The sequence below is a fragment of the Eulemur rufifrons genome, chromosome 14, assembly GCF_041146395.1.
Source record: "Eulemur rufifrons isolate Redbay chromosome 14, OSU_ERuf_1, whole genome shotgun sequence".
Classification (NCBI taxonomy): domain Eukaryota; kingdom Metazoa; phylum Chordata; class Mammalia; order Primates; family Lemuridae; genus Eulemur; species Eulemur rufifrons.
The window spans coordinates 33,584,908-33,729,086 of record NC_090996.1 but is presented as its reverse complement, the minus strand read 5'-3'; the positions used below and the strand labels follow the sequence as shown (position 1 = coordinate 33,729,086).

Genomic DNA, 144,179 nt, shown 5'->3' with positions numbered 1-144,179 from the left:
TTAACTCACCTCTTTAAACGCCTTATCTCCAAATGCAGCCACATTCTGAGGAACCGGGGACTGGGGCTTCAACAGGAATTTTGGAGTGTGAAAGCTTGTTTGGAGACTGCAGCAGGGGAGCACAGCTACTCGACCGAAGAACCTCCTCCTTTTTCAGGGAAGGTCGTCCCCTTCAACTGAGCGCGCAGCTTCTGGGGGGACATGACGCACAAGGAGCAGTGAGGGAGGACGGGGACACCTGCCCAGCCAGCCAGATCAGTGGAATCAATGCTGGCGATCAATGGGTGACAGATGTCACAGCCAGATCACCCTCACATCCAACATATGAATTTGGGGCAGGACACAATTCATCCCATAATAAGGGATGAATCCAGATTTGACCCATCTTAGTCAGGAATGTCTGAGAACAGGGTTTTTATCCCTTGACTAGTTGAGAGGCAACTTTGCACGATCGTTATAAAAATCAGATCAGGCATCAATCAGTTTTGCTATTTTCTAGCTGCATGATCTTGGATAAGAAACTTAATGTCTATGAACTTGACTGGCACCAGACCTTGCATGAAAGGGGACACAGTCTCAGCTCACAGAGCTGTTGGGAAGAGCACAGTGGAATAATATCATTCATATGGGATTAACCAGGTTGTGCTATGTCTGTACCATGGAATTACATACAGCTGTCAAAGTGATAGGGCAATTATCTCAAAAATAAAAAGCTGTAAAAAATGCAGAGTAGAACGTATATCTGCATATAAGGAAGAAACTCCATGACAGAGAACTTGAAAGCACAAAGCACATTCCCATGCAGTACCAGTGGGCCTCCACTCTCATACTCAGAACACTTAAATGTTCTACTCGATCACTGTCTGATTCTCATTTAATTGTTCGGGAGTGAGGCTCAGGCACTGGTATTTAAAAATGAACTGAAAACAAACAAGGCAAGCAAACAATTGTCACATGCAGCCCATGCTGAGAATCCCTGGTAATAACAACCAACTATTATTTTGCACTTACAATGTAGCTGACACTGTTCCAAGCGCTTTGTCTTCAGCAACTCACCGAATCCTCACAACAACCCCAAGAGGAAAGATCTATACTCTCCCATTTTACAGGTAAGAAAAGTGAGGCACAGAGAGGTTCTGCAGCTTGTTTGTGGTCATACAGCTAGTGGATGATGGGGTCAGTATTTACTGAATCCAGGCAAAGAGGTTCTAAAACTCCAGTAGAATTCCCCGGGGTAGCAAGGACGGAAGAAGAGAGCAGAATTTAGGAATTTTAAATTTGAGTCTGAGGGGGAGGACCTAGGACTGTTACCAGCAGCCGGGTTTGGAAACCTGGAGCAGTGGTTCCCAACTCCCCTGGGATGACTGCCTGGGGCATCCTTTAACTACAGAGATTCCTGGACACCTTCTCTGGAGATTCTGATTCCTGGGTCTGGGGCAGGACCAAGGAAAATCCACGTGTTTAGCAAGAGTCCAGGCAGGACCAGCTTCATGGGCCCATGCAGCCACACAGCACTGCATGTTCAGAGGGGCCCCAGGCTTGGTTCAAACCTCTGCTGTCGACAGCTTGAAATTCTCAATAATTTTATCTTCAAACGGGTGTTTTGTAACTGATGGGACAATATGGCTTGATATACTGGGGGCTTGGGGCCTCAGCCCCCCTGCCATCTCCCCCCACTCCCCTCTGCCTCCCAGGGACTCCACTGCAGTCCCTCCACGCCCTGATGCCCTAGGCTTGGCCAGGTTCCCACCCCTGCCCCTGCCCCATGACCACTGCCATTCTCTGTCCTTTACCTTTTGTCCCTGGAGGGGCCTGGGTATAAGTGTGTGTGGGGGGGGTTGGAGTTGGGCATGCCGCCATCTTGGGGTGGTGGCCGACCCTGCTCTGGGCTGGCAGCACCCCAGCACATCTGGTGGGTAGTGATGTCTTGGCAGGGTTGGTGAGCCTCATGCATCTTGGCACACATGTTTAAAAATCCCTGGGGGTCGTCTGTCTGCAATGAGTTGGGGCAGTGAGCTTTTGGGAAGAAAAAATGCCTGGCTCAACCTCCACAGAGCCTGCCCTGGCCAGGTGTGGCGCGTGGGTCCAGCGGCTGGCGGGATGGGAACTCACAGTCCTCGGGCCTCAGCACGTATGACCCAGTCACCCTGCCTGAGCTCCCTGCCTGGGGGGACCTGCTCTTCCTCCTCCCAACCTCTCTGAGTCTCTTCTGGCCTGGCCCAAGGACAAACGAAAAATTAAATTGTATAATTTCAGTGATTCTGCGGCCGAGTTAAATGCTCTTACCTTTGCATTTTAAACTGGCATTGTACAATGTAACGATGGACAGTAATAGTCATGCTGATAATTTACAATTTAATGTTTCTTTACTTAGAACAATAGACATTAAATAGCAGATAAAAATACACCATGACGAGTCAAGAGAGAGAGACCACAGAAGGAAGGAAAAAAGTTTACACGTTAATACCTTTCATGGCACTTTGTTCTGGCCTTTTGAACAAGGGGCCTTTCATTTTCATTTTGCACCAGCCCTGAAAGTTATGCAGCTGGCCCTGGAGGCAGGGACTCTGACCATCAGGGAAGTTCAGGAAACGGGAGAGGAATATGGGCTGAGGAAAACGCTAAACGTGGGTCTTTGTGGTGCCAGCAGCCGTCCCATTTTCCTGGGCATTTTAACAAAAGTCACTGCCGCGGACGGCTCAGCCTTCCCCAGCTCCCTGGCTACCTGGGAGTTTGCAGGAAGACACCAGATTCCCAGCGACAGAGCTGGGCTAGGAGTCTCGGGCCAGTGGGCAAGTCCTCCCCCAGGGCCAGGTGGGCACGCAGTCTTTGGCGAGGGCTGACATTAGCCCAGGTAGCTGGAGTTCCTGGGAAAAAGGCCAGGGTGATTTTTAACCAGCTATATATTTATACATGTATATACATACATGTAATTTTGTCTGATAAAATACAGGATGCCCTATTAAATTTAAATTTCAGATCAACAACAAATCATTTTTGAGTATGTCTCATCCTATGCCATATTTGGGACATACTTATACTAAAAAATGATTCGTTGTTGATCTGAATACTTACTTAGGTGCCCTATATTTTTATTTGCTAGATCTGGCAACACTGACTGGACAGGTAGTCCAAAGATCTGGATTCCAGTCCTGGTTCTGCTCTAAGCAGGAATCCAAGGGAAGGGGTCCCTGCTTCCCAGGCCTCTGGTTAAAAGGAGGCCCTCACCCCGCCCCTGCCCCCCAAGCCCCACTGTCCAGGTGACAGGGGGAACCATCAGACACTCCAGAGCTAGACCCCAAGCGGACGCTGTCTAGGGCAAGTTAGCTCACAGAGGCGAGATTTTGGAGGAAGGCAGTCAACACTGGGCGCAAGCAGCAGTTACGGGGACTGGAGCGCAAAGGGGAGAGGGGAATCCCGCTAGTGTAAGGCGTGCTCTTAACGCTCAGCGGTGCATTGGAGCCATCGGTGACGTGAAAACACTGGTGCCCGCGCCTACCCCCGATTGAGCTGGTCTGGGGTCCGGGTCTAGACATTTGTATTTTTTTAAAGTTCCCGGGTGATTCTAATGGCTTGCCAAGGGTGAGAAACTGCAGGAGAGCTTGGACAGCTCCCAAGGATGGATTAGGGGCTGGAGGTGGTCTGTGCACTTGAACCGGGACGGGCAGCGCTAGGAGAGCGCGTGGATGGCACAAGGACCACTCCCCCCTGTGAAGAATCAGACGTGGAAGGACTGAGGCAGGTCCAGGACCGCACCCTGCCCAGAGCAGCGCTCCAGCACTGACTGCGGCCACAGGCTGCTCCCGAAGTCTGCCGGGGTCGCCCCGCCCCGCCCCGCGCCGCCTTGGGTGCGGGGTGCTCCGGGTCTGGCCGGCGCTAGGTGGCGCCCGAGAGCGCCCTGCCCTCCCCGGGGCGTCCCCGCGGTCCCTGGCTCGATGCTCCCAGGCGGTCACCGCCTCCCCGCGCGGCCCCCTGGGCCTCGGCCCCGGCACAGGCCTGTTGGGCGACTCCGTGCAATACCTCCTCCAGACCCAGCACTTTGCCCGGCCCCTGGGAAGGGAGTACAGTCATGCGCCCCACAGAGGTTTGGGTTAACAGCAGCCCGCACGGGATGGTGGTCCCATAAGGTTATCACGGAGCCGGAATAGTCCTGTGGCCTGGTGACGTTGTAGCACGAGTCAGGAGTTTGCGGCAACGCTGCTGCTGCTGCAAACAAACCTACTGCGCTGCCGATCATAAAAAAGTAGAGCACGCACAGTTACGCACAGTGTGTGACACTTGGTAATAAACGGTTATGTTACTGGCTTGTGCATTTACTAGACTATTAGATATCGTTATTTGGAGTGTACTCCTTCTACTTATATTTTTAAAAAGTTGACAGCCTCAGGCAGGTCCTTCAGGAGGTATTCCAGAAGAAGGCACTGTTGTCACAGGAGCTGACAGCCCCACGCAAGTTATTGCCCCAAAGACCTTCTAGTGGGACAAGATGTGGAGGTGGAAGATGGTGATATTGATGATCTTGACCCTGTGTGGGCCTAGGCTAATGTGTGTGTTTGTGTCTTAGTTTTTAACCAAAAATTTAAAAAGTAGAAAAAAATTTTTTTTTAGAAAAAAGCTTACAGAGTAAGGATATATGAAGAAAATATTTTTGTACAGCTGCACAGTGTGTTTGTGTTTTAAGCTAAGTGTTATTACAGAAAAGTCAAAAAGTTTAAAAAGATTAGAAGGTTTATCAAGTAAAAAAAGTTATAGTAAGCTAAGGTTAATTTGTTATTGGAGAAAGAAAATAATCTTAAATAAATGTAGTGTAGTGTAAGTTGAGTGCACAGTGTTTATAAAGTCTGCAACAGTGTACAGTAGCGGCCTAGGCCTTCACATTCACACGCCACTCGCTCACTGACTCACCCAGAGCAACTTCCAGTCCTGCAAGCTCCATTCATAGTAAGTGTCCTATGCAGGTGCACCATTTTTAATCTTTTATACTGTATTTTTACTGTTCATTTTCTATGTTTAGCTACACAATTACCGCTGTGTTACAGGTGCCTACAGGATTCAGCACACAAACATGCTGTACAGCTTTGTAGCCTAGGAGCCATCGGCTAGACCACGCAGCCTAGGTGTGCAGAGGCTATGCCATCTAGCTTTGTGTAAGCAAACTCTGTGGTGTTTGCACAGTGATGAAATCACCTGATGACAAGTTTCTCAGAAGGTGTCCCTGTCATTAAGTGACACACATCTGTAATTTGATCCATGTTCCCTCCCTCCTGTCTGTCTTGAAAGGGTGTCCAAGTGGTAGGTCTATTTTGTTAGGTCAGATGCACACCTCCGTCAGGCAAATCTGGAAGATTGTTTCCAAGGTTTCCCTCTCCATTCGTGCCTCGGAGGACTGTCAATTGGCAAGAAAATCACATTTTTTAAAAACAGGAAATCTATCAGAACAGATTCAAATGAATGTATTTTCTACATTAATGTGATGGGAGAGGAAATTCGCAATGAGGACATTCAGACATTGTAAAATTCGAATCAAGAAGGATCCAATTTTGTTCAGCATTATTTTCATACAGAATGCTTTAAGAATTTTTTACCTTTTATGTATTTTGTAGAGATGAGGTTTCAGTCTGTCACCCAGGCTGGAGTACAGTGGTGTAATCATAGCTCACTGTAACTTCAAATTCCTGAGCTCAAGAGATCCTTCCACCTCAGCTTCCTGAGTACCTGGAGCTACAGGTGTGCACCACCATGCTGGGCTAATTTTTAAAATTTTTTCATGGAGACAGTGTCTTGCTATGTTGCCCAGGGTGGTCTTGAACTCCTGGCCTCAAGCAATCCTCCGCCTCGGCCTCTCAAACTACTAGGATTACAGGCATGAGCCACCATGCCATTAAGAATTAAAAAAAAAAAAAAAAAATTTAGAACAAGGGACCCATCACCGATGGTTTTACTAATGGGAGCTCTCCCTAAAGTAGAATGTTACAAAAACGAAAAACAAACAAAAAACAACAGCCAAACATACTTTAAAACAAGATGTTCTCTTGGAATTCTGAGTACTTGAAAGATTTCCTTTTGAGAAATTTGTGTTAGCTTTTGGAAAATGGTCTTTCCCATGTTACTAGATATTTCTTTTTATCTCTCCCTATTGTTTGTTAAAAAATTGTTCAACTAACATGTATTTGCCAGCCTTTGAGTCAGACCCTGGAAATACAAAACCCAGCAAATAACCGGAAACCATTTCTGTTCCTAGGAAACCCATAATCCAACTTAGAGAGAAAGGAAGCCTTGTAAATAACGCCTAGATGGTGTAGAAACATGTATTTTAGGGTTTGGAAACAGAGGAGCAAGTATTAACTTTTTAAAATTTGTATTATGAAAATTTTCAAACATAAAAATAAAAGAAATAATATGATGAATCCTCCTTACCCATAACCCAACTTACAAAAATTATTATCATATTGCCAATCTTGTGTCATCTAGGCCTTCCTACCTTGCTGGTTACTTTTCTTTCTTTTTTTTTTTTTCACAATGTTATTAAGGTATAATTACATACCATAACATTCACCCACTCTAAATGTATAACTCAAAAATTTTTAGTCAATTTAGAGTCATACAACCATCACCACAATCTACTTTTTAGAACATCTCTACCATCCTAAATATTTCACTACTTTAGTGAACTTCACCATTTTAGTTCTCATCCCTAGTACTAGGCAACCCTGGATCTTTTCTGTATTTATAGATTTGCCTTTTCCGGGCATTTCATGTGAGTGGAAATACATAGTATGAGGCCTTCTGCATCTGACTTTTTTCACTCAGCATAATGTTTTCAAGGCTCACCCATGTTGTCACATAGATCAGTACGTCATTCCTTTTATGGTTGAATAAGATTCCATTGTGTGGCTACACCGTATTTTATTTACCCATTATTAGCTGATGACACAGGTGGTTACTTCCCGTCTTTGGCTGTTATGCACATGTCTGGGAGCGTTCACACTCACGTTTTTGTGTGGACACAGATTTTTACTTCTCTTTGGTAGATCCCTAAGAGTGGAATTGCTGGGTCTTATGGTAAGTTTATGTTTAACATTTTAAGAAACCATCAGCATTGTAAAAGGATTCCAGGTTTCCCAATATCCCCACCAACACTTATTATTCCCTTTTGATTATAGCCATTCTAGTGGATGTGAGGTGGTCTCTAATTGTAGGAGGTTTTTTTTCTTTTCTTAGAGACAGGGTCTCACTCTGTCACCCAGGCTAGAGTGTAGTGGCATGATCATAGCTCACTGTAACCTCAAACTTGTGGGCTCAAACGATCCTCCTGCCTCAGCCTCCAAAAATGCTAGGATTGCAGGTGTGAGCCAACACACCGGGCCCTTATTGTAGTTTTAATTCACATTTTCCCTAATGAATAATACTGTTGAATATTTTCATGTGTTTATTGGCCATTTGTACATCTTTTTTGGAATGTCCCTTCAAAACTTTTATCCATTTTTAAAAATAAACTTCTCATTTTAGAATAGTTTTAGATTTGCAGAAAAATTGTGAAGAGAGTATATAGAGTTCCCACATAGCTCACACGGTTTCCCCTGTTATCAACGTCTCACATTAGTGTTGCAATTACTCAACCAATATTGATATACCACTAACTAAAGTCCACACTTTATTCAGATTTCCTTAGTTTTTACCTAATGCCCTTTTTCTGTTCCAGGATCCACCTGGGATCCCACATTACGTTTAGTCGTGTCTCCTTAGGCTCCTCCTAGCGGTGAGTGTCTCAGACTTTTAAAAAAATTATTGATTTATTTAGAGACGGAGTCTTGCTATGCTGTCCAGGCTGGAGTGCAGCAACTATTCACAGGTGCAATCAGTGCACTGCAGCCCTGAACTCCTAGGCTCAAGTGATACTCTTGCCTCAGTCTCCTGAGCAGCTAGGACTACAGGCTTGGGTTATAGATTTTTTAGAAGAAGACCACAGAGGTAAAGTACTAGGCTTCCATAACAAACACAGTTGTTCCTTGGTATCCACGGGAGAGTGGTTCCAGAACCCCCACGTGTACCCAAATCCGAGCATGCTCAAGTCCCGCAGTCAGCTCTGCGGAACCTGTGTGTACAAAAAGTTGGTCCTCCTTATACCCAGTTTTTTTGTTTTTTTTTTTGAGACAGAGTCTCACTCTGTTGCCCGGGCTAGAGTGCCGTGGCATCAGCCTAGCTCACAGCAACCTCAAACTCCTGGGCTCAAGCGATCCTCCTGCCTCAGCCTTCTGAGTAACTGGGACTACAGGCATGCGCCACCGTGCCCGGCTACTTTTTTCTATATATTTTTAGTTGTCCAGCTAATTTCTTTCTATTTTTAATAGAGACGGAGGTCTCACTCTTGCTCAGGCTGGTCTCGAACTCTGGAGCTCAAACGATCCGCCCACCTCGGCCTCCCAGAGTGCTAGGATTACAGGCGTGAGCCACTGCGCCCGGCCCTTATACCTAGTTTTTGTATCCCTCAACTGCCATATTTTCCATCCCTGTTTGGTTGAAGTAAACCTGTGTAAAGCGGACTCGCACAGTTCAAACCCATGTTGTCCAAGGGTCAACTGTACTGCAGACTGGGTGGCTTAAATAACAGAAATTTATTTTCTCACAATTCTAGAGACTGGAAGTCCAAGATCAAGGTGTGGGCAGGGTTGGATTTTCTCTGAAGCGTCTCTCCTTGGCTTGTAGACTCTGTGTCTATGTCCTACTCCCCTCTTCTTATAGGGACACCAGTCATAGTGGATTAGTGCCCACCCATATGCTCTCATTTAATATTAACTACCTTGTTAAAGACCCTATCTCCAAATACAGTCACACTGACGTACTGGGAGTCATAACATCGACACATGGATTTGCGAGGAGAGACACAATTCAGCCCACAACAGTGTCATTCTCATCCTGCTGAGGGTACATGCTACCAACACAACTCATCACCTGGCTGTGGCGTGTCTGTCAGGGTTCCCCTCTGTGCAGCCACTCCCTGTCCTCCCTGCTTTCTCATACTGCACTCTTTGGAGAGAAGTCGCTGCGTGCGCTTAAGGAGTTAGGATTTATGTTCCATAAACCTGCTAGAAGCAATATGGGGGTAAATCGTCATGACTTTGGACTTGGCAATGGATTCTTAGCTATGACACTAAAAGCACAAGCCACAAAAGAAAAAATGGATAAACCGGACTTCATAAAATGACAAACTTCTGTGTGTCGAAGGACATTATCAAGAAAGTGAAAGACAACTGACAGAATGAGAGAAAATACTTTCAAATTCTGTATCTCATAAAGGTCCAGCATCCAGAATATAAAAACAACACTTTACCACTCAACAGCAAAAAGTCAGAAAATTCAATTAAAAAATTGACAAAGGATCTGAAGGGTTCTTTGGCATTTCTCCAAAGAACATATACAAACAACAGGCACGTGAAGAGACGGTCAACATCATTAGTTGTTTCAGAAATACAAATCAGGACCGTAACGAGGTAATACTTCATACCTCTTATGAAGACTATTATTAAAAAAAAAGAAAATAACAAGTATTGGTGAGGATGTGGAAAAACTGGAGCCCTCACATACTGCTGGTGGGAATAAGAAAACGGTGTGGCCACTGTGGAAAACAGTTTGGTGGCTTCTCAAAAAGTGAAATATGAGTTACCATGTGACTTAGCAATTCCACTCCCAGGTATATGCCCCCCAAAATTGAAAACATGTACTTAAATACACACACACACACACACACACACACACGCACACGCTCACACAAAGTTCACAGCAGCACTCCTCACAATAGCCGAAAGGTGGAAATAGTCCAAATGTCCATCAATGGGTGTGTGAACAAACAAACTGTGGTCTATACAAATGTTGGGATATTAGCCAGCCATGAAAAGGAACAAAGCAACAATTTATACTTTAATGTGGATGAACCTCAAAAACATACCAATATGAAGAAGCCAGACACAAAATGCCACATACTGTATGATTCCATGTAACATGAAACACCCAGAATAGGGAAACCCATAGAGACTGGAAGCAGACCGACGGTTGCTGGGGCTGGGAGAGGCAGGAACGCAGAGTGACTGCTTGGGGGGTGTGGGGTCTCCAGTGGGGAGGATGAAAATGGTTCAGAACTAGACAGAGGTGATGGTTGCACGACACTGTGAATGTACTAAATGCCACTGAATTGTTCACTTTAAAATGATTAATTTTATGTGACTTTCACCTTAATTTAAAAAAATGTTGAGGTTGGAGAAAGGGTCGCCATCCACCAGCCAGGTTTCCCTGAAAAGGCCCAGAATGTTTTGCGCAGCTCTGCGCTTTCGTACTTGAGCCAACCATGTACACTTGAACATAAGGAATGTGCTTGAACATTAAGGAATTTAAGCCACAGGCTTATTCCTGGCTTCCTTCCAAGGAACCGTAAAAGTCAGGAGTATCTGCTTCCAGAGGCAGACTGGGCTTGAGCCCTTCCCGGGAAGTGGATGTAGGATCCTTGCTGTGCCGAAAAAGCAGAGGACCCTGTTTCTGCACCCAGCTCTGGAACAGAGGTGAGTTCTCTCGTAACTAAGGCACAGAGATACAAGAAACCTTCGTTTAATTCCCAGGTTGGCCGTGGCTCCTTCTATGTGTCTTACATATGTCTGAGCCTTTATTTGCCTTTCTGTGAAATGGGATCTCTTGCATTTTATTCAATTTTAAAACATTTTATTAGACTAAATATATTGGTTGCTTGGGGGTTGTTGGAATCCCAGGAATCCATCATAATGAGAGATTTATTCCTTGCAGTTGTAGCACATTTCCATTTAATGAGTTTTGATTGCTGCTTGATACCAGAGTCGTGGGGGCCGTTTGTGGCTCTGGGTGGAGGAGGCACCAGGATGAGGTGCTGCCACATGAGACGCATGGCCAGGGCCCTTGAGAGACACAGAATGCAGACAGGGAAGCCAGGGCTTCCACCTGTCACTGTGACCATTGTCTTCCCAACGTCCCACAATCTGCTCACGTGGGAGAACGCCTGGCAATCGCAGGTCCTCTGCGACTATTTGAAGGCTGAGTTGATGAATGAATGAATGAGGACCACGGCAGACAGTTCCTGGAGGGCCATGGGCTGGTCTGGGTGGGGCTTCTCGAGAACACATGTATTCTTTTTTCTCCCTGAAGTCTGGCATGCTCATGTGACATCAAGAAGGTTGAATGTACCTGAGTGTGCTCTGCCTTCCCTCTTAGCCTAAGCTTTTTTGAATTCAAGTTTTTTTGTTGCGATTTAATTCATATACCAAAACATTTACCTTTTCTCTTTTTTTGTTTTTGAAACAGGGTCTCTCACGCCATTGACTGCGCTAGAGTGCAGTGGTGTCATCACGGCTCACTGCAACCTCGAACTCCTGGGCTCAAGGGATCCTTCTGCCTCAGCCTCACAAGTAACTGGGACTACAGGCACGTGCCCATGCCTGGCTAATTTTTCTGTGTGCGAGTGGTTTTTTTTTTTTTTGAGACAGGGGTCTTGTTCTTGCTCAGGTTGGTCTTGAACTCCTGGCCTCAAGTGATCCTCCCACCTTAGCTTCCCAAAGTGCTGGGATTACAGGCGTAAGCTATGGCCTAAAATTTACCCTTTTAATGTGTACAATTCAGTGGTTTTTAGTCTATTCAAAATGAATTGAACTTTTGAGTAGGTAATGCATGCATATGTCCTAAAATTCAATGATTACAAAGGAATATACACTTAAAAAAAAACTTCCTCCCACCCTGTCCCCCATAAATAATATTATCTATTTCTTGACTCTACTCCTATAGATATTTTATGAAAATACAAGCAAATATATTCTCCTCTTTTTAATATACATGTTAGAAAATTTTATGTACTGTTCAGCGTCTTGTTTTTTTACTTAACACACCTTGGCAGTCCTGCTGTGCCAGGACCTTTCTCACTCCTGCCTGTGGCTGCATAGTATTCTAGTCTACGGATGGATAAACACTTACTGATGGATATTTAGGTTGTCTCCCAACTTTCGCTTTTACAAATAAATGCTGTAACGAAGGACCTGGTGCATAAGACACTTTGCATGTTTGAGCAGATCAGTAGAGGAGATTCCCAGAAGAGAACGCGCTTTTCTAATTTTGACAGCTCTTCCTAAGTTGCCCTCCATAGAGGTCGCGCCAGTTTTGATTCCCATCAGAATTTATTTCCAAACCTACCTCGACATACAGCAACACTGACAAGAATGCTCGTTGCAGCGTTATTCATTACAGCTCCAAACTGGAAATGACCCACATGGGCCTCAACAGAGTGGATAAACACATCACCGTCTCGCCATATAGTGGAATACCACACTGCAACGAAAAGAAACAACGTTCTACTGCACATGACACGGAGGAATCGCACAGACATATGGACAAGGGAAGCAAGGCAGACACGCTACAGCACTTCCTGTGTGATGTCAGGGATATGCATCAGTTGTGCAGCCAAAAGGAAGCAATCTGTGATGACGGTGATCACCACAGCGGTTACCCTTGGATGGTGCAGGGAGTCTGCTGAGCTTCTAGAAGTGTCCTATATCGTGTTCGAAATGATAGTTATGTCGGTGTATCAATGTGTGAATCTCACTGAGCTACGTGCACTTCACTGATATAAGTTCTACCCCAACAAAAAGTAAAAAGGTTAAAAATAAACGCCAACATGGATGCGCAAACAACATGGCACCGCAGCGGGCAGACTCTTGAGCTACAAAAGGTGAGATGACAGACTCTCTCTTTTGTCCAGTCTTGATTAGGATGTGGGTTCTGGCTTAAAGCTGCCGCAAAGGTGCACAGTCACCCCTGCAAGTGGGGAAGGACCAGAGCCGTCTGTGCCCCCTCGGACTGCCTCCTCCTGTTTGCTCTGACCATGGCTCTCTGGCTGTGCCTTCCCCAGCCCGGACAATTCCCTGCGCCAGCTGCCGAGCAGCTGCCTAATTATTTATAGCCTCGTTCCTCAGCCCCTCCATCCACCTTCGGCTGCTGCTGGGACCTCTCTCTCCACCCACTTCCCGGCTGTGCCCAGCCTCCTGGAGGAGAGTGGGGATGGTAGAGGCTGAGGTCATTGACAAATATCTTACAACAATTTTAAAAAATGTTTCTGGACCATTCCAGGACCCATTGCTGTGGGCAGGGGCCTGCCCCTGCAGAGCTGATTCCTGGGGCTGACCTCTAGAGTTCTCCTGACGTGACCTCACCTTTCTCCATGGCTTTTGGACTAGGTGAGATGAACTTTCTCACCTGCTCTAAGCGCAGGCCCCAGGGTCCCTTGGGCACTTGCCCCTCCCTACCTTCTCTTGGGTAGAATGACACCCCCTGTGAGGTCCATGAGGAGGGTCCAGGCCCTTGCTGGGAACGTGATGGTGGTTCTAGTCTCTCCTCTTTAGGGTCTCCTGGATCTTCTGGCTAAAGCAGCCAGTCAGTCCTTGCCCGGGCAGAATGCTCCCCTGGTGCCTGACCCACCCCTCAGAGCCAGGCTCCCACCCCGCGGGAGTCCCTGGCTTTGAGGCCAACCCCTGCAGGATGGCTTAGGAAGGGGCTACGCTCCCATCCTCTCATCCGCCACATGCTTCTGGTGAGGCTGAAGGCAGCATCCTTCGAGAGCCTTGAACCTCTTCCCAAGCCCCATTTGGCCTAATCTCAGAAAACCAGGATGCTCCCCGGACGCCTGCACAGTTCCAGGTCGGCTGTAGCCATCCTCCTGGCTGTGGGGAAACACATCAAACCCCAGTACTTTTCATTGTTTAGCTTAAAACCTCATGGGGAAGCCTACTTACTCCTTGCAATGCAGCATAAGACTTCAGTTCTTCTATGTCGCCAGAGGGCAGGATCCTTAACGCAGAAGGTGTATTCTGAAAATGTGGTCTAGAAAATATATCTAAAAATTCAAACCCATTTTAAAAGCAGTAAAGACACTTGCCTCCTTCGTCTTCTTTTTCTCTCTCCCCCTCATTCCTTCCATCTCCCTCCTGCCCCTGCCCCCTCCCTGACTCCCTCCCTCCCTGGGTGAAGGGAAGGGCCACTTCTAATTGGGGAGGAAGGAAGGGAGCCTAGATGTAAATGACCGTCACTGGGTTGGAGTAAGGTGCAAGGTCTGTATTCTCGTGTGACAAACAAGCTGGGCGAGTTTACCAGCCAGGATGTCAATGTTGCCCTGTCTCCCGGCTGAGAGCGGGACCAGGAGCAGAGGAAGTTCACTTCGCTATGATTCATCACTCCTCCTCCGCCACCGCTGAGGGTTTTCGGTGGGTCTGTGAGAAACGGACACCACTGGGACCGTCCTCAGGCCCTGACTGTGCAGAGCGTGTGGAGGCCAAGGAGTTATTGGCAAAAAAACAAGAGCAAAATTAGCTTGCATACTTTAAGTCTGTGGCTCTCTGCCAACATTTCCTTCCAGTATGAACATTCTTATTTTCATTCTGGAAGTTTTTGTCAGGTTTGTTGGAAATGAAAGGGTGGTGAGCAGACAGAAATGAAATGGCCTTTGCTGAGCTGGAAGGACTGTTTTCTAAATCTGTTCTCAAAAGCAGAGAACGTATGTGCACTTTCTGGGGTGGCACCAGGCTCTCCTTCGTGGGGACTTTAATCCATGTCGGATATGGCCTTATTTTACAACCCATCTTGGGGCTCAAGGCGTGTGTTGCTATGTGTGTATGGCAACTACGAAGTACGCATCTGTCCAGTACGTGGTGAGGACCATTGTGAGCCACCACTGCAAACATATGCAAGACAGATGGCGCTTTATTCAGAAGATAATGGTGAACTCTAATGAATTTCATTGGCATCAAATTTTTATATTCCTGTAAACTTCTGCAGGCCATGAAATTAAAATGAGTGCCTCACAATAATACAAAAATGACTCATTTAAATGAAAAAAAAAAAAAAGCCTCCCAGAAAAATTAATTGGTAAATCAAAACTAATATCCTTTTTAAAAAATTGAAAATAATGTCCCTGAGTTTTCACGTTTGCTCGCAGATCCCTTTGGTTGTAAAAGTTTGTTATATAAGGTACTTTCTGGTTTTTCAAAAGAATGTTATAGCACTGGTATGTTGGCTGCCTCAGCTGAAGCGCCCTACAGATGACAGCGCACCACAAACGCTGCCGAGTCTGCAACCACATGCGGAAGTTCTGAGGGGGTCCTTGGGGTGACTTATTTTGATTTTTTTTTAAAGAGATGGGGTTTCACTATGTCGCCCAGGCTGGCCTCAAACTCCTGGGCTCAAGTGATCCTCTGAACTTGGCCTCCCTAGTAGTTGGGACTACAGGCTCATGCCACCACCCCTGGTTTGGGATGACTATTTTAATCTCAGAAGAGCCACCTGGCTGAAAAGTGATCCCTTCCAGGGCACGATTCTATTTAGGGAGACACTTTCTTATTTTCACACAAGCTTGATAACTGGATAAAAGAAAAGGTAAACGATTTTTTTGCGTGGACAAAAAAAAATGTAGCCATAAAGACATTAGTTAATATGCACATCTAAAGATCTTTCTTCCCACCTTCCCTGAACAATGCTAAGTGGAGAAGAGAGCAAGAAACTTTTCTTTCTAAATAGATGGGCTGAATTAAAAAAAAAAAAAAAAAACCCAAATAACAACAAAAAAGAGCCCATTCTCCTCCCCGGGAGAGCACAGTATCTTAGTATTGTGTTTGCTAATCAGCTCCGCACACCTGTTTACCCAACAATAGCTAAAACAGTCAAAGTGGGAGTTAAGAGATATACATGGAATAGTCGATGCTGGAAATCTGGTCCAACCACAAGTGCAAAGAACTTTCTATGATTCCTAGGCGCCTAAGGTTGGCGGCTCATTTTCGGCATATTCTTAAAACCTAAGAAATTGTCAGTCACACTTCTAAGTTAAAAGATTGGGAAACTGGGCCAGTGAATAAATACTTACTTTGGATCTGTACTATTGATGAAAAATAAAAAATCACTGGAAAAAATGAGCCCCTTTCTTCTATTTTTGCTCAAAGCAGTCCAAAGAAAATAAATTTGGTTCACTCCTGTCCGTGAGCTCAGCGTTGAACAAACTCCAGCAAAATCACAGAGACAGTTGGAGCCAGATACACAGGAGTGAACCTCATACACGTTTCTTAACATAGGGAGGCTTTTCCTTACTTTTTGGCGCTGGGGAGAGAGACCGCCAGGGAGAGGGGCATCTTCGGTCCCTTTCTGCACAGGTTCCTGCTCGAAGAACCTCTAATCCTGATTGGCATCCAAGACCACTAGTAGCCACACTGCGTGTTCTGGACAATCCTGTTTGAGCAAAGGGGCGCTGAGGGTGGTCAGGCGCAGGCGGGCTGGACAGAGAGCTGCAGCACTTTCTTCCTGGAAGGGCCTGCGTCAGGGCCAAGGCCGGACCACCGGGCAGCAGCGGCCCCTGGAGCCCTGGCGCTCTGGCTGGGGGATTAAAACACAATGACCAGTCTGCATCCCCTTCCAGATGCACAGAGCGCCACGGACGGGTAAGCTCTGGAGTTTTGTGGATAAATGAATTTTCTGGTGGATGACTTCTATTACACACATTTCCTATTTGAAGTTGCGCCAAACCCAGAATAAACAAACAACAAAACTTGAGTTAATTATACTGTATTTTGAATTACTTTCTCAGCTTTTCTTGATCTATAGTGTGAAATTTTCTCTGATACAGTAAAACATTTGAATATACAGTAGATTACAAGGCCTGTAGTGATGAATTAAAGATAATGTGCTTTTACCTATATACAGATATAGCTTAATATTTCACAGATACAGTTCTTCATTGTTTTAGTTGTCGACAGAGCATAAGCAGTTTCTTATTTTTTAAATTTACAGTTAGGCTCCTGACAGCAACTCTGTCCTTGAACTGAAAGGAAATTTAGTTTCCCCTTCTCAACAGTGTTTTTGTCTTCCTGAAAACACAATGGGAACGTGTAGATGTGAAGAAGGTTGGAGGGGAGAAAATAAAGAAAAATGAGCAATTTCTAGAATATATGATGATTTAAAAAGAAAACTACACTTTTGGAATGGAAAGATTATTTATAATCTTCTGTGATTTCTTTATTTCATGACAAGCAAAGTGCAATGCCCAGAGGTAGGAAGCCTCAGTCAGGGTGTGTGTAAAGAGTGCCAGTTTTAGGGTATCACATACAATCACCCACAAGTGACGGGCTGCTTGGACCACGGTCACCCCTTCCAGCCTCACAACACTACTAACAAGGAAAATGCCGTGCTATGGCCACCTATTGGCACAGAGTCCTGTGAGCCCATGTTGCTGCGTTGCACGTGACATCACAACCCACGTGCCTCACAGAATTGCTTTTGGTATGAGTATAGCTGCGTGGATGGAGAAAGTGGAATTTGATTTTAACAACTGGATCATCTCAGGAACAGCTAAGCCCTAAAATGTTTACGTATCATGAAATTGACACAGGAGTTCAAAGAGGATGTTAAGGCTTTGGTTTTCCCACTTGGTACTCATCCGTGCGTTGTTATTAGTGCTTTAGTGTAATGCTGCTGTGTGAAGAGGATGCACCCAGAGGTCCCGCTGGGCACGCCCCGTCTGATGGCTTCTGATTGGGGTGCCAAGGGGGCAAAGTGCAGGTTGGGGCTGAGCTGGCTGGGCAGGGCCACAGGACGCTGGTGAATGGCGCTTCATCCACACCCACATTTCCCCAGTCCTCTGCTCTGTTCCTGTTCTCCACCAATTCCAAGGGCCACTGGAGGGGTTGGGTGAGGATCTTTGTGGGCCCCACGCTGGCCTGAGAGCCTGGCTTGCTGCTGCCTGGGCCAGGCTGGGGGGTGAAGGGAAGACGTCCCTCTTTCTGAGCTGGGATCAGGCCCAGATATCCCGGCTTGCTGCATGGGCCACTTTCTGGGACTTGCAGATGATTTTTCTGAAAGGCTGTGTATGTCACGGGCTTGCCCAGGACCTGGTGGCAGCTTATGGGGAGGGGCTGGGAGTGTCTCCAGCTGGGCCAGGGCGTGAGGTACAGACCAGGAAAAGTGTTCCAAACAGAACGTGAAGTTCACCAAGAAGCCAAAGGGCAGGCAGAGGGTGGGCACCGAGTGCTGGTGCTGAGAGGTTGCTTTCTTGCACTTCAGAGGAACTGAGGGAAGGAAGAGACTGTCTCCGTGCACATGTGACGTGAGCACTGGCACAGGAGAGCTCTTGCTGGAAGTCATCCACAGAGACTATTGCTATGGACACGGATGGGCAGGCTCTGTGTTTGCTGCAGTGACAGAGCCACTGGTTGGGAACACAGGCAACTCTTCTGGAGTTCTGGCAACGATCCCAAAGTAGAGGCCAAATGTGACACGTATACTTGTCATATCATACGGCTAGTTCACTAGAACACACTAGATTTTCTCTCAAAGCACGTGGGTCTGAGCCTATTGTAATTCTGCCAACAAAATGGACAGCTCAATGAGGAGATGACGGAATTTGCAAATGAGGAGCTGAAAAGGATAGAAAGTGGCCCCTGGTATTGGCTACGAAAAGTGAACTGAAGAATTTGGGTCACTATCCATGTGATTCACACAGTAAATTCATTTTGTCTCATTTGAAATATTTTAAGAAAAAGGATGCTTTTATCCTAAATTATCTGGATAATTGCTTCAAAGCTCTTGCATTTAAAATAAGTATTTGCATCTTTTCTTCTTAGGTCTTAACTGAATTAGTGTCCTGAAAGTTCGCATAAACGACATTCTTCAATATTAAAACAAAACAAATGAAACAAAACCCAACACTTTCAGGTGCCTTGATAGATCAGGAGTTTTAGAAGTCTATGGAAGTCCTTGACTGAACTTTTTAAAAAGTATAATTCATCATGCAATTAATGATAAAAATAGGACTCCAAGGACAATATTTAGCTGTATTCTTTTGGGTTAAATAAACATTCTGAACGTATCTACGATGAGAAGACTTTACTCGGGGAAGAGTGTCATTTTGGTACATCAGAATTGCCTTGGAGTTCAACCAACTCAAGACTTGCTTCTAAAAAATAAACTATTGGCTCCTTAATCCTTTCTAAATAGTCAACAAAGTCAGATTTATTTTACCCAGATCTCCAAATTGTCATAAAAACTTCCAGTTCCATTCTAGGATAATTCAAGTGGCCAAGTAATATTTCTTTTCTTTCCCTCTTTCTAATAAGTCCCTGAAATACTGGAGATGCACAGATACATGATAAGGGCTTTTAAAAAACGACCTAACATTACACATAATAAAGAATTTATTGTGTAATCCAGTTTGGAAAACCCCTGGTTTTGTGTTAAAGGTGCACGTTCTATTTCTGTGAAGTTAGCAGGACACACAAGACACCGACATAAGCTGCACGTTAGACGGATCCTTCTGGAGGCACTGATGTGTGGCAAGCTTAGCTTCTCTTCTGGAAAGGTTTGGATGATTTGGTTGTCACATGGACACCAAGTTTAGAGTTTTCAGCAGAATCGCTTGAACAATTTAAAAACTCCATTCTAAGCATACACTAGATAATAACTTAAATATTCCACACATACAATTTAAGTAACGAGTCTTATGAAAAGAGGGAGGAGAGGGGGAAATGCACTTTTCCTTGTCGGTCACTTGCTGAATTACTGTCTAAACCTGCCATTAAATGCCCCCTGTCCTGCTCCACCATCTGGATTCTTTGTTCTTTCCTTGAAAAGAACAGGGGAGGAAAGAAATGGAAGCATTTGGATGTGGCATTGTGCTGTTTTCTGGTTGCACTGGCAGGGGAAGAACTACAGCCGATGACGGGCTGAGCTGGGCAAGCCACTCAGCTGCCCTGAACCTGGGCTTTCTAATTTGTTAAACAGGGAACAACATCTTGGCCCACCTACTTCAATGAGGTGTCATGAGGCCAGATGAAGCTCAAGGTGGTTTGAGTTCCTTGGCAGAAAAGCTCATGTGACAGGGGACTACCTTGCAGGCAGAGGCATATTTGCATATGTGAGAGCTGGTCAGTAGGTTTATCAATATTCCTAAAGTTAGGGCTAAGGATGACATGGGAGGTTGGGATGATAGCAGAATGGGGGGGGGGGCCACAGGCAGAGGGGAGAATAGGATGCACCCTGGGGCTTGATCGAAGGTCAATGTGTCCTTGAGACACAGAGAACCAGAACTGGAGCTGGGCCGGCCCAAGTTCTAAGGAGTCCCGCAGACCAGTTCTGAGGGGACAGAACAGGCTGGAAAGCCGTGGAGAACACAAGATGGGGGTCCCAAGCAGGAGAGGTGTGGGAGCTGTTCAGGTGTGTCTGGGGCACAGGGACAACTATGCCCAGGGGCGTCCCGGGCAGAGTGCAGGAGTCTATTTCACGCCCCTTTCCACGCCTCCACCCTTCTCGATACTGCTTTCTTCCTCACGAATCACGTGGACAAACCCAACAATCCCTCGTTTCTGATCCCATTCGTCTCCCTCCCTCCTGAGAGGGCAAGAATGTTGTTCGATGAGAAGATAAAGAAGGTCATATGGAGACCCAGAAAGGGAAACTTTCCAGAAGACTGCTGAAGGCCGGGCTACCCCGGGCTCCCAATTGTGCCCAAGCCGAGATGGGACTGGCCGAGACGTCTGGGTCTCCAACCACAGCTTTCCTCAGAGAGCAGAGGGGTCTCTGCTGGGCAGCACCCTCATGCTGGCACTCCAATCACTGTCGGGAGAGGACTGTTTTAAAAATAAAATGTACGGTCCTATGGGCAGCATGTGGAATGGACTGCTCCTTCTTGAGGGACCAACACAATATTGGTGTAGTTGTTTCCTCTGAATGCTTCCCCTCTGTTGCTCTTTCTTCAGAGATTGACTATTCCATAAAATCATGGGCAAGAAAATAATCTCCACTAAGAGCTCTGCTTACAAATGTCACGATGTGACCTCAGATGTCGTGAAAGTCCCTCCAGCTTGTGGAATTCATAGTGGTAAAGCCAACATGAAAAGCAGTTTCTCAGAAGGATGGGAAACAAACCCCACCCCCCCCCAAAAAAAGAAAATCAGTTTTTCTCAAGTATTCTCCAGTATCACAGCAAATTTAACAACCTAAATAAAGGGAGTTTTTGGGCATTATTTGGCACATAGTAGGCACTCAATAAATACTGGCTGAATATTACTTAACTGTTGGAAATAATTCAGTTAACTTTGTATTTATATATTGAAATGTTCTTTAGCTCTTCAAATATATTTAGATAGCTCAGACATAAACTTCTAAAACATAATTTTGATTAAAAATGCACATATAAATGGGTAGCATTAACATGTTGAATTGAGTTTCCAGTGGAGGGTTCAGAAACGCTTGGAAACTTCACCTACAGATAGTCGTAACTAAAAGTCATCATTCCTCTGGTTATTGCAGATCAGGGATACTTTATTTGGATCCACGGACTCCTGGAATTATATGCAACATCAAGAGAGTTGATTTTTATGTGCATTTTTCTGGAGAAAAGAAAAGAGCCACAGCTTTCATCAAATTATCAAAGGGCTTTGTGAGCTTAAAAGAAAAAAAAAAAAAAAAAAAAAAAGGTTAAGAATCACTCTGTTGATGAATGAGACTCCAACAGGCACTTAGATTGCTTAATTCATGTCTCCTTCAGACTCTCAGGAACACGAGAATTCCCCAAGCTTAAATTACTCTAATACTTGGTTACAACTCTTTGGAGTCATGTTATTAAAAAAGCCAATTTTTATGAAGGAACTGTATAAAAATACAGTTGGGAGATCTGCAATGTACACGTATATAGTGTGCAAGTGTGTACTTTTTCTTAATCACTTCCTCTCATGTAGCTCGTTCTCCAGTTAGCTTCACTTTTCCGGTACTTGGGATCTATTCCAGGTGGCCACAGCAATGGATTCTCACAGCAGGGAAAAGCAACCATGTGAAAGATTTCAGACGAAAGAGAAATCACAAATGATAAATTCTGGGGCTTACTGCAGAAAGTACAGGCTGCCTTTCCTAACTGAGAAATCCTCCAAGTCCCTGGGTGCCCCTTCTAGTAGAAAGACCCAAATCCTTACGAGACCTTCAGTGAAGCAAAGACCATTATTCACTAACCTGGAAAGGTTGCTAGGGACACCTGAAGCACCGTCTCGGGGAGGAAAGCGTGCCCTCGCCAACAGGTAGGGTCCTCTCAGGCACTGGACTCCAGCAGAGAATCACCTGGAAGATGAGCAATGACTGGAAGCCGTGTCTGCATCTCCCTTTGAGAGCCTGCAAGAAAACCTTTGTGCGCTGAAGTTGCTCATGAATACCTGACTCACCAGGGGAAGAGGCTCTAACCCTTAGCAGATCCATTATTTGGCCTCAGATCTGGAGGTGTTGTGAGCCCCTAAGATGTGTACAAAATGGCATGCGTGTTTTTCTGGGAAGAGGCTCTGTGACTTTAGACAGATTCTGGAGTGGCTTTGTGATGTCCTAAAACATCAGGGACCACTATGATACAGGTATCCGCAGTCACTCCATAAGGGAGACACTGCTTTTCAGAAAGCCTACTTTGTTTTCTCGGTCAATTCCTTCCCTTAAGATTTTGCAGAAAAATCTACTTAGAAGGCCTAATAAAATAGGGAAATTGTCACAAGCAAAACTTGTCCTGCAACTCAATTTTTTAAAAAAAAATTCCATGTAAAAATAAATACTTCTCAACCAAAGTTAGTTGTAGCAAATATATGCATTAAAAAAAAAACCCACATACACAAACAGGGTATTTTAGTTGCCCTGTTTTTGAAATAATTGTATGAAGGAAAAGCAAACCTTTCGATTTCAGCCACAAATTGCAGAAAACACAGAGTCCAAGGAGGACTGCCCTCATCTCTGAAGCAATGCTGATCTTTTCAATGAGGAAATACCAGGCATCAAATATTTAGATTTTAGAATATTTTAATGTCCATTTCTTCAGTGAATGCATTTTGAAATTATTAGAATTAACAATTTAAAAAGAGCAGATCAAAGGAAATATGGAAAATGCAAACAGTTGGTTAATTTCAGATTCTAGGCATAGTATGATTTTTGAAACAACCAATCAAAAAACTCTTAACCTTGAGAATCTAGAAATTCAAATGCAGATGTATCTTTGGAAACTACAAATGATTACAGCCCAAGTAACGAGAAGCACGCGGCCCTTTGGCTCTCCGTGTCATGTGCAAATGTGCAGGTGTAGTCCCCACGAGGGAAGTCAGTGTCGATGGAGTCATGCGCAGGTGTGGCACAATCTGTGGGACCCTCAAGCTACTTAAGGGTTTCTTCATAACTGATGCTCTACATTTGTTTGCATTGGATAAAATTATGTGTGCTTATTTATCATATATATGGATCATTCGATCTGAGCTGGGGCTGAGAAGAAAAGAGCAACTGCAACTCGAAGCAACTATTTACACACATTAAATTCTGAAGTATTGCTTCCTGCCCTAAGTTCCTAAGAGGTATTGCCACCCTGAAGAACTATCCATCCTGTCGATAGCACTTGAGCCCACTGCTTAGGAACCTGTGTGTCTCTAGCAACTATTTGTTCAGTGCCAACAGATGAGACGCACGACTTTTCTGCCGGAGAGATTCTGTGGTTCTGCACTGAGGTATGCGCTTCGGAGCAGGGAAGTGGAAGGACCCGAGGGGCTTCATGGCCCAGAGAGAACATCTGTACTGGTTATTTAAGAAGGCTCAAGGTGTTTTTTAAAGACAAATTTAAACTCTGGGTGAGCTGCCCTTTGTCAGAGGCTCCTACTCGCACAATGCTGAACCAGACTTCAGTTTTACAGCTCCTTGGGTTCCCAGGGTGAGGAATCACAGACACCTTTGTGGTAGGGGATGGAAAAGAGTTTGATGGAGAAGAGTGTGTGCAGAGATGAACTTTGTAGAGCACATTTTGAGCACGACAGCAAAGACATTAGCAACCACCCAGCCCCTCAAAGCTAAGTAGCCTGGAGGTAGGAGGCAAAGGAGAGGACATTCAAATACACACCTTAATACTGATGGCAGAAAAATCCTAATGAGCCCACAATCCCTACATACAAACAAGGAAAGCATCAGGTAGTTTTTTTTTTTTTTTTTTTTTTAAGAAAAAAAATCTGTGGTGTTTTATAAGAATACATTCTTTAGAAGCAAGAGGTATTATCACAGCCATCCTTTCTTCGGTATTGGAAGACCAACGAACTGACAGTAAAACCTGGAGAAAAATCTAAAAGTTACTGAGAATGCTCTCAATCCCCGGACGGGACCTGGCTCCGGCTGCGCTGCGGGGCGGCTGTCCCAGGCACATCCCCTGGAGGGGGGTGGATCAGAATCACTATTTCATTACGCTGGAAATGGTGATCTGTACGTCTTTGAGAGGGAGGAGTGATGCTGGGACTTGATGCAGATGTGAGAATTAGTGAGATTTACCAGTGACAAGCAGACACACAGGGCACGCCAGGAAAGACCAACAGACCAGGAGCTAGTCTCCGATGTCCCATGAGCTGTGTACACCAGTGTTACCTGGAAGAATAATGATAACGGCACCCGGGCAACTCTGGCCTGAGTTCACTGTGACATAAACTTCAGACTTAACATGGCAAAGCATAACTGCAAACAGGATCAAAAACCAAAATCTTAGAAGCAATTTTCCTCTCAGGTTTTCTCTACCTCCTCCTGGCTGGACACCTCGTTTGCACACAGATGACTCTGTCCCTAAGTACAGTGTAAGGACACCACCTCAAGAGGCTGGGATTAGCTCACACGACTAAATCCTGCCACGAATAGGCCCTGTGCAGTCCAAGAGTGGGAGAGAAGGGAGAAACTTCCCGACTCTGTGGAAGCCAGGATAGTGCTGGCACTGCCTGCCCAGCCAGGTTTCTGACCAGAGCTCCACAGCGAGCAGCCCCGGAGACGGCAGGGGCAGCTGGAGAGCTTCCCTCAGCCCTAGAACTGCAATGGATGTGGCTCCGGATCTCGCTTGTCCCCTCTCAGGGGCAGGTGGCCGAAACACTAAGGGACATCTTATCATCATCCTGTGAACTGCCCCCCCCAAAAGCTATTTCCCTCCACCCAAAAACCCAGCACCCCCTTCCCAAACACACACTGCCTGATAAATAAATAAATAAATAAAGGCGACCCTCTGACGTTTATTTGGAGTTTCCCCCTCAGACGTGTCAGCTTCCAAGACAAACACCCTCACCCCTGACTGGCAGAGCCCTCGGCGGAGGGTCAGGATGAATGGCTTTGAGATACCTGAGGCCTGGGTGCACAGGCTTTGTGCCCGGTGAGCATCCGTAGTCTTGGCCTGCATGTGGCGGAAGCCCCGAAGCCCTTCGGTGTAGGGAGCTCGGTGCACCCACAGCCTGCGAAGGCCCAGGTGCCCGCGAAGGCGCAGGTGGCCACGCTTCCCTCTCACATCCCCTCTCGGTGAATTACTGGCACTTTATATCAGATTCAGAAATGCAAGTATGTGCGTGTATGTGCGTACGTAGAAAGGTCAGGTAACTGGGAAACACTATTATGGATACAGGAAAAAAAACAAAAAACATTGCATTAGCCCCCCCCCCGCCCCCAAAAAGTGTCTTGTGAGAAAAAGCAATGAAAATGGTATCTTAACCACAGCTTTTGTTTTAAATCTCAAATAATACCCAAAGCCATGATTTCCACTGTGGCCTCTGTCTCTAGACTCCAGGCCAAGGCCAAGCCCTGAAGGCACTTGTTCTCCTCCACGTGCTGAGCGGATACCCCAAGGGGGAGAGTGCAGGCAAGGGAGCAAAGGGAAAGAAATGGATGAAAATGAACCCTGAATAACTGTGATCCACACAGAAGTTAGGGCTGAAATGACCACATAACACCACGTCCAGGGACGGAAACTGTGGCGCTTAGAAAGCACGACAGCCAAATACAAATATTGTGTTTCGACGAACAGAGCACCTCGGGCAGCTTGCAGGCGCTGCCTCACACACTCTTTGAAACGTTGAGCCTGGTGAGTTCATTGGCTTCTTCCATTCCCATTTCTTCACAGTCGTTTTTCTCTATGGCTTGGCCAAACCGAAACTTTTCTTCGGCTTTGGTGGGCTCCTTCCAGGGTCTCTTGGAGGACAGGTGGGTGTCCTTGGCCTGCGTGCTGTTATCAGAGCCCAGAGACGTCTTGTCCGGATACTGGACAGAAGGCACCAGGTTGGCAATCTCGTCCGTGGGAGACCGTCCGATGCTGCCATCCACCTGGACGCGGATGTCTGGGGAGATGGACAGCTGGTGCTGTGGCACGACCCCATTGTCCGTGCATTTTGGGTAAAGGTAGGTCTTCATCTGGCCCTTCCCCTTGACATTCACTGTCCCCCTATAGTCAAAGTCGTAGCCCATCTTGCTCAAGACACGGTAGCTCTCCTCACTCACCTGGATGCGGCACTCGACGCCAGTGGTGTCCATCCTGCTGGCGATGTTGACGGTGTCCCCCCAGATGTCGTACAGCAGCTTGGTGGTGCCAATGACCCCAGCCGTGAGGGGCCCATGGTTAAAGCCGACTCTGAGTTTAAAGTTGAACCACAGCATGTTGTTGTTGAAGTCGTCCACCACGCGCATCATCTCCTTGGCGAACTCGAACAGGATCTGCAGGTGCTCCTGTGGGTGGCTGCCATCCTGGGCCTGGGCGGTGTTCAGCCCTGACGCCGCCATGTACGTGGCCCCGATGGTCTTGATCTTCTCGACGCTGCTGTAGTCTGGCTTGCTCAGGAGCTCGTCGAAGTCCCCAATGAGCTCGTTGAGCACCCGGTAGCACTCCTTGCCTCCTTCGTAGTTTTCCTCGTAGAACTCGCCAAAGTTGACGATGCTGGCGAAGATCACACCTCCGCTGTCGTGGTTCTTGGAATAGGTCTGGGACACCTTCAGCTGCTCGGCCACGTGGTAGGGGATGATGTTCCGCAGCAGCCAGTCGGCCTGGTCCCTCATGCTCTGGATCTTGGTGCGGTGAAGATCCGCTTCCACATCCCCGTGGTAGTGCAGGCGGTAGCTGACTTCGAATTCTCGGTTCAGGAACCAGACCAACAAGAGCAGGAGGAAGAAGACAAGAATCACCTCCTGGCCGATCAGGATGGCTGGCCTCCTGAGGTCACGTGGCAATGAGCTATTGCATGGATTCTTCTCGGAGCTGGATAGCAAAGACATGAGAAAGGATATACCTTCTGAGTGCATCTTTGAAGGGAAAGGTTACGACTCAGTACTTGCAAGCTCTGAAACAGCCCAGCTAACCGGCATGCAAAGTTTCGCTGAATTCAAACCTTCAGCAACCTGAAGCCATAAAGCAGCCCGCCTCTGGTTTTGGCTGGCTGAAGATATGAAGAGATAATGACTGACTTTCATAAGTGATTTCTTTAATGAGTGCTTTGTAATTGCTTTTTTTTTTTCCCCCAGAAGTCTTTAGCTTCTCTTTTAAGATTTTTTCCTGTCTTTTCATTTTAAGAAATCTCAACATTATAGAAAAGTTACAAGACTAGCAAAACAAACACTCATACACCCTTACCTTGTATTCAACAACTGTTAATATTTTGCCACTTTGCTTTTTCCCTCTCAGCGCGTGCACACGCACACACACGCACACACGTTTTGCCGAATATTTTGAAAGTTAAGTTGCTGACATGACACTTCAGTTCTAAACATTTTAGTACATATGTCCTTCTTAGGACATTTCTTTATATAACAACAATACCAGTGTTATACCTAAGGCCGGGTGTAGTGGCTCACGCCTGTAATCCTAGCACTCTGGGAGGCAGAGGCGGGAGGATTGCTCAAGTTCAGGAGTTCGAGACCAGCCTGAGCAAGAGCGAGACCCTATCTCTACTAAAAAATAGAAAGAAATTATCTGGACAACTAAAAATATATAGAAAAAATTAGCCAGGCATGGTGGCACATGCCTGTAGTCCCAGCTACTCAGGAGGCTGAGGCAGAAGGATTGCTTGAGCCCAGGAGTTTCAGGTTGCTGTGAGCTAGGCTGACGCCACGGCACTCTAGCCAGGGCAACAGAGTGAGACTCTGTCTCCAAAAAAAAAAAAAAAAGTATTATACCTGAGAAATTGAATATTCTCTGATATATTTGCTTCTTAGATTTCTAATCTAACAGACTTGTCATTTTACAAAGAACTTTTATACATGCATTACTCTCTACCTAGATAAAAGTTTGACAAAATGCCATCTCCCCCCACTCTGGGTTAGTTCTGTTTTACCTGTGTCATCAAAGACAACTTTAACATTTAAAAAAAAGAATGTAAGTGTATACTTTTAAGAGTAACATACACATACTGTAAGAAACTCAAACGGTATAAACAACAGAAAACAAGTGTCTTTCCTCTGAGGCATCTGCTGTTGTAATTCTCTGTGGTTGCAGAGTGTTCCTATACAGGGATGTGCTGTAATTTAACCAGATTACTCTCAGCGGACCAGGAGGCTGTGTTCATTTTTTCCTACCACAAACCATGCTGCAATGAATATTCCTCTACCCCATCTTCGTGCATGTGGAATAGCTGAGTCATTTGAAATACTGCACATTTCATTAGAAATTTCCAAATTGTCCTTCTAAGAGGCTGAACAAATTTTTATTCCTTCTGATAACTGAACCAGCTTTCAGGGGGGCTGTTCTCTGGCTTGATGGTACTGACGGGAGACAGCTGTGGTCAGAGACTGCAGATGACTGTGGCGAGTAACACAATCTCTCTTAATGTTTGTTTCTTAAATATAAATTTTTTCCATTTAAAAATACTACCTACTCATCATAGAAAATTTGGGGGAAAAGTAAAAACAAAAAAAAAAAATAATTGATCCACCGTCCCACCATCCAGAGACAATCACCGTTAACATTTGTTGAATTTCCTTCTAGTCTTCTTTTATTTTTTTACAATACTGTGATTGTTCTGTTCATATAAATTTTGCACCCTGATGCATTTCTCAAGTGCACAGAGCAGGCTACTAGATTTTATGTAATAATGGGCTTGGTTACTACATAAATATAAATTACATATAAAATTGATGGATCCTCAGTTTCTATAGCTCCATGACACAAAAAGCTCGATTTTTTTTTTTTGAGACAGGTCTTGCTCTGGTCCCCAGGCTGGAGTGTAGTGGCATGACCACAGTTCACTGTAACCTCAAATTCCTGGGCTCAGGCAATCTTCCTATCTCACCCTCCCAAGTAGCTGGGACTACAGGCATGTGCCACCACGCCTGGCTAATATTTCTTAGAGATGGGGTCTTGCTATGTTGCCCAGGCTCGTCTCGAATGCTTGGCATCAAGTGATCCTCCCGCTTCGGCCCCCCAAAGTGCTGGGATTACAGGCATGAACCACCATGCCCAGCCTCAATTCTTTAATCAAAGTGTTTAATAAGTTTTACTCTTAATTGTGACTTAAGGATATTAAAAAATAACGAACTTGACCAATGTAGCCATCACAGCCCTCTGTGAAGCGCAGTCACAAAAGCCCTGGCTTTGAAGTAGAACACCTGGGCTCTATCTGGCTGGACCACGGTAGAGTCCTGGAACTGTGGGCAAGCCATGCCATCCTTCTGGGCCTCAACTTCCTCACATGTGAACTGTAAAGATGGACTAGAGTATGGCTACGTTCCTTCTGGCTAAGATGCTGTGCAGAAAAGAGGTGCCCGAGGCTGCCACCCTTAGAAACACCTGCCTGCAAGGGTGGCCCTTGGCTGACGTCAGGAGGCTTGGATTTGGGGAGGGTATCCACCATTCCTTGATAAGAGTGGCTCATGGTGCCTATGCTGTTTGTACAATGAATTTTATGCTGAAGACCTGCTTTCCTTCTGGAAGTCTAGAATTTTGGCACATGCTGGGCAGAGGCTGCCTACCTGACCAGCCCCTAATAAAACCCTGGACACGGAGTCTCTAATGAGCTTCCCTGGTAGATAACACTTCACATACGTTGTCACAGTTCATTGCTGGAGGTTTTAAGCACATCCTGTGGACTCTACTGGTCCAAACTTCATCTCACGTAACTTTTCCCTTTGCTGATTTTACTTTCTGTCCTTTCGCTGTAATACATCATAGCCATGAGTATGACAATGTGCTCAGTCCTTTAAGTCCATCTGGGGATGGTCTTGGGTACCCTATGCGTCACTTATTTATTTTGCTAATTGTCATCGAAATAAATGACAATACATATCATGAATCTCAAGTACTAAGCAAAATAACTCTTTACGTTAGATGACCAAAACATATTTATGTCCAGCCCCTTAAGCCCTCTGGTTGACTTTTTTTTTTTTTTTTTTTGAGACAGAGTCTCACTCTGTTGCCCGGGCTAGAGTGAGTGCCGTGGCGTCAGCCTAGCTCACAGCAACCTCAAACTCCTGGGCTTAAGCGATCCTACTGCCTCAGCCTCCCGAGTAGCTGGGACTACAGGCATGAGCCACCATGCCCGGCTAATTTTTTTGTATATATATATTTTAGTTGTCCATATAATTTCTTTCTATTTTTAGTAGAGACGGGGTCTCGCTCTTGCTCAGGCTGGTCTCGAACTCCTGACCTCGAGCGATCCACCCGCCTCGGCCTCCCAGAGTGCTAGGATTACAGGCGTGAGCCACCGCGCCCGGCCCCCTCTGGTTGACTTTTAAACAGAGTGGGGAGAGAATCTAAAATAGGAGGAAGACTTCTCTTTTTGTGAGCACATCTCGTTGGGTTGGGAGTTGCTTTTAGTTTCTCAAAGTGGCGAAACAGGGGAACAGCCCCCTTTGGAAGTAGATGTCACCAAGGTTTAGCATCATCGGAATGATACGATGAGGTATTTTAAATCTCTGTGGTACGACTGGGTGACTGTATCTGGGTTTCCTCAATTGGTTATTGCTCTTGTAGCTTTTCCTGCTGTGCTGTGGCCGGGGCCAGCAGTGGGGCCCTACTCTGGAGAGGGCACAGGCCAGTCCCCTCTGGCAGAGGCAACAGCAAAATGTGGGCTAGTGTGAGAGGAAATGGGAAACAGATTACAGCCTTGGCTTTTTACCTTTGTTTAAAGGGGAAAAAGTCCTAATACATGGTATTTATGGTTAGTAGCCAAGGGGGCTGCCTCGCAACAGAGGATGTCTATAACAAGCAGGTAAGAGAATTACTTCTGATCTATAGCCTGTATTTCTTATTTTAATACAGAAGGAACAGAGGTGATGTTCCTATTCTCAAATTCAAATAGCAAAAGTCAGTTTCAAAAAGAGAAATTTTATGTGACAAAATGCAAGAGTCAATTTATGACCACAGTTGGACGTTAAATCATAAGTAGAAGTTAGAGTAAAATATAGCATAATCGATTATCATGGAGAAGAGGGATTTAAGAATAGAAAGCGCCGAATCCTAGCCACTAGACCACCAGGTTGAAAGGTGGATTTAAGAATAGAGAAAACAAAGATCACTCTCAGTCCTAACCAGCTAAACACAGCATTTGTTTACACTTTGGTGTATTTCAGTGCCATTTACAATCTACACCTAGGATGTGGTGAAGGACAGGGTGTCACCAAGAGGGGCCTGAGGGGGCTTCTAGGGTGCTGGTAATGTTCTATTTCTTGGTCTGGGTGGTTGTTAAATGATTGTGTTCACTAGTGAAAATTCAGTGAGCTAAACTCTTATGATCCAGATATTTTTCTGTGCATATGTTATATGGCAATAAAATGTTAACTTAAAAAAAGATGCTAGGTGCTTTCCTTTTAAATACTATAGGAGCAATCATCACTCATTATATCATAAATATTCTATCTCTTATAATTTTCATATGTGTAATTACTTAATTGCAGCTATTTTAATACATATACAATTTCACATAAATGAAAAATGAAAATAATGTTTTCCATTATTTGCTACATTTTTTTTTTTTTTTTTTTTTTGAGACAGAGTCTCACTCTGTTGCCCAGGCTAGAGTGAGTGCCGTGGCGTCAGCCTAGCTCACAGCAACCTCAAACTCCTGGGCTCAAGCAATCCTCCTGTCTCAGCCTCCCGAGTAGCTGGGACTACAGGCATGCACCACCATGCCCGGCTAATTTTTTCTATATATATTTTTAGCTGTCCATATAATTTCTTTCTATTTTTTTAGTAGAGATGGGGTCTCGCTCTTGCTCAGGCTGGTCTCGAACTCCTGAGCTCAAACGATCCGCCCACCTCGGCCTCCCAGAGTGCTAGGATTACAGGCGTGAGCCACCGCGCCCGGCCTATTATTTGCTACATTTTAATAGTTGTAGTATTTGAGTACATTTATCATAACAATTTATTATTGACAACTGAAGCTAATGGATTTTCAATATTATCAATCATTGTGATTGATATTTTTTGGCATGCAGCCTTTGCCATATACTGAATTATTTCCTCAGCAAATAAGCAAAAAATGGAACTATTAGGTTGAAGGCTATGAACATTTTTATGACTGCTTTTTATAGATTGTCACGTTACTTTCCAAAACTACTGCAACGTTCTGAGAAGTAATGAGGCATGGCAGGAAGAACATGGCCTGGGAGTGAGGGAGGCCAGGGTCTAAACTCTGCTGTGTGACCACAAGCAGGTTCCTTAACTTCTTTAAGCCTTGGCTTCATCATCTGGAAAATGGGGGACAAAGTCACCTAATACGCCAGGTTATTGTGAGGATTAAATAAACTTATATTTTATTTTTTTATTTTTATTTTTTTTGTTGAGACAGAGTCTCACTTTGTTGCCCAGGCTAGAGTGAGTGCCGTGGCGTCCGCTTAGCTCACAGCAACCTCAGACTCCTCGGCTTAAGCGATCCTACTGCCTCAGCCTCCCGAGTAGCTGGGACTACAGGCATGCGCCACTATGCCCGGCTAATTTTTTCTATATAGATTTTTAGTTGTCCATATAATTTCTTTCTATTTTTAGTAGAGACGGGGTCTCACTCTTGCTCAGGCTGGTCTCGAACTCCTGACCTCGAGCGATCCACCCGCCTCGGCCTCCCAGAGTGCTAGGATTACAGGCGTGAGCCACCGCGCCCGGCCTAAACTTATATTTTAAATGCCTGGTAGCTAACAAAAAATTAACCACAATTTGTGAATGTATTACACCCTTGCCTGCACTGGGCATTCATGTTATAACTTTTTGAAACTCCAATTTAAAAGCCCAAAGTGAATGATTATTTGTCGTTAAAAAATACCATTCCAATTAAGAGACTAGTCAGAGGAAAAAAGACCAAAGGCGTGCAGTTATCTGAATGGGCAGTGATACTGCGCACACTTCCATATTTGTCTTCTACTTACATTTTCTCTTTTGTCAATTTTTTGGTTTCTGTCCTTTATGCAAGTCTTAATTTGCTCTTTTATATAGTAGTCCCACAACTATTTTTCTGTTTGCCTTGATTTCTTCTCCCTTTCTCTCTAATTTATTAGTCAGTCTTTTCTTTGTGGTTCTATTTTTTATTTGTAAAACTGGAAAGTTCTGTCTTAGAAGCTTGAAAACTATTTAATTTTAATTTTTTCTAGATTTTATATAGTTTAATTTTTATTTTTGACTCTTCAAGGTTTTCAGAATTTGTGTTGATGTTTACAGTAAAGCAAAGGTCCAACATTTATTATTTCAAAGTTATAGTCAGTTATGTAAAAATATTTTAGGAAATAACTATTTTTCTTTGATTTGTGAGATTTCTTTTGTAACATCCTAAAGTATTACATGAAATTACACCAACTCCAATATATGTCTAAATAATCATCTTATTTTCCCAATTAGATCTTATAACTATGATCTGATATTTCAACAAGTAGGGATCTTCCACTTTCTCTTTGAAGAATGCATGTATTGGTTCATTTTATTTAAGATACGACTGCTTTCAGGAAGCTTAGAAATAAGTAGGAGTAGCACAGTCACCCATGTATTTGGATATAGGTACATTAGAAGTTTACCTGAAATTCTGTACTGCATCAAGGGGTGAAGTTACTATGGAACTGAAATTAAAACACAGAAAAACATCATTATACAAAGCAAAGACGGCACTCTAGAAAGCAACCTGAGAAGAGCTTAAACAAACAACTTTCCTTTTTTCGACACGATGGCACCACTGTCATAATCCATGCACGCACACCTCTCCCTCCACATATTTGTTCCTCAATGCTGGGGACAGTCCTTGGAAGGGCCCCCTGCCCCTTTGAGGAAGCTGAGGTTATGCCTCTGTTTACCAGCCACACACTCTCTGCCTGGCTGGGCGCAGCTAGGCTGATGGGGCAGGGGCTCCATGTACGTAAGAGGACCCTCTGCAGGTGAAGGAATCCTGGGCAGGGGGAGCTCCCACCACCAGCCCTGCCCTGAGAGCTGCTACCTGCACTCTGGGCGAAAGGGCAATAGAGGGTCCCCTCACCCCTTTGGCTTTCTAGATCCAGGTGGAAAATCCCCATGGCTGTGACCAAATGACACTCTTAACGGCCAATGGGGTATTTGTGATGGAGCCAAAAGGTTAAAGGCAGATTGCTGCATTTCATCCTCTTGGTAAAGAGCTTCTTAATGACCATGATTCCAGATGGCCACACCTTCACAACGATGAAAGTATGCTTTATTTTGCTTCAAGTAATTTAAGTATTCTTTATAGTTTCCTTTCAAATACTGAACGATGGTTCTACTTTAAATTCCCTTTTTGATCTTAATGTGCAGGGAATTTGAATATCTTTCATACTGTTATTATCTTATTAAGTAAATTGAGGAAGGACACTTACTCTGTCCGTTACTGACCACTGCTTTAATACTCAAGGATACCTATGACTATTACATTTCATACTGCTGAGAGGGCAACAAGTTGGGTCATTTTGTGCTTCTGAATTCACTAAAGTAACAGTAATGCTACTCCTAGGGGGCATCTTGAAAATGTTAAGGGTCTCTCTGATTGTCATCATAATTTTGGGAGCTGGAATGTTAGCTGTCCTGCAAAGCACAATAAAAAAATGTCCCATGGAACTTTAAACTATCCTGCTTGCCTAAACCCTCTGTAATTGTAAATAGGTGGTTCCTCAATACATGCTAACAGTGAAACATTTATAAGCAGTTCCAGAAAAAGCCCAATATTTAGGAGAAGTTTGTTACACAAATGGAAGCTTAATGGATTTAAGATATTATGAAATATTTGAATAAATTGTTCACTGTGTACATCCTGCTCTCCAAGGTATTAATGTATTTCCAACTACATATTTAGTTGAAAAATCTTAAAAGCCCCAAAACCAGTTGGAAATGTACAACAATTTAAGATTCATTTAACAAACTAGTAATCAAACAAACATTATTCAGTTAGTATTAACAGAACATGTGAAAGATAGGGATCTCACTGGATCTCATGAACAGAGGATATTTCAAACATAGCACCTATCACTGCTATCCTGCATCTTTTAATTTTTTAGCACAATGATGGAAACTGATCCTGTCCCCTGTCGGGAGGTCTACCGCCCCAACTCCTGGTTCTTTGTCCGCACCATCCTCTCTATTCCTCGGCACCCATCAGTGCTATGGTTTCGAAGGCCATTCTGAGTACCAGCAACAGAGCTACTTCTCGGTATGTGGAGGGATTTCAAGAAAAGTGATATATGTGCAGTGACTGGTCATTATTCCTATGACTTGTGTCATAATATGGGGAATTGTTTTGACACAAGACTTGTAAATAAGGCCCAGGTCACTTGCAAGATCATCCCGTCTTCACTTCCTCTCCTTCCATAATCTGGAGCCATCTTGGTACCTGGGCCCTACTTCAATAGGTCAGAACCAGCGGCTTCCTCATTTTCACCTCTACTCTTTCATCCTCTTGACTGTCTTCCATGAAACGCTTCAGGTCTCACTTTCTTAGATTCCACCTCACGTGACTGCTGCATTACCTCTTCCAAAGGGTGTCTCTATTCAAATATATGGTATGTTGTTATAAATGGTTTTCTTTATCTTTCTTTTGCATATTACTCTTTGGGCATCTTATTAACTTTTTGACAGGATGTGTGCTGAAAGCTATTTTGGGCCATGATGGTAAACAACCGCTACTGGAGAGGGTGTCAGTGTCAATGCACAAACTCAGCCAGGCCTGAGCCAGGCACGCTGTCCCGGTGTCCAGGGTGTCTGGCATGCAGCGTGGGTTGCATACCTGTCTGGGCACAGGGAGACATAGAGCAGAAGCAGTGGCCCAGCCCCGACGACAGTGGCGAGGGAGGACCTCATCCAAGAGCTGAGCTGGCAGAAGTTACAGTAGTGCACCACGGCGATCAGCGTGGCAGAGCCAGTGAACACGGGGAACTGTAAGAGGTACAGAGTTAGTGATGGCCACCCCGCTTCCCACCACATGCCACCTGGGCCCTACCTGAGACTTCAGAAGCATTTGTCACTCACCTGTATTTCTGCTTAATATAAAAATACCGCTGCTACAACCAAATGGCTTCTCTATTTGCAATAATTCTTTCTTTTGGCCAGCTAGCACTCTCAGGGACAGATCAAACCCCTTTGGGTTCATTGTCCAGAGTGCTAGGTTACAAGTGCATGCTGGTACTGAAACTCTTCTCCAGGTGTGTGGAAATGGCACATTGTTCTGGTGGAAAGGAAGGCTGCCCCATTTGAGAACTACCACCTTCAAAAAGCTTTTCTTTGGGCACCTACCCGCTATCCACTGAAATACAATCTGGTGTTAAAGTACCAAATGCAGTCCACCTGCCCTGGTAGCTCAAGTTATACTCACTTGCACCAAAAATACAAGCTTCCACAACAGCATTGGTTCACTCTTAATGGAGTTTAGCTCAAAAGGTCCTTTCCTGATCAACAGCAGCCGATCCAGGTGCAAGTCAATTATTTCTGCCAATTCTTTTGAGAAAGTCTTGCTTTGTCACCGCAGGTAAAGTGCAGTGGCGTCATCATAGCTCCCTGCAACCTCAAACTCCTGGGCTCAAGCGATCCTCCTGCTTTAGCCTCCTAAGTAGCTGGGGCTACAGGCACAGGCCACCATGCCCGGTTGATTTTTTTTTTTTTTCTATTTTTAGTAGAGAGAGTGTCTCACTCTTGCTCAGGCTGGTCTTAAACTCCTGATCTCAAACGATCCTCCCGCCTTGGCCTCCCAGATTGCTAGTATTTCTGCCAATTCTGTAGACTGGCACATTATCATTTATTGTCTAGAAATGTGGGACAGATGCTTGTTTGTAAAGCATAAAGGAAAAGAATTGATTTGAAACTTGGTGAGGACCCGTGACACTGAAGAGGACTTGTGCCCACTGGGGAGTCTTTGCAGCCTGGCCAACAACAGGGCATGAGCACCTGGACAGGTCTGTGCCAAATCATCTTCTAAAAAGGCAGGCCCAAGGTAGTACCAGAGTTGTACCTCTTTAAGGGGCTATTTTTAAACTGCTATCCCAAGTAACAGCTTATTTAAAAAGAGAGAGAGATTTGAAAATACAGAAGAATGTGGAAATAAAATTGCCACGTCTTTACTTACGTGTATGTTTGTCTCAAACTCGGAGGTGACATGCGAGTAGACGGCGAGTGCTGGCAGTGACACCAGGATGGCCCCAATGCAGTGGCGTGGAAGCCAGCCAGCGATCCACTCCAGCAGGCGCTTCGTGCAAGCCATGACGTCCTCCAGGAAAAACACCATCCTGTGGGGGAGGGTCTGGGGTGGGTCTCTGCCAGGGAAGGTGGGGAAACCCCCCCCACCTTTCCCCCATGCTGCTGTCGCTGCCCTGGGGCGGGGAAGGGAGCAGGCAGAGCCCCTGCTTCCCTCACTTTTGGTAGAAGACAAGGAAACTGGGCTCACTCAGCTGCAGTGCATTGACAGCTTTGGTTGCGTGTGGCCACGGCAAAGAAATACCAACTCTCTGGCCATTTCCCACACGGGTGCAGGCACAGTCTGACCCTTTTAGGATTCCGGGCAGCTCTGGCTTCCTGATATTTAAAGGATAACGAAGGCCTTGGACTATTTCCAAGAATAACCACAAATATGCTCAAAGGCAGAATACAGAGGCCCTGTGAGAAGGGACAGAGGGAACTGAGTCTTCAGCCAGGAACTGGGGAGACTGAGGGCCCTTTGCAATGGTCTCTGAGCCTGCAGAGATCTGAGGATGACACCAACTGCCCTCATGCTTGGCTGGGGCTGCAGTGGAGGAACAAAACCCAGAGCTGAGATGTGGGAAGCTTTCTGGACGAGGCGGGTGAGACCCCGGGCCACGCTGAGAGTGCCGCACAACTGGTTTCCCACGTATTCCACAGCGCAGATTCTTACTGATCTAGGATCCCAGTTATGGCCTTCAGAGGGACCAGAGAAAATCTTTCATGGTCCTGACTTCTCCTAGTCCTTGATTCCTGGTAAACTGAACTAAATCCCACCAAATGCTCATATGGGAGCACACTGGCCCCCTCATTCGTGGGACACCTGCAGAGCAAGTTGGTGTCCTGGGCCCAGCACAGCATACCCCCAGCCCTCACGGTCTCTGAACCCGGGCTAGCCTCGATCCTTCAGAACTGGTCTGCAGGAACAGCGAACAGTGGTTGAAGAAAAAGGTGTGGAGATGCTGCTTGCCTCAGAGCCATCAAGAGGCTGCAGGCTCCCATATTAGAGGGGAACTCAGGGGTGAGCTACGGAGGGTAGACATGGAGGGAATGACCGCAAATAGGGATGGATGGGTTTCCTTTTGGGGAGATAGGAATATCCTAAAATTATATTGTGGTGATATTTGTACAACTCTGTAAATTTACTAAAAATCACAGAGTTGTACACTTGAATTAGTCTACTGTATGTAAATTAAATCACAATAAAGCTGATTTAAAAAAAGGGAAAAACCCAAACAGACCAGGGGCAGGGGCTTGAGGATGCCTTGGTTTGGGTTCCCTGGAAGCGGGCCCTGGGAAGGACTTGCCTTGTGAGCAGTTCCTTGGGGAGTGGGTCCTGGGAGCTGGTTGGTGGGGGACGAGGGGTGCTGAGGTAGGGGGAAGGGAATCCTGCAGGGCTATGGGAGGGGGAAGGTCGCTTGCTGTGGGCATGGGGCATGACCCTGGGGGGAATTTGGGGAGACAGTGAAGATTACACCTTAGGATGTTGTGACAGCCTGAGAAAGGTCTCGGGAGCCACAGGGGCCCTTGGGCAGGAGGTGTGGAAGGGAGAAAGCAGGTATTCCAGCCCAGAGGAGGAGGTCCTGAGGCTTCCAAACTAGCATTTGGAAACCTCAGGACCAGATCCAAAGCCATTTTTGTCTGTGTTAGGATGCTGGGTAAGAGTAGTAGAAATTCAAGGTCAGGGTCCGTCCTCTCATTTCTATTTTACCCCCAGCTCCTGGGGGCAATGGCCAGTGGGACTCTGCTAGGCTGACAGACATCCTGTTGAGAATGACAGGACCAGATAAGGTGGTCGTGGCATCCAGCAGGTGGGTAACATGGGGCAATCCGCCTGCACGAGAATGGAGCACCTTGAGTGTCTGCGCTGGGTAAGGGTTCCAGGCTGGTCCTGAGGGCCCAGCTGCCCCAAGAGGCACCTGTGGTCTACTCAGATCCTCTTTTTAAAAACAGGTTGTCTTGTTCTTATTGGGCTGTATGGGTTCTTTATACAATATTCTAGACAGTAGACCCTTGTCAGATCTGATCTGCAAATATTTCCTCCCACTCTGTGGATTCTCTTTGCTTTCTTCTTCTTCCCCCCGCTTTTTTTTAAAAAAAAGGTCTCACTGTTGCCCTGGCTGGAGTGCAAAGGCATCATCACAGCTCACTGCAATCTCAAACTCCTGTCCTCCCAAAGTGCTGGAATTACATGCGTGAGCCACCATGCCCGGCCTCTCTTTACTTTCTTGATGGTATTCTTTGCAGCACAAAGTTTTAAATTTTGATGAAGTCAAACTTACTTATTTTTCCTTTTGTTGCTTGTGTTTTTGGTGTCATACCTAAGAGACCACCACCTAATCTGAGCTCGTGAAGATTCACACCTGTGGTTTCCTCTGAGGTTTGTGGTTTGGCTCTCACACGTGGAAGCAGCGCCCACTGACCCACTGGCTGCCTGTCACTTGCACCCTGCACTCCTCTTGTCCTCTCCTTCCTCCCTTTCTCATTTCCTATCTCCCCACATTCTCCTTTTAAGTCTCTGACCCTGGAGATTCAGGGACCAGCAGCAGCGGTTGGGGCTGTGGGGCCCACAGGTCCCCTCCTGTGCCTGGACCAGCGTCTGGGAGGGAGGGCGCTGTGACACAGGGCTGGGGTGGGGAGGAAATGAGGGCCTGTCTCTAGAAACAAGCTGGGAGGGACAGCTGTCTTCCGACCAGTGTGTGCGTTGGGGTCGGACTATTTGGCCATAATCTGTCGTGCCAGAAGAGGGAGCTACAGGCTAAGAGCTAGAGAGCGCCCCACACCCCGCGCTGGCACTTTACCTGACGGACACCACGAGGGACAGCACCTCAAGCAGCAGGGCTGCCCCGAAGACCGCCAGGGCGGCAGGCGGGGGAGGCGTAGTGGAGGCCCCGTACTTCAGGAAGCAGGTGATGGAGAGAATGAGAAACACTGTTGTCGACAAGAACACATCCAGAAGGGAGCTGAAGGTGGCGCTGGCAAAAGTCTTCACGGGGGAATTCTTTATCACCTGTGTGGGGCAGGAGGGGAACTGAATGACTGGAAGCAGCCGCGGGTGGCCATGGAGCATAATTCAGACAGAAAAACGCCAATGTCTGCTGAGTTTGCCTACTCCAGACCTCCTGGGTGACACTGTTTTAGGCAGTCTACTCCTTGCTACAACCCCACTTGACAATGAGGAAACAGGCACAGGTAAGGTAAGAAACTTGCCCAGGGTCACACAGCAACTGATTATAAACCAGTAGTTCTCACAGACACACTGTATATTTAGCCTGAAAGATGAGTGACTGACTGGCAACGTTAATGACTCTGCGTCTGCAAAGGCATCGCATGGATGCAAAGTGCTGGAGGCTTCCACCAAATGGCTGGGTCCCAGGTTCAGAGTGGTGTGTCGAGTATGATACAGAGGTGTGCACATGCTGTTAGGGAATGAGGAGGGAGGCAATGATGCTAACTTATCCAAGAGAAGACTAGGTCCAGGCCCCGTGTGGGTCCTGTAGGGCACAATCTCCATCAATGCTTACAACAGCCCACAGGGAAGGAAACACTATGATCTTAGTGTAGACACGGGGAGGCCAAGGTTTGGCTGCCCCAAGGTCATACAAGGAGCCAGGCCAGGACTCAGCCCCGACAAGCTGATGCCCCGGTGGTCCGCTAACCTCTGTCCAGGGGCCTCTCAAGGTGAAGGCGTGGACCCAAAGGCAGGGGCTGTAGTTGGGAGAAAGAGATGCAAACCATTTAAGTTGCTTTCCATCTGGCCACCCATAAGAGACAATGGATGTCAGCTCGGCCTCCCAGCTGGGCTCAGGCTGGATGCAGGGGGCAGAAAGGCCCTGTAACCTGTCTTTGGTCTGGTGCATGTTCCTTTCAGGACAAACTGGCTGTCGGAGCCTCCGCTGCACCCTGGATCCCAGGAACTGGGTGGGAAGGGAGAAGGGTGAGCCTGGGCAGTGGGGCAAGGCCGCCTGTCAGCCCCACGTCAGGCCTGGATCCTGCCAGGGCAACCTGGGGACAGGGTGTGGTTCCAGATTCTCTCTAAGAAACTTGGAAGCTCTGGAGATGTCCCTGTGTCCCAGAGGGTCAGTTTGGCCCTAACCTCTGGAATCCCCTCAGAAGGGCTGAGAATTTTAGAGGCGATGCTGCCCACACTGACCCACCTCAGCAGAGGCACATGCATGTGCACTCTCTTTCTCGGGCTCCATCTAGTGCCCCAGGGAACAGCAGGGCTCACTGCAGCTTGCTTGCATTGGCGTTAGGCAGGGGGAGCCCACAGCCTGCTGCACTGTTCCAGCAGATGAACAGCGTGGGGGAAGCTTTGCTTCTACCTGAACCCCGAGGTTTCCTGGCTTCCCCAACTTTTAACATGGGTTGGCTAAGGCTCACATTTCAGGTATTCTGAAAACTATTGCACAGACTTCTGTTGCAATAGCTGATGTCAGAGGGTTTGATACATATGACCTAACAGGACCCCCAACACCACTGAGATCCCAGGTGGGAGGCTCATCTAGCATCCATGGACCACGACACAGATGCCACTGCGAATCATTGAGTGTTGGAGCCACGGCAGGGTGAGAAGGTGCCCTTGGAGACAGTTTCCACCGGGGCCGCTGCTCTTTCCGGGAGCCCACAGTTCCTGCCTTCCAGATCCAATGGGCTCAGTCCAGTTCCCACCCTGCTTGGAGAAGTGCCGCCTCCTCTGCGGGACAGCCCCCTCCCTGGACTCTGGCCAAGGCCCCTCCTGCACTTCCTTCCTCCTCCTCTGCTGTCTGTCCTGCTTGCCCGACAGCCCTGGGGTTGGTGCCTCCCAGAGACACCTGCCTTGGCCCCCGTCTCTCCTCTCTGCACGTTCTACCTGGGGCCACCTCAGGGAACCATGTTCCCTCAACAACCCTCTCCTCCCAGGGGCTTCACCCACTCCACTCCCCTTACCACCTACATCCAGTCAGCTCTGGGCATGGGTCTTATCCTGCCCTTGGGCACAGGCTTTGCACTGGGGCTGTCTGGGCTCAAGACTCCACCACGACTGGCTGTGACATCTGTGCATGTCACCTAACCTACCTGTGCTTCAGTCTCCTTTCTGAAACTAGGGATAAAATTGGCACCTGTACCTGGTGGGAGGTGGTGATGCTCACCTAAGAAACATCCATGGGGAGCGTTTGGCACAGCGAGAGCCCAAACGTGGGAGCCGGCTGAGAAGTGCCCCGCAACCCCAAGTCTCTCCTTTCCTCTCCACACTGACCCTGTGTTGGACAGCCTTGGACCCGTCCTGACATTTGGTAACAGTGTCCCACCTGTTGCGTGGCCTACTGTCTTGCCCAGTCTCCACCACCTTCCTCAACTCCGCCTTGAGATCTCTATGAAAACAGTATCATGGTGCCACCTCCTGTTCCGGACCCTTTACCAACTCCCACTGGCCTTTGGTATAATTTCCAGTGTGGCAGCCACAATCCAGCCCCTGCCCACCTCCTGCCTCTCCCATCCTACCCTGCACAAAGCAGCACCTGCAACTTCCTGGATGCATCAGACTCTATTGTATCTCTGAAGTTTGTGGATTGTGGACCCTCTCTCTGGAATGTTCCCTCCCACATTTGGTTAATTCCTAGTCCTCCCACTAAAGCAGGCTCAGGAGATATCACTCTCTGAGCCCTCAATCTGGTGTCGGGGTCTTGCTGTGTGCTCGAAGGGCATTACCAGATCTCTGGCTCTGGACTATCACTGTTGTCCGATTACTGCTCCCCATCAGGCTGTGCCTCTCATCTCTACATCCCAGCACTGGGAGCAGCACCTGCTAAACATTTGGGGCCTGGAGGAATGACAGTCAAGGTGCCTTCTGCTTGGGAGGCTCACCAGTACAGTGCCAGAAGTAGCCGGGATGCCTGGCTTGGAAGGCAGACACCTGGTGTCCAGCCTCTCTAGGGGACTCTGGGCCACCTACTCAGCCTTTCTTAGCCTTGGCTTTCTCTTTGGTAAAATAGGGATACTCACAAGCTTCCATAAAGGCCTGCTATGAGGATTAAGTGCAATAATGTTTTGCCATACAGGCCACCAACCAACCAATTCACAAGTCTACTGCAGGAACTGCGCCTGGGATACTAATGGATATTTACTGTCCCTTGGAGGCTAACAGAACCTGCCACCTCCAGCCCAAGGCATGAACTGGCTTTATCTGTTTCACCACGATCTCTCTGGAGCCTAGGCCAGGGTCTGCACAAAACAGACATTTAATAAAGATCTGTTAAATGAACAATTGGAATTTGAACATGAAACTCTTTTGGTCCTGGGGTTGGGAGGGTTTTCATTTTTGACCTGGGAACATGCAAAAATGTCAGGTTTGGGCCCAGAGGACAGAAGGCACGAATCTGGCTGCTTAGAATTCAAACCAGTCTCCAGGTTCTTGTATTTATTCCTTTCAACAAACCCCTACTGAGCATGTATAGGTGTGGGGCCCATGCTAGATGCTGGGTGGAGGGGACGAAAGATGAAGTCCTGCCCTGTGGAGTGAGAGTCTAGGGAGGGAGGCATATGGTTCAAGAATCATACCAGTACAGATTCCAAAATGAGGTGCACAAAGAAGAGAAAGTACACAGGGGAAGTAAAATCCAGTCTGGGGTCAGGGAGAGTTTCTTGGAAGAAATGATGTTTGGGCTGAGAGTTCAAGGACAACAAAGGTTAAGGTGATACAGTGGGAGAAGGTCATGGAGCCAGAGTTTTACGGAGAGAGGTAAAAGCCTCCTGTGTTAATAGGCCCATTTAAGCAGGGAAGAAACCAGATAACAGGTGGAGAAGTCCCACTCAAGAACCCAGGATAGGTGTGGCAGGGGGTCCCTTCCGGGACAGGTAGTTGGGCCTTCCAGGGCTGGGGACAGCCACAGGAGACAAGAGATGCAGCTGCAGCAGAAAGGGTCTGGTTATTACGAGGCTGGGCTTTAAGACAAAGGACACAGAAAGGCTTTTTTCTCTCCTGCAAAGATAAATTCACATACAGTTGCAATTTAGGGTTTACAGATTGTGGAAATCACTATTAGGCTTCATTTTCCCATCACTTGCTAAACCAGCCATTGAGAACTACTAATTTCTTTAGTAACATTACAAGGAAAAAAACGCACCTCCTCTTGATAGCTAGTCCTGTAGGATCGTTCCAGCTCCTGATCCAGGAAGTTCAGGCTGAACTGATTAATAGGCGGCTTAAAAAAATAATCTTTCATCAGGCTAGAAGAGACACAATAAATGCAATCGATCAACATCCAAGCACAATCATTGTAATTATTTTATCAGATCATGATTAACTACCAAATGCCACTCATCAGGCACATTACAACAGCTGCATCTAAGTCACTATTTAATAGACGTTCCGCTGCCCCTTTTAAAACATCTCTGGAAAGAGTTCCTAAACATAATTGCATTTTATGTCTCATCTCCATTAAAGAATGACCATCTACCATGACTATTAGAACCCTGCTTTTGAAAACATCTTCCTAATATCTAGGATTAGAAGAAGATGAAGGCAGCTTTTTTGTTTTGTGAAACGATCTTTTCTGAACAGCCAGCAGATCCTTGTACCGAGAACACTTGTATTGATTTGGAGGCTTCAAATGAAAACACAATTCAGAGCTGGCTGTCCTGTCATTCAGAGTACTGACAGTAATTGCCACCATAAAAAATAACAGGTTGTTATCACAAAATTGTGTTTATAGTTAGTATAATTTTGGTGCGATTGTCACATATGCAGATTGTGCGTGAAACCCGAAAAATGATAATGCTCAATGATGTTAATAGCAGAGAAGTCAAACCTGCTTTACATGACTCTTTCATTCTTTTATGAATTGGCAGCAAATAGTAATATCCTTTTTATACTGCAGAAAATTATGATAAATTTAGGGGACCGTTAACATGCTTTCTGTAGGTGAATTTACCCACAAATATAGTTACTTTCCCTTACATAGTAACTATTAGAATTAAATCAGATGAAATATGCAAAGTGCCTAGCACGGGCCCGACACAAAGTAGGGCTTACCATATACTCTCTTTTCTGTGACAAGTGTGCAATAACTTCCTATGTTCTCAGACTCAGGAGAGAAAATTCTGTCTCCTGATGTTAACCCCCTCCCCTCTCTTATACTCAGGAAGTGGAACAAAGGAAAAAACAACAAAGCAGCCGTAAGGAGGACGTGCAATGGTCACATTAGCAGGCGAGTGGCAGAATCAACACTACTATAAGCTGTGCTGCTCCTTTTAAATTAATATTGGGAGGTTCCATCTCTAGGAATAGAAGATACCTCCTTTTTGACTAATCCTCTCACAGATAGAAATTATAAACTCTAGAACAAAATATAAAACAACTCCTGGAAGGTACTGGAAAGTGACCAGAGCAAGAATTCCTAGAGCGAGTATTAAAAGAAAAATAATGCAAATCGGTATGGGTAAATAGCCAATAAATATATTAAAATGAAATAAAAAAGGCAGAGATTGTCAGAATGGATAAAAGAGTAAGACCCTGAAAGATGTACTTCAAATATAAAGACACAGATATGTCAAAAGTAAAAAAAAAAAAAAAAAAAAAAAAGAAAGAAAAGCAAACAGTAAACAAAAGAAGGATAGAGTGGCTATATTAATATCAGATAAAGCAGTCTCCAAGACAATGAGCATCACCAGGGCTAAAGAGGGACACTTCAAAATGATAACAAGGATCAATTCATCAGGAATATATAATTCATAAATGTGTATGCACCTAAAAATGAACTTTAAAATACTTGAAAGAAAAATTGTCCAGACTAAAGACGAACACACACAATTATAGTTGGAAATTTTAACACCCCTCTCTCTCAACAACTGACAGAATAGATAAAAAAAAAATTAAGTAAAGAGATAGAGGATCTGAACAATTTTACCAATCACTTGGACCTAATTGATGTTTATGGATTGCATATCCTATAAATGCAGAATATACATTCTTTTCAAGTGTATATGATATGTTCACCAAAGCAGACATGTGAGGCCACAAAACAAGTCTCAATTAATGTAAAAGGACTGAAAACACACAGATATGTTCTTGGACTATGACAACATTAAATTAGACATTAACAGCTAACATCTAAATACCATTCCTCACTAAAAAGGCTCTTTGGACAAATAGCTGATTCCTCAGCTGGGACAGGGAGGAAGATATAAAATGAGCTTGGAACATATCTCGCTAGAAATTATGAAACTGCTCAAAACAGATGATGGGGCCATGTCACAGCCTAAAGGGGGCTCCCACTGGCCAGATTTGGGACAATTAGAGCATCCAAATATAATCCGGACCGTGATGGATTATAGCCCATTAAATAAAACAGGAATGCATGAGTTCAAGAAGATAACAGATAGATAGATAAGACAATGAATGGGAGGGAGGACTCTTCTTCCAGTGGAATGCCAGGAGCCAAATGTGCAAGGTTGGAAAATCACCATTTGATGCATCATAGTAAAGACTGTATCAGGCAAGGATCATCAATGGAATAATTCAGTCTGATGAGGAATGGAATATTGACAAGATCTTAAGTATCTTCCTACAGATTCCTTATTAGTCATAAGGAGAAAATAATAATTCTAGATCAGAGAAACTGGCAACACCTTGTCTGGTTAATCAAAATGAATATCACTAATGAGGAACAAATGAGCACCGTGTACCTCTGGATATAAATAATGCCCTGAGAGAGACACAGCGTCACCTCTGTAGTATCTGGCCAGAAAGGCAGAACCTGACTCTGATCACGAGGAAATATCACAAGAATGCAACTTCAGGAATATTTTATAAAAGGACAGGGCCTGTGTTCTTCACAGATGTCAACATGATGAAAAACAAAGCATGGCTGAGGAATTGTTCCAGATTTAACAAGACTAAAGAGGCATGACAACTACATCATGCAAGCTGTGATCCCGGACTAGGGAAAGTGCTATCAAGGACATGCGGAACCCAGTGAGAAAATGATAATACGGAGTGTATGTTAGATAAAAATATCACATCAGTGTTAAATTTCCTGAATTTAATAAGATTACGTCAAACAATATCCTTGTTTTTAGGAAATACGGTAGAAAAGGTAAAGAGCAGGATGTGTCTAACTTACTGTCAAACAGTTCACAAAAAATAAAAAATAAATTTCATAGAGGGAGAAAGAAGGAACGAGAAAGAGAGAAGAGCAATAACAAAATGTTAAAAGTTAGTAAATCAGCAAAGGATATTAAGGGAATCCTATGAATTTGTGCAACTTTTCTGCAAGTTTCAAAATGAAAGTAATATACTGACCATGGAGGACCAACACATGGGGATAAGGCAATGTAGCAAAAGGGGAGACTTCTACCTGCAATCTCTGCTTTCTGCGCAATGGCTCCAATCTTACCTGTCTTCTTTGATGACATCCACAAAATGGGCGTCAGTTTTCTCCCGGATGTTCTTGAATCTCAGTGGAAGGAGAGCTGACTGGTCCAAGCTCACCCCTGTCCACCTTCCCTTTTCCTGTAAGATCTCACACAGAGAGGTCTGACTGTTGGTGAGCTTCTCCTCTTGGGGAGGGCTCAGAAGTCCATTTTGAGTTTTAGAACTAGGTCCTCCAGAAGCCTGCCTCAAGACAAAGAGGGAGCAAACATCGAAAGTGAAGTGGCGCAGGGAACACGAGCTTATCCCCAGCCCTGAGCTTTCTGCCACGCCAGGGTCCCACCGCACTATGTGCCAGACGTTGTGACCTGTCTGAGGGGCCTGCACCTGCGAATTTGCTCTTAACCAAATGTTCAGCCTCTCAGCCTCTCTGCCAATCTGCTTCTCCCTGTTGCCCTATTTCCTCAAATAGCATCTCTCGGTGTTCAGGCCACCAGGAAAGTGATATCCTGGGAAGAGATAGCAAGGAGTTGGAAAGAAAGTGGAAAGTTGGCATTCTAGGAGTTTGCTTACTACAAACTAGAGCTAGGGCTCAGGGGGCAGTGTGGAAGGTTTGGGGGCTCAGGGAAGTGTGAGGATGGGTCCAGGGGAAGGAAACGGAGCTGTCTGTGCTGTGGCTTAGGAGACGTGTATGAACACAGGGGCCTGTGCTATGGGTGCTGATCGTGGCTGTGAGGGACAAGGGTTGACCTGCATGTAGTTCCTTGGCAGATGATGAGAGGAAGGAGGATGGCAGAGCCTGGGGCCCTGGGGAGTCAGCCTGCACACGCCTCCTTTTTTTTTTGAGATAGCGACTTGCTTTGTTGCCCAGGCATGAGTGCAGTGGCACAATCATAGCTCACTGAAACCTCAAACTCCTGGGCTCAAGTGATCTACCTCACCCTCCCAAGTAGCTGGGACTACAGGTGTGTACCGCCACACCTGGACAATTTTTCTATTTTTTGTAGAGCTGGGTTCTCACTCTGTTGTTTAGGTTAGTTTCAAACTCCTGGCCTCAAGCAATCCTCCAGCCTCAGCCTCCCAAAGTGCTAGGATTACATGTGTGAGCCACTGCACCCGGCCTGCACAAGCTTTCTGAATGGGCTCTCAGGTTTGGGCTTTATCTGCCTTCCACTCCAGTCACATTTCTCATCTTGAAGAATCCCCTCTCCTCTTTGCACATCTATATTCTACCATATGTTGAGGCCATTTCCCAGCTCCGCAAATCTTTTCCAAAACACTCTAATACACATATTTTAAAACTCTTATTGTCCACTAAAGGAGTCCCACCCAGCTCAGCACGTGAGTGTGCTATTGCACGTGGGCTAGTTCTGACTTTTCATCTTGTTCTTTATTGGTCTACTCAAAACCCAAAGGACTAGAAGGCATGGAGCGGTGTTACCTAAGAGGAGTTATTCCCAGAACTAAGAAGTTGACAAGACAGGAATGTCACCTTAGGTGGATGCGCCAGGAGAGGAACTGACAGGAACAACAGCCATGAGCTTGTTACCTTGGTGCTGTTTTTATGCTCATCTTGACAGCCATTTTGGACGGCTCCTCCTTCTGCACCAGCTTCAGATTTGGGAGCAAACGTGATTCCACATGAAAGGCAGGTCTACGAGAAAAACACAGACCATAGAAACATACCCAGAAAAGGTGACCATGATGTGTAATTCAAACAAGTCTATTGCAATTTGCTGTCACATAGGATGGTTGCGGCCAGTGAAAGGCTTACTGAACCACTACAGGATGAGCTAAAAACAAACTGGAAAAGTTGAAACATACAAAAACCTGTATACAAACACAGGGCAGCATTATCTACAACAGCCAAAAAGTAGGAACTCAAATGTCCACTGACTGATGAATGGATCAACTGTGGCCTATCCATACAATAGTATATTATTCAGCCATAAAGAATAAAACACTTTGACTATTCTGTCTGGTTATTAAATAGTTCATCTGGTAATTTAACATCCTTGATCACAGAACAGTCATCCTTGGTATCTACTCTTCTATAGTCATTTGGTCATTGGAATCTCTTGGCATTAGTTTGTCTCAGGTATTTTTTCTCTCCTCAAGTCCATTTGATGTGCTTTAGGAAGAGGCCACCTACTCCTTAGGTATGCCCCCAGCACACTGGCTTTCCTGGCTTTGAAAGACGGTTTATGCATTCAGAGCCACGGATATGCAAAAGCTACAATCAGACCTGTTGGGCACCAGAAGGCACACTGAACACAGCTGGGGGCTCTCCACAGGCTTCCCTCCATCCAAGTCAAGGCCACACAACGTGCTGTGAAGGCGCTGAAGGCCAGTGACACTGGGATGGCCTGTGGGGATGAGGCTGATCTCCAGGAGCCTGAGGCAGCGGTCTTCACAGTTGGGCAACTCAATGCTACATTTACAAATATTTATAAACATTTACAAAAGGCTGCTTGGCCTGTACCCTGCTGTGAAAAGATCTTCTAATACAGAGGTGAGGTCTTGTGGAGCTGCCCATGAAAGAACCTCAGGAGCAAAGGCATAGGCTGTTGGAGTTGGAATGTTCACTGAGGTTATGGGAGGCTGCGCTTGAGGTCAGGGGCCATGTGGGTCACATGTCCAGCTGTAGAGACCCACAGTCGGGACTCGTAACAGCCTGCCCAGTGCTCACTGCTCACTCTGAGCTCCCACAGCAGCTCTGTGCAGGGACTGGGGATGGGGTGGTGGGAACTCCTGCTACGGACCCCAGGCGCCCTGGGCAGGGCTGCCCGAGGCAGGAACCTGCATCACCCCAATCCAGAAGCCCATCTTTTCACTGCACTTTGAAAATGTGGCTCTCTTTTTCTATTTCTTCCTCAGCTATTTTCCTTTTGGGGGATAAATTTTCTAGACGAAAACTTTAAAACAAATGAAACAAAAAAAATCTTAGAGAAATCCATGTATCCTGATGGAGATATTCTTGTATCTCAACATTCCCTCTGATCTGTAGTGAGAGGGCCCTTCTGTACAAGGAGGTCCCACCATGCATCGGTAGGTGGGTTTGTTTCCCTCTCCCCACCCCACAGCAATTTTCCTTTAACTATTTGCCAGCTTAATTTTAATCTGGACTAAAACATTTTACAAACTGGCTTTTGCCAAGCACTGATGTCTCCATGAAATGTCTCCTAGCCCGTTAAACATCCGTCTGCCCCCTGAACAGGTGCGGGCATCTCCTCCCCTGCCGAGAAGCCCTCACTAGGAAAAGCATTTCCAACGTCAGGAACCTGCGCATACGGAGGTTCCTTACCACCTCGAGAGGCAAGCCCAAGCAGCTGACCCACAAGGGAGCAACGCTGGCAGGCACGTTAGAGAAAAATCAGTGTCGTAATGATAGCAGCTGCTGTGATTTAGAAATGTCTATGTGCTAAGGACCTGCCAAGGAACAAAAGTCGGGCCCTCATCCACGCAATGTTTGCAAGTCTCGTGTGTGATCTCAGTTAATCCTCATAACAACACTGCGGGGCAGAAACGGCCATTCTGCAGATGCTGACGGACTCCAGGGCTCCAGGCCCCTGACCACCATTGTCGCTTGGCTCTGGCCTCCCTTCCTGGCACAAAGAAGACTCAGGAATAATCCTGGCACTTTGGTTTCCTGTGCTTCGTTCCGCTGAAGTGACCCAAGCAGCTACGACTGTCCTCCTGGTTCTTTTGAGTGGCACCACTGGCACTCAGGCACCAAGGGAAACTTCAAGACGAGCTCCTGGGGTCCCCCAGAAAGTGTACTCTGCAGGCTAAGGAGTTTGCTGGCTGTTGCCTGGGTAACCTGAGATTCCTTGGAGAATACCCAAGAGCAAACTCTGCAATTTCCCAGATTATCTTTGCTCCTCCCCCTGGGTGGATGTGGGCCTTGAAGGGAAGATTATTTCTCTAACACACTCGGGCACATTTGCATTCATTTTCAACACATTTCAACACATGCACCCTACATTCTGGTCAAAATATATGGCGTCGATCTACGAAATAGTTTTTCTTCAAGGTTATTTCTCATCCCAAGATAAATCATTTCTCAGCCAACAGCTGTCCCTTTTCATAACTGTCAAGAGAGAGAGCAGGGAAACCTCTTTTCTGGGAAATGAGGAGGAAACGACATCAGAAAAGTCCTGGCTTTGCCTGTTTAGTCTGCCGAACCGGAGTATTGAGCAAGATGTCGTTTTATAGAAGAAGCACCCTCTGCTCCCAAACTCAAAATCATGTTGAACATGGCAGACAGCAATAATAATGACGTTGCAACAATAATAACAAATACAATTTACTGAGGTGTCCTTCTACACTCTTTGGGTGTTATCAATTTATTTAGTCTTCATAAGCACCCAATATGCAGGTATTATAATTGGCCCCATTTACAGAAGAAGAAACTGAGACAGAGAAGGGAAGGGACTTGCCCAGAGCCACACAGTTAGAATGGCAGAGGAGAGCTGAAGCGCAGGCAGCAGAGCCCTCAGCCCTAACCACCACGCATGCGTATCTCCGGATGAACAGGACTGCCTGTAATGAGGGGCAGAAGCCCTAGGGCTCAGCATACGTCACTGGCATCATTATTTAAGCTAATGGATTAGGTACAGGCATGAACACTTCAAAAAATAGATGATTTCTGCTAAAAAATATTGCAGAATAATACAAGCAGAATATTAGAGGAAAATAGAAGCAGGAATTATCACAGAAAAATAAAGGCATCCCAGAAGCTGTAGGAGCAGATACAGACAGCCTGAGAATACTGGAGACAAAACAACAAACAAACAAAAACTTGCGAAGCTCAGACATAATATCTCAAAGCCACATGGCACAGTGAGAGACAAAGTGCCTCGAACTTCTCATTCAATTCCTTGGCCGTAAATGACCATTGTGCTGTATAACTAAGGCTGGTAATGACGACCCGGGTCAAGAATAAATTAAAACATATTCAACAGACCATAAGGCAAGAAGATTGTTACTATGTTGTGAGAATATTCTTTTTTTTTTTTTTTTTGTTTGAGACAGAGTCTTGCTCTGTTGCCCGGGCTAGAGTGCCGTGGCGTCAGCCTAGCTCATAGCATCCTCAAACTCCTGGGCTCAAGCTATCCTCCTGCCTCAGCCTCCCGAGTAGCTGGGACTATAGGCATGCGCCACCATGCCTGGCTAACTTTATATATATATATTTTTAGTTGTCCATATAATTTTTTTCTATTTTTAGTAGAGACGGGGTCTCACTCTTGCTCAGGCTGGTCTCGAACTCCTGAGCTCAAATGATCCTCCCGCCTTGGCCTCCCAGAGTGCTAGGATTACAGGCGTGAGCTACCGTGCCCGGCCTGTGAGAATAGTCTGTCAGAAAGTCAGAATGAGAAAATTATTTTGTATTTTGGGAAATTTCATTTATGTACAACACTTCACCACCTGAAGAGGCCAGGTAAATAATCCTGCATATACCTTTCCATTTCCATATAATATGTAGATTTTTTTTATTTTGAAGTAATTTTAGATTTACAGAGAGTGGGAAAGAGCTCGGGAAGTTGGTGAATACCCATCACCATATATAACCATGGTACAGTAATCAAAACTAAGAAATTAACCCTGACACAACACTATTAACTGAATACAGACTTTACCCAGATGTCCCCAGGTTCCCCCAGAGCCCCTGTTCTGTTCGGGGCCCCATGCGGATCCCGTGCTACATCTGGTTCTCTTGTCCCCTCACTCCCCTCCAGTCTGTGGCAGTTCCTTAGTCTCTCTTTGTCTTTCGTGACCTTGACGCTTTTGATGTGTCCCGGCCAGGTATTTAGTGGAACATCCTTGGATGTGGATCTGTCTGATGCTTTCTCACGAGTAGGCTGAGGTCCGGGATTTGGGGGAAGACCGCAGAGCTGATGTGCCCTTTTAGGCACACTCTACCGGGGTGCGTGATGTTCACGTGTCTGGTTAATGGGGGTGCTCACTTTGACTGTCAGCAAAGGTGGGGGCTGCGGGGTTTGTCCACTGTAAAGTTACTATTCTTCCCTTTATAATGAATACATATTTTGGCGGGGAGATGCTTGGAGGGTGTGTAGATATCCCGTTCCTCCTTAAACTTCTGTCCACTGATGCTAGGAGTCTCAGACAGATCATGCCTGTAGCAATTACTACTGTGCTGTCCTAATGGTGATCTTCGATTGCTCTCATTCGTTCTGCATCTACTCTCTGGAATTCTTCCATAAGGAAGAGTTGTCAATTTATATTTGATTTGCTTTCTCCTCCATGAAGGAAACACACACACGTATGACTAAAACTACAGGTAAAACTTGAACAGTACTTTTTAAAAAAACTTACCTTACATCCACATTTCAGAGCCAGCAGTTAGACTATTATTTAGTTTTATAACAGCTTTATCAAGATATAATTCACATACAATTCACCCATTTAAAGTGTATAATTCAATGGTTTTCAGTATATTCACAGGGTTGTACAACCATCAGCACTATCAATTGAGATTAGCATTTAAAATAAATACTTCATTTCTAAACTTAATATGTATGAGTGTGTATATATAAAATATAAACCTATTATTTTTTCAATTTCTATAATGAACTAGAAGGCTCCCTACTTCCTCAAACTGGGCTGACTGAGCCTATTCATAATGCTTTCACATACAGATAACAAGTAGATAAAAGAAGTGATCATTTATTCAGGGTCATTTTAAAAAGTCACAGCAATTGTCACAAAAGGATGGTTCCTGGGGATAGTGACTCCAACGGTGAAGAATAAACCTTTGAAAACAGGACAAGTCCTCTCTGAATTGTCCTTACGTGGGCAAATCCACATCATTAGCTTCATTACCGACTGTAAACGTGTGGAAACACCCAGTGGCCATGCAGCCGGAGGTTCTGAATAATGGATGGAGGTAAACTCACGAAGACAGGCCAAGCAGGTTTGTTCCCAGGGAGGTCTCGCAGAGACGAACGGAGATGCTTTCCAGCTCAAGTGGTTCACTGGTCGGAACCAACGTGATGAAAATCATTCCATTTTTGGTTTTCATTTCCTTTTTCTTCACGAAGATACTGGGAAAGCAGTTTTTATTGACATGTGGAGTCGTGATCCCTCCCCTGCCCACAGCGTTACAAGAAAAGGGCAGCAAACACCTGCTGCAGCGCTGAGGCCACATTAAGTAGCCACGGTGCTGTGGTCCTGTGTTGTGTTCATGACGTGGTCACATCAGAGAGCATCCATCTCCATAGCAGCGACCAAGCGCAAAAACTGTAAAAATCTCCCTCAAATCAGAACAAGGGGAAGTGAGACTTTCCCCAGAGGGTTGGTGACTTCTTGTGGGCAATTCAGAATTGTCCCTTGGCCTCCTCCGGTCCTCTGGTCCCACCGTGGCCACATCCCTTGCTCTGCATGGGGTGAACGGATGCACATCCCAGTGTTAACTGAGCTTCCACTCTAAATCCAGCATTTACAGGCATTACTCCAGCTAATCTTCAAACAATTCTGGGAGGTTTCCTCCTTATCACTATCTCACTGATGAGGAAAACTTGTGGCTTAGAGCAGCAGGACCCAACCTTCTTGGCACCAGGGACTGGCTTCATGGAAGACAATTTTTCCGTGGACCGGGGGCAGGGGGCATGGTTGTGGGATGATTCAAGAGCATTGCATTTATTGTGCAGTCAAACCTCTCTGCTAATGATCATCTGTGCTCCACTGCAGATCATTAGACATTAGATTCTCATAAGGAGTGTGCAACCTAGATCCTTCGCGTGCACAGTTTACAGTAGGGGTTGTGCTTCTATGAGAATCTGTGCCCAACAAGGCCACCGCTGGTCTGACAGGAGGCAGAGCTTATGTGGTGATGCAAGTGATGGGGAGCATCTGTAAATACAGATGAAGCTTCGCTCGCTCGCCTCCTGCTGTGTGGCCCAGTTCCAAAGGGGCCACAGACTGGTACTGGTCCATGGCACAGGGGTTGGGGACCACAGGCTTAGAGAAATTAAGTGATTTCACAGTCCCAAAGCCAAGACTCTGAGGAGGACCTTCTGTTCTAAGTCTCACCCAAGCTGCCTTCCCTGCCACCAACACACAGAGCCTTCGTCTGCAGTGCTTGCTCCTCCGCATCCTTCTGACCCCTCCTTTCTCCACCCCAAGCACAAGGGGTGTCTCTGCACACTCAGGCTCAGAGAGGGAGTTGCCAGGGCTCAGGCAGTCTCTGTCCCCCATTATCCATGTCAGGGCCTTCCTGCCGAGAACCTCTCACTGCTGGTCACTTCAAGACACCAAGATGTGGGTGTGGAAAGGCTTCCCTTTGACCTATCAGGGCCAAAGCCCTTAGCCTTTGACATCACTATCATCTCCTGGTAGGTCATTGCAGTACTCAGCCTATTTCACATTAGATAAGAATTTCCCAGCTATGCACTGGTAGATAATGTAAAGACATGCAGGACACATGCTGGGCAAAGTAGCACACATCTGTAATCCCAGCACTTTGGCAGGCCAAGGCAGGAGGATTGCTGTGGTCAGGAGTTCGAGACCAGCCTAAGCAAGAGCAAGAGCAAGACCCCATCTCTACTAAAAATAGAAAAATTAGGCAGGTGTGGTGGGGCACTCCTGTAGTCCCAGCTACTCTGGAGGCTGAGGCAGGAGGATCCCTTGAGCCCAGGAGTTTGAGGTTGCAGTGAGCTATGATGACGCCACTGCCCTCCACCCCAGGGGACAGAGTGAGACCCTTTCTCAAAAACAAACAAACAAACAAACAAAAAGACATACAGGACACACATGCTTCACGGACATTACACTGGTTCTAAATAGTTCTGCTAGATTTTGGTCCTTCTTAGTCTGGCTCCACAGATCTTATGTCTATGTATGTGTCACCAAGGAATTAAAAAGCCAAAAAAGAAATTATAATTATCTATTACATGTCAGGCACCAAATTGGACACTTGGGAAATACCTAAGTTATTCAACACATGGTCCCTACGTTCAAAGAGCTCACAAGAAAGGTGCAGAGGAAACGAAAATTTAAGACAGGGCACGTTCCAGACTAGAGGAACCAGGAACTGGAGAGGAGGAGACAGCGATCAGCAGCGGGAGGCAGAGCCAACGGGGGAGCTGGACGCTGAGACACAGAGAGGAGTTTAGGGGGAAGGGGAGGCCACGGGCAGCATAAGCAAGAGGAACAGCAGGAACAGGACACACACGTACTCGTTCGGTGTTTACTGAACACCCTTTCTCTAGTTTCTTGGTCCTTGCCATGAAACTCCTTCCACCAGATGAGATTTCCCTCAAAAGGTCTCACTCATAACAGGAGCCCTGCAAGGTGCAGCTTGAAAAGAAGATCTGTGCCCAACAAGGCCTGAGAATGCTGCATGGCACACCCCTCTCCAGAGACCAAGCTATGTCTATTAGCATACTAAAGGCTCTAAAAACTCCTGCAGTAAAGAAACCTTTTCGATGTTGTTTAACCTAGAATTTCCCCAATTTACTTGACCACCAGAGCCCTTTTTTATATTTGACACCTATTTCCATCCTGAAAAACTACTGTGCAAGGGCACATACCTCAGGAGACACTGCCTTGTGCCAGGCCCCTGTAGAGAGGCAGGAGAGGATGGGAATGTGGGTGGTGAGAGAAATGCCCACGGGAGTAAACTCTCACTGGACGAGGCAGTGGAGTGACCATGGAAAAGCAGCTTGCTGTCAGAAGAGTCAAAAGAGCCTGGCGAGGATCATGAGGAACCAGTCGCTGACGCCACCGCATTGGTTAGCTAACCTCAGTGCAGACAATATTACTACAGCAACAAAGGCAACAAACCAATGACATACACGTGAGGCACAGACAAGTCTGTAGGATAAACCTACCGAAAGAATATATGAGCACGCTCCTGGAATTTTACATTTCTATCATTCAAAAACTCCAACTTGAGAGAAAGTCTCATATGTCAGATTATAATCTATACTGTCTGCAGAGCAGAACTTAGCCTTCTCTTTTCTTTTCAAATTTAGGATTATGGTTCATGACGACTCCCAGTCACCCAGTGCTTACAATTCACAAGGCACGTGGATGCCTGCCCTCCCCCATCCCAGGGAAAGGCAGGATGTCAAGAGGCTCCCTGAGGCGGCAGAGCCTGAGGGTAAAACCCAGGCTTCCATCTTTCCATGTTCCTTCCTCACCACTTGTGGAATCCAAATAATTCTAGCTTTCTGGGACAGCCCTCATCTCAGATATCCTATTATGCTTCCCAAACCATCAAAATATCCCAGAAATCATGCTTTGTGATCCAACTCATCTTTCCATCCTGGAAGAGGGCACAAAGATCTTTTTGTTTTGTTTGGCTCAAATTCCTTTGGGTAAACAGACAATAGATCACGAGATTTTCAGAAAACTTTCAACGATTATTTGGAAAATCTATATATGGCAATAGAATATGTTAAATGGTTCTCATCCGTCCAGATCAAAACAAATATATATGACTAGAACAAGAAATGTCCTTTCAGGGTGAAAGAAAACCTTCTTAAGGCAATTTAGCATAGAATCGCTGTCACTAAAATTGCAAGTATGTAATATGGTGAACTTAGAACGGCATCCTCAAACGGATAGAAACACACACATACTCTACAATGGCAGACAAACACAACAAATCATTTATTTTGGCTTTGAGCTCTATTTCTCTACTTAAATACAGCTCAGTTTGCAGCCTAGAAGAAACAATTTCTCCCCGAATAATAAAACCATATTTGGACAGCCATGCTATTGCGTTCCTCCCACACCACCTCCTCCCTGCCCGTGCTCGGGAACAGCCTCCGAGTGAGGGCTCCTCTTTCTGATCCCTGCAAACCATCAGCCCAAGCAAGGAGGCTGTCTCTGAAGTTTGTAGGCATTCAGGAAGCTTCAGCTATTTTATTCTATTTAGTTATTCAGCTATATGTTATGCATGTGCCAGAACGAGCATGGGAAAGAGAGCGTCTAATACCACTCCCATCCAGGGGAGGTTCTGCCTTCCCCAGGGGACATTGGGCAATGTCTGGAGATGTTTCTGGGTGGCACAGCTTGGGGAAGAGGTGCTATTGGCATCTTGTAGGTAGAGGCCAAAGATGTTGCTGACAGTCTGAGAGTGCACAGGACAGTCCCCCACAGCACAGGATTACCTGCTCCAAAATGTCAATAGAGCCACGGCAAGAAACCCTGCATCACATTAACAAGACGCACAAGGAAAATGATATATGAGCTCTGTCAATAGACCTGAATGATAATTGCAAAAAGTAACTGTGTGATAGGCACTATGGATGCCAATATAGTAAGATAATCTGGACAACACCCCAGCTGATTGCCACACTCTGAAGACTGTTAAGCTCAAGCAGCATCAGCCAGCGTTCAAATCTGTTAATGAATGTAGATAAGCAGGAATGTACTGCATTAAAGCCATAACCATAGGCCATCATTCTAATATATTGTTTTGTTATCTGAGAGCACAAAATAGTGAAGTAGAACTGTTATTAATGTCTCTCTCTCTCTCTTTTTAAAAATGGAAACAGCAAATATTTAAATTGTGAAAATACACAGAAAGTACCAGTGGGGTAACTAAATCAAATGTGAACACTGAGGAACAGCTCAGAAACTGGAATGATTTCCCATGCCCAAGGCTGGCCATGTTAATTCCTTGGGAGTTTATTATGACATAAAGTCAGTCCAGAAATGGGCACTGCTAGATGGCCACCAGGAGGTCTCAGTTTCAATAATGGAATACCACAGGGTTCTTGGGAACCTGTATTCATTCTTTCAGTGAGCTACGTCGCAAGATTTATCCACACCAACAAAATTTAAAGTAATCATAAAATAGTGGATTTCAAGAGACGTAGCAGTATTTGAGAAAGTAGTTTCTGAAATCAGATATAAACTAGCTCTGGGCACCACATGCAAAGACAGCCAACTTTGCTGTCATTTAATTGTTAGCTTGTAGAGATCCCAAAAGGTGTTGCAGGTCACAGAAAGAGAAAATAACTAATAATTCAAGTGTGAAGCATCTTTATGCAATGCAGCAAGGAAACGGAGGTGCGTGAATGTCAAAAAGCAAGGATGTTAAAAACGTAAAATGCTTCTAATTTTATAGTAAATTTAAAAATTATGAAAACCAAATCAAAGGCCATTCCAAGTCATTTGCCTCAGACCTGGAGGCTGGTTATTATTTCACATGTTCTACTGCAGAATTAATAAAGTTTTAGAAGTAGGAAAAAAAAAAAAAACTAACCTTAAGGTTATCAAAGGTTCTGACAGTCTGCGCCAGGTCACTGGCACTCCCTGACGATGCTGTCCCCTGTCCCCTAGGGCCTGAGGACACCTGTGAGCCGTCAATGACCTCAAAGCCAGAAAGCAAGGCCTCTGCACAGCTGCAGCGAGACTCCTTGGCTCTCTGACCCGATATCAGGTATGTCTTCAAACCTACGATGGATAAAAATTACAATCAGCACAGTGAAACCACCGTTTGTTGACACACAGCTCGATCTTGCCCTCTAAGGAGGACACACTCTGGAAAGTTGAGAGTAGAGTGAGAATGTGAATATCTCATTTTACGACTGACTTCCATGATCTTCTCAGACAGTTGTAGGCTCAGGGAGACCATTTGCCTCCAAGACACACGGTTTACTCACATTATCTTTTCTTTGAATAATGGCTGCACGTTTTACCTTCAGGGCTAGAATAAGCATTAAAAAGTTCCTCCATGGAAAGGCCATGTGACCTCTCTGTGAAGGCAGCAGAGCGGACTGATGGTCGGCTCTACATACTGCTTGGGTCTATTTTGACTGTAAACACCAGTCCCTGACATTTATAACAGTCAGTCTAGATGTAAGGGTGACCTCGTGCCCTGATAATCTTACCTGTGTCAGACACTGCAAAACTACCACGAAAAGTAAGAACACATTGTGGATCAACAGAGGTAAGTAAAACCTCCCTTGATTCAGGTTTACAGTGTCCATTTTCTACTGGATCTGGACATTCATCCCAGGAACCCTCAGCTTTTGTTAAGCTGAGGTCTACGTGCATCTTATTCTCTCATAAAATCTCTATTTAGAAAAAAAGTTGGTCGAATGGACAATTAACCTGTATCTTTATGATTCTCACTAAAGGCTGAAATGACACACTGATACACGCTACACCATTTAGCAGCTGTAACAGGCAGGTGGGTCCCTGCTCTGGGTATTCAGAGCTATCTGCTGCGAAAATACTAAGGAGCAGCTTTTTCAGGAAGAACTCAAGGAATTTTTGAAAAAGAAGCAAACTTTATTTAAAGAAAGCCATCGTTATTCCTTATTGGAATTTAACCAGACAGCAAACGCATCAAGGGAATGACAATGTAATTTATTCAATGAACATTTATTTCAGGCCTGGTGTATGTTACACACTGAGAATAAAATCATGAAAAAAACAGGGTCCCTATCTTTGAGACTATCCTTCAGCAGAAGGTCACAATGAAAGCTACAGGAAGGTGCAGCATGGAAAGATACAATCAAGAGGTGATGTTAGGTCTACACCAGATTCCAGTGCAGTTTCTTACACTTGGTACACATTTAGTAAGTGCTTTAACATTAGTCAAGTGACCTTAATCTTTCATTTCCCTCTCTCCTCATAAAAATACTATATGGCATATCTTTTTAAATCAACGGTTGTGAGAATTTGGCAAGAGTCCTGGAGACATCTAAGGACATCCCAGAGTATAACCAAGTCACAGTCGCAAATCAGAAGACTTAGATATTTTTAGATGCCAACTGACCCCAAAGGGTATCTTTAAACACTCACTCTGACTTGGGTCCTGAATTTCTCTGCATTTTTTTCCTCCAACAAAAAACTCACATCCCAATTTAGGTATAGGATCAATCTGAGTTTTAACTAATTACATGTACAAACTTGAAATGGAAATGTGAACTGGAATATGATATAAGAGCAAATGTACCTTTATATTAATTTCTTAGACTGTCACAGGTGACACTAGACTGATTCTGTCAAAATTTCACTTTGGGGGAGTAAAAAAAAAAAATGCAACCTATGTGGATTGAACAGAGAACAGTGCTACCTCTGACCTGGCTGCGGTCTCTGATCTGGCAGGGCTTATTCCCGGCCTCGTCAAAGTGCACAAGAAGGCCTGTTCCAGGGGCTGCTCAAGGGTCTCCTCCCCATGACTCCTGACTGTGGTGTGTGGGTCCCTGGGCTGCAGGCTGGTGAGGGGAGCCTGCGAGTGCCTTTGCAGCTGTAGGGGGCCACCCGGAGGATCCGAGGCAGAGGAAGGATGACATTTTCTTGCTTGGAAGGGTGAAGAGCTACTGAAGGGAAAGTTCTCTACCAGGTCTGTGGCTGGCCCTGACCACAGAGTAAGGATCCCTGTGAGACGCTGGCAGCCCAGGTGCCCCTGCCAGAGGCTGCTGCCCCCCTGTAAACAAGGGCTGCCCTGAGAGCACGAGCCAGGCTGCCTTTCAAACCCAGGAAGTGTCCTTTGTCGGAGTAACTGTTTATCTGCTCCCCCTGTGGCTCCATGTCGGGAAGATAAAGTAAAGTCAGCCTTTCCTGGAGGCATATGACAACCGAAGCAGAGAGAAGGCTGGGCACAGAGAACTGAAGAGCCATAAGCCTCAGATGTTGACCAGCACAGCTCTCGATAGCAAGCATGGAGTGGCAGCTACAGCCCCTGCAGTCACGTGCCCAAGGAGGCGGCGGGAACATGTCAGCCACCATCAAGCCTAGTGTGAAGCCTGTCACCTGTAGAGGTACCTAGACAACACGCAGGTGTGACTATATCAGGCGTGCCAAGTCAAAGGACGGACTGCTCCAGGATGCATGAAGAGGGGTATGTCCTAAAGATGCAGGAAGGAAGATGCTATGTGTGAAAGCGTCCCCTCCAAATTCAGGTGTTGCTGACACGACAGCATTAAGCGGTGGGGCCTTTAAGAGGTGATGAGGCTGGGAGAGAGCTTCCCTCGTGAGTGGGATCAGGTGCCTGCACAAAGGTCTCTGGCTCGCTCTCCCGCTCTTCTGCCATGTGAGAACACTGCCTTCTTCCTTTTGCAGCCCTCACCAGACAACAGAACCTGCTGGTGCCTTGATCTTGGACTTTCCAGCCTTCAGAACTTTGACAAGATAAATCTGTTTTTTAGAAACTACCCAGTCTATTACAGTAGCACAAACAGACCAAGACAGAAGGCCCCCTCAATAGTGTCCTCCAAGTCGAGGAGATGAATCGAGGTCAGCACAGTGACAGCACACAGGGCCAAGGGCATGTGGCCAGCACTGGGAAGTGGGCGTCACTGGAATAGTCCGAGAAAGACCCTCCTAAAAAGAGCCTTTGGCAGACATGACTGAGGGATGGCGCTGAGCTCAGCATGACCGGAACAGAGAATGCGCGGGAGAATGGCCAGAGGTGAGCAGGGCACCGCCTGGGCCACCTCCAGGAGCCTTCGTCCTGGCGGATTGGGGGAGAAAGAGCAAATGCCAGCCATAGCACGTGGAGAGTTGAGGGACACTAGGTCAGGAAATAATGGTGGAAATGGGGAGCCTACTCCCCCCAAATCTGGTGACAACGGCATTTGCTTCTGTCACAGGCGGTCAAGCGTGATGGGTGAGGGCCTGGGTTCCGGACAGCAGCCCTTGATGTCAGATCCTGGCTCCACCACCTCCGACATGTGACCTAAGTAAGCTGCCTCATCTCTCTGCATCTCAGTTTCCTCATCCCAGAGGGCTGGCATGAGGCTTAAATGATTAACACGTTCACAGCCTGTACAACAGCGCCCAGCACATGGAAAGCACGCCGTAATGTTAGGAAGTATTATCACCGGGAATCTTTTTCATGCTCCTTCTATGTGCAAAAGCATTTGCAGAACTGTTAAAGCAACAATTGCTCCCAGTTTGTTTTTAATTTGAATTTTTCTTCAGGAAGCTCTGAGTGACCAACTTGTAGTGATAACACAACACCACTAGTGCTACAAAGGTCAAACATACCTACCTGTGTCTGCAGCAAGCACAATGAGCTAATAAACGAAGGATCTTTTATTTATGCTTCAATATGGAAAGCTAACTTTAAAATGAAACCTTTTGCCCAAACTAGAGGAACATCAGCACGACAAAGTGCAACAAAGCCCACTGCCCAACAGGAAATCCCCTGAGATACTTATCAGGTCAGGCTTCTAGCTGAAGCCCTGTCAAAGTCTGAAGTCAGGAGAGTTTGTAGAAGGACGGATTTAATGAATAACCACACACATGGACCCTGGGGTCCAAGTTCATTAGAATGGCTCTTTTGGAGCAGAAGATCAAAATAAGGCAGCTCAATGATTTAAGTACAGTGTAAACCGGAGAATAATAAGATTTCTTATTTCTTTCCTGGTAATTGATTTTAAACCTCACCAACATTGATGCCTTTTCTCATCTTCGTTTTACAAAGGCTACAGAGAGGGAGAGGCATTTCCTAATGTGCTCTTGTCTGATGAAGGAATTTGTTTACGGCTGCCTGTGTGTCAAGGTTACCATGGTTAACGTTCTTAAGTATTCTTAAGTATAATATATCACCAATACTTTGAGAACAAAAACTGTGCCTTGTACACAGTGGTGATCAGTTCTGGTGAACTGAGTGTAATATGAGTGAGTGACAAGGTTCATTTTGGAAAAGAAAGATGATTCTGGCCTCATTTGTCTTTTTAGTCTTTTTTTTCGGACTCTTGCCCTGGACTGAGATATCCTCAATCAACAAGAATCAAGGACCTGATTGGGAACTCAAGAGAAAGAGAAGAATAACCAGCAGGGAAAGATTGTTTTCAGACATGACTCTGGAGGTAACAGCATAACATAACAAACGCCCAGAAGCTTATATCACTTCTTCAAGCAATAAACACGAGAGACAATGGGCTTGGGCTGTGCTTTTGTAAACATTCTAAAAATGTCTTTTCACTTTGCATTGTATTTTTACTCATAACTATGTGTAAAATGACCAACTAGCATGAGAATTACTTAAACTAAAATGTAATCAGTCAATAAGGACAACAAAGACTAAAGCACTTAACCAGAGCCTATCAAGTTATAGATATGATATTAGTATTTCATAATTATCTATTGCTTTGCTTAAGATGAACAAAAGTTTTAGTTAAAAAATTTTTTTTCACCTGTTAACATTAAAACACTCTGGATGGCTCTAAGTTCTTCTCCTGTGTAAAACAATCACAAGAACTGACTTGTTCTGATTGTCCCAATATTTGATGATAAATCATAAGTTCCTATCACAAATGGCTGCTGGTGAAACTTAACCACTTTTTAAAAAATGAAGTCCCAAACAATAAAATACAAGACAGATTTCTGCAAGAAGGTGAAAGAAATAAAAGGTGGGCACCATGCTTGCTTCTGTTTAACTTGTTTTTGTTTTCTAGAGACAGGGTAGCACTCTGTTGCCTGGGCTGGAGTACAGTGGCATCATCGTAGCTTACTGCAACCTCAAAGTCCTGGGCTCAAGCGATCCTCCGGCCTCAGCTTCCCGAGTAGCTGGGACTATAGATGCAGAACACCACACCTGGCTAATTTTTTCTATTTTTTGGTAGAGATGGGGTCTCGCTTTTACTCAGGCTAGTCTCAGACTCCTGACCTCAAGCAATCCTCCCACCTCAGCTCCCAAAGTGCTAGGTGCTAGGATTACAGGTGTGAGCCACGATGCCTGGCCTAACTTGATCTTGATTAAAACTTCAGCCTAACAGAACAAAATTTTAGACACACACACACACACACACACACACACACACTCTCTGTGCCCTGCTCCTAAACAGGCACTCTCTACATCCGGCTTCTCTCTGCCAGTAACGGATAAGCAGCTGCCAACACAGCCAAACGGGAATGACTTGACACCCACGTAGCAACCACGCTCCCAGTATTGTCTTCTTCTTAACTTCTATATTTGATGTCAATAAATGCTCCACTGCTAAATGCTGTGTTGCTGAATGCTAACACTGGGAGAGTCCAGTGGTAACAAACTTCCGAGACCCACCTCTCCTACCTCTAAAAAACTCTTGAATGATGGTTTAATATCATGAGCCTTCACAAAGGCTACAGAAACGAGTTCTCTGAAAGATCACATTTGGTGTATGTATATACAGCCTACCAGGTACTATCTCATTCATACATTTGCTCATTCACTCATTCACTTACCCAACAAAGTAAATGTTTATTGAGTACTCACTGAGGGTTAGAAGCTGGGCTAAGGGTTGAAAGAAATGAATAGGTAGAAAACGTTCTCTAAGTGACTTCTACTTGAAGGCTCATCCTAAGTTCCCTCATCTATAAAATGGAAATACTATAACATAATGATAACACCACTTCATAGGGTTATTGTGAGGATTAAATGAGTTAATACATGCAAAAAGAGAAATGCAAAAGGGAAAGACAATGCTTTTCGTGAGACAGTCCTGAGAGCAGCAGCGACTGTGAAGAGGATATGTACGCAATGACACAGATCTGCGAGAAGAGAGAATTACACGAATTCAAGTCTACGTGCTGATGGGATGTTCAGAAGTGACAAAAGGCATTTTCACAATGAGCTGTAGGCAACCAAAGGAAAGTGAAGGTCTACAATAACTATTTGGGAATACTGTAACATAACAGAGATTAATCAGAAGAGGCTATGAAACAAGAGAGCTGGGGAAAGATCCAGGAACTGCGACAGACTAGCAGATGACTGGTTGTTATTCACCAAGTGAAGGCACCGAATGCCTAGGACAGGAGCAAGAGAGCAGAATGGGTTACATCTGCAGCAGCCACAAGAGAGATCACAGACCTGCCCCCTTTCCCTAGAGAACTAAGAAGTAACCCTTAATTTGAAGATTTTTAAGAGGTGCAATTTAAATATAGAACACAGACAATGTAAAACAGATTTCAAAATAGATTTTCATTTCTATGAAAAACCAAATTTAAAATCTGAGACTAGGTGGCAGCTAAATAATTGGAAAATCCAAAAATGGGAATACATTGAAAAGAGACATAAAGCTGTATGATGCTCAATGAAAGAAGCCAGTTGTAAAAGACCACATCCTGCACGATTCCATTTACATGAAACGTCCAGAATAGGGAAATCTGGAGAGACAGAAAGCAGGTAAGTGGTGGCCAGGGGTTTACAGGAGATAGGGTGTAACTGTTGATGGGTACAGGGTTACTTTGTAGGGTGATGAAAATGTCATAAAGTGAGATTGTGGTGATGATTGCCTAACTCCGTGAATACACTAAAAACTACTGAACTATACACTTTAGAGAGGTGCATTGAATAGTATGTGAAAAGAAAAGAAAGAAAAGAAATAAAACAATGTGAAGTACAATAAGATGCAACAGTTCTGAGATTTAGGGAAGAAATAAAATAAAGCTGGGAGGAAATACACTTTCCCTGAGGATTCAAGGCAAAGAAGTGGGTTGGTGGCAGGTAGAAGAAAAATCTTAAAAATAAAGGCTCAGAAATAGATAATGTGGTAGATTCAGGATGGAAAATAGATAAATAAGAACTAATGCTGAATAACCTTGAAGAACTAAAAATTCAACACTGCAAGAGTTCAGAAGTCTGGGAGAGATTAAACAAAACAAAACAAAAGAAAATCTGACCTTCACTGGAAAGCTCCAAGAATCATCAGCTGTGCAGCTCTCACTATTGCAGTCTAGCCCATGAAGGTTGGGCCAACACCCAAGCTTGTCTCATTTGGGGCCAACACACTCCTCTTGCGGCAGGTGCGCCCTGCTCGGTGTGGCAAGCCTGCCCTCCTCACACGCCTAATGCTTGGCCACAAAAACTCAGAAGGCACTGTTGGCCTTGAATACTGATGCAGCCTTTTCATCCATGAGTATAATTACTTGCAAAGGCATTTTCTTCTGACCCATGGGTGGTTTAACCTGCACCGACACTTCCTAGGAGCATCTTTAGCTGGGGAAAAAAGCAGCCTAAATCATGGTGCCACCTCTCCTGTAAACTTCAAACCATGCAAAGAAAAAGAGGCAAGGCCGAAAATGCTCGACTAACCTCTCGTGGGAGTAGCCACAACACCACTGCCTTTGCCACCTGTCACTGCGTGGAAATGTTTATCTGGGTTTCTGGCTCTCTCCCAAGTCATGTTTGCAGCACAGGCGCATGCTTGCTGCGAATTCCCACACTTTTCAGAGCATGCAGTTTTAAACTTGTATTAAGGTTTTCTCTCTTTTGATGAGTAGTTTGTACACTGGCTGGGGTGGCGGCTGACAGTTCCCAGACTGTGTTTTCTTGTTTATAGAGCACACAGCAGACTTGCTCAAGCCATCTAACTGGGAAACCCAAAACCTCCGTTTTCTTCCTACATATCTCCAACACCTCCAATTTCATGTCAGCACCAGTGGAGGTCTTTCTTTTTTCAACCCTTTCAGAAGATTCAAAGTTGGGTTTGTGCGGCATGTTTTTAATAACCTCCAAAGTGTTGCTGCATATCCCATGAGAAGCCAGGAGCAGGGCCACTCGGCCACTCAGGGAGGTCACAGGCTGGGTGTTTTGCTTTCCCACTGCACGGCGTGGGGTTGTCATTTACGCCTCAAGAAAACCACAACTATGCTGTGGACTCCCACATAATCAAAACTGAAAGCGAAACCACGGCAGTGGGTAGCGAGAGCCCATGCCCAAGAGGAGAGCACGAAGGATGGCTCCCTGGGCACAGCAACAGGCAGAGATGCGGTCCACGCAAAAGATGGAATGGAAGCTGTAATCAACAGCCTCATTCACAAAGGAGCTGGATGAGTCTTCAGAATCTCCCTCTGCTCGGGGTGGAAAGCTGAGCTCTACTATAGCCCTGGAAGACCCTGGAAGAATCACTGCTGTGGAAGAAGAGATGGAAGTGGGAAGAGAGCCCCGGAAGGAAAGTTCCAGACTAGGAGAGGTGCTGGCCCAAAACAAGGCAGCTGAGTTCTTAGGGAAGAGACATAAAAATCAGCTAACATCATGGGAGAGAAAGAAAGCATTATTTGAACAACACTTGACTATTCCAAAAAACACCAAAACATAACAGGATGATAGGATTAAGGAAAACATTCATTTTTTTTCTTATTTAACACATTGACTGCCACACTAGAAAAAAAATGTTTTCCTTGGGGCCACAGTGTTTTACAATGAAAATAGAATAAAAACTTGGAAAACAAAACAATCCTAATTTAATGAAAAATTTGTTATTTTTTATTGTTGTCTGTGAGTTATATGCAACTTGAAAAATAGTTCAAGCAGCTCCCAAGGGTAAGAGACGTGTGAGTTACATATGCTTCATGAGGCCCTGGGCTCAAAACCAGCATGAGTCAAATATAACTCACACAGCAGTTAATGATGTTTAAAATGAGCACAAATTTCTGAATTTGTTACAAAATATTTTAGACATAGAAACGTATAAGGAAGAATATACTGAAGACTTGTGGTCCCACCAGTCTAAAAAATAAAATGTCACCTGTACTGTGTAAGTTCCCTATGTCCCTTAGACTATCACTACATACATATGTAACGCTAAACAACATGCAGCATTAATATGTTTATTTTAATTTACGTGAGTATCATTTTACAAGTTCTCTTCTGAAAGTTGCTTTTTTGGTTGAGCATTATGTTTGAGATTCACCCATATTGGCAGGTGTGATCATATTCATCCATTTTTCATATTACAAAGTTTATGAAATAATAAATATATCACTGAATAAATATATCACAATTTTAAAAAGAAAAACTGAAAGTATTAAATGAACATCAATGATAAACTCTGTGTTCTGTAGAAAAATAACAAATATGCTAAACAGGGTAAAAGTATATTTAACACAAAAATTTCATTGATTTAAAGAATATATCATACATATAAATTTAAGGAAGAAATGGAACTTGTGCATATCAGTAAAAAAAAATCAAGAGAGGAGCAAGAATGAAAGAAAAGTTGCTGAAATAAAGAGTTAAAGAAATCAAACTTTGAGAGGATGGCAGTGCCAGATGAGGCACCACTATAGCATGTGAAAATGGAAAAAAATCAAAATGAAGAAATAAAAGGAATATAGAGTTCTTCAGACTGTAAGTGAGCGAGGCTGAGAGGTGACAGCTCCATTAATCCTAGTGCAGAAAATCCCCAGAACTGCTGTGTGCTGAGGCCAGCAGGCCTGCCACTTGCCGTAAGCCAAGACCAGACCACTCATGGCCATAGGTCAGGGGCAGAGATCTGCCCCATCAGATCAAGGGCCCCAAAGTACGGCTGATACCAGGAGCCGGGTATTTCAGCAACACAGAGCTGGGCTTAAAGGAATGGGGAGGTGGAACTAGAGGAAGAGCTTCCAGATGGCTCCAGAAAACTGAGGAGCCCAGAAAGCTATTGCAAGGATGAGATAACACAGAGTAGGGGGTTACTGGACTGGAGGAAGAATCTAGACCAATGCTGTTTGCAGAACTGTCTGTGCTGGTGGACATGCCCTACAGCTGTCCAGTTCAGTAGCCTCCAGCCACGTGTGGCTACTGATCACTTGAAACGTGGCTAGTCTGAAGGAGGAACCGAATGTTCTATGTTTTTTAACTGCAGTTTACATTTTAAATAGCTACATGTGGCTGGCCGCTATGTACTATACAGTGAAGACCTACATCCTTCCTTATCGATGAAAGGGACGAGCTAGAAACAGAAAGCGTTCTTATCTGTATTAAATAGAGATGAGAGGCCGGGCGTGGTGGCTCACGCCTATAATCCTAGCACTCTGGGAGGCCGAGGTGGGCGGATCGTTTGAGCTCAGGAGTTCGAGACCAGCCTGAGCAAGAGCGAGACCCCATCTCTACTAAAAATAGAAAGAAATTATATGGACAGCTAAAAATATATATAGAAAAAAAATTAGCCGGGCATGGTGGTGCATGCCTGTAGTCCCAGCTACTCGGGAGGCTGAGACAGGAGGATCGCTTGAGCTCAGGAGTTTGAGGTTGCTGTGAGCTAGGCTAACGCCATGGCACTCACTCTAGCCTGGGCAACAGAGTGAGACTCTGTCTCAAAAAAAAAAAAAAAAATAGAGATGAGGTGGTAAAAACTATTAAAAGAAAAATGGGTGGGATAAAAAGGAAAACGAAATGTTAAGCCAATAGGCATTAACTCTTATTTATGATACAGATGACACTTACTAGCAAATGCAAGGGAGAAATTATCCTGTACACTAATAACAGGAACAGTCCATTAGAGAACAGAATAGAAATAGAGACTCTATCAAACAAATTGGAAGGCAACCTTTAAGAATAAGGAAACAGGGCTGGGCGCGGTGGCTCACGCCTGTAATCCTAGCACTCTGGGAGGCCAGGGCGGGACGATCACTCGAGGTCAGGAGTTCCAGACCAGCCTGAGCAAGAGCGAGACCCCATCTCTACTAAAAATAGAAAGAAATGATCTGGACAGCTAAAAATATATATAGGAAAAAATTAGCCGGGCATGGTGGCACATGCCTGTAGTCCCAGCTACTTGGGAGGCTGAGGCAGAAGGATTGCTTGAACCCAGGAGTTTGAGGTTACTGTGAGCTAGGCCTACACCACGGCACTGTAGCCCGAGCAACAGAGCGAGACTCTGTCTCAAAAAACAAACAAACAAAAAAAAAAAACACAACAATAAGGAAACAGGAAAGGCTGGAAACATCTGAATAATTTCAAACCACCTTAAAATGGGATTCAATATTGGATCAAAAATCTAATTTAGAGCTTATATGTATATAGCTCACCTTGCTTGACATATTTTACTCCTAAAAAATGTTTTAAATGTGAATATGTATAAGATATATCACATTTTCCACTTTTTATACCTTTAAATTTTACTATGAGAGTCCTGAAAACAGTTTGTAAAACAAACACCCAAGCTCTCTGATCTTTCACACCCATTAAAAGCAACACATGTTTTAAAACACACCACTGAACAAATGACCATTTCACGGGGCTCTCTCTGACTGCATGGGGCTTGAATGTTTAACTAGGCACATGGCCACAATGCTAATAGGATCTGGCAAAAACTGACTGAGCCAATGCCGGGAACAGGTGTTTCAGGAAAGGTAATACTCTACTGTCCCTTGTGCTGAAGCTGTAGCCCCGGGCAATTTCGTGAAGCAAGCAGAATCCAACTGAAGTCACTTCGGCCAACCTCCATTGCTACCTGTCCTCCACTCCCCCACAGGGCCTTACTGCCTCTGGGGTGTCCTTACTCTCTTGCCAACCCACCATCTGAGTGTCCACAGCATCAAGGCTACGTGAGCAGGATGCAATCACATAGAGCTCTGTCACCACAGGGCACTGAGAGTTAGGTAAGCATCAGAGACCCAACTCCTGCTCACTGCCCCCACACTCCACCAGTGCTCTAGGAAATCACCTCCTGACGCTGACTGATTTGCATACTCTACCCTCCCGACACAAATGTAGGTGACGACACAAATGTAGGTGACGACACAAATGTAGGTGATGGTATTTGGTCCCCTCATCATATCCCAGAAATTCCACATCACCAACATCCAGCCAAAGTTTCTCCAAGGCATTATGTGGGGGCACCTCCACGCTGAAGTGGCAGGTTCCAATGTCAAACTCTGCCTCATCTGGGGTTCACATAACATTCCTGTTAGGTCTTTTGAACTATGTTAAATTCCCTTGAGGATCTGTAATAAAACCTTCTGGAAACCAGAGAGCAAATCACTCATTCTCCACTCTATCAGAGCCAATGGCTCCTTTTTATTACATTTATTACATTTTTATTACATACTTAATATGTAATATCCTCTTTCCCAACCTGAAATAAAATTAAATTCATGCACAATTTAACTTTAATCATTGAAACCATCGAAAACACCCCTAACAAATTTCCCGAACACCCAGCCATTCATCAGCTGCCTTTGGATGTGGTGGTGGGTGCTCAGCAAAGGCAGGGTGGTGCCAGAGCCTTCACGCTTTAAAGGCAGCCGCGAGTCCCTATTTCTCTTTCCATACGTTCCCCTGCCACAAGAGAACCAGCCTGAGGATAGTTTAAAGACTAAATATTCCACAGTTCTGTTAATGTGTGTATCTATTATGTAAATGCCTGTATAATGTGTATGTTTATGAGTATATGTGCATACGTGTGTATGTTGGTATACATGTGTTTCTGCGGCAATTTAAAAAGGAGAAAATTTCTTAATAACTTTTATCCTACTCATTCTTTCAATAAACGATAAGCTCCTAAAAATCTGTTGAGAATAGGATTAGGCCTATCATAAATCCTAATAATACATTACATTGATTATGTCTCACTAATCTTAGTACCTACAGCACCTCGCCAAAGGCCCAACACAATGGACATTCAGATATGCGAAGAACTGAACCGCAGCTCCACAGCAGTGGTGCATTGCAAATAGCATGAAAATCAAGTAGGGCCAGAACTAAGTGCTAAAAGTACTTTTAATGTCCCTAGAGACTGAATTATCCAGCTCAACTTTCTTCACATGGTAAGGAACAAGAAGTTACTCATAGGTTCTGAGTACCCACTACATGCCAGGCTAGACGCCTGTGAGAAGTCCATGTGTGTGACATACACCGTCCCTAACTCCGGAGCTAGCAGTAAACCAGTAAACAAGGGCACGAATCACCAGTGATTAAGAGCCACGAGGAAAACAAAAGCTTCCTGTGAGGGAGCCCAGAAACAGCCTGGATGGGGAGTCCCAGGAGGGCCCTCTGAAGGAGTGATACTGAGGTACAGATGTCACGGTCACGGTGAGGGAGCGCATTGTGAGGCAGGCCTGGGAAGGCATGCTGGATGGAGGGCTCAGTGTGGAAAGGAAGGCTGCACACTCACCTGGCTGAAAGAAGGCCATTGTCCCCGAAGCAGAGAGAGGGGAGAAAGTGTGGCATCAGGTGAGGCTGGAGAGGGGGCAGGGCCCTGGGAGGCTGATTTATAAGCTAGGCCATGGAAGGCCTCTGCAGTTTTAAGTGACAGAGCACAAATACAACTTTCTTTTTTTGCATTTTATTTTTTTTAACTTTTTAGTTTGAACTAATCTTAGACATACATAAAAGTTACGTGTATAGTACAAGGAGTTCCCTTATTCCCCTTACCCTACTTCTTTTAATGTGAATGTCTTATTGTACTGTGTCGAGAACAGGAAATTAACATCAGTACAGTATTATTAACTAGACTACGAACTTTATGTGAATTTCACCAATTTTTTGCCTGATTTATGTTCCCGGATCCCATCCAGTTAAACTCCTGCAGCTGTAGGTGGTGAGTGGCTTCAGAGGTGTCAAGAGTGGTGGAGGCTCATTCTGGGCTGTTGCTGTGATCCAGGCAGAAGGTGGAGTGGCCTGAAATCAGATTCACAATCTAAAGCCTAGGCAGAGTCGATGGGATGTGAGGAAAGAGGATGAGAACACCTCCCAGGTACTGCCTTTGGTGTGTGGGTGGACGATGACACATTTACTGAGGTGAGTAAGACCAGGGGAAGTAGAAGTTTTGGGGGCAAAATCAGGAACTTGGTTCCTGAGTCCTCAATGCCTGTGACATGCTCAAATGAAGGTGTCAAGGAGGCAGCTACATGATCGGGTCAGAAGGGAGCCTAAGGTGAGAGAGGGGATGTCCACGACATCATTGAGGAGAGGACAGCCAGAGGGGATCCCTGGGGAGCTGCAATTTGTAGAAACGGTCAGGGAGCTGGGTCAGAAAGAAGTCTGAGAGGGAAGAGAGGGATTGGAGGGGTTGGAGTCTATGTCCACTTCTAGACATTTATTTGCCCCACAGATATGCCTGCAAGGTTGCACCAGGAGAGAGTACACAGATACTCATAGGGACTCTGCAAAAGCCAAAGGCTGGACACATCCCGCATGTCCATGGAGGGGATGGATAGATACGTTGTGGTAAAGAGAAGACAGTATAGCAGTGGAACTGAACAAACTATAACCACAAGCAACAGGAATGAATCTCACAATTGCAACATCAAGTGACAGGAGCAGCCACAAAAAAAACACACACTGAAGATTCCATTTGTATGAAATTCAAACACAGGCAAAAGTAATTTATGGTGCCAGAATCAGGACAATGGTTACCTTTAGAAGGAGGAAGTGGGTAGTGTTTGGAGGAGCACAGGGGGCTTCCAAAATGTTCTATTTCATCTGGATGTTCATTGTGTGGATGTGTTCATTTTGTGATAATTTTTCCAATGGTACACTTATAATTATACATTTTTATGTATGCATATTATATACTTCAATGCAGACATTTATTTTAAAAAACTGGCATCCAAACTCTTCAAAAATGCCAATATTATTAAAGGAAAAAAAAGGGCTAAGGAACTGCTCTAGATCAAAGGAAACTAATAACTCGAGATCAAAGGAGATGTGATACCTAAATGCAATAGATTATCCCTGATTAGATCCTGGATGAAAATAATAAAAGCTCTAAATGGATACTATTGGACAACTGGGGAAATTTGAATATGAACTATATATTTGATAACAGTACTTTGTCAATGCTAAATTTCTTAAGTGTGATAATCTGTTTTGTCTATACAGGAGAATGTCCTTGTTCTTAGGAGATACATGCTGGAGGATTTAAGGCTATGACGCCTGCAATTTACTCTGTAATGGTTCAATGGCTCAGCAAGGAAATAGAAGACAGATATGGATACATATACACACATGCACATACCATCTACACACACACATATAAAGGATATAATATAGTATACATATATGTATTATAATTATACACACATACATTTAGAGAGATAGCAAATTTGGCAAAATGTTAATAATTGGTTAATCTAGGTAAAGTGTCATATTAGTGTTCATTATACTATTCTTTCAATTTTTCGATAGATTTGAAATTTGTCAAAATAAAAAGTTGGTGAAAAAAGGCAAAGGCAAAAGGCAAACCCCAAAGCAGGCAAACCCAACACCCCCAGTCAAGCATTAAAGGACACACACATGGGTAAGAAAAACAGAAAGAAGAGCAGAGACAGCACCACCAGGAGCAGCAAGACTACAGTCACCTGTGGCAGGTAGGGGACAGGAGGGGCGTCTGGGTGGCTGACTGCTCTCTTTTGCAACCTGGCTGGTAGATACAAGGGTGGTCACTTTACAATAATCAGACTGTGTGTTTTTTATGTGGTCTTCTGTAACTGTATCACATTTGACAATTTTTTAAAAAAAGATTTCACAAAAGAATAGACGGAGCAAGTATAGCCGCATGCCTCGTGTATGAGAAGCGAGTTATAATCGGACGCTGGAGAGAGAGCAGCTCAGCCACTGGGCCCCACGCTGCACTGCCAAGGGTGCACGGCCATCACTCACCAGCACCCCACCCCCCGCCGCGCAGTTGCACAATCATAACAATGCTGCCGTCACTTAGCTGCTAAATGTGCTCACAATTTGGTTGCTATGAAAACACACTTAACTTACACTTAACATTGATTTATTAAAGGTGTTGCAAGATGGTCATTCTTTATGAAACAAAGTTGTTTTCCTGGAAGTTATTTTCCCATAAATCACATATAAGCATTTACTAAAAAATATTTAAAACTCCCATAAGTTTTGGTCCTTAGTTCTTTTCTCCTGCTATTACTACAAACAGAACAGAGACAAAATATTTATTATTTACAGCTGCTTGGAAATTAAATTCCAAATGAGTTGGTCAGTGGATTCATTTGCTATAGAGCTATAATAAATATGCAAGATTCCAAGTTGAGGACAAATTCTCTCCACGTCCAGGACAGAGGAACCCTCAACAGTCTCCCACTGAAGTCATTCTTGACAAGCTGACAACAGTATCTGCTCTATTTCAGCTCATGGACTCCAAGGCCAAACTGCCTGGGTTCAGATCGCAATTTCTCTATGGATAGTGTGGGTAGCCTCAAGTGATCACTTAACCTCTTTGTGCCTCAGTTCCTTAGTCTGACAGTATAGAACACCCCCTACCTTACAGGCCTATTGAGGATTAAATGAGTAAATATTCATGAAGGGCTTAGAGCTGTGCCTGGTATCTATTAGCACTGACATTGGCCTGTTCAAAAATTTCATTATTATTTGGTCAACAGCTTGGCTGAAACCAGAGAAAAGCTATTTGTCACATACACAGATGGGAGAAATAACCACAGATTCGTGGGTTTCAGAGGAGCTACAGGCCTGATGGCTGCCCTGTGCCAACCAGGTGAGCCCACAGATCAGAGACCACGTGCACAAGCCACAGAAGCTCCTGCCGCACCTGCACTGACCCTCTGAGCATAAGAGGAATGTGGCTGCTGCTTTTGCTTCACTCTAAATCCTGTATAAATTGTCTCTTGTGGCTCAAGCCACATACAGAGTTCCAACTCAGCCACACTCACACAACATGAATTCACTGCCGTCCACCCCTTGTCAACTTGGCATCCTTATAGACTCCTCTTTTCACCATGCTTACCTTCCAAAGAAAGCAAATCGTAACCAGGCTTTCACCTAACACGATGCTACCATCCCTCTCGCAACCAAAAACATGCTTGCTAACCCCCTTTCTCCAAAAGAGGATCCAAAATCCCTCCATGGTCATTTCCCATTCGACATCCTGTGGAGTGAAGAGGGTGATGGAGGTGTGAAGTGAGGCTGGAGAGTTGACAGAACCCTGAGGTATAGCTGTGAAGGTGGATGGTTGACCCTGCCAGCTGGAAGCAAGGTGCGTCTAGTAGTCTTTACTATTAGGTAGAGAAGAAAAAAGCATTCACCAGCACACCAGGTGCCAGGAAATATGTTGTCTTGTTCCAACAACAAAACCACATCTGGCACAGCAGTTGCAACTGGAGTCACTGCCTAGTTAAGTTCATGATAACCCATGTCCTTCTCCAAGATCCACCCATCTTCTGTACAGGCCAAATGTGGGCTGAACTGAGATGTGGTAGGAATCACCGCCCTTGTGTCTTTCAAGTCCTCGCTGGTGGCACTAATCTCTGCCATCCTTCCAGGAATGTGATAATGCTTTTGGTTTACTATTTTGGTAGACAGAAGCAGTTCTAATGGCTTCTACTTGAACCTTCCAGCCTCAATAGCTCCCACCCCAGGGAACCAAGGTCAGAATTCTGCCAGTTGCTAAGTATATTGCAGTTATGCATTCCAGAACCGGAGAAAGAACCACAGGATAGGTTATTATGTCTTAATAATCAATATACAAAATGCAATGATATAAGGGTATTAATTATATATGAGTCATTACTCAGAAATTGATGAAAGTTAACATAAATGTAATTGACATATTGGGTGATTATGCATGCCCACTCAAAAGTTAGCCGTACTCATTCATTACACACAAAAACACAAAACACGTGTGCACACATCCTCAGGATGCCCCGCAAAGCCTGTGTGCATGGGACGCCAATCACACACACAAAGAGAGAAAGGAACACTGAGCCGCTTCCTTGTCTCAGGGAATCCTTTCTCTCTTCCTTCTCAGAGAGATTTTCACTTTTCTGGTTTTCTCTTGACTTCGTTTCATGACTGTAGTGCTAGATCTCCACCTTCCCAGGTCTTGGCCTAATAGATTCCAAAGGACCCTAGCCCCTTTGTGTTCACCAAACACAAGCCAGCTAACTCCTCCTAATCCACGATGCCGGGATTAGAGATTTGATCTCTCCGTATATAAGGGAAGCGCGTTGTATCCTTCATTTCTCTCTTGGAACACAATCCAGGAGACGATGTTTCTCATGATCATATCCTAGTAAAGTCTGGTCCCCCTCAAACTTCTTTAAGAACCCAGACACACCCCACACATATTTACAAATTTTGTGCGTAATGCTTTTGACTAACCCAGGCCACACCCCTTTTACAACTGTCTTTGAGCAGAGACCTGTACTACAGAGGCTGAGACGAGATTGAGAAGTGTTAGAATGCAATGGATTGGATGTGAGGATGATTTACTGGGATGAGAAAGACAATAATCACTTGAAGGCCTTTCCTCACTTGTGAAACCTATGTGCTATGGCCTGAGTGCCACCCCGCACCCCCAAATTCATGTGTCGAAACTTAACCACCAATGTGACAGTGCTAAGAGGTGAGGCCTTTAGGAAGTGATAAAGTTTTGAGGGATCCACCCTCTTGAATGGGATTAAGGCCCTTACACAAAAGGCCTTAGTGATTAACAACCTTATTAAAGGGCTAGAGGGGGCCGGGCGCGGTGGCTCACGCCTGTAATCCTAGCTCTCTGGGAGGCCGAGGTGGGCGGATCGTTTGAGCTCAGGAGTTCGAGACCAGCCTGAGCAAGAGCGAGACCCCATCTCTACTAAAAATGGAAAGAAATTATATGGACAGCTAAAAATATATATAGAAAAAATTAGCCGGGCATGGTGGTGCATGCCTGTAGTCCCAGCTACTCGGGAGGCTGAGACAGGAGGATCGCTTGAGGCCAGGAGTTTGAGGTTGCTGTGAGCTAGGCTGACGCCACGGCACTCACTCTAGCCTGGGCAACAGAGTGAGACTCTGTCTCACAAAAAAAAAAAAATAAAAAAAAAATAAAGGGCTAGAGGGGACTAGCCAGGCTTCCATGTTTCTGTCATGTGAGGACGTGGCAAGAAGGCCCTCACCAGACACTAAATGCCAGCGCCTTGATCTTAGACCTCCTGGCCTCCAGAACTGTAAGAAATAAATGTCTTTTGTTTGTAAATTACCTAGTCTCAGGTGTTTTGTTATAGCAGCAGGAACACACTGAGACGCTATGTAACTATACGCTCCCTACAGCATGAAGTCTTCATAGTGTCATTTGAGAAAGGATGCATAGAATAGTCAGGTCTTGTCCCCACAAACCTGTTTTTCTCCTCTGTTCTCTAGGCTATCATCATTCCCCCAACCACCCAAACCAGAAGCCCCACGTCACTTTCTTCTCTTTCCCCTCTCCCACCATCTGGCCCTGCCACGTCTTCCTGTTCTATCTCCCACTTTCTCTCCAGCCCCACTATCTGAACTTCAATTCCTCTTGGGTCCCAGAAAATAGCTTCCTGACCAGGCTCCTGGCTTCTGGTTCCTCCTCTTCCAATTCATCCTCTACATCGTCATCCAATATATCCTGCTCTAAAACCTATAATGGTTGCCTTCTTACAAAAATAGTAATAGCAACCACCACTACCACAACTAATATTTAGAGAACATTGACTGTGTGTCACACACTGTGGTAGGCACTTCACGTGCGTCAGGATCACATTTAACCCATGCTAGTCCTATGAAGAGGTACTATTACAAATTACTGCTAACAGAATAAAGCACAGGCTCTAAGCAGGTGCGCAAAGTCATTCACTATCTGGCCCCAAACCACCTTTCCAACCCCAGCTCCCATGCCCACTATCTCTACTCCTCCCCTATGTTCCTGCAGTGCTGCTTCTCAGACACTCCACACGCTTCCACATTTACATGCTCTCGTTACGTCTCCTTGCCTTTTTTAGGTATTCCACTGATACTCCAATTCTTGTCTTTTTAAGTGTGCCAATTACACCTAAAAAATGCTGTAAGTGCAAGATTTCACACTTGAAAATTAAAATTTGACGTTGCTAAAAGAAACATCGGAGCTTAACACTCACTGGAATTATACTAATAACTCCAATAATGGCTTTAATCCAGTCTAAAACTTTGGTTTCTGTGAACACATCATTTTATTAATAATTCAGTGGTCATGTATGCTTCAAGATTGTCAGAGCTTCTAAATCTGCAAGTGCTTGAAGAATCCAGGTTTTAAGACATGAGGTTTTTGTCCTTTGTATTTTCATTCTTTCTTAATCAAGAAGGCCTCTGTAGAAGGAAGACAGTTGCAAAGTTACACTCTCTGGAACTCTTTTTTGCTCTGGGTATTGCTGCTTTTGAGACAAGCACCTGATGAGGCTGCTGAGCACCATCCTATTTCTTGGTTTCTTCTTTGTTCAAAAAGGAATTGCTCATTAAAATGACATTCGAGTAAACAAGCATTTAAGGAGTATCTGTTGAGAGTAAGGTCTTGACTCCAGGTTAAATAAAGTATTAAAACAAGTCTTTTACCTGCTGAATGAATTGTCTTTAATAATTACGCTTGTGTATCACTTTTCATTCCATTACCTCATTTGATTTTCCGATGAGACAGGAGAACTAATTCTGCTCCCGGAAGAGACAGGAGCATGAGAATGGCCAAGGCGGTACCTGACCGTGGTGTTCAGTTTTAAGGTGGAGGTGAATGGCCATCCAAAGCTTCAGGATGGAAAACCCACACCAAATAAGGCAGACAATCAAAGCTCAGAGAGGACAATCACATAAGGGGCATTAAAGACTGGTAGCATCAAAACACTTGCAAGGAATTGTAGAGAAAAGTGAACTCTCAGTAAGGAAGCAGCCCCTAACTCCCCGCTCCCTGTGTTTCCCCACCTTTACATTCTCCTTCTAAACAGCTAGACTCTTTTTCTAAATTTTTAAATCTATTGCCAAACTCAAGGAACCACTTGATTGCAAAAGCATATAACTCTGGAATTACAAATAAAGTACGAGCAAATTCCATCTTTACATACTACTATTTTAATGCCAGTGCTAGTACTAAAAAAAGAAAATGACATATAAAGAAAAAGTAGATAATTTATGAGTTTAAACTAAGTTTCTTTCTGTTTTTATCTGAATTCATTTAAAAAAAAAGAGAAAGGAAAACATATGACTCCCTTCCCATTATTTGATTATTTATAAAGTGAATTCTTAGGCTATTTTGCATTTTTCCTTCTTTCTAAAAAATCCATTTTTAAACCATGACCTTAATCTGGCTAATTCTATTAAAACAGGATTTAATTTTAGATGAGTTCCCAGATGACCTGCATTCAATTGTTGGTTGAAGTGAATTTCCTAGTGACCAAGATCTGTAAGTACTGATTATCTCAAAGAGTGGGAATGAACACATACTGGTTTTCTTAGAGTATAATGAGGTGCCCAAAATACCTGAGAAACTGGACTAGCCCACTTCTGAGAAAAAAGCCCCACAGCCACCTGGTGAACTCTGCTCCAGGGCCGTTTTATGAATCAGATGTGACTCTACCTGTAATACATGCTTTTCCTTGGCTTTCTGGGTACAACTCAATTCGGATAACTCTAGTTTTAGTCTGCTAACTTACCAACTGTATGACTTTGGCAAGTTACTTAACTTCTTTGGGCTTTCTTTTGTAAAACAGGATTAAAAATATTAAAACTCTATCCCGAAGGGTTGCTTTTAAAATCATATAATTTGTTATATATAAACATAAAGCATTACTAGAAGACAAAGGAGAAGATCACTGTAACAAAACCAAAAGATATTCCCTTATTTTCTAATAATTTGGAATCTTTTATTCTTTGCCTAGAATTTTCTGTGCATTGCAGGAATGAGTACATTAAGAAATAACAATGTCACTAAATATCCTTATGACCTTGGGTAGGGTACTTATGTTCTATGAACCCTGTGCTGGCTCAGGGAAAGTTTCCTCCTTTTTAAAAAATGAAAACGGCTTAACTAAAATCATCTAAACTGCAAAGTGTCTTTATTAATTCTAAAATAGGATTTATAAAGTCAATAAAATTCTATGATTTGATGAAGTCATTTTTGCCCCGGATGTTTAACAATACAGAGCAAAGGAAATCTAAAAAAGGGTTCCTGAATAGTAAGACTTAAACTTTTGGAGACCCGGACTTCTCAGTTACAAACCGATGGAATCAAATCATTTAAAATCTAGTTAGCAGGGAAACCATGGTTTAATATCAACAAAAATATTGCATTTAATCTTGAAAACGGAGGTTTACAGCCACTTTAATGTAAATCGGTTTTATCTCTGGGTACTTATAAATCCCAATATAGGAAGCTGATCTATTTTAAGAGAAACACAGCAAGAGAGTATCACTTTTGAACCATTATGCATTTAAATAATGTCTCTAAATGGAGAACCTGTCTCTAAAGCCTACCAATGTTTCAGGACCTAGCTCTGAGGCCACACCAACACGTGGGGCAGGCCAATGGGCTCTCTCCATCCTGCCTCTGTTGCTCCCAGATCAATAAATCTTTCCCCAGACAAACATCCTACTTCCTAGCATTCCAGAAATTGGCTCCTGGCTCCCTGATCTGACTGTAAATTCTTTGAGAGATGAGACTGTGCTGGCTCTGTATTGCTCATGAAGCAAGCATGCAATAAATATTTATTAACATCAACTCATATAGATTAGTATAATCTTCTTAGTTTATGGGTATAAGTACAAATTACAAAGCAGAACTTTGGATAAAGTCCTGAATGGAAGAGTCTATTGCCATTTTTAGATTCTTAAAAAATATTTGTGGGGGGCCAGGTGTGGTGGCTTATATCTGTAATCTCTGCACCTTGGAAGGCTGAGGTGGGAGGATCGCTTGAGGCCAGGAGTTCCAGGCCAGCTTGAGCAAAAGCAAGACCCTGTCTGTATAAAATAATAGAAAAATTAGCCCGGCATGGTGGCATGTGCCTGTAGTCCCAGCTACTTGGGAGGTTGAGGCAGGAGGATCCCTTGAGCCCAGGAGTTTGAGGTTGCAGTGAGCTATGATGATACCACTGCATGCTAGCCCAGGCAACAGAGAGAGACCGTGTTTCTAAAAAAAAAAAAAAAAGAAAAGAAATATTTGAAGCCAATCTGAGGATAACAAAACCAAATTAAACTGGCTACTAAGAAGAAAATTAAAGCCTTGGTAAGAATAAGCAGTTTGATCTCTCTTAATTTGCCTCCCAATTTTCTTGATCCATCCAAGAGAGGAAGACGATTTCAGATAATAACTAACTTCAAAAATCCTTATGAATTTCCAACTCATGCTAATGACAAAGAACCCAAGGGCAAGCCTTAAGCACCTCTCCAAGGTCACAGAAGCAATCAGTGGCAGCACTTAGCACTGAACCACAGCACACATATATTTCCCCCATATACCCAAATTTACGTTAATCTATATATTTTGTGCACTCATGTGTGAGTACAGCTACAATTACCCTATTAGCTTTGTAAATAAGGAAAAACCGTATGGGCCAGCAAACATTCTTGTTTGTGTGTGTGTTCTAAGCACCAATGACATAAGTGAAGAAATCGACATTTCTACTGATGAGTAGGCCAGTAGTCATTCCCAAAGCAGTGTTAAACATGTGTACATCATGAAAAAGTACTGAGGCTGTTTTACGACCCTTTAATTTAAATCCAGTAACTGTACCTCTCTATTAGAGCTTTGAAGAAAATCAGATTCTCTAAAAATTCTAGGCTACTAGTCAATGTAGATAAGCTTAAACACCAAAATTTTCCACAGACCTCATGTATCAAGGTAAGGCGGTCCCTTTTAAAAAATGAAATAGCTTAACTAGAATCATCTAAACTACAAAGTGTCTTTTGTTAATTCTAAAATATTAGGATTTATAAGGTAAAAATTCTACGACATGGTCTCTCTAGTTAACAACTACAGGATTTATATATCTGTTACAAAAACATTATGTAAAAAGTCTTCAGTCCTCTTTGAGGGGCAATTAGATTGACAAAGAGGCTTCCTTTGTAACCGACTGACTTACATGTGGGTCCTCAGACACATATTGGTTCTCATTCAGTACAGAAAACAAAATGTTATCCATACCTGTAACATCTTCAAAGGTTTGTCTGCATATAACCAAGAAGGTCCTGTTGGCTACAGTGTTTTGCTGGAACAGCAGCTGGATGATCATAATCCTCCCCGCTATCCTCCAAAAATTTGTTTAAAAATATGAATGGAACTTTGGACATCTTTCCTTCTTTGCTTCTGACACTGCACACCACACAGGTTTGAGTACTTGCAGAGAGCACGATTCTCCTCAACGGTAAGGATGGGCATTCCCTAATAATTAGTTTTCATAGTGGGGTCGACTAGAGGAAACATATTTCTTTTCCTAAAAAACACTCAAATGCTGATGTGGTTTTGAATGTTTGTCCCCTACAAAACTCATGTGGCAACTTAATTAATTCTGAATGTGGCATTATTGAGAAGTGGAGCCTTTAAGAGGTGATTGGATCATGAGGGCTCTGCTTTCATGGATTAATCCACTCATGGATTAATGGATTAATGGGTAATCTCAATGCGGGACTGGTAGCTCTATAAGAGGAGGAAGAGAGACCTGAGCTGGCACACTCGTGCCCTCGTCATGTCATGCCCTGTACCTGCACCACCTCTGGACTCTGTAGAGAGACCCCACCAGCAAGAAGACCCTCAACAGATGCGGCCCCTCGACCTTGGACTGCTTGGCCTCCATAACTGTAAGAAAGAAATTCCTTTTCTTTATAAATTACCCAGTTTCAGGTATTCTGTTAGAAGCCACAGAAAATGAATTAAGACAAATGCTGAGCTAGTTCCCTGGTGTGGATGGAAGCAGAGTCCCATAGCTGAGCAGGAGAATGTGGCAGAGATCAGGGAATTCAGGGAGGATCTTGCTCTTGGGGCTCTGTTGACCTGGATGGGGGTGGGTCATACAGAGATGAATGTGTTGCTGCAGCAGCAACCAGGGTTAGAGGAGGGGACAGCTCCCAGGTGACTTAGAGACTGTGCTTACAGTGTCTGAAAGTCACACAGTGAATTCTGAGAATATGAGAGCAAAAAGCTTTGTTTTTCAATGAACTCTCATCCTCTCAAATGTCTGTTGTTGTCTGAATTGTAGACACTCTCATAACTGGCCCCTACACCCCTCTTACCCAGGTAGCAATGAGGCCTCTGGCAGCAGTGGTGCTTGAGCGTCCCTTGCTATTCTCGTTGGGGCCCTACCCTGACCTGCACAGGACTGGCAATGCCATCTCCCTCAGTACACAAGAAGACTCAGTGCTATGAAGAGAACCTGGACACACAGGTCTGAGTCTGGGAAGGGCGTCAAAGAGAGATCTTTTCATTAGTTTCTGTTCCCTGCCATTTTGGGGGACAGGGGAAATGGAACACCCAATAATCAGAAATTGTCAGACAGACATAAAAGAGATTTAATTAGTCATAAACACTATTTTAAAGTTATATTTGCACTGTCTTTATAAAATGAGAAAGCACTAATAACATTAAAATGAAGTCTCTGTTAAAAAACAGTAACTACGTATTGTTCAAATTTCAATTAGTACTTTGACAATGAGAAATCATCCTAAATTGGTTCCATACACTTACTGTGAAACACAACAGTTATTCCTTTGTCACGTTTTCCCCCTTCTGTGGTTTATACAACTTCTCTTTGTTCAACAAATGGCAGTATGACGGCAAGATGTTTATTATGAAAGTTGATCCATTAAAAGCTACCTAAGAATAACATAACTCTACAACTCCTGTACTGAAAAAGGGACACAGGCAAGCAGAAAGGAAGGTCAGTGCACCTGCAAGGATCCTGCACATGAGGGGAGAGAAAGGAAGGTCAGTGCACCTGCAAGGATCCCGCACATGAGGGGAGAGAAAGGAAGGTCAGTGCACCTGCAAGGATCACGCACATGAGGGGAGAGAAAGGAAGGTCAGTGTACCTGCAAGGATCCCGCACATGAGGGGAGGGAAAGGAAGGTCAGTGCACCTGCAAGGGTCACGCACATGAGGGGAGGGAAAGGAAGGTCAGTGCACCTGCAAGGATCCCGCACATGAGGGGAGGGAAAGGAAGGTCAGTGCACCTGCAAGGGTCACGCACATGAGGGGAGGGAAAGGAAGGTCAGTGCACCTGCAAGGATCACGCACATGAGGGGAGGGAAAGGAAGGTCAGTGCACCTACAAGGATCACGCACATGAGGGGAGGGAAAGGAAGGTCAGTGCACCTGCAAGGGTCACGCACATGAGGGGAGGGAAAGGAAGGTCAGTGCACCTGCAAGGGTCACGCACATGAGGGGAGGGAAAGGAAGGTCAGTGCACCTGCAAGGGTCACGCACATGAGGGGAGGGAAAGGAAGGTCAGTGCACCTGCAAGGGTCACGCACATGAGGGGAGGGAAAGGAAGGTCAGTGCACCTGCAAGGGTCACGCACATGAGGGGAGGGAAAGGAAGGTCAGTGCACCTGCAAGGGTCACGCACATGAGGGGAGGGAAAGGAAGGTCAGTGCACCTGCAAGGGTCACGCACATGAGGGGAGGGAAAGGAAGGTCAGTGCACCTGCAAGGATCACGCACATGAGGGGAGGGAAAGGAAGGTCAGTGCACCTGCAAGGGTCACGCACATGAGGGGAGGGAAAGGAAGGTCAGTGCACCTGCAAGGGTCACGCACATGAGGGGAGGGAAAGGAAGGTCAGTGCACCTGCAAGGGTCACGCACATGAGGGGAGGGAAAGGAAGGTCAGTGCACCTGCAAGGGTCACGCACATGAGGGGAGGGAAAGGAAGGTCAGTGCACCTGCAAGGATCACGCACATGAGGGGAGGGAAAGGAAGGTCAGTGCACCTGCAAGGGTCACGCACATGAGGGGAGGGAAAGGAAGGTCAGTGCACCTGCAAGGGTCACGCACATGAGGGGAGGGAAAGGAAGGTCAGTGCACCTGCAAGGGTCACGCACATGAGGGGAGGGAAAGGAAGGTCAGTGCACCTGCAAGGGTCACGCACATGAGGGGAGGGAAAGGAAGGTCAGTGCACCTGCAAGGGTCACGCACATGAGGGGAGGGAAAGGAAGGTCAGTGCACCTGCAAGGATCACGCACATGAGGGGAGGGAAAGGAAGGTCAGTGCACCTGCAAGGGTCACGCACATGAGGGGAGGGAAAGGAAGGTCAGTGCACCTGCAAAGGTCACGCACATGAGGGGAGGGAAAGGAAGGTCAGTGCACCTGCAAGGGTCACGCACATGAGGGGAGGGAAAGGAAGGTCAGTGCACCTGCAAGCATCACGCACACTGGCGCCTCAGTCCACCTCAAGAGGAAGGTCAAAATGGTCCAGGATAAAGAACACAGCCACGTCTCCTCTCTACTTGCCCAAGAGCTGCCCATTTATTTCTGCCTTTCTTAGATAAAGTGGAAATTCCTCAAAGTTAGGAAATATGTGTTTTGTTTTGCTTTTTCTGGTGCAAGGACTTTAGAGAAACATGTGTTGTTATTTGTCACACACTCTCTCTCTCTCTCCCCCTCTCTCAGAGCTCAATTTAGCATCTCACACAGAGTGAGAGTTCAAGAGATGCTGGCTTGGACAGTGACACAGTGCTGACTTCACAGTATCAGGGATGCTCTGGTCCCCTGACCACTCATCATCCAGAGGGTCTCCAGAGACCAGTGACCTGGGCAGGGCCTATGGTCACTCCCTAGAAAAGACCCAATAATGTCCCCATCAAATGAGACCCCTGGTCTCCAGATCACAAATCAAAACCCAAGCAAGTGAACAGAAAGTTCCTGGGGCCATCAGGACATGAAATAATCAAGGGTTAGTCATTATTTCAATAAAATAGTAATTCCAGATCAGAAAGGTTTTAAATTCAGGGAAGCTGAGGGCTGGGTGGCGGGGGAAGGGCGGTGAAGGTCACTGCTAGAAGCAAGAGCCTCGCAGCAGCTCACCCGGAAGCTGCGGAAAACCTCCCACCTTCCACCTGCCCACGACTCTGCTTCAAATGGGCATGGACGACTCGGGTGTCTTCTCCCCTGCCCTGGGTTGCTATGCAGAATCTCACCTGGGACCTTCCCTGCAGTGAAGACAAAGTCAGAAGTGGACAACACCCACACCCAGCTGGCCACAGACCAAGACCAAAGCCGAGCCCAAGGATCCTAGCTAATAAAATATTAAACACCTTCAGTCAGAATATCGTAAAAAACAGTCACTGGAATGTCAACTTAAATCTCTGTAGTCAACTCTCAAAGACACTTGTGAGCCCAAACTGGGTGAAATCAGATTTCAAAGCAGAACAATAAGTGACCCTCTGAGCATAAGACACTTGGTTAAACTCACCTCATGCTTCCCATCCAGCCCTCCCACGTATGTTTCATCTCCACAGTCCTTCACCAACGGAGCCAGCTGATTCTTCAAAGTGTCAAAGTCTCTCAGTTTGATTTAGGAAAATCAGTAAAGAAGGCCTTTTCCTCAGCTTATGTTGGACGTGTTCCGTCTAGGTTGCTGCTGTAAAGAACTATCTCTAGGCTAACTGAATCCCCTTTCAAGGCAAAAGTATAGATTTTAAAATACTTGTATTGCTTGCTGCCACAGACTGGAGTGAGTATGCCCACAGCTGGGGCAGAGGTAGGCGTAGTGGACCCTTGGAGCTGGGGAACAAGTGCCAGGCCTAGATGGCCCGTGGGCAGGGAGACTGGTTACAGGAAAGGGGACTGAGCAATAAATAAAACTAGTAAACATGATAGCAGCCATCTGTTACTGTTGGAAAAGAGAGGCACAACCAAGGAAAAGCAGAAAGCTAAGATAAATCATGTGACTTGGATTGTATCATGGTTTTTATAACTAGCTGGATGGTTAGACAGACAGATACGGAACTGCAAATGTATGTGTGTATACACATGTGTACGTACAAACGTGTGCATGTGTAGGGATGTACATACATACTTAATTCCCTAACTATATCCACTGAGAAGCCCTAGCAGTCACAATACCCCAGTAGCAATGAACACACCTAAAGCTTAGGTCTTGGTTTCTAAAAACCATTCTCCACTAAAAGGAACCAGGGCTTATTGGAGAAATGGCTAATTCCAGGGCTGGGGTACGGAAAGTTCAAGATGAGCCTGGAACATGTTGTGCCAAAAAGGAAAGCAGTGCTCAAAGAATGATATGGACATATCCAAGGGTCACAGGAGCCAGCCTGAAGGGGCTCCCGCTGGCCAAGTGTGGGACAATATGAGCATCAAAGCAAATGATGATAGTAATGGATTATAACCCAATGAATAAAGTAAGAGTCTGTGAGTCCACTGATAGGAGGGAAGGAAGGAAAGAAAGTTCTTTTTTACAGTAGGATACCAACTCATAAATGTAAAAGAAATGATGCCATTAGAAAATCACCATTTTGGCCAGGCATGGTGGCTTACCCCTATAATCCTAGCACTCTGGGAGGCTGAGGTGGAAGGATCACTTGAGGTTAGGAGTTCGAGACCAGCTTGAGCAGGAGTGAGACCCCCATCTCTGCTACTAAAAATAGAAAAATTAGCTGGGTGTGGTGGCGCGCACCTATAGCCCCATCTACTCTGACGGAGGCTGAGGCAGGAGGATTGTTTGAGCCCAGGAGTTTGAGGTTGCTGTGAGCTAGGCTGACACCACGGCACTCTAGCCCAGGCAACAAACAGAGCGAGACTATGTCTCAAAAAAAAAAAAAAAAAGAAAGAAAGAAAGAAAAAAGAAAATCACCATTTGGCAACCACATTAATTGATCCAGGCAAGAATCATCAACAGATGCTAAAATTAGTGGGTAAAAGTTTAAATGAGAAACAGGATATTTAGTCTCAAAACATCTCCCCACAAAAAACTATTACTTTTTAACTAATAATTAAAAAATGCTAACTAATTAATTTTTACAGTGAAGAAACCTGGTAGACAGCACTTTGACCACACAATAAAAGTTAACATCTCCAGAAATGGGACAAATCACAACCATGCGCTTTCCTGTCATGATGCACCTAGAGGACACAGCCCCCCTCGGCAATACTCCTGCCAGAAACACACAACCTGAATCTAATCACGAGGGAAGACGAGACAAATCCAAACTGAGGGACATTCTACAAAGTAACTGGCCTGTTCTCTTAAAAAATGTCAAGGTCATGAAAGACAAAGACGAAGGAGCTGACCCAGATTGAAGGAGACTGAAGAGCCAAGACAACCGACAGGGTCTGTGATCCTGGCTTGGCTCCTACACCTCTGCAGGATGTTACAGGGACAAGTGGCAAAACGTGAAGGGGTCTGTGGAGCAGGTGGGGTGTTGTGGCAATGTCTGGGTGGGTAGACGAAGGCTCTACAGGAGCGTGTCCTTGTCTTTAGGAAATACACACAGAAGTATTTAGGTGCACGATCTGCAATCTAGTCTCCAATGATTCAGCAAAAAAAGGGGTGTGTGTGTGTGTGTGTGTGTGTGTGTGTAAAGAGAGAGAGACAGACAAATATGGCGGAAGGTTAATTTAGGGAATCTCAATGAAGGGCATTTAGGAAGTCTTTGTACTGTTTTGAAACTTTTCTGAAAATCTCTAATTATTTCAAAATTAGAATATAATACCACCAAAATACCCTGGGTCATTTATTCAGCATTCCTAGATATTATTCAGTGAGAAGTTATTATTTTATTATTTACTGATGCAAAGTTACAAATCTCACACACAGTATCCCAGTTTCTCCTCACCACAGCCTGCAAACTTGGCACAGTCTTCTCCATTTGACAAAAACAAAAGCAGGGCTCCTGAGTGCCCCTCCCAAAGTCAAGCTCAGACAAGAGCAGGCCCAGGCCCCAAACCTAGGTCAAGGAAAACCAATATGGCAACTCTTCTAGCACCACTCCCCTCCCTGGCTCATTTTCCATCAAGAACACCAATTAAGGTGATTCTCGTCATTTCCCACAACTGCTGTGACACTGAAGAAGCACTCGAAGATTACAATTCCCAAAGGTTTACTTCCTTCCCTCCAGCCCACACCCGCTGCTGTGATCCATCACCATGAACCTGGCCCTGGGAGGCGAGGGAGAACATACTGGGCCAGGAGCTAGTGGTGCCAAAGGGGAGCGGGGCTCAGACTCACTCCTGCCCACACCCCCAGTGGCCAGCACAGGATGGGCAGGCACCCCAGACACTGCCACCACAGCATTCTGGTTATACCCGCCAGGGGTAACTCTTAAGACAATCTACTTGGGGAGGATGACCAGACAGAAATGTGTGTGAGTGGTTCTTCTCTTACCCTAAATAGTAGATGCCATTTGATCATCAATGCCAAAAGTGAAGAACAAGATGCCATAAACTCCTTGAAGGAAAGGCCATGTCATTTATCTTGGAGTCCCCCCACTCTCAGCCTCTTATAAATGCTCAAATAGTGGCTGCTCAACAAATAAGCTTTGAATACAAGCTACCTATAGTAGGCTGAATCCCCTCAAATTTCATGGGCACCCTGAACCTCAGAATGTGACCTTATTTTTGGAGAGAGGGTCTTCGCAGATACAATTAATTAAAGATAGATATGAGATCATACTGGATTAGCATGGGCCCTAAATCCAATGAGAGTGTCCTTGAAAGAGACAGAAAAGGACACAGAGAGACACAGAGAAGGCCACGTGAAGCAGAAGGCAGAGGCTGGAATGACGCAGCTACAAGCCAAGGCACCTATGCCAATGATTGCCAGCACCATGAAGCTAGGAAAGGGGCATGGGACAGATTCTCTCTCTAAGGGTCCAAAGGAACGAACCCTGCTGGCACCTGATCTCCAACTTCTGGCCTCCTGAACTGTGAGAGTGTAAGCTTCTCTCATTTTAAGCCCCCAGTTTGAGGTACTTGGTTACAGCGGCTCTAGGAAACTAATACACTACAAAGAATATTTAACATGGCCTTTTCTACAGTACTAAAATGTCACTTAACATGTTAACTTAATAAGGTAAACCACTTTGGTTTATTCCTACTTCAGCTCAATGAATCTGACAACATCTTAAGTCACACACTGTATAATCACAGTTTCTTCTTGACATCAGCTGCTTTTCAAGTGCCCAGAGAACAATGGTGACTTTGTTCTGGGACTAAAAAGAGCCACATACTGTATTTTTTTTCGTAACAGACAAACTGATTTTTAAATTACTGAGAACCTACTGTACGGATGGCATAGTTTTCAGATGTTTTGACTTGTCACACATAAACTACAATAAAAACTTCTTAGATAGGGGCTAAAATATGGGATGAACATGGTATTTAGTAGGCATGCATTTCCAGCCACGAGACTTGTCACATACACAAGTGTATTACCCATAAACCTATCATTTAAGAGTGGATGGATGAAATTTTAAAATGTAGTGATCTGGGCCATCAGGAAATCACTACTAAATGAGCACAGGATATATCTAGGATTAATAATAGTAAAGAGAGAAAACACATTTGGATTAGAATATTGGAAATAGTTAAATTACGCAGAGCTTTCACGGTTGTTTTTTAAAATTCAGTCACTGAGATATAAAATAATATTGATTTTTGAGAAGGGCTTTCGGCGGAAACAGCAGTTGGCATCATCCCAGAGCACTTGCCCTTCATCTGGAGTATTTCACATGCATGCCGTCTATTTATAACAGCTGGGCACATGTCACTACAATGGCTGATTGTATTGTACAGCTGTTTGTGTGTATCAAGAAGGGCAGGAATGGACAGCCTGCACTTTGATGTTTCCCTTTTTTGGAGATTTAAAATAACATTTTAAAAACTGCCAACCGGCAAGGTCACAAAATATTTCTGGATGGCACGGGGAATGATTGCAAAGCTGTGGTTCACATCAGATGCGGAGGCCTGGGAGGCAGCCAGCAAGCCCAATTGCACAATATCCTGCCAATGCCAACTTCAAAAGTTATTTGCTTCAGAGAGCTCACAAACGACTCTCTCCCAGTAATAAAATAGCATTTTATAAATTTGCAAGGGTCTCCCTGAGAGGGGTTGCCTGAAGGAGCAAAGATTTTCCCCGGCTACTTTAGTTACAACTGTACCCACCACCACCAGGCCTCTTGTCACCCCCACCCCACGTCTCTCATAACCACCCCACAAAACCCGCCCCTCCCTGCTTAATCCTCCCAAAGCACTTACCACTGACATACTGCATATTTTTCTATTATATGTGTTGATTTTTTTACTCCCCATTCTATTATATTCTATTATATATGGTCCACAAAAGCAGGGCTTAGTGTCTGTTTTGTTCACTGATGTATCTACAGAGCCGAGAATAGTGCCTGGCACATGATACTTATTGAGCGCATACTTGTGGAATTAATTAATTTAAATAGCAGAGACAATGGTATCAGGAAACACATGGAAATACTGATGACCAGTATTAGATGCCAGAATTCTGTCACCCTTCCCCCCACCCTTGACAAAGATTGAGTTTTGTTTACATATTTATGGCATGCAGAAATAGAAATGGACTGAAAAAATACCTGATTTTCTCAAAGTGTAGAAGGCAAAAAAGCTAAGACTTCACAGGGTTCAATTCTGAAATAATATTCCCTCAAATTGTATCTCAAAAACTCTTAAGATTATTGTTTGTCCATTTCACAAACCTTCTTGCTAGAGATATTAGACTCAGGAAGCACCCATGCTAATGGAAAAGTATGGCCCTCATTAAATGAATATTTTAAAAATCATCAAGTTATGCAAAAGAATCCTCCTGTATTGTGTCCAACGATTCTTGAGATTTTAGAGTTTATTTCAGGATTTTACATCACTATGTCATGAAACTGTAACTAATTATTTAATCTGTAAAAAACTCTGGAAGGTCAGAAAGAGGCAGAAAGCAGGCCCCCAGTGGAAGGGGAGGGACAGGAAGCAGAGGCAGGAGAGAACTGGGCTTGGGGCTCCGGGCTGTCCTGGCCCGACAATGCAGAGCCATTCTTCCACACATTTAAAGGGACAGCCAGGCCTCAGGAAGCCGGTCCTATTCAGCAGAATTCACAAGTGAAGAAGCCTTTTGAGATGCTTTTTAGGAACAATTCGCTAGCAGAACAAAGGTGTCGCTTCCTAAATATGAGGAACTCCTTATCAAAGATGCCGGAGCAGCAAGAAAGCTCCTAGAAGTACAAAGGCCGTGTTGACAGGTACACTGAGCATCCCTACCAAATGGTTTTGAAGCCACTTCCTCAACCCCTACAGACAAGCAGTGTTGGAGACACACGTGGCAGGGAGGTCTCAGCCTGTGCTGTGGAAGACAGAATGCAAAAATCTGCAGCTATGGGGGAGCAGGTCAAGTTTGTTTGTTTCTTTTATCATTATAAAGACAATAAATATTTTTTGTTGGAAATATCAAAAAGAGCCAAAAGTAGAGTATATTGAAAAAATAAAGATGATCAATAACCCTAACCAGAAAGATCAACCACCTTTAACTTTTTTGTTTCCTTTCCATCATTTTTAATAAGAGCTTTACTGAGCTATAATTCACATACCATGCAATTCACCCATTTAAAAGTGTACAATTCAGTGGTGTCTAGTATGTTCATGGAGTCGTACAACCATCACCACAATCAATTTAGAACATTTTTGTCACCCTAGAAAGTAATTCCAAACCCTGTAGCAGTCAGTCACTCCATAATCTTGCCTTACCTTATGTATCTGCTAGCCACTGTCCTGTTTCTGTTTCCTTCCCAACACCAGCCTGTCTTCTCAACCTACTATCTCCCGGCTAGCAACGCTTCCCACACCCTGTAGGAAATTCTTGACTCTGCTCAGCGGTTCAACTAATACCAAAGCTTCTGTGAGCACACAAGAGGGCCCACTCGAAATTCTCTCTCCTAGCTGAAATGTTGCCCTTAAGGGGTGATTCCTTATAGTTATTTTTTTATTTATTTTACTTATTTTATAGAGATAGGGTCTTGCTCTGTCGCCCAGGCTGAAATGCAGTGGCACAATCTTAGCACACTGCAGTGTTGAACTACTGGGCTCAAGTGATGTTCTTGCCTCAGCCTCCTGAGTAGCTGGGATTCCTTGTTAGGCATAAATAAGATGACGATGACACGAAAAGGCCGGAGGGGGGCATTCATGATGCTCCTGATGTACAAGCACTATTGTCAAGCACCTTCCACAGAGTATCCCACTAAGTCCTTATAACAGCCCCAGATAGCAAGGACTACAAATAGCCCCACTTTATTTTATTTATTTATTATTATTATTATTTTTTTGTTGTTGTTGTTGTTGAGACAGAGTCTCACTTTGTTGCCCAGGCTAGAGTGAGTGCCGTGGCGTCAGCTTAGCTCACAGCAACCTCAGACTCCTCGGCTTAAGCGATCCTACTGCCTCAGCCTCCCGAGTAGCTGGGACTACAGGCATGCGCCACTATGCCCGGCTAATTTTCTTCTATATAGATTTTTAGTTGTCCATATAATGTCTTTCTATTTTTAGTAGAGACGGGGTCTCGCTCTTGCTCAGGCTGGTCTCGAACTCCTGACCTCGAGCGATCCACCCGCCTCGGCCTCCCAGAGTGCTAGGATTACAGGCGTGAGCCACCGCGCCCGGCCTATTATTATTTTTTTAGAGACAGGCATGATGCTATGAAAGGTGCAGGTCTCTGCTGTCCAGGCTGGAGTGCAGTGGCTCAATTATTGCTCACTGCAACCTCAAACTCCTAGGCTCAAGCAATCCTCCTGCCTCATCCTCCTGAGTAGCTGGGACTACAGGTGTGCACCACCACACCAGCTAATTTTTTTTTGGTAGAGATGAAGGTCTCACTATGTTGCTCAGGCTGGTCTCAAACTCCTGGTCTCAAGCAATCCTCCTGCCTGAACCTCCCGAAGTGCTGGGATTATAGGCATGAGCCACTGTGCCTGGCCCTAGTCCCATTTTAGAGATGAGAAAACCAAGGCCCAGAGAAACCAAGGTCACTGCAACCTTCTGCCTCAGCTTCTCAAGCAGCTGGGACTATAGGCATACATCACTGCACCTGCCCAGTTTTTCTCATTTTTAATAGAGACAGTGTCTCATTCTTGCTCAGGCTGGTCTCACACTCCTGACCTCACGCAATCCTCCTGCCTCAGCCTTCCAGAGTGCTAGCATTACAGGCATGAGCCACCACACCTGGCCTTTTTTCTCTTTTATACACTTAACTGATTTAAAAGACAAGCACACAAAACAATAACGACAGACTTTTATTACTGGGCTTATAACATATAAAGATGCAATATATGTGACATAATACCACAAAGGAGGAAGACTGACATAGATATATAATGGAGCAAAGTTTCTATATTTTATTGGAAATGCATTAGTATTAATTTAAAGTAGACTAGGATGAGATGCATACTGCAATCCCTAGAGTAACCACCAAAAATATAACTCAAGAAAAATAGTTTTAAAAACTCACCAAATGGATGAAAATAGAGTACTAGAAAATATGTATCACAAAAGAAGATATCAAGGAGAAACAAAGAAACAAAAGGACATGAGACAGAGAAAACAGTGAAATGACAGAGGTACTCCAAGCATAACAATAATTACATTAAATGTAAATAGATTTAACACTCCAATAAAAGGCAAGGACTGTCAGCCTGAATAAAAAGTAAAACAGGATCCAACCATACACTACCTACAAGAGACACGGATGAAGAAAGACAGATTATCTAAACAAAACCATATTATTAATAAAGCTGCAGTGGCTATACTGATATCAGACAAAATAAACTTTAAGACTTTACTAGAGAAAAAGAAATTTTTATAATGATAAAAGGATCAATTCATCAGGAGGATATAAAAATATAAACACATAAGTACTTAACAGAGCCCCAAAATATAATAAAGCAAAAAAAAAACAAAAAAACTGACAGAATTGAAGGGAGAAATAGACAACTCAAACGTGTTTTTTAAAAAAGCCTGGTTTTTCTCAATGCGCCTTTAAAGGTTTTTAAATTGTTTCATATCTGGTCAAGTTGAGATTTTTAAGAACTTCATTTTTAATTTGTAATAAAAGTTTACAACTTGATTTTTTCAAAAAAGTCAACAAACTGCAAGCACCTGTTAATAAAGGTCTTAAATAATTAAAAAAAAAATAATAATATTTAGAGACTTCGATATCCAATAATTGATATAACAACTAAACAGAAAATCAGCAAGGATATAGATTTGAGGGGCACTATCAATAAACTTAACACACCTGTAGACCACGTCAGGCAGCAATAATAGAGCACACATTCATTTTTTTCAAGCACATATGCAACATTCTCCAGAATAAATCACAGGCTAGGCCATAAAACAGGTATCAATAAATTTAAAAGGATTTAAATCACATAAAGTTTGTTTTCTACCACAATGGAATTATCAAAATCAAGAGCAGAAAAGAAATCTGTGGAATCCCCACATACTTGGAAATTAGAAAACACATCTAAATAATACAACAGGCAAGGAAGAAATGACATGAAAAGTTAAAAAATATTTCAAACTGGATGAAAATAAAAACACAGCAGATCAAAATTTATGGATGTAGCTATGGGAAGTACTTAGAAAGAAATTTATATAGCTTTAAATCCATGTATTAGGAAAAAAAGAAAAGTCTCAAGTCAATAACCTGAGCTTCTGCCTTAAGAAACTAGAAAAAAGAGAGTGAACTAAACCCAAAACAAGCAGAGGAAGGCAATAATAAATACTGGAAATCAACAAATTGGGAAAGAAATATGGAAAATCGATGAAACTAAAGGTTGGTTCTTTGATCAGGAACAAGGCAAGGATGTTTACTCTCACCACTTCTAGTCAACAGCGTACTGCTGGTTCTAGCCTGTGCAATCAGTAAGGCAGAAAAAGGAAATTTAAAATACAGAGATTGGCAAGGATGAATGAACTAAAACTGCTCATATTCAGATGACATGACTGACCCTATATATAGAAGTCGTCTACAAAAAACTACTAGAATAAGCAAGCCTAGCAGGTTCATAAATACAATGTCAATATCAGAAAATTAACTGTATTTTTATGTGCCAGCAATGAACAATGCAAAAATGAAACTAAGAGATAATTTCATTTACAATGGCATCAACATTAAAAACTACCTAGAAACAAACTTAACAAAAGTGCAAAATTGTACATTAAAAATTATAAAACACTGTTGAGATATGAAATAATATCTAAATAAATGGAAGGAGATACTGTACTCTTGGATTGAAGGACCCAATATTGTTAAGATTGTATTTCTTCCCAAACCTATCTAAGATTCGACACAATCCAGCAATTTTTTACAGAAATTAATAAGAGTGGCCACGAGCAGATAATTGTTTGAAGGTAGGTTATGGGTACCCGACAGTTGATTATACCATTCTCTTCACTTTTATGTTTGAAATTATCCACAATAAAGTGGTTTTTGTTTGTTTGCTTAAAAAAAAAAGACTAGAGAAAAGAAAAAAATGAACAATTCAAGGGCTGCTTTAATATTCCTCTTCATCCTCAGCCTACATCACTTACCTACAGGCTCATGTAGGCATGGCTAGTGAATGGGTGGATAAGGAAAATTAAGAGAGCAAATACACAGAGTGACAAAGGAAGAACAAATGAAAAATCATAAGCCTTAGCTACAGCTGTTCTTCTAATATAGTCCGTCACCAGGCTTAAAGTCATGGGCGCTTATAGCAAATCCACAACTGTCAGAGACTGACTCCACAAGTCAACTTCTAAGTGACCACGTGCCGGAAGCTACCAGAGAACTGTTAGAAAATGCCCTATTGTTATGTCATTTGCACAGTAATTTACTTAGATCTGAACTAAGTATAAATTAGTGGTGTGCTAAGATCAAAGCACCCAGCTCTTTAAAGTCACCATCTTCACTCTTATCCCATCCTGTCCCAAACACCTGCACATTCCTTTCACTTTCAATTCCAAAGTGCACATTCTAAAAGCCCAGGCCGAAAGAGAAAGTAAGCCTTGTTTTCATTTCCTTTCAAATATTTGGTGCTTTCCAACTTTATTCCTTTCTTCCCTGGTGGCATAATTCTTAACATTTCTAAAGCATTATCCATTCCCTCTCAAGATCCTCATGGTAACAGCATGACATAGGTAGGGCAAGTGTTAAAACTAAAATAATGGTAGAAGTCTAATGGCACAAGTCAGTATCTAGCCCTATGACTAACAAGCAGGACATGTTTTCCACTTCCTGCTGCTGCCTCTTAAGGCATGGGGGCACTTCCTAGCAACAGTCAGGGACTCTTCTCCATTCTAGGAATGGGTACAAATGTGCCTGGATAGTCTGTGATGGGAAGTTGGGACTGTGATGGGACAGTTGGGAAGTTCCATCTACATCTCATTATAGAACCTCCCCAAAAAAACTCTTATAAAACCATACAATCCTGAAGTTTTAAAAAGTGTTATTAAATAGTTTTAATACACAATTCCCCATAAATTTTTGTTTGTAAAAAACACTTGGTTTCCTCATTTCAATCTACCACCACTTCAAACCTCTTTTCCACTCCTTGACTATATTTACGTTTCTCTTTCCTCTCCCCTAAGCCAGAGCAATAATTTTACTTTTTAATGAGACAGATAATGTTGGCCAATAACATTTCCATGAGATCCATCTTTAGAATAATAAATAATTCATATCAAAAACTTAGCTTTAAAAGATTCCCACTTGTAGGAGCCATAGGAATTTCAAAGATGCCCAGTTAAATATAACCTCATCCCTCCCAACATTCTCACTTACATACAATTCAAAGAAAGATTTACTTTCCATAAATTTCAAATGTCCTTTAAATGAAGGAAACATTCTTTTTACATCAAAGCAAACACAACTTCAGTATTAAATTTCCTTATCTTTTATACAATTAAACTGCAGGTCATCATCTGAGACAGATTTACAGAGAACTGCTGCTGATGTTCAGCTTTTGGGAAAGAGTTTTAAGAACTGAGATGACAACTTTAAAAAACCATTAGAATAACAGAATGGGGGGAAGATGAGAAAAAATTCATCCCAAGTTAGAAATATTGAACTCTTGCCCAAAATTCAGGTGTTCAAAAAAATGGATTTGTAAAACAGATTGAAATTTGAAATAATATTTATAGGCAACAATACTTCACAAGCATAGTAAAGTAGTAATTCTTAAAATCCTTCCTCTTGTACTACGACTATTTTTGTGTTGGCCAAGCAAGTCACTTCCTTTCCCCAGGCTTCTAACAATGAACATGATCTTGACAGCATTATACACACCACAACTCCACTATAGACCAAGACGGTTCTGGGTCAAACCCAAGACTTCTGGTTCAAATTAGGATAATTATCAAATTAAGATAGTTCTGGCTCAACTGAGTCATCTTACACAGGCAGCTGAGTCAATTTCAAGGCTAAATGCCTGCTCTGGGATAATCCTGCCCATCCCAGAACTGGACCCCTAGAGAAGTTCCAAAATTAACACAGCCACCAGGTGACCCTCAGGAGCAGGTTAGTTCAGGGCCTACCCTGACCAAGAAGGGGGATCTCCCCCACCTGGAGGTGAGATGCCACCTTCCCAAACACAGTTTCTCCCTGTGAGCTAATAATGTATGCAAATATTTACTTTGTGAATTTGTATATCTTCAAATATACACAAGCAGAATCAAATCTCTGAATCTTTTTTTGGTCATTGAACTAACTCTACATTGCATTTTTGCTGAAAAATTGATTCCTTCTTTAATTATTAATAAATAGGCTGGGGGAAAAAATGTACCAAGAACATTTTTTTCCTCTTTCACTTTTGGGATTTGAAGGTCTTCAAATAAGTTTTTCTACTTGCAGGGAAAGCAAAGCCTTTTAATATTATGATTTATAATTTAAGCAGCTTGGGAAATTTAAAAAATGTATAGAACATTAAATTCTCACACCAAGACAAGTTCATATCCCATCTGCATCCAGTGTACAGCCAAAGTTTATTCTGCATCTCTTTTCTTCATTTAAGTGTCTTAAACATGCATTTCCACCAACCAAATAACTCATTTAATGGCCTTTTTAAAATGTTAATTGTTTTTCTGTTAATAAAAGTAATACGTGTCTGTTGCAGAAAAAACTGAAACAACAAACAGAAAAAAATAGGGAGTGGACGTTCCTGTAATCCCACTCTTAAAGACAGCTACTATATACAGATTTGTGTATACCATTCAATGCATATATTATCATCTCTATATACACATAATCTCAAATACATTTTTTTTAAGAGACAGGGTCTCACTTTGTCGTCTGGGCTAGAGTGCAGTGGTGCGATCATATTAATAGCTCACAGCAGCCTCAAACTCCTGGGCCGGAGCCATCCTCTTGTCTCAGCCTCCCAAGTAGCAGAGACTACAGGTGTGCGCCACCATACTTGACTAATTTTTTAAATTTTTTGTATAGATTAGGTCTCACCATGTGGCCCAGGCTGGTCTCAAACTTCTGGCCTCAAGTAATCCTCCCACCTTGGCCTCCTAAAGTGCTGGGATTACAAGGTGTGAGCCACTGCATCCAGCCTCAAATACTTTTTTTTAATGGAAAATAAAATCACGTTTTATATATAGTACAGTCACTTGCTTTTTTTCAATTAACAATTCATGATGGCTATTTTGCCCATGTTTATACAAACATGGTACCTCATTCTTCAAATGTTTACAAATATTCCACTATATGGATAGACTAATAATTTATACTTGATAGATATTCAAGCGATTTTCAATTTTCTGCTATTATAGGAAAGATGCTAACCAAGATCCTCATAAATACATTTTCCCACACTTAGGCAAGTATTACCATAGGGTAAACTCCTAAAAGTAGACTGGCTTGGTCAAATAGTATGACATGTAACACTCTGAAAGACAGAGCCAGATGTCCTCCAAAAAGATTTTTGCAATTTGTCATCCCACCGATAGTGTGACAGAGTGTCTGGGTTCCCTGCCCTCTCACCAACAGCAACTATAATCAATCTTTTTCATCTCTGTGAATCAAAGAGATTTAAAATTTTTTCATTCTTATTTCAATCTGTTTTATTATTATTAGGGAAGATGTACATTTAGCCCTCCACTTACTGGCTGTGTGACCTAGGGAAGTTACTTAATCTCTCTGTGCCGTGGCTCCCTTGTCTGTGAAATCAAGATAAGAGAAAAGCCTACCTCCTGGACGAACTGTGAAGATTTAATGAAATAAGGCATCTAGGACACTGGTACAGAACCTGACACACAGCAGGTATCCAACAAAGGTCTGATGAACAATGAATAAATGTAACGCTCCATCAGATTGATTAACCAGATTTACCTCACCAATCACCTATTGGTGGGAATTTGGATGCTGTTCAATTTTTGCCATTGTCAATCATATTCCTGTCATTGAATAAATTATTCCTTTGTATCTACAGGACCATCTTCTAAGCTATTCTCCCAGGATTTGTACAATGTTACAGATCTCGCTTCTGTTCTTTAGGAAAAGTGAACCACCAAGAATACAACACCCTTCAAGTTTTACAAATTTTTCTCTGCTTTAGAAAGTATATAATTGCACTTTTAAGGCAGTCTCATTTGTCCTTTTTAAGCTGCTAAGAAGGATACACATTTTCCATATCGTTCACTATTACTAGTTTGGAAAATAATAAGCTCTATCATTATAATTTTCATGTATATATTTTTCTCTAAATTATGGGGGAAAAACTTTTGCAGATAGTAACTGAAAAACTGGGTAACACATATTTCTAAGGAACAAATGCACATGTATTTCTTATATGTGACTTTTCTTTACCAGTAAAGAGTAGGACATGGATAAAAGTTTCAAATGATATTGTCTCATAAATCTCATATAATTTCTAAGCTCAACCAAATTTTTGAAAAATAACTAAGGAGAAGTTATTTTTAGAAAGCTGGAGTGTCACTCCACCCTAATAAAAATAAAAACCGAGATAAGCTATAGAATCACAACTTTTCTTGACCCAGTAGGGAGCTGGGGTCACAAAGTAACCAAGTAGCCTCAAGTCCAAGGTCCCTCCCACATGGTGAGAGAAGAAACACATGGAGTATCCCAAGAGGGGCAGAGTCCAAAAGAAAGATACCACTACCCACAAATGGGATCTGAAGGAACAGGTGGATACTGTGCAGAAACAGATTGAAAATTATAGCACAGAGATGGAAAACATGAGAAAGAATCAAATAGAAATGACAGAAATGAAACACATAGTATCAGAAACAGATTTATTAATAGACTTACCCCAGCAGAGGTAAGAATCAATAAAGTTGAAAACAGGTCAATATAATCCCAGAAGAAAGAAAGAAAAAAAATGGGTTAGAAGGAAATATTTGAAGAGATAATGACCAAGAATTTTTCAAACATAATGAAAAACATCAAACCACAGATCCAAAAATTGTAGAGGACCCCACACAAGATAAATACCAAAATCACACCATGTCCAAATTCCTGGAAACTAAAAAGAAAATCTTAAAAGCTACCACGGTGAGAGTGGGAATAGGGAGGCCTATTACTTCAGAGGAATAAAGAGAAAATTACAGCAGACTTCTCATCAAAAACAATGCAAGCAGGAAAACAGTGTTGTGACATCTTTAAAGTACTAAAAAATTAAGTCTCAAAAAAAAGAAGTTTCAACACAAAATTCGATACCCTCAAAAAATATCTTTGGCCAGGCGCGGTGGCTCATGCCTATAATCCTAGCACTTGAGAGGCCGAGGAGGGAGAATGGCTTAAGGCCAGGAGCTCAAAACCAGCCTGAGCAAGAATGAGACCCCGTCTCCACTAAAAAAAATAGAAATAAATTAGCTGGACAACTAAAAATATATAGAAAAATTTAGCTGGGCATGGTGGCGCATGCCTGTAGCCCCAGCTACTCAGGAGGCTGAGGCAAAAGGATTGCTTGAGCCAGGAGTTTGAGGTTGCTGTGAGCTAGGCTGATGCCACGACACTCTAGCCAGAATGACAGAGCAGGACTCTGCTTCAAAAAAATTTAAAAAAAAAACTGGAAAAAATATCTTTTAGAAAATGAGTGGGAAAGTAAAGACTTTTCAGACAGACAAAAGCTTGATCATTCTTTCCTGGAAGACCCATACTATAAGAAATGTTAAAGGAAGTTCTTCAGTTAGAAGATGAAATGAGACAGAAATCTACATCTGCATAAAGAAACTAAGAGTTCCTGAAATGGTTTAAAAAGAAAAAAGTATAAAATTCTTTTAAAAAGCCTTTAACCATTCTAAAACTACACTGTCTAATATGGTAGTCACTACCACATGGAACTATTTGAATTTAAATTATTTAAAATTCAGTTGTTCATTCATAACTAGTTACTTTTCAAGTACTCATTGGTCACATGTACCTCGTGGCTACCATATTGTGTAGCACAGATATAAAATATTTCCATGATTGCAGAAAGTTTAACTGGACAACACTACTCTAAAAGGTCACTTACTACAAAAATATAGGTTAAGTGGTATAATACTTGAAGGTAGCCTGAGATAAATTAAAGACATACATTGTCAACTTTGGGCAATCACTAAGATAAGTTGGAAAAAGAGATATAACTAATAAATCAGTAGAGAAGATAAAATGGAATCATGAAAAAAATCAAAAAGGAAGGGAAAAAAAGAGGAAAAAGGAATAAAGAACACATGGGGCCAGGAATAATGTCTATTCCCAGCAGCCAGACTCCATATGCCTAAAAATGCTGAATTTTAGTGTATGTAAATTATGCCTCACTGAACCTTTTTTATTTTTAATGAGAGGGGAAAAAAATGAGTCTTTATCCAGATTAATTTTAGCCCCAAAGGAATAAGACTTCATACTTATTTTACTATTTATACAAAATCATTTTGTATTTGAAAATTGCTGAGCTGCCCTATTGACTGCAAAATTTCCATGAACTATGAAAGTAGAGATGTCTCACACCAGTGCTCACACAGCTTATAAGCAGTAAAGCTACAATTCGATTTGTCCATCCCCAAAGTCCATAATTTTAATCACTACACTAAATCCAACAGGATTCTAAATTTGAAGACTTTTAATTGAGTCACAAGTGTGCTTTAAGATCTGGCTTTAAGATCTTCTCCTCCAACTGTCAAGATATCAGATTAATCTATATCCTGAAAGAACCTGAATCAAAATGCCAGGGGAGTTCGTGAGGAAACAAGTCTAACTTTTATCTGGAAGAATAAATGTCTAAAAACAGAAAGAAAAAAAGATCTACGTGAAAGGTTCACATATAAATCAGAATTCTACATATTCATAAATGACATATTATCAGTAACTTGGACCATCCATATCCCACACTAAAATTAATGTTAGACAGATTAAAGATATAAGTATTAAAAAAAAAACAAACATAAAAGCACTGGAAGAAAATATAGGTTTACTATTTTATACAATCCTGAAGTAGGGAAGGCTTTTCTAACCATGTTACATGTTAGCAAAGGTAGAAATCATAAACGATGACAGATAAGACCAATATAAAAATTTTAAATTTCCACATGTCAAAAAAATACTATGATTTAAAAGCAGATTACAAACGGGGGGCAATTTCACAACATCTGTAGAAGACAAAGATCTAAGATACTTATATAAAGAGCTTTCACAAATCAATAAGGAAAAGACAAACAACCCAATTCACAGGCAAGTCATAAAAAAAGAAATACAAGAGGGCAGTACACATATGAAAAAAGCTTGTGGCCTCACTAGTAATTAGAGTGCACAAAGACAATTATCGATAAGGATGTTTACCACATCATTATAATTTACAATACTATATTTCATAGAATCTAAGATGCCAATGATTATAAGATCCATCATTACTTTTTGTTCTATTATGAAATAAAGCAAAGTTCTGCCAATTAAACTGTGACATACCACTAAATTGTAAAATGCATCCTGATTTGAGGAATGTCTGGAATATGAACATCTTTTTTTTTTTTTTTTTTTTTTAAAGACAGGGGGTCTCACTCTTGCTCAGGCTGGTCTCGAACTCCTGACCTCACGCAATCCTCCCACCTCAGCTTCCCAGAGTGCTAGGATTATAGGCCTCAGCCACCGCACCCAGCCCTATGAACATCTTATTATGCTGTTATACAGTAATAAAAATTAGAAACAATCTAATTTCCAACAAGGGAGATTTCGTGAATAAATTACAGTACATCCCCATAATAAAATATTAGTCATTTAAAATGATGATATAGATATATATACAGATTAAGAGTGGAACTATATTCATGATCTATTAGGTAAAAAAAGAGTTTATAAGACAGTATATTTAATATGACACCATTTTATCAAAAGATAATTATTGGTATATATAGTATCTGCATTGAAAAAGTCTAACAACCTCACATTGAAACATTCATAATGGCTATTGCTATGTGGTAAATTTTTTTTAATCTTCTTTTTCCTTATCTGTCTTTTCTAAAAGTTAGATCACAAACATGTTTCACTTTTATAATTAAAAAAAAAATAAAAATAGATGTTCACCCCTTTGTCATCTGCCTAAACACAGGGCTTCAAAAGTCACACATTCCTGAAAGCTGCAACATTTACAAAGGAAAAAAAAAAACCCTTCAAACAATCTAAAATCTTAAACAGGAAATGGTTAAACAAAAATATGGCATGTTAATTCAAAGAAATATATTCACCTTACAAATAAAAATATGTGAATTATGTAGATGCATAAAAAATCTACATGACATAGCAATAGAAAATTAAAACAAAACTGATTAAAATCAATTTTAACCAAGAAAAAATTACTATCTGTACTAAAGAATATGAAGAAGTTACAAAGTCATAAATGGCTTTTTTCTCTAATAGGTTTCACAGAATTATGTGTTTTGACATCTTCATTAACTTTTCATATAAAATTAGTTTAACAGAGGCAATAAAAAAACACACTTTCAGAGCCACAACAGTGTTCTACAGGCCTCTAACATAAACTTTTTTGGCATGCTTACCTGTCAATTTTAACCTAAAAACATTCCACATGGCAACAAATGACCAATAAACAGCACTTTTTCCCCCTCCTGTCTTCTCTAAACTCCTGTCTTAATTCATAATTTTGGTTTTCAATAACCTGCTCAACAAAAAAGAAAATACCATGTAGAAATGCCTAAACTACAGGGAAATGTAGCAAGAAGTTTCCTTAGTCTCTATGTGCGCTTTTTTCTGTTTTCTGGTTAAAGAAAACATTTCCAAGTTCATGAAAACAAGGCACTAAAATTAGATAGACAAGAACTAAACCTTGACTCACGGTAGGGAAAACATTATTTTTAAACTGAGAAATATTTATAGGTCTGTGCTTTATGAAAAGGGAAGACAGGCATGCTAACACATGTCCATGGCATGGCCCAGGGAGGGACACGGGTGGCAGGAGGAGAGAATGCTCTCCCCACATGTGTGTGTTCTTGAAACTGCCAGCACCTCACACATATCTTCTCTCATGGAGTATGATACAAATTAGAACAAATAATTAGAAAGCACTTGAGAAATCCATTCACTTAACATTGAAGAGAAGGCTGTATGCCACGCACAACAGACCATGAAGCCATCCTGGGAACCGGGAGTGGCTCCGTAACTCCAGAAGAGCTAGCCACATACGAGACACTCCGTCATTTCTGAAAAGCAGAACAACTAATGCTTTTCAGAGCTCCAGACGTAAGTTTAAGAAATATATTTGTTATAAGGTTTTTTAAAAAGACACATCAGTGAAATCTAAGATACTTAACGAGTGACTATTAAAGGAATAAATTGCTTCAACACATTAAAACCACATTTATCTTGACAGTCATAGCCCTGCTCAAAAAACCTTCAAAAGCACTTTACCTGCCACCACATCAAGTCTAGATTTCTTCCTTTCATTCATTCACACCCACGCTCAGCATCGCAGCACCTGCATGAGCCCGTGGCACTGTGTCCACAGAGGCGGGTGGGTAAGAGCTAAGGGAGGGGACAGGCAGCCAGCCAGGGAGGGGTGCAGAGAGGCACCCCTTTGAGTTCACTGGTGGAAATGTAAGTTCGAAGCAGAAAGAATGGCTGTGCAAGGTTTGGGGTTTGGGGCCAAGCTGGAGAACTGGAGGTGAGGCACACACAAAGTTGGTTGCATAATCTAATTTCACAAGTTTCTCCTAGAACAAGCACTCACATTTTTATTTAAAAAAATACTACATTTTAACTAAAGGCACAGCCACTAATGCTTTGCATCCCTGAGCAAGTTTCCTTCTTTATGTCCCCCCGCCGCCAACCTTCATCACTAACAGACGTCTGATTCTGTTTGGGAGATCTCCTTCCCCCTGCTCTGGAAGGAGACACACACATACTCGGCCCCAGAGGATGACGGCAGAAGGCAAAGACAGAAAGCACCTGGGTCCCTGGAAATGTCATCAAACCTCTAAATTAATCTGCCCTGGAACTGTCATACTTCATGTTATGTGAGATAATAAATTCCTTTTTTTTTTTTTTTTTTTTTAGCTAATTTTAGTTAGGTCTTCATTAACTCACAGCCAAAACCATACTAACCAATATAGTATGCTTATTTTGTCAAAGTATAAAATGAGTTTTAAAAAAATCTCCAGGGCCGGGCGCGGTGGCTCACGCCTGTAATCCTAGCACTCTGGGAGGCCGAGGCGGGTGGATCGCTTGAGGTCAGGAGTTCGAGACCAGCCTGAGCAAGAGCGAGACCCCGTCTCTACTAAAAATAGAAAGAAATTATACGGCCAACTAAAAATCTATATAGAAAAAATTAGCTGGGCATGGTGGCGCATGCCTGTAGTCCCAGCTACTCGGGAGGCTGAGGAAGAAGGATTGCTTAAGCCCAGGAGTTTGAGGTTGCTGTGAGCTAGACTGATGCCACGGCACTCATTCTAGCCAGGGCAACAAAGCGACACTCTGTCTCAAAAAAAAAAAAAAAATCTCCAATATATAAGTTTGCTGTTTGTGTTTGAGACAAAAGTAAATGTGCTTCCCACCAGAATGACCATAATCAAAAAAAAAAAGCAGATGCTAACAAGTGCTGGTGAAGTTACAGAAAAAATGGAACCCTTATACACTGCCATTGGGAAAATAAAATGGTGCAGCCACTTTGGAAAACAGTCTGAAGTTCCCGAAAAAGTTGAACATAGAATTACCATATGACCCAGCAATTCCACTCCTAGATACATACCCAAGAGAAATGAAAACATATGCCCACAGGAAAACTTGTACATTAATGTCCATAGAAGCATTATTCGTAACAGTCCAAAAAGTGGAAACAACCCAAATGTCCAACTGATGAATAATCAAAAACAGATAAAATGCAATGGACTATTATTCAGCCATAAAAAAGGAACGAAGCACTAACCCATGCTACAACGTGGATGAACCTTGAAAACATCATGCTCAGTCAGTGAAAGAAGCCGGACACAAAAGATCACGTGTTATGTGATTCTATGTCTATGAAATGTCAAGAATAGGCAAATTCATAGAGATAGAAAACAGACTAGAGGTTGCCAGGGTGCTGGGGAGGGACCTGGTGGGTGACAGCTAAGGGGTGCAGGGTTTCTTCTGGAGTGATGAAAATGTCCTAAACTGTTTGCGGTGACGGATGCAAAACTGTGTGAGCTGTACGCTTTCAGTTGGTGAACTGTATGATATGTGAAATATATCTCAATAAAATTGTTGTTTTTTTTTTTTTAAAAGGAAATGTGATGAGATCTGTAGCAATCGTGTGTTCCTATCATGGCCAAATGAAGCCAAGGGATGACTCACATCCCTTCAGCTTAAGTAACTACTTAACGTGGGTGTTTACAATACTCAAATCAACTCCCAGCTTTCAAATTGGTTTACCTGTAGCCAAATAAAGCACACATTTTTAAAAATCTTTAGGCATTTGTCCCTGCATTTGCCGGTGGGCTCGCTAGGTGTACACTGGTACTGCTGCTGACTGGGGGCAATCTGCTGGCAGTGCCAAAGGCTGACAGAGAAGGTACAGAGTCCAAAAGAGAAGGGCATAACGAGCGTGTGCCCAGCACCCAGGAGGCCCTCAGTAAATGTGTGTGAAATGAATGCACACATAAACACCACCCAAGAACCAACCAAGAAACTGCAGAAAGAGCAGTTCTTGGTCAGAGCAAGGAGGCATCCATCTGCAGGGGAAGTTTGCCAAGAGCTTTTGCAGAGAGTGACCAATGGAGAATTCCATGTGGGATTCCAACCCTAACTCAGTTATATGGAGGCTAATGGAACCCTGTCAAAGAGGGAGAAATCGCCTTCATTGTCTCTGAGAAATGGTTTTCAAATTGTGATCCCCTCACCAGCAACACTGCAATCACCAGGGAACTCAAAGGAATGCAGATTCTTGGCCCCAGCCCAGACCTGTGTAATAAGATCTTTGGAACAGGACCCATACATCTGAGCCTTGGCTCAGGTGATGTTGACTCAGGCTCCAGTGTGAGAGCCACTCTTCTGGGGACAACCTGTGCCCTCCTTTCACCTGTGGATGTCCAGGCATGACTAAGGGGCGCTGGTATTCAGGGTGGTGTCCTGGTATCTGTTCACTTATTCCATAATTTAAAAAATCGTTGAGTATCTACTGTGCCCTGAAAAATTAAAAAGACTCAACTAGCAGCCTGAATAAGTGTGCTGTACACAGGAAGTCCTCCAGCCCAGGCCAGCACATCCCGAAGTGGGCAGACTGCCGCACCGAGACCGCCAAGGCGTGGAGGGATGCCCCTCGCAGGTGGGGAGGGTAGTGATGCAGTGAAAACAGACAAAGGATGAGGAGGGAAGAAATCAGGTGCTGCCAGATTCTGGCACAAATCTGGAAGGGAAGCTTGACTTATCAAGGTGGAAGACAGTGACACAAAACAAGAAGAGAAAGAGAATCTGCCTCTCTAATGCTTTCCATGGAGGGTCCATTGAAACAAAACTGTGTGGAGAGTCCACTGCATCCTGTGTGCCCCAGGACAAGGCGGGGGTGGCAGAGAGGATGAAAGCCCAAACCCTGAGGTCAGAGAGCCCATCAACTGTGACGCATGCCAGCCTGGAGTGAACCTCCCCCCCAGGTCGGAGTCCACACATCGCCCAGGACTGTAATGAAGGAAAAGAGTCTGCTCATCTCAGATGATGTCTGCACATAGCACAGGCCCAGAAGGGATCACGAATGTGAAGAGACGTCAGTAACCAAAACTAGTTCATCAGCCTAGAGGGGAAGTTTGAATAGGATAGTGAAATTTAATCTATTTAAGGGAATGTCTCATTCTTAGCAGCACTGCAAAATGTAGATTTCATCCATTGACACTTCCACAAGTATCTCTAAACATAGAACTCTTTAAAAAAAAAAATAGTCCCAATACCTTTTATCACACCAAAAATAATAATGGGCAATTTCATCAATCAGTTTTTAATCTGTTAGATTCTGGTAACCAGCCAAGTTCAGAAATGTGGCCAGGAAGTCCGAGGGGAATCTAAGGATCAAGACTCAGCATGGGGGTGAAAGAGCTCTGCCTGGGTGACTCGGTGTTGCCCACGGGAGCTCCCTGAGGAAGTCCGTCCATAAAAACGCAGAGCTCCAGACACACAATGAACACATCTACACGATCCTATCTGGCCCTTGGTCCTGCTGTTCTCAAGTGGATTATTAATAACCGTTAGTGCCTTTCCTCCTCACTGTGCCCTCTGAAACCTTCCTGGTGTCCTGACCACTCACCCTAAATCTCTCTCTCTCTTTAGGACTATGAACCAAACTTGAAGACTCATCTCATTTTCATTTTTCCATACCTCTGAGATGGACAGTGCTGCCGTCCCCACATGGATCCCACCTTGAGGCCACCTCCTGGTTCTTAACCCCTGGATGACTCTATGTCTACACAATGTCAATATGAGGTCGGTAACTGGACAAATTCACCACAGTCTGCTCACCACCTCTGCAGGGGCTCCTCCTTCTCCCATTCTCTGCTCCATCGAGTCCCTCCTATCCTAAGAAGGGGCCTGGTTATCCCTATTTTCTTCTGATACTGTCTCTGCCCTACATGCTACCAATTTATGATCTCTACCTGAACACTATTGATGCGAAACCCTTTGGGCTTTATTTGTAAGCATTTCTACATTTATTTGCATCACTTGTGAAGTAGGGAGTTTTTTTCTTTTCTCATGAGGTTTTGTTTTGTATGCAGACTTGTTTGCTTTGTAACATCTCCTCTTCTTCAAGGAGGACAACAGGTAAGAGCTTGGCATTGTTTACTCTGCACAGTTCAGGGAGGGCACTCAATCTTGTGCCGTAATTCCTTGATGAGATATGCTGACTGTGATTTCCCCATGGCTGAATAAAGTAAGATTCTTTTCTCAGATACTACGCTCCTTAAGCAATCTTGTTACTATTCATTAGGCCTCCAGATACCTTGATATTGGGAAGGTAGTGCTGTGGGCAGTAGGTATGAATATATTCAAGCCACTGGAAAAGCACATCGTATTCCCCAAAGGAACCTGATACGCTGGCACCTAGTTTATATATCAGTCTCATGGTTAGCACGAATCAGTCCTCCTAAACTTATACAATGCTGCACATTGACAGAAATGAAGATTCTTAATCTCCAAAATTGTGAACCAGATCCCCACAGAATGGCAGTCACCCAAGGACCTCTGTCCCTCCTATAAGGCCAAAACGGTACCATCCACCTCATCCCCCTCCGCTCCACGAACTACAAAATCTGTTTCCAATCTTACCTTTCCAATCTACAATTACTTTGTACTACAATACATTCTAATTAATTGTTAATGTTAGTCTGCTAGGTGTGTTTTTTATAACAGCTTTGAGATATAATTCATACGCCATGCAAGTCTCTCATTTAAAGTAGACAATTCAGTGATTTTTAGTATATTCACAGAGTTGTGCAACCATCAACATAATTAATTTCAGAACATTTTCATCACCCCAAAAAGAAACTCTGTGCCCATCAGCAGTCATGCCCCATTTCCCCTCAATTCCCCCCAATTCCCAGGCTCTGGCAATCGCTAATTTACTTTCTATCTCTATGAATTTGCCTGCTTTGGATATTTCATAGAAGTGGAATCACACAATATGTGGCCTTTTTTATCTGTCTTCTTTCCTTCGCATAGTGTTTTCAACATCTGCTTTGTTGTATCAGAGCTTCATTCCTCTTTATGGCTGAATAATATTCTATTACATGGATACATCACATTTTTTTTTATCCATTCACCAGTCATGGACATTTAGGCTGTTTCCACTTTTTGGCTATTGTCAATAATGCTGCTATGAACACTTGTGTACAGGTTTTTGTGTGGATGTATGTTTTCACTTCTCTTGAGTGGATACCTAAGAGTGGAATTGCTGGGTCATGTGATAACTCTGTGTTTAACCTTTTCAGGAGCCTCCAGACTGCTTTCCACAGCAGATGCACATGCCACATTCCCACCAGCAGTGAAGGGATTAGTCTGGGAGGTTTTTGAGGCAAGGACTTTATTCATTGTTGTATCCTCAATCTATAGTAGGTATTCAAAAACTTTGTTCAACCAATGGATGAGTACAAAGGTGGCTTTAAAAGAGAAAGCAAAATGCCTGGCTGCAGAGTGACAGGGTATTTTCCAGAACAGTTCTCTCCCTGATCAGGTCCTGATGCTCACCAAGGGCTCCTTCTGTCCCCTGGAGAAGTTACCCCCACTTACCCTGAATAGTTTTACCTCCTTACCTATAGGCTTGAATAACATCCTAACAAACAGTAGATGTCATCTGCTGGGATTCTGCAGGCCTGAGGGCAGCCTGACAGCTTTGGTGATCATCTCAGTGGTGACTGTAACCCAGCTGCCCCATAGGCCATTCCAAACTGCCACACAAGAGCACCTCTTCAGGTGGACTAATACACACGGGCAGGCGCAACGCCACTGACCCAGAGGGGAATCTGGCCGAAATTAGCACTGGAGCATGCCCTTTATGCCCCATGGAGGTTTCCCACCCACCCCAATCTCTCAGCAGACTCAGGCTGGAGGCCCGGCCAGCCCCCACTCTCACCCGTTGAGTCACAGGGGGACCTTGCCTCTTCCTTTGCCCTCAAGGATAAACAAGTTTTTTTCTAATTAGAAACTTAGTTTTTTTCTCTTCTACCCTAAACAATATGGACACTTACTTGGTAACATTGACATGTTTATATACTATTTCTTGTTTTAACTACATGAAAACAAAATAAAAATGAACTACGAACTGATGACCATGTTTGGGAGTTGAGCTCCTTCAGTGGCCAATGTTTCTTTTAAGAACATTCTATATTAAGGAAGCACTGTGGGAACGCTGCTGGCTGTGGGAAGCGTCCCACACCCCTGCGCTCTAAGGACAGCTGACCAGCAGGGTGTCCCAGCTGGGCACAGGCTCACGGGCTGCTCAACCCCACAGAAACCAGAGGGGAAGCCTAATTTTATCGCACTGTGTTTAGACAGTTTGAATTCATTTGAACAAGAAAGTTCCTAAAGTTGTTTGGGATTTTTTTTTTTTTGGTCAATATTTAAATAGTACTTTTTTCAAGCTTGCCCTAGATACTGGCTGTTTATCTAACACAAAATTTCAAAGTTGCCAAATCCAATGCCAGCATGAAAGGAATGGCCAAAACTCCTATGCTTATTTTTTTAAGTCTCTAAACTATTATATCTACATTATACTTTTATCCTAATCACAAAACAATTCCAATTTATAGTGAACAAAGTAATTATTTCAACCAAGTTAACATAATTCATAGCATTATCTGTTGCCAGGTTAACTCTAAACTCACAGGATGTGTTCTGAAACATCTGACTGCCCAATGTGACTTTTTAAGGGTCCATCTTAAATATTCCTCATTTTAAAAGTGGCAGAGGTTTGTCAAAAGTTAAATATAGAGTTAGCGTATGACCCAGCAAGTCCACTCCTAGGTATATACCCAAATGAACTGAAAATATGTACTCAGACAAAAATTTGTACCTAGTATTATTCACAATAGCCAAAAGGTAGAGCTAACCCAAATGTCCATCAACAGATGAAAAGAAATACAAAATGTGGTCCGTCCACACAACTGAATTTTATGCAGCTATAAAAAGGAACGAAGCACTGACACATGCTACAACGTGGACGAACCTTCAAAACATGATGCTGAGTGAAAGAATCCAGATACAAGAGGTCACATATTGTATGATTCCATTTATATGAAATGTCCAGAGTAGAAAACAGATTAGTGGTTACCAGGTACTGGGGTTTGAGAGAATGGGAAGGGACTGCTTAATGGCTATGGGGTTTTCTTTTGCGCTGATGAAAATGTTTTGGAACTAGATAGACGTGATGGTTGCACATTGTAAATGCCCTAAATGCCACTGAATTGTTATCTAAAATCATCAACTTTATGTTATGTGAATTTTGTTTCAATTTAACAGATGTCAGCACAGCATCAGGAAACTGTAGGATAACAGTAAGGGGGACGGGGGAAGTGACAGAATATGAAGCCTTAAAAAGTTCCTAGATATAGTACAAAAAGCCTGACTTTAGGGGCCAGTATCAGAGAAAATTAAACAAAGCAATAGGGAACATCACCAGCAGGCCTGCAGTTTAGACTATGAGGCAAGTAGTTAGATCAAAAGAAATCTTCAGAAATCCCTACCTGAGGAATTTTCACAACAATGCCACCGAGACAATTATAAATAAGAAATTCCAACCTCCTGAGTCTAGGCACACAATTCTCTATGGAAAAGATTGAACTGGGCACTTGACATGTGAAAATACATTTTTATCTGTCAAAGGGGGAAGCAAGGCATTAAAGTGTCACATTCATAGTTTTAAATCTGCCATGATATTAACATCTGTTCGGAGAGATTCTTGCACTTTTTGCCCACCAGATATAAAATCACTCATGTCAGCGTCTGTGTCCTCACCCTGCACAGCGTGCATTGCTCTGGGACACTGTGTCCGGCTTCTTGTGTTTCTTTTTTATCTGGCTCTCTTACCCGAGGGTGAGTTCCCTGGGGCAGTGGCTTTTGTCACAATGCATCCCAGGGTTGACAACAGGGCCTGGTATGGTGTTTTGCAGATGAACAAAAGATTGAATCCAGCAGCACTTGTTAAGTGCTTGGCCTGAACCACAGTCACAGCAAACACCCCTGTGCCTCAGGGTCCCAGCCTGGTGGAGGCCCCGACACTGACAGGCTGAGATCAGGGCAAGAGGACATATGTATAAAGGGCAAGGTAAGCATTAAAGATGCAAGGGTGAGTTCCGCCAGGTATCAGGGAGGCTGCCTGACTCCTTCCTGTAAGTCAAAGTGGAAGCTGGTGAACTTCCTGCTGCTACCACATGTCTGGTGTGAGGTTTCAGCATTTATAGAGCCTCCCAATTCCTTATAGCACTGCTCATGGGGTAATATCGAATGCATGGGTTTCAACACTGATGAAAACAGGTTTGGGAGGAGGTCATAGAGTGAAATCAACATCAAATAAACACCTCCCTAGTGCCAGATGCTTCCATGCATACATCTCATTTAATGTTCACCCAAAACCTTCAGGGTGAGTGACTCACTTCCCTAAGGGGAAACTGGATGCTCAGACTGCCATTTTTTAAGTAAAATACATGCCATTTTAAAGTATCTACATATTGGCCCTGGAACAACGTGAGGGTTAGGGGCACCGACCCCAGTGCAGTCAAAAATCCACATATCACTGGACTACCCAAAACCATAATTACCAATAGCTTACTGTTGCCCAGAAGCCTTACCAATAACTGTCAACTAACACATATTTTATATGTTACATGTATTACATACTATATTCTTACAATAAAGCTAGAGGAAATATTAGGCAAGTCATAAGGAATAGAAGATATATTTACAGTACTGTACTGTATTTATTGATACTGTAAGTGCATGTCATCTGTTTATAAGATGAATCATGTGTCTGAAATGGCAGCAACCTCAGTCTACAGGGCGTGGCAAGCAATTCAACGTTGTCTTGTAATAGCATGACTTTTCTCTGCTTCTTGGGAGCACTTCCAGCACCACTAGTGGCACTACATATGGGTCCCAGGGTGTTATTCAAGGTTTACAGCCTTGCACTGAACATGATGAAAAATACGAGAGATCCTCAAGAGATCACTTTTTACTTCGATATGCAATTTTCTGGAGAGATGAACTGCTCGTATCTTAGGCAGATGATGGCAGCACTCAAGCTCACCACAACAGCAACAGGAGGTGGCTACAAAATTATTACGGAAGTATAGTATGTACTACAATTAATTTTATGCAGTTATAATACTGCATCTTTGTTTGTTTACATTTCTGTCCACTGCCAAAGGCACCATTAACAGTCTGTGTTTATATATGTAAGTTTTGATCAATTTTAACTCTTCATAATAGATTTATATTTCATGGTAGTAAATGATAAAATAGACTAATATCTACATGTGTTACATATTCATGACATATCTTTCTTAATTTTTTTCTTTTTGCTATTTCTAGCCTATGTGGGTCACCTGCAAGTTTTTTCAAATTGTCGTAAATCTCAAAAAAACTTTCCAATATTTTTATTGGAAAAAAAGCTGTCTAAAGTGGACCCACACAGTTCAAACCCATGTTGTTCAAGAGTCAACTGTACTTTGAAAATTAAGACACTGACAGCCCATACTAGACAGGCTGGCTATTGCCCAGGCCTTTCAATAAGAACAAACCTTCCTAAAACAACAACAACAACAAACTATCACTGTTTGAGTGCTACTGAATGTCAGATTACCGAATTTCTAGAATAAAAATCCACACATACCTCTTTGGTTTTACACCAAAGAGGAAAAAATTTGGCCAGTTCTTCCCTGCCAGTATAGTAGAAAACACACAAAATTTCTACAAGTCTTCTTACCTGATGTTTCTTGGGAAAGTGCTTTCCTAAAATTCTGATAAATTTTAATAAAAATCAATACTTCCCTAATTTAACATTCACATTTTAGCTTTATAACTAGTTATAGAATCATTAATTCTAATTAATTATTGATTATAGAATCTAATCTATAATCCCATTTTCTATTTCTACTATATAAGCAAAAGAAATCTACTTTTGGTCTTGTGGAAAACATGCTCTATAAGACAAAATTTGATTCAAATTTCTCCTCCTCCCCTTTAAAATATACTAAAAATAACTGTAATAACATCTTACTCATCCTGAATTCATGTACCTAGCAACCTCACTTATTCAGAGTATCGCTGACAACCAAAAAATTGCACAAAGACTGAATCCTTAGTCCTTTTAATCAAACTGTATCTGCATGGTTAACAAGCTTGATTATTTCTTGTGCTTTCTTAATGGAACAAAGTGAAAACTAGGAGCAAATCTGTTACAGGAAAGCATACCAACAGCTACATAAGCTGATAGAAAGAAAGCAAGCAAAAAAATTTATTTTTTAAAACATAACTGGAAAAACAGAGCAATCTCAGCTTAAAGAAAAGCAAAAATTCCTACTTTTAAAGGGAAATTGCTATATTAGTAAAAAACCAAATAACAAGTAGTACAAATAACTGAGTCATCAAGAAAATTAAATTTTATTTGGCATATTTCATTTTTATGAAGGTAAGAAAGTTTTATATGTTTTGGAAATGTAAAAACAAATGTTTAAATTGGTTAAAACAGGAAAATGTTTGATTTGACTCAATGGGAAAATCCTCAGCTCTTCAGAAAATTCACCCTTCCAGAAAGACATACTATCACTGATATTTGTATCTAACAACATATCAAATAAGGTTGGTTTCATATTCAACCATATGCTACCCCTGAAGCATTCTATTAAGGAACTGGCTGGAAGAAGGAAAAAGGATCAGAGAGCTTAATATTTAATCAACCTGGAGCAAGCCTAGAAAAGAGACTAGCTGTATAAAAAAAACCTGACTATATGAAACATTTACATCAAATAATTCAGTGTAAATTCTCATTTAATTATGCCTTTCAGGAAAACTTCTAAACATGAGTGAAAGTAAAATGGCTACATTTTAGTCAAGACATATTAAATAATAAAAGATTTTTTTATCATTTCAACTTATTTTCAATCAGCTTGATTATTGATTTCAAAAAAAATACTTTTCCATTAACTAATGAATGGATAAATAAAATATGGTCTATCCATACAGTGGAGTATTATCTGACCATAAAAAGGCACAAAGTACTGATACATGCTACAACATGGATGAACCCTGAAAATATTAGGCCCTGGGAAAGAAGCCAAACACAAAAGGCTGCATGTTATATGATTCTGTTTATATGAAATATCCAGAGAACAGGCAGATCCATAGAGACAGAAAGTAGATTAGTGGTTGCCAGAGTCTGAGGGGTTTGGGGGGAAATAGAGAGTGCTGATAGGTACAGGGCTTCTTTTTAGGCTGATAAAAATGTTCTTAAAATTGATTGTGGTGATGGTTGCACAGCTCTATCAATACACTAAAAACCACTGAACTGTATACTTTAAATTAAAGTGAACTGCATGGCATGTAAATTCTACCTTTTAAAAAAAAGCTGTTAAGGAAAATAAAATAAATCAAAGAATAGCTTAACATTATCATCCAGAATAAGAACCTCATTGATATTCCCTGTTCAGGAAAGCTCCACACACCATAAGCAATGTTGTTAAATGAAACAGAAACCCTAGTGCAAACTGGAACACCTCCAGGGGAGTATATGGAATTGGAAATTTAATAGCTACTAAATAAAGCAACATCATGGCTACAGCTATGAAAGCAAATATTTCCATCTGAACTTCAAATGGCAGAGTGACAAAGTTGATATCTTAGAATCATCAGCTCTAAAAGTGTTCATAATCACAATTTCTTTTGGGAGCCAGAAAGAACACAGCATTAATTAAGTTATTCTAGCTGAGAAATTCACTGTGAAATGTGTGTTAGAGACAAGAAAAGTCCTTTGAAATTTCTTGTTTGCATGGTACTTTTAAAAGTTTTTAACCTTCTTCAATTACTTGCACACTGAGTCAGTCACTTCAGTCCTTAGAAAACATGACTCCAGCAGGCTCTGAATGACATTTTCTCTCAGGGAAGCTACAGTTTTACAACTTGGGTCTTTGTTGAGGTGAAATTCTCTCTCGGGCTGGATGACATGTACCCAATGACAACACTGTCTTTCAGAACCAAGTAGCGTTTTTCCCTTTCTACGTTATTTCACCAGCCACGCAAATCACAGCAAATGTTATGTTATTATCCATAAGCTTCTGTGCTGTTTGTTAGGAAAGGCTACGAAAATCACTGAGGAAAAAAACATCACATTCAAATTACTATAAAGAAAAGAGAAAATGTAGACAAGCTAGAAAAATAAAATGGAAAAGATATTTAATCAAATACTCCTGGAGAGATGGAACGCCGTCTCATCCACGGCACAAGCTGTTAAAGGAGGAAAGGCTTTAGTATGTATTCTTCATCATTAGAGCAAAAAGGAAGAGAAAGCACATAGAGAAGCTCAAAGAGATCCAGAAAGGAGACACTTTGAACAAAGAAAACGGAAATTACAGGGAATCAAATGTTCTGCATCGTGATTTCAATAAAGAAAAATATGCTTCTGAAGGGGAAAAAAAAAGAAAACTATTCAAAACCTTTTTATAAATCCATTACAAAATCCAAGAGTTTCCTTCCAACATTGGTGACAAGGTCTAAGGTAGACATTTGTCAGATGCATTAATTTTGGGACTACTAGAGGCCTAATGTGTCCCCTGGCACACTAAAAATATGGTACATAGATCCAGCAACTCACCATCAGGCACAAGTGAGTCCTTTATTAATGGAATAATCAGTAAGAACATTACTAGCTATAGTTATTTCCTCAGTACTACTACTGAAAAACTTGCCAATACAGTGAAATTCATTTTACTGGCAACTAACTTTTCAGTCTCCAAAATAATGTTAAAATGGGAAATGAAGCACATTTTTTTTCAAGTTTATTCACTTCACATTTTTTCCAAGCCATTTCAAAAGTAGCTCTCAAACTTTCAAAATCGAATGGGGTTCCTCTAACAAAACCCTGCTTTCCTAAAAATCCATGTGTAAATTTTACTTCCAGAACTCAATCTTACTTATTTATATTCAAAGGAAGTAAAGAATCCTTTATAAAGTTAAAAATCTCACACACACCCTGCAATTTAGTGGTTCTGTAAATCTGAGTTTCCCTGTGCTAAATTTGTCTAAATGAGGGTTTAAACAAACGGACAAAGGGGAAACCACTTCTTCGTATTAAGAATGAGAAGTATTCCCCAATCATATGAGAATTTCAGCTATTCTTAGAGAATGGTGGAGAATCTTAAAGCATATCTAGTTCAAACTTTTACTAATAGGAGGAAACTAAAAACCTGAGAGATTAAATTACTTGCCCACAAGGAGAAAACATCTTCAGATGGAAAGCAACAAATTCATTTTTAAAAATAAGATAATTCTATAAAAGTGCTTTCCTTTCAGAATTCCTCCCCTCCACCCAGTTTTTAGGCAGCTGATTCATAAAACAAAAATTAACACTAATGGCCACGAGAAGCAGCAGCACTTTCTCAAGGGGAGAACTTACTTATGAAATTACAGAACACAACAGTAATACTTAACAGGGTGAAACTAACTGAATCAATATGCAATAAACCCTCTTCCTTAAAATGTCATGGCCTTAAAGGTATTAATATATTGTATTTTAATATCCATATACAAGAAAATAAATCACATGCACCTGGGTTTTCTTCCACTCTCCAAAATAGATTGTTAAAAAAAAAAGGTAGTTAACATTTCCCAAACAACTCAAACACGAAAATAAATGATTCAAAAGCTGTTTTCAGTGGTACATTTTTCTTTGGAATAGGGAAAAAAAAAGAACAGAGTTTAATAGCATTACATAAAAATCCTGGAAATTATGCACAAAGACTACCCTGGAGCCTTGCCAAAAAAAAGGGTATGCTGGTTTTTCACATATATAAATGATAATCAAGTAAGAATTATCAGGACCTACAGTATTATTAAAGACAAATACACTTCTCGAAATCTCCTTGTACAAAGTTTTAAAAATAATTGCCTAAACTAAGCCATTCAACTCTACATTTTCTGGGCCCTAAACCAGCACTCAGGTTTTCAGTCCTCTGTACTCCTGCCCTATGGCCCAGCCACCCTATACCTGCCAGCCCTCGCTCAGCACCCTCAGAGCCCCGGGTCCCGACGCTGTCCACTCGCCGCCCGGCGCCCATGTGCCCGTTTCACACTCCATGCACGGCCTTCTCTCTAGGGCCTTTCAAACCCCACCTGTGGCCTCTATTTAATGAAACTCAACTGTTCCTAGCAAAGTGGTTTCCTCTGCGTTCTGGTTTGTTCTGTGTAGATGTTTGGGGTGTGGTTTCACACATAACAGGGCGCTTACACGTGGAGCAAGAGTAGTTATAATATCCATTCATTCATTTGAAAAATATTACTGCACATTTATTATATGTCTGGCTATATTTCCGGCACTAGGAATACAGCAATAAACAAACGTGGGAAAATTCCTGCTCTCAAGACACCTGCATTCATTCCAGTGGGGTAGAAACAGATCATAAACAAAATAAGCAAGGCACGCAGTTGTGAGGCAAGACGGAAAGGAGAGCAGCCGGACCATAGTTCCAGGAGGCACTGTTCGAAGCAAAGCTCCTGTGAACGGAAGGAATTCCTGGAGTTGGGCCTTCTGGAACTTTCCACAGCTGTCCTGGGGGGTGGGGCTTGCTGGGCTAGGGGCACTCCTCAGTCTGCAAACAGGTAATCTACACTTTGGTTTAGGATTTCTTTCTTTTTTATTGTTCTTTATCACTATTTACCTATATTCACAGGCACTCATCCCCCAACAGGTATTAGTGGGAAGATATCACAGAAAGAAACGCTGCATTGCTCTATAATTGCTCTATTGCTCTATAATTGCCAATTGTAAGAATGCAAATTAAAGCTTCCAGAGAGCTTGAAGATGCACCGACTGTTTCATCTATGGCGTTAGTTCTTCATATAAACATGTAAATACTACTAATTTTCTTTTCAAAAAAGGAGAGGGTAAACTTTAGCTCAGTCTCTCTGAATAAACATATCAGACAGACAGAATTAATGAGATTTAAATATCTATAGTTTCTCCACTTCTTAAAAGCTTTACTAAATGTCATTACTAAATGGGTATGAAAGTGGCCTGGCAAGGTGGCTCACACCTGTAAGCCCAGCACTTTGGGAGGCCAAGGTGGGAAGATCACTTGAGGCCAGCCAGGAGTTCGAGACTAACCTGAGCAAAATAGCAGACCATGTCTCCATAAAAATTTTTAAAAAATTAGCTGGGCATGGTGGTGTGCACCTGTAGTCCCAGCTACTTGGGAGAGGCTGAGACAGGAGGATCGCTTCAGCCCAGGAGTTCAAAGTTACAGTGAGCTGTGATTGTGCCACTGTACTCTAGCCTGGGCTACACAGAGCAAAACTCTGTCTCTAAAAAAATAAAAATAAAAAATAAATGAATACAAAAGCTATCAAAGATCACCGGGATGTATGAAAAGGACTCAAGGCCAACCTAAAGGAACTCCCACAGGCCCAAGTTGGGACAATATAAGCATCAAAAATAAGGTATCTGTAAGGAAATCAAATACATCAAATAAGCTAAAATCCCCCAAGTCACTGGTCACCTTTGGAGGATGTTAAGAAACCAATTCAGTCTGAAAACTGGTATATAGAGAGAAAGAATCAAGCAAATAAAAACATCTAAACATACACCATTTCCACAATCCTAAGATTTTACAATGGCTGAGATGACAACATGCATGAGAACACTATCAACTGGGAAGAGCTAAAGAAAAGTATAGTTGTTTTGGCTGTTGCTGCTGCTAAGAAACTCATCCCCACTTTCAATAATACTAGCTCGTGAATCTATTCTCTATGTGCTGGTACTTTCCTAAGTACTTGACATGCATTTTCTCATTTAATCCTTACAACCATTCTACAAGGTGAATATTAATGCTTTCTAATATCGTCCTTTGGGTTTAAATATTGGCTTCACCACTTAATAGCTCTTTCTGGCTATGTGACCATCACAAGTTACTTAACCTCTCTGTGCTTCAGTTCAAGTTACTTAACCTCTCTGTGCTTTAGTTCCCTCATGTATAAAATGGAGATAATGAGTCCCTACCTCCCAGCCATTTTTCTAATATAATCAGTAAGTCTAGTGCATAATAGTTCAGTTGATTATTTGATTAGTGTCCACTTCCTCTTCTAGGCTGCACACTCCAAGAGGGAAGGGGCCACGCTCTATCTCGAGAACCTAGTCCAGGCCTTGCAAATGGTAGGAACCCATTCAATATTTAATGAATAAATAAATGAGTCTACAATAGAGTACAGTAGAGCGGAATGACCACTCTAGTTCAAACCTTAGCCAATTATCTCCAGAGTCATGAAGCTGAAGATTTTCCCATAATTTCTCAACTATCAAGAGCCACATCATGTTAAGTACTTCAAAGCTCTGGGGACCTGAAGCAGCCCAAGCACAATACTGTCTGAACTCCCTGGGGTTACTAATAAAGAAGCTGCCAAACTTGGCAGCTACAGTTTAAACAGGGCAAACTATCAGTATTTTGTATTTTGGACACTAGCCCTTTTTAATACTAGAAACTGACACAATCAGAGTCCCCAGTGTGTTCTGAATTTCAGCATCAAATTACAAGATGTGCACCACCAAATAGAGTGTAGGAAAAAAGAAACACCCTTTAGACCAGTACAAAATGTGACCCAGCCAGGTGCAAGAGTAAGTTATTGACTGAATGGCCATATCAGGTCACTATGCTAAAAAGCACTTTGCCTGAATTATCTCATTTGATTCTCCCAAAACTCTCTGACAGGGGTACTATCACTCCTATAAATTGTAGAGCCCCTGGGTAGTTTGCCCAAGGTCCCACAGTTAGGAAATTATAGAACTGAAAATTGAATCCAAATGTATCAGAAACCAAAATACAAGCACCTAACCACTAAATTATACTGACAAAGGGCAAGCCCTTCAAAAGAAATTTACAAAAACAAAGTTGATGGTCTTTAGCACGAACCTTGAACACCAGCAACAAAGATTTGGCAGAAACACAAAGGAAAAGGTCTTGAGGTGTCTCGTATGCAAAGTACAAAACGACCCTCAGAGCAAAATGAATGAGGTGCCCCTCAGTCCAGCTCTTCCAGTATCAGCAGCTTCCTGCCACCACCATGAGAGGGGCCCACAGAATTCTAACGATGAATGATCATAGCCTTACAATATGGAAATCCCAACAAAAACACCAATACGTTTAAATCACCAACCAACAGAAAGAGGAGAATTTAGGCACACACAGGGTTTCGCACACTCATGTGCCCATATGTGGAAAATTCGATGTGGTTGGGTTTTTTTCATGATTACTATTCCACAGCAAAGTACATAGGTAGAAACATAATTATTATTTGAACCGGCTGACTAGTAGATAAAAATTCTGAACTTCTTTACTTACTCTATTTACTCCTTTTTAATTTTTCCCATTCTTAGTAATTCTACCTGAAAAGATTACCTTCCTTCCTTCTTCATTCTATCAACAATTCAGCAAACCTTAATTTTCTTTGCCAAAGGTTAATTCTACTCAAAAGCTTGTCCTCAGAAGTAACAGCTATGTGCTCCTTACTGTAAGCCATTGGTCCCAAAGAGCCTGAAAAAAACTGTCACTAGGGGCTGCTTGAGTATTGACTCCATAGCTGCTTGCTGTTGCCTGCCCTAGCTGTCAAGCCAAAGTGTCTGCTTCATCTTATCTCTGCCACTTGCTACCTGAGAGGCTGTTTGTTTTGTTTTTTCTTTGGGTATTTTTGTTGTTGTTTTCTTTTTTTTTTTTTTTTAAGAGACAAGGTCTTGCTCTTTTGCCCAGGCTGGAGTGCAGTGGTCTGCTCATAGTGCACTGCAGCACTGAACTCCTGGGCTCAAGCCATCCTCCTGTCCCAGCCTCCCAAGTAGCTGGGACTGTAAGTGAGCACCGCCATGCCAGGCTAATTTTTTTATTTTTTGTAGAGACTGGCTCTCACTACATTGCCCAGGCTGGTCTCAAACTCCTAGCCTCAAGCAATCCTCCTGCCTCGGTCTCCCAAAGTGCTGGGATGACAGGTGTAAGCCACTGGGTCCAGTTTGGTGTTTTGACATTTGTAAGTGACCCCACTTGAGAATGCAGGTAAACATGGAATTTCCAAGAGGGGAGACCAAGCTGTCAGCTAACAGGTTAGCACCACAGTAGTAAGTGTTACATGCTTAGCAGGAACGAGCCATCCAAACTATTGTGGGGAGCAAGGGACATACCTGAGCATCCAACTGCACCCCAAATTGGCACTTGGCTAGGGCTCTTAGCTGTCAACTGACAGGCTTGTGCCCATAAGTCAAGAAGGAGCACAGACTTCCAGGTTGGGACAGGTATTGGCAAAGGCTAACACATACAGAGGGCCTTGGTCCATTGTCAATTTGAGAAGTTCTAGGTATGAACTCTTCTAAGAAAAGGCAAAGATCTCAGTCGTGGAGGTGCCAAAGAGTGGCAATCTGCCCAAATGCACACCAGTGGATCTCTCCCCTAGTTGCTCCAGAAGCCTAAAGTTTGGCTGGAGGAAAAGGCTTTTTTTAATTTCTGCATCTAGCAACATGATAGCTACCGGATAGTCCTTTCCAAAAAGACATAATCGTTGGTGTTCATTTGGAGTGACTGTTCCATCTTCCATCTTTATCCTATCTTCCTAAGATTAAAATGGAAAAAAAAGATGTCTACAGATATTTTCTAACAGTTTCACTTTCTATCTTTGTGACCCTGTATCAAAACCAACAGCTCTAGATAATACGCCTTACTTTTGCCAGTGACCCAAAACAGCCGCTACGCCTAGCAGTTCATTCCAAATGCTGTGGAAGGGCCTTTCTGCCCATCACTGAATCAGACCATTTCTCTTTATCTTTAATAATTCCCTATCACTTTGGGGATTATTTCCAAAATCCTAGCCCTATGCTGAAAATTCCTTCAACCATCTCTCAGTGACTGGCCACCATGTGTAAGATGACACACACACACACACCCCCCACACCCCGCATATTCCATATCCCCTTTCCTGCTTTGTTTTCTCTACAGAACTTAACACAAAACAAATTTTATATCTTAACTTATTGTTTGACTCCCCTATTGAATCCTCTATTAGAATTCCCCTATTAGAAGGCCTATGATTAATTAAAAATTCCCATCCCCATTATGACGGCAAGACTTTTTGTCTGTTTTGTTCATTGTTGTATCCCCAGGACCTAGAACTGTGCATAGCACAGAATCAATTATTTGCTGAATGAATGAATGAACACGCCAAGGGTTCCAGATCTATTTCATATTCTGCAACTCAGCCTTGTGCTCTCCATTTACACCCTAGAACCTCAAAGGCCTCTCTCCCATTCCTGACTCCAAACTATCTCCAAGTCAATTCCAGAAACTTAAAATGCCACCTCCCATTCAAACAATCAAGCCCCTCCCCTCCTGCCAGTGGTTTGTTTAAATCTGGCTCAAAGTCCTGTCAAGTTGATCCTTATACTCATACCCGTGCCCTCACCTCCACAGCTACTGCTGTTGCCTTGGTCCAGGCCACCATCACCCCCACCTGGGATCTATTCAAACAGCTCATTAGTCTCCAGTCTCACCCCCTTCCAACCCACACACCCTAGACCTGAAAGAGTGAACTTTCAAAACCTGCAAATCAGACGACCTAAGCCTCCTTCCTACTGGAGGCCCCGTGGCTCCCCATCACCTACAGGATCAAATCCCAACTCCTTCCCATGCTACCCACCACCTTTCTCGTGCTGAAGCACTACGTACAATTGCCCAACCCCACCAAGAAACAATCCCAAGCCCTTCCCCTGCTTTCTGCTCTGCACCCAGTGTTCTTCTTTTGTTCATGGGAACAGCCACGGCTCAATCTCAGGGTCCACGTCAAGCATAAGGACCTCTCTAAAGTGTTTCCCAACTCTCGACATCCTCTACAACAACATTTATAACTGTGAGCTTGCTGAGGCCGGGAATTATCATGAATCCATCTTCCCATCCATAGTGCCAGGTGTGAAGTATGAGCACAGTAAAGATTTTAGAGTGAGTAAATATGCAGAAATAATGAAACTCCACCTTCCACAGAGCCTATTCAGATAAATTAGATAGGAGTAGCTTCCTTTCACATCACCAGGCTCTGTTCATTTCTACAGAGTCCTCTACTGGGTTTTTTCAACCCTGTTATCAGAAAAGGGGATGAGAGGTTAAGGTTAATACCTAATCGTGTGTAGAGAAAATATCTGCCACCAGCCCAAAGACAGAATGATAAAATAAACCTGACATATAGAAGCTTCACCATGTGTGTAAAAGGTCTTCTATAATCTATGCTCTCATCTCAATTTAGCAGCTTTTACAACATGAGGACGGTTTCAGAAAGGGTCAGGCAGTTGTGTAGATGTACTCTATTCCTGGAGTTCTATCCATAAATGAGCTGAAGAAAGCAAAATTCACGATCTCAGGAAACAGTTAAAGAAGAGAATACCATATTAAAAAGTCAACGGTTTAGCTAAGCCTTATATCTTTTCCTACCTCTCATGCATTACTAAAACTTTCCTTTATAAATACACAATATATACAAATTTAAACAAGAAGTTAATTTACCAAATTTACACAATTTGAGGTTTAAAAAAATCAAAAACCCACTCTCTAGCATTTGGGGCTTTTTGGTGTCTTTGAGACTCTTCATCTATAAACTGAAAATTAAATTACCAATAAATTAACAAAAATGGGTACCACCAAAGATTCAATGACTTGGTGATTTCCAAACATAACAATGACACCTGCTTTTATTTTTGAAATTCAAGTTATACACTATGTAAAGTACGGCTTACAAAATTGCTATCATTGTCCTTTGGTCCAACATATTTAGTTTAATGTAATGCAGCAAGCTCCCTTCTCTTATATTTGTCCCACAGTCCCCAAGGACAGAGCCCACAACACTCGGGTCCTAAAAATGCCAAAATGTCAAGCAGGGGTTACAGCCATACCCTAGTCCACTAACACCTTCAGGTTCAAGACCAGGTGCTGCCATCCTAAACGGAAAGACACTTGTCACGGCACTTGACACTTTATTGCAAAGCAAAGTTTCCAACCTCCTCGACATAGCCTGTAAAGCTAAATCAAGAGAATTCTCAGGTGAAAATATTTTTCTCCTACATCCATAAATTCTTCAACAACTAACAGATTAATGTAATAAAGAAAAATCAGGAGAAGGGTAAAGTACCCTTGCCAGATAACAAAGCCAGAGAAAGAAGATGCCAATTGAGCACATAGGATTATTTCAAGGCCAAGAATCAACCTATGGACAAGCCCTAACTCAACCACTGCAGTCTCTGGTTGAAACCATTACTTCTCCTTCAGAGGATCCCCTTTTTTCCTGGGGGCTTTTAGCTGTATAATTACACAGCATGTGGGTACCACAAAATACAATAGAGCTTTACAAATGTAGGCTTTTAAAAATCAGTGTTATTTTCTCTACATACTTCCAAAATAGATGTTCCCCTCACTCCGGAAGATTTTAGGAAAACATAAGGACCATTTAAAAGAAGGGGAAAGGGGGAGAAAAGTAGATTACTTAGAATCTTTATTTTCGTTCCCACTTATTTTACACATCACTTCCCAGACCTCAAAGAGTTTTGTCCTATATAAAAAGAAAAAATAGCAGCCCAGTAAAAACATGCAAAATAGCAGTAAGGAGTTCAAAAGCAGGGACAAGGGGTCAGATACAGAGCTGAGCGGGTGAAAGGAGGGAATATCAACGCTCCTCCAGGGGCCATTTCCCACTTTCAAACTACCTGGTCCCTTGAGAAGTTCAAAGTTCTAACAAGCTCAGTCTATGTGATAAGACAAACACCACAGTAATAGAGCATCATTAAACAAATGAAAGCTGAAAATGCAAATATTTTTTAAAATGAGACCTCGGCAAAAAGTAGTGTGCACTTAGAAGTGTATAATTCTATCTAATTCTCCAGAGTCCTGAAGGACAGAGCTGATGTCCTATCCCTATTGTCACAATAAGCAAAGTGAGGCCTAGAGAGGTTTTATTCTTCACATTTTTTGGGGAAAAAAAAGGCAAAGAGAAACATTTGGATGGGACTTAAGGGTGACTAAATGAAATGCCAAGGCAATTTCTTTTAACTGCTCAGAAGTTCTGACTGCTGAAGGGCTTCATACCCTGACATCCATGGACATGCCCCCCAGAATTTCAGGAATGTCGACAGCCAACTGGTGATGTATGCATTTTCAAAGTTCTCTTTCCTTCCAAATGTCTCACTAGGTCAGCTCTGCCAGTGTCCCTTTCTGCAGTGTGAACAGATCTGTGATATTTGACTCACACTGATCCTGAGATTCCCCCATGGTAAAGTATCCTGAGACAACTGAGCTGCCTCTAGAATCTGATGCTGAAAGGAGATTTGTTTTTCTGGGTTTTTTTTTTTGTTTGTTTGTTTGTTTTTCCAGTTCATACAAACAGGATGGGGAGAGAGATGACAATGCAAAGAGATGCACATACCTTTCAACTGGTCAGCAACCACGCTCTGGCCAAGGCGTTCAATAACTTTCCCATCTTCCATTTCGTACCGGTCATCTAAGTATTTTGCAGTGGCCTCGGAAATGTGAACCTTACCGGCCACTCCCAGCTGCTCCATGAGGTTGGCCAAGTTCACATCATTGGACCATACATCGAATTTAAACCTCCTCATGCCCAAGATGCCACACAACACGGTCCCCGTGTGAACCCCAACACGCATGTTCACCATTTCTTTCTTCTCCTGGCAGAACTGCTCAATGGCCTTTATCATGCCCAAGCCCATTTCAATGCAGCAGTAGGCATGGTCTGCCCGGGGCTCAGGACACCCTGCCACACAATAGTAACAGTCTCCCAGAGTGCTGATTTTCTCACACTTGGTCTCCTCACACAACCGGTCAAAGCGACCAAACAGATCGTTCAGGAGACCCACCAGGGCGTGAGCAGACTTGTTGGCGCTCATCTTGGTGAAGCCCACAATATCTGCAAATAAAATACTGACTTCTTCAATCTGCTGCATCTTAAAAGGGCGGAATGCTATAGGAGCTTTCTGTATGGAAGACTTTTTCTTCCTGTTCTTGGGGCTGGAGGTGGCATGCCTCTTGGCAGAATTCTCGCTCTCCTCATCCCCCTGTCTCATCAAGTCATCAGCTATGATTCTTGGCATCACAGAATGAATCATCCTCTCTTTGAGGGCTTTTTCCACTTCCAGATCTTTCCCGTGCATAATCGACTGTCCCACCTTGAGGAAGGTGCTCCTGGACCTCACCTGAGACATGATGAATAGGTGGATCCCAATGGCGTGGACGCAGCCGTGGAGCAGGGCCCTGCTCAGCAGCTCCCAGTGCAGGGCCCCGGCTGCCGGCAAGGGGAAGCAGTCTTCGTCTCGGAAATGATAGCCAAAGGTCTCAAAAAGAACAGAATAGGCCACCCCCAAAAACAAGCTCAAGTACAAAGGTAAGTGCATGACGGTGTAGAGCAAAAAGAGCACTTCAATGCACATGGAAAAGCTCCCCACTTGAGATAAGCAAGTGTCTGTGGACTTGGCTGTGCGAGTATGATTGGAGCTGTCAACACGTCCTGAGAGAGGCGTCAAAACCTGAAACTGCGCAGCCAGGGTCAGGGAGAACACCAGCAGGGTGAGAGCCAGCGAGGTCCACGCATAATGCCGGGCGTACAGCTTGGTGAAGGTAAACAGAAAAAAGCCCACACATACCACGAGGAAGCACAGTGCAGGGGCTACCATGACAATCAGTTTGGATCTCATGTGCACAGCAAAATAGATGCTCCAGAGAAGGCAGGCGAAGCCGATGTAGAAGAGCGCATACCGGAACCGGCGCTGGGTCTGCGGGAAGCAGCGCTCCAGGCAGGCCTCCTCCAGGTTCACCGAGTCGAACTTGGGGTCCCACCACCGGCTGGAGGCCCTCTCGAACAGCTGGGGCAGCTTCTTCTGCCTGCGCAGGCGGCCTCCGCCGCCCACTCTCCGGGGGACGCCCCCGGAGTCCCCAGAGCTGCTACAGCTGGAGGAGATGCTGTACTTGCAGTGCTTGGGGTGGCTGGAGGACAGCTGCTTGGGGTTGATCTTGACCCGCACGCTGTTGCTGTCTCCGCTGGAGTCACAGCTCACCTCGGTGCTGTGGTGGTGCAGCAGCTGCTGGTGGGGCGGGGAAGCCATGTTGCCGAGCGCCCGCGCCTTTCCCGGCCGGGGTCGCCTAGCCAGTACCTGTCAGCAAACAATGAGAGTTAGTCGGCGTTTCTGCGCGCGCGCGCGCGCGCGCACACACACACACACACACACACACACACACACACAGGCACGCACACCCCTGAAGGCCACGAAGACTGTGCCCTTCCTAAGTGGTGGCTCCGGCAGGCGACTTGGAAAGGCACCAGATGCTCCCAACAACTGTCGATAATGGCTAATCAGTGCCTCCACCGTCTCCCCTTCAAGGCGGACGAGAATCATTTGGGACGGACCTAGAACACCTGGCGTCCCGGGATCGTGGCCGCCTTCGGCCGGGAGGCGCGCCGCTCGCCCCGAGAGTGGCCTCCGCTCGGCGCGGCTGCTGCTCCTCGCACGCTCGCCTTCTCCAACTGCGGCTCTGGAGGGAAGTTCAGACCTTGAGCGCTCTCAGCACGGCGAGCCGCTTGCGCAAAAACAACTCTGCCGGCGGCGAGAAGCCCTTCATCCTGCAGAAAACGGCGCTCCGATGCGTCAAAGACGACGGGCGGCGGGACCCGGGGCTGCGGCCGGCCGGCCCCGTCCTGGCGCCGTGAGCCCGGCGGGCGACCCCAGCCCGCGCCCCGGGGCGGCCGCCCCCCGCGCTCCGGACCGGCCCTGCCCTGGGCGGCGGGCGCAGTGGGGGGTGCACCCGGCCCGCGAGTTTGCGGAGCCCGCGGCTGGCGGCCGCCCCCGTCGGAGTGGCCCGTCTAGCGGGGCCTGCTTCCCCCGCCGAGCGCGCCGCCGCCCCGGCCCGGACCGACGATGCGCCCGCCGGGCTGCGGGGCCGAGCGCAGGGAGCGGCGGGCGCGGGCCCCTCGGCCGGGCGGGGTGCGGGCTCTGCCGCAGAGCCGGGCTCCCGCGACGCCGCTGGGACGCCCGCCGCCCGCGCCCACGCCCCGGGGGCGCCTCCGCGAGCTAGAGATGCCGCCGCGGCCGCGCCCGCCGCCGTCCCTCCCGCGGCTGCTGCCTCATGTCGGAAGAGCCGCCGCCACCATCTCCGGCCCCCTCCCCCTCCTGCTGTCACTGACAGACGCGCGCCCGCGCCGCCCCTCGCCCCGCCGCAGCGCGCACGCGCGGCCCGCGCACGCCGCCGCCGCCTCCGGCCCCGGCCGCCCCCGCCTGGGTGCGCGCGCCCGGCTTGGGGCTGCGGGCGGGGCGGGCGCGCGCTCGGCTCCGCCCTCCGCCCCGGGCCGCGCCGCGTCGGGGCCGACAGCTGCGGACACGGTGGGCTGGGCCAGGTCTCCCCGCGCTGCCCTCCGCGCCGGGGAGACGGCCCGTGCCTCCTCAGGGCCCCAGACCCCCGCAAGGAAACCTACGGGCGCCTGCTATTTAAGGAGCGGCTGGGGTACAACGTTTGGGAAACCAGAATGTTTGCCTTCCCACTCAGCACACCTCTGGGATAAATCGAAGTTTTCAACCATTGGATTTGCTTAAAGGGAGGCGCCCCTTCCTCTAAAAGCAATGAATGCGCGCCCCGGTGGCACGAACTGCTCCCTGAACCTGCTCGCTGGGCTGTCGAGGAGCCAAACCTCCTAAGTTGGGTGCCACAGGGGACTGACCACCTCCTCCCGCCCCAGAGGGAGTTTGCCTTCCCATCCTTGGGCCCCTCTCCCCCTCCTCAAGAACAACTGTTATTCCCTTTCCACAAATGAAACTTTCAAAGAAGTCTGCTTCCCGTAACAGCAGTTCTACACTGGACTCCATAAACATTGTCCGCCTCGCATAAATACAGACCTATACTCCCCAGTGTGCTTGTCTCTTCCCCACACATCACAGTGCCTCTTGCTAGTCTCGGGGCTCTCTTCCTTTCCTTCCCTTACCCGCCAGGCCCAGCCCCGCGGTCCATACCAGGGCTCACTGTTGAATTAGAATATAAAGTAAAATGTGATCTATCCATGCAATGGAATATTATTCAGCCATAAACAGGAATGAAAATCCATGCTACAATGTGGATGAACCTTGAAAACACTATGCTAAGTAAAAGCAGCCAGCTACAAAAGACCACATATTTCATATGATTCCATTCATATGAAATGTCTAGAACCGGTAAATCCATACAGACAACACAGATTGTAGTTGCCAGGGACCAGGGGAGAAAGAAATGGAGAGTGACTGCTCATGGGTTTGAGGTTTCCTTTACGGGCGATGAAAAAGTCTGGAACTAGACAGCAATGATGCAACATGATCAATCTACTTACTGCCATTGAATCATACAGTTTAAAATGGTTTAAATGGTAAATATTATGTTATGTGTATTTTACCATAATAAAGGGGGAGGGACTAAAAGTAACTCATCATTGCTGTGGTATTTCTGCAAAGGTGCATAATCTCAACCTAATCATGAGAAAACATCGGAGGAACACAAATTGAGAAATATTCTACAATGTAATTAACCAGTACTCATCAAAAGTGTCAGCTCAGGAAAGACGAAGTCAGAGGAACTATCACAAATTAGGAACTGTCCCTAAGGGGATACAACAACTAACTGAAACATGGGGTCCTGGTTTGGAACATGGAACAGGAAAGGACACACAAGGTCTACAGTTTAGTTAATAGCATTGTGCCATTGTTAATTTCCTGGTTTTGATCCTTGTACTATGGTTATATAAGACATTCACATTAGGGGAAGCTGGCTGTAGGGTATCACAGGGGAACTCTCTAGTATTTTTGTAACCTTTTTGTAAGTCTAAAATTATTTCAAAACAAAAAGATTTTTTAAAAGTTAAAAATAAAAATAAACTTTTATTGAGCATCAACTGTGTACCAGGCCCTCTCATGTATGTGAGTTTCAGAAAAGTAGTGTATTGCACAAGCTAGTAAATGTGATAATAATTGTAAACTAACATTGACCGAACATGTAGTAAATGCCAGAAACCACTGGACACTGTCAATTGTGACCTACTTGGTCATTACCACAACCCTCTGAGGTAAATATTATTGTCCCTCATTTAGAGATGTGAAACCCAGGATCAAAGAGAAACGTGCCCAAAGTCCCACAAAGGGCAAGTGACAAGTTCAGATTCAAAACCAGATCTCAGACTTCTGAAACCATGACACCCCAAATGGCCCTGGCACCACTCTCTGTGAGCCTCATAGTGGCCGAGCACAGACCCTACCTGTCTCCTCCATCGCCTCAGCTGGACAGGAGGCCCTTGGAGACGGGGCTCAGAACTTCCACTTACCCCCACTGACTGCAACGCTGCATCTCCCACTTCCTGGTTTCCTTAAACAATCTGAAAGGTGGCCTGTCTGCACTTTTCCTACCCTCCCCAAATCATCTTGGCCCACTCTCCATTTGTGGTGACTTTTGCATTTGTAAATTAATTAGTCATGTCAGTTTTTAGACCCAAGTAATAATCATACTCACCTCCCTGCTTCTCTCTTGCATGTGCTTCTGGAAGCAGTTGGGCTGCATTCCCTGCTGTTGAAACCTACAAGCTCCCAGACCCTCCCCAGTCCCCAGGTTAGTGTGTGAGTCATTCCACAAACCTCAGGGACTGGGGATGTGGTGCGTGGCACTGCATGCTAGGCTGTGGGGGTACAATGATAGCTATCATATCTTCAAAGGGCCTGGGAAGGATAACCAGGGAAGGGATTGGGTTAAGAATATGGGATCAGTTAGGCTCGGTGACAGACTGGATGTGAGGGAAAGTTCTACAAAGGAGGTTAACCACATTCTCATGATACTAAGACCCTCAGGGACGACACCAGAGGGTCCTGGGTCCTGGGTCCTTCTCCTTGACCTCCTGAAAGCATGAAGGTGTCTGATTCCCAGAAGACACAGGACAGATGCAACAGCTTTCTCCAAACATCCAATCCGGGTTGCTACCAAATCTGCAGGGTTCCTCTCCATCTGTGATGTGTGTAGAACTCCCACCCAATGCGGTATGGATCAGAATGTGTCCATACAATCTCTACAGAAGCCAGAAAGCTTTGCCTGCCCAGCGTCTCATCCTCACCCTCCCTCACATGCAAATTCACCTGATCAGCGATGGCCTCGGCTCCAGGCAACCAGAGGTCAGACTGGGTAACAACCATGACCGGCCTTGAGACTCATAGCATATTAACTGAGCTCTGGCCATTCTCATGGTGCCAGCCCCTGAGGTCTTGGCAGTGCCCATGTCATTTTGGGCTGTCAGGTAGGCAACAATCTCGGAGAACCACCCACTAGAAGATGGGAATCACTGCTGTTATTAGATCATGTGTTCAAAGCTCCAGTTACAAGCTTTGAGTCCTTTTTTCTTTAAACTGATGAGGGTGAGGTTGTAGGAAGGTACCCACGTTTTTTTCCTACCATTGACTTCCTTGATCCTGGTGGCTGGCCATGGTCTTGGGCAGCTGCCTTCACATTGACAGAGGATCAGGTGTCCTGGCAAAGCAAAAGAAGACCGATTAGAGAAGATCACCAAAAATCCATTGCAGGCTCCTCCATAATCCAGGAGGAGCCACATATATATTATAGATTCTAAATCCTGCTGTGCCTGGTGCAAGCACAATAAATATTCATTGAACAAATGGGAATTAAAAGAGATAAGATGTATGTGAAGTAGTTAAGCTCTCAATTGCTTTTAATAAGCAGAATCAGCACCATTATATATAATGCTTCTCTACCTGCACTTACACTAGAGGCTTGGTTTAAACATCAACTTAAGATATGTGATGGCCATACACAAACCCTCACGGGAGCAGGGAGGCCAAGCCTCCTGGGGTGATCACATTTTTGAAGTCAAGAGGAGCCAGTTGGTGGCCTGGGCAAGATAAGCTTAGTTGAGAGAAAGGATAGCAGATTTGGAGTAAAGCGTGGTGTTTGTCACTCAGTTGTCACCTGCCCCAGCTCCTTTGGACTGTTTGTTGCTCCTGTCCCACCCTGTGGGTAATGGAGAGGAACCCAGACGCAGGTGTAAGAAAATCTGTACGAGAGCTTTGTAGTGGGTTGAATAGTGTCCCCTCAAAATTCATGTCCACCAGGAACTTCAGAATGTGACCTTATTTGGAAATAAGGTCCTTGCACATGTAATTACTTAAGATGAGGTCATACTGAATTAGGGTGGCCCTAAATCCAATGACTGGCATCCTTATAAGAGCAGAGGACCTAGAGACACACGGGGAGCAGAAGGCCATGTGAAGACGGAGGAGGCAGACGTGAAGAGATGAGGCTGCAGCCAAGGAACGCCAAGCAGTAGGGAGCCGCCGGCAGCTGGGAGAGGCCGGGGGATTCTGCCTTAGAGCCTTCACCAGGAATGTGGCTCTGCTGACACTGAGTTCAGGCTCTGGCCTCTGGAACGTGAGAGAATAAACTCCTGTTATTATGGCAGTCTCGGGAAACTAATACAAGCCGATTTGTTACAAAGTCTGCCAGATGTCAGGGTATAATCAGCACTGCTGAGTGACCCCTCTAATGGCATGGACAGAAGAGACAGAGGGGAGGAGGGGCTCTGCTCCACTTCAGAGCAGACTAGAGCAAACCTTCAGCATCTGAAGAGCGCAAGAGCTGCTGGAAACTCGCAGCGACACCACAGCGGGATGGAGATCAGCCCTGACCAGAGAGGCTGAGAAAAAGGGGGAAATCCCAACACATCTGTTCAGAAAGCTCAGGTTACTCAACATTGGGCCCATTTCACAGACAAGGAACTTGAGCCAAGAGAAATAAAATACTTGCCAAGTGTCTTGTGGCCTCCAGTGTCGGTGCTGAGAGCGCAGGTGCCATTCTCATTCTCCATCCTCTTTTTGAAACTTGTTTTTTTTTTGTCTCTGGAAGTTTTTTCTGCAGTTCTGAAGTTTTACTATGCTATGCCTTAGAGTGGGTCTGTTTTCACCCCTTGTGTTGGGCACTTAGTGGTTCCTTTCAATCACGTTCTTCATTTCTGGGAACTTTTCTTGAATTGTTTCTTTGATAATTTCTCCCCTTTGTTTTCTCTGTTTTCTTTCTGAAACTCTTTATTATTTGGATGTTGGACTTCCTGGACGGTTCCTCTCATGTCCTTATCTCTATTTTCCATCTCTCTGACTTTCTAATCTCTCTCTGTTTGGCTTTTTGCTCAGTATTCTCGGAGATTTCCTCAACTTTACCTTTTATTGATATTTTTTTATCCTTTTTTTCCCTTTTTTATCCAAAAATTTTGCACAATAATTCTGCCAGCATGTGCCAGAGCTCAATGAATATGCAGAGGCCTATATACAACTCCAGGATATTTCCAAAGAATGCTCTTGACTAACTGCCAACTCTCATTACACACTTAATGAGGCCTTTGGTTCTAAAAGTCCTATTGCTCTTGGTGGCCAGATGCTTATATTTTTCAGGAACAGAGTTCTCGTTTGGGACAGCCTCCACATACCCTCTAGACACAGCCATGAGACGGCTAGCCTGGAAGGAGAGGCCAACGAGTCTGCAGGCCCTGCTTTCTCTCTGGGTCCCTCCCAGTCTGGGTAGCGGTTAGGTATGGGTCTTCTTTGGCAATCTGCAATGTTGCTGAGAGAGACACTCATCTGTGGAATAAATCACTGGGCATCCATGGTACGCACTCAGCACAGAGGGGCTTGTGTTTCATGGACTTGACTTCAATGCTCTGAATCAGTCTAAGAGATGAGCTTTCTCTTCCCAGCATGGAGTTGAACAGGAGGTGGAAGCTAGATGGCTTCCCAGCTCCTCCTGGGCCAGGTCTTCATTAGTGTGGCTTCATTATCTTGTGTGAGGTATATCCCCAGAATACCTGTTACATCCATGTTCAAATGTAAGTCCAGAAACAAATCCATAAGCCAAATGTAGATCATGTCGGGGTTGCCTGCCGACCTTCTACAAGGGGACCATTTGACCCCTTTGCCCATCATGGCTGAGGGCACTTGTCCCATTTAGAGGGAACTTTAAGGCTATTACAACTGAAAATGGACCCAAGAGTCTTTATTGTACTTTCAAGTTCAAGCTTCATTCTGCTTCTCTAGAGGCCCAGGGATTTCTGGCCTTTACTAGAAAATCGACCCCTTCTATAAAAACACCACCACTCCCCAGGGGCTGACACTTCACTATCGCTCCTTCTGGCTTAGCACATGGGAACCGGGGAAGGAGAAATATGGGTCTCTGGGTTCCCACTGGGTCGAGACAATCTATTCTTACTCCAAGGAGCTATTTAGAAGTTTCTATTTAGACCAAAAAGGATTGAGTTAGGTTTGGAGGATCTGTAAGTTTTTTCTAGTCAACCTAATGCTTTGGGCTTTAGTTCACTGATAAAAACTAAATCTCGGCCGGGCGCGGTGGCTCACGCCTGTAATCCTAGCACTCTGGGAGGCCGAGGCGGGTGGATCGCTCAAGGTCAGGAGTTCGAGACCAGCCTGAGCAAGAGCGAGACCCCGTCTCTACTAAAAATAGAAAGAAATTATATGGACAACTAAAATATATATAGAAAAAATTAGCCGGGCATGGTGGCGCGTGCCTGTAGTCCCAGCTACTTGGGAGGCTGAGGCAGTAGGATCGCTTGAGCCCAGGAGTTTGAGGTTGCTGTGAGCTAGACTGACGCCACGGCACTCACTCTAGCCCGGGCAAGAAAGTGAGACTCTGTCTCAAAAAAAAAAAAAAAAAAAACAAAAAAAACTAAATCTCTACTTTTAGGATATATCTAAAATACTTTAGAGAGTATCAAAATAGCTTTGTGTTGATATTGAAAAAGAAAGTCTAAGTTCTAAGAATGACACGTGGGTACCTACAGAGTTCTTCCTAGACTCCCCTACCCCAGCCATACAGGTAGATTAACCCAATATAATGAAATAAATACTGATTGTACTTACTATGTACAAAGCAATGTGCTAAGATGCTGAACACTAAAAATAAATTTAAAACTAACCTGCTTTCCTACATACAATGGAATACTATTCAACCTTTAAAAAGAATGGAATTCTGACACATGTTACAACATGGATGAACCTTGAGGATGGTATGCTAAGCAAAGAAGCCAGACACAAAGAGACAAAAATATTTCTTATATGAGGTCCCTAGAGTAATCAAATCCATAGAGATAAAAAGTAGAATGGTGGTTGCCAGGGGCTGGGGGAGGAGAAACAGGGAGTTATTTAATGGGTACAGAGTTTCAGTTGTGCAAGATGAAAAGATTTCTGAAGGTGGATGGTGGTGATGGTTGCAAAACAGTATAAATATACTTAATACCACTGAACTATACACTTAAAAATGTTTATGATGGTGTTAGGGGCTGAATTGTATCCCCCTAAAATTCATACGATGAAGTCCTAAACCCTAGTATCTCATAATATGACTGCATTTGGAGATAGGGTCTTTGAAGAGGTGGTTAAGCTAAAATGAGATTATTAGGGTGGGCTCTAATCCAATATGACTGGTATCCTTATGAGAAGAAGAAATTTGGACACAGATGGGCACAGAGGGGAGATGTGAAGACATGGAGAAGACAGCCGTCAATAAGCCAAGGAGAGGAGCCTCAGAAGAAACCAACCCTGTCAACACCTTGATCTCAGACTTCTAGGCCCCAGAATTGTGAGAAAATACATTTTTGTTGTTTAAGCCACCCAATCTGTGATACTTTGATATGGCAGCCCTAAAAAACAAATACAGATGGTAAAGTTTCTATAATGTGTATTTTACCATAATTAATAATAAAATCATAAGCCTATGAATATACAAGCAGGAAACAACCACCACCACCTTCCTAGAGTACACAAACTCCTCCATGTCTCAGAACAAAGCAGGCCACAGTAAGTGTCGTTAGAAAGGGACCCAGGAGGGTGGGAAAAGGGCAGGAGGTTCATTTGGACAGAGAAGATTTAGAAAAACATCTTTGGTACAAGAAGGGCAATAACAGTGTCTTGAAGGAAGTGGTAGGACCCTCACAGGCAGCCATGGGGCTAAAAGGAAAGATGTTTCTGGTAGGGGGTTCTCTGGAAGAAAGGCACGCAGGCTGGACAGCAGGGCATGCTGTGGGAAACAGCGAGCCGGTGTGGCCAGGGCAGAAGAGTGGCTGGGTCAGGAGGTGTGGTACTAGATAAGTGGGTTAGGTAGGGCCAGACTCCAAGATCAGGACAAAAGTCATTCCAAATCCTGCCCCATCATGTGACAAAAACTATTTTTAATTTTCTACTTCCTCTGCCCAGTCATTTTTCTGGCTCTCCCACCCCGCCCCTCACCCTGCATAATTGCCCCTTTTGTACCTCTTTAGCCAAGAGTCTTCAGGGACAAGAATATCAAGTTCTTGAGATGGAATTCATTGCAGGAACGGCCCCAAGAAAAGCCGCCGTGTGAAGCTTTCATCCAGTTCCCCAAGACTAAGAAGTTAATCGCTGTATTCCCCTAGGAATTTGGACCTGCTTCTGTTATTTACCATAATACAATTTAAAATTAGGTGTGTGTGAGGCTCGCCCAAGGCTCTGAACAGCTGGAAGGCGGTGATTAGGTCACATTTATTCCACCTGAGGGAATAATCCCCAGTAAGCAGGCCCAGTGGGGCTCAGAAGTTCAGGCTTGCCCCACACAGGCTGCGGGAGGGGCTGGCGCTAGGACAGCTGGCTTCTGGGCCCACCCAAGGGCTCCAGTACAGACTGTCTGCCCTCTCCCCACATCTGCTACTGGAAGCCAGTCGGTGACCACAGTAGGAAGGCCACGTGAAGCAAGAAGCCAACTGCAAAGTCGTGGGCTGCTGAACAGGGAATGTGCACTTGCAGTTTAATTCTCCTTGTCTGGGAGCCAGGTTTCTTTAATAAGCACAATTCAAATCCAGGTAACATTAAAAGCTTGGAAACCACCTTTTCCGCTCTCTTGAGTTACATAAAGGCACAGTCTCAGATACTAGGGTACAATGCATCAGGACACAGATAATCATCGTGCACATCCTAATACAAACACGTCTTGCCTCAAACTCCTTCCTTTGAGTCTCACAATAGTCCTGTGAGTTGGAGGACAGCACAAACTGGCCCCCTGGGACAGACAGATGCAGGCATTGAGACTCAGGCCAGTGTAAATGCCCCCAGAAGGTCTCAGCCATTCTATGACAGAGGACTCGGGGTCCAGAAGCCCATGTTTCCTATCCCAGTATTCCTTCTGCTCTACCTTGAGAATAATAACTACTATTTATGGTCACTTACTCTGTGATGGGCATTTTCCATTTATTATTTCCTTCGATCCTCAAACACCCTTGGAGGAAATCAAGGGTCAGCCAACAAATACTAAAGGAAGGATTTGTCCTTGAAGCCGGCCTTCTAATCCAGCTGCATTCAATTACTTCTGTTTCATCCAGTTCCATTCTACTCATTTTTATTGGGTACCTGGTACATACAAGGTGCTACACAGCCAGGCAATAGGCTAGCTAGGCTCAGGGTCCCCAGGGCTGGGCAGGTCTGGCTTCCTGGGCCCCAGACCCAAGACTGGGGTATGTGTTAATTCCTTAGGACTCGTGTACCAAATTACCACAAATTTGGTGGCTTACAACAACAGAAATGTATTCTTGGCCAGGTGAGGTAGCTCCACCTGTAATCCTAGCATTCTGGGAGGCCGAGGCAGGAGGATCACTTGAGGTCAGGGGTTTGACACCAAGCTGAGCAAGAATGAGACCCTCATCTCTACAAAAAACAGAAAACTTAGCCAGGCATGGTGGCACGTGCCTGTAGTCCCAGCTACTTGGGAGGCTGAGGCAGGAGGATCACTTGAGCCCAACCCTCAAGCAATGAGGCTGCAGTGAGGCAAGATGACGCTATTGCACACTAGCTTGGGCGACAGAGGCAGACCTTGTCTCAAAAAAATATATATGTACATGCTCACAGTTCTGGAGGCAGGAAGTCTGAGATCAAGGTATCAGTAGGGCTCTGGGGGAGAATCCTAAGTGCTCCCTCCAGAGACTCTAGGGAATCTCCCCCTTGCCTCTTCCAGTTTCCGGGGACTCCTGCTATTCCTTGCTTTGGGGCTGTGTCACTCCGATCTCTGTTGCCATCTTCACAATGGCCTCTTCCATCTCACTCTTAAAAGGATACCTGTCATTGGATTTAGAGCCCACCCAGGAGGTCTTATCTCAAGATCCTTAGGTTAATTATATCCACAAAACCCCTTTTCCAGATAAGGTCATATTTGCACATACCAGCGGTTAGGAGTTATACATATCGTTTTGGGGGACACTCTCCAACCTACTACAAGGAACAGGCAGATTCAGGCCTACAGAGTACCCTGTTCCTCAGTGGTAGCTGCTCCTGCCACAGCCCTAGGGTGGCCCAGGCCTTGCACAGGCAGGCAGTGGGAAACCAGTGTCAGCCCCCTGGGGCCAAGTCTGGGCAACCTGCCGTCCAAGAGTGGGAACAGGGCCAGCATGCTGGTTCCCAGGGCAGCAAGTGAGTAGAACGCAGGGCCAGGCAGGGCAGAAATCAGTGGTCCCTGAGGTGCAGGAAGGTTGGGAAAGAAAGCTAAGCCTGGGGAGCTCAGGGCAGTGTTGCCAGGACAGTACTGAAATCACATTCCTGGGGCACTTAAGTATCCCAAGAAGGCGGAAATTGTGTTAATCACCTCTGCTGCAGCCAGGCCACAGTGCCCTGCTGGGGGCTAACCTCATTTGACTCCTCAGACCAGAACTGAGCTTCCTCCTGGTTCCTTATCAGCAGATGCTATAAGGGCTCTGGAGCCTGTGGCCACAGTGC

The 144,179-nt window shown here is 43.9% G+C and overlaps 1 protein-coding gene across 2 annotated transcripts; it reads right to left on the bottom strand.

The window, feature by feature from the left end:
- Positions 1-25,482: 25,482 nt before the first annotated feature.
- ADCY9 (adenylate cyclase 9) lies at positions 25,483-133,130 on the bottom strand. 2 transcript variants are annotated; one of them, XM_069487005.1, is made up of 11 exons: positions 132,800-133,130; positions 130,808-132,545; positions 60,049-60,239; positions 49,303-49,464; positions 47,836-48,053; positions 44,566-44,668; positions 40,261-40,469; positions 37,350-37,509; positions 36,018-36,166; positions 33,814-33,855; positions 25,483-27,082 (listed from the first exon to the last, which is right to left on the bottom strand). In XM_069487005.1, the coding sequence occupies exons 2-11, from the start codon at positions 132,495-132,497 to the stop codon at positions 25,891-25,893; spliced, it is 4,116 nt and encodes a 1,371-aa protein (XP_069343106.1). In that variant the 5' UTR covers positions 132,498-132,545; positions 132,800-133,130; the 3' UTR covers positions 25,483-25,890. The 2 variants fall into 2 exon arrangements, with proteins under 2 accessions (XP_069343106.1, XP_069343107.1); XM_069487006.1 differs by having other exon boundaries at positions 49,360-49,464.
- Positions 133,131-144,179: the final 11,049 nt, after the last annotated feature.

Excerpts from the sequence above, each read along its gene's own strand:
- ADCY9 (XM_069487005.1), bottom strand. The coding sequence starts at position 132,497 with ATGGCTTCCCCGCCCCACCAGCAGCTGCTGCACCACCACAGCACCGAG. Across the intron at positions 37,510-40,260 it reads TCCCTCGTGGTGTCCGTCAG|GATGGTGTTTTTCCTGGAGG; the intron begins GTAAAGTGCCAG and ends CCTCCCCCACAG. Across the intron at positions 36,167-37,349 it reads AGTTTGAGACAAACATACAC|TTCCCCGTGTTCACTGGCTC; the intron begins GTAAGTAAAGAC and ends TACCTCTTACAG.